Raw genomic sequence first — 144,179 nt, 5'->3', positions numbered from 1 at the left:
GTCTGACAACACAGACACAGTGGTGAGGTCAAGACAGGCGGTGGAGCAGCAGACCTGGGTCTTGTCAGCATCCATGTGGAAGCTGACCTTATATCTGCATATAATGTCGTCAAGGAGCAACATATAGATAAGGAAAAGGAGGGGCCAAGGATAGATCCTTATTGGACTCTGAAGGCAACTGTGTGGAGGTGGGAAGAGAATCCAATGCTGGAGATGCTCTGGCTATAATCAGATAAGAGTGCAACCAAGCAAGGGCAGTCCCACTGAGCTGGACAAAGAAAGAAGGACCTTGCATTTATATAGCACCTTTCACAACCTCAGGACATCCCAAAGCGCTTTACAGCCAATGAAGTGTAGCCACGGTTGTAACCTAGGAAATATGACAGTCAATTTGTGCAAAGCTCCCACAACCAGATCATCTGTTTCACGTGTTGGTTGAGGGATAAATGTAGACCAGGACACCAGAAGCATGCCCTGCTCTTCTTCAAATAGTGCAGATGGAAACTCAGCTTAAGGTCTCATCTGAAAGACCGCACCTCTGATAGTGCAGCACTTCCTCAGTATTGCATTGAAGTGCCAGCCTAGATTATGCACTCAAGTTCCTGGAGTGGGGTTTGAACCACTGAAGAAAATCGGGTAAGGGTGAAGACCAATTTCACGCACACTCAGTCAGTTATACTTATGAAACAGAACATTTTTTCCTGAGAGTTTAAAAAAATCTGCAATATGGAAAGTTCTGATGAAAGTTCTCCATCCAAAACCCTTTTTTTTTCTGTGAATTTCCAACATTTTCTGTTCTAGCATCCATTGTTTTCATTGCAATGGTTGCATTCTCTGCATTTAATTTCTTCCACGAATACCAGCCTTCAACAGGTTCGATTCCTTGCTTCGTCATGATTTCCCTTTGTTCTTTGGTCCTCTTTACCACTGGTCTTGTCCATTTCCCTTTCTTTGTTGCCTTTATATTAGTTAAAGACCTGTTTTCACAGCCACATTGCAAGACAGAAATTGCGAGGCTCCAGTGCTGACACAGAGGCTGATAATTGCTGCCCTTTCATTTCTCAACAACCGTCTCGTGCTCTGACCCGTTCCCTGTGGATTCCAGCCGTAATCTCACCATTCCCCTTTCGTGTTCACTCATTAGCGTAGAAATTCCGATCTGGGAACTTCACGTACAAGCACTTAACGCCCTCGCAAGACATTCCTGCATGTGCTATTTTTACATAGGCATTCAATGGAATTTCTTAGAATCACACAGCAAAGAAGGAGGCCATTCAGCCCATCGTGCCTGTGCCAGCATGTTGAAGGAGCTATCCAATTAGTCACACTCCCCTGCTGTTTCCCCATTGCCCTACAAATTTTTCTGTTACAAGTATTTATACAATTCCCTTTTGAAAGTTATTATTGAATCTGCTTCCACTGTTAGGGAGGGAGTTCCAGGGTTTTGAGCCAACGACGATGAAGAATTGGTGATATACCTCTAAGTCAGGATGTTGTGTGACTTGGAGGTGGTGGTGTTCCCATGCGCCTGCTGCCCTTGTCTTTCTAGTTGGAAGAGGTCGCGGGTTTGGGAGGTGCTGCCGAAGAAGCCTTGGCAAGTTGCTGCAGTGCATCTTGTAGATGGTACGCCGGTGGTGGAGGGAGTGAATGTTTAAGGTGGTGGATGGGGTGCCATTCAAGCGGGCTGCTTTGTCCTGGATGGTGTCGAGCTTCTTAAGTGTTGTTGGAGCTGCACTCATCCAGGCTTGTTGTATGCACTCTCTCAATCTTTCCCACCAGCAGTATCAACTCAATCACATCGCATTTACCCTGCTCCTCAGTCTCACCTCCCTTATTTCTTGAGTTCTGACAAAGGGCCTCCTCCACTCTTATTAACCTGTGCTTTTCTCGGTTCCATTTTGAGACGCTGACAAACCTGCTGTGTACTTCCAGCATTTTTCTCTTTCATCCCAAGAGCCCATTAATGTCACCAATCTCAGGACCTGAGATCCGTTTCCCGGAGATAACAAGAGTTGCTCCCCTGGGCAATTGATTATTAATAAATCCACCCAGCAATCATTCCCTTTTAAAAAATATAACCTAATGAATTGTGAAGGTGGATTATTGAACGACTGTCTTCTGAGGTTCCCCCGTGTTATCATACATGGCGTGACTGACGTGTGGCAGGCCCCCTTTTCTGCATCGAGCTGGCAGCTCGGTGAGGCATTGCTTACAGCCGAGGTGAAGTGACAGCTCCAGCCACCCGATGAGAAGTTTATTAGGAGACAGAGTGCGCTCATCAGCCACAAATTAACCATCATGTGAGTAATCAGTCCAGATGTCAGAGCACGAGACAGAAAATGACAAACAGTGTGGCGCTCACTACTGTGGTAATTAAAATTACCTGCAGCTTCCTTACCCATGCTAAGATTCCAGAGCTGACACTGCATGGCATGCGTAGCTAATCAGGTCACAAACGCACGGGAGACACCAGCGGTATCTGCGATCCAAAACAATTGTGAGGCGACATTTAGCACTGCGGTAACTGCCTCTCAGCCGGTGCCTCATTTGAAGCCAGTATACACTGAAACGTCTGATACCATACACAGTGCTGTACCTCACTGAATGTGTCAGCTGCTTCTAGTCTACCTGCGCCACCGTTTAATAGACATTGGTGATTCAGTAATAGCTGCTCTCATTTTACAATATTGGTCGAATGGTGCATTTAGTTTTCAGTGCTGCTGCTGGCCCTCAATTTGGCATCAACACTGTCAGATAAATGTGATGGAAGTTGATACTACTGCCTTCAGAGGTGAAGAGAAAAGAAAGACTTGCATCATATAGCGCCTTTCACAACCTCAGGACGTCCCAAAGCACTTTACAGCCAGTGAAGTACTTTAAAAAAAAAAAGTGTAGTCACTGTTGTAATGTAGGAAATGCAGCAGCCAATTGCACACAGCAAGCTCCCACAAACAGCACTGAGACAAATGAGCACATATTCTGCTTTAGTGATGTTAGTTGAGGGATACATTATGGCCACGGCACCAGGAAGAACTCCCCTGCTCTTCTTCGAAATAGTGTCCTGGGATCTTTTATGTCCACCTCAGAGGGCAGACCGGGCCTCGGTTTAATGTCTCATCCGATAGATGGCACTTTCGACAGTGCAGCACTCCCTCAGTACTGCACTGGAGTGTGAGCCTAAATGTTGTGCTCAAGTCACTGGAGTGGGTCTTGAACCCAGACCTTCTGAGTCAGAGGCGAGAGTGCTACCAACTGAGCCACAGCTGACAGAAAGAGGAGCATTTCCCTGGTGCCTTCTAAGCAGTAACTGACAATATTTCCTGAGTACTTGGTCCTCAGTCTTGTGTCCGAAAAGAATTACAGCTTTCAAGCAACAGTACATGTTACCACTGGTGATTTGCGATCCACTCCATAGTATAAATGAGGCAATTGTATGCCAATCGTGTTGCCCATGCTACTGGCGGGGTAGGGTGTTGGTGGTGTACTGCTGGTGATGGGATAGGGAAAGAAAAATCATGAATACTGCCGACATTACTCCCGCCCAGCAACACTGGGGGTAATTTTCACCTTCACCACTTCAGCACTGGCGGAGCGGCTCAACTGCCTGTTATTGAACACACCCGATTTTAATTTCCTTTGAATTCTATGGAAATGAAAATCAGTCGGGTTCTATGCCAGGTGAGTGATCCATTATACCAGCTTATGGGTCAACAGTGAAGATGATAATTATCGCCAGTGTTAGAGCTTGGCTGATGATTGCACAGTGAAACTGCTGTGATATTCTTTAACACACCCCCTCCCGTCCTAACCAGTTGAAGTTAAGGTTCATTACAATAACATGGGCAGTGTAGTGGCGCTTCTTAGTTTCCAAACAGGCAGCCACTGAGCTGTGGGGTTCTTAACAACGAGTAGATGCGTGTCGAAATAAAACATTCCCAAACGTAGCTTTGTCTTTTAAACTGTTTACTATAACACTTAACAAACGGAATTACAAAGCAAACACGTATAAACGAACACGGTCAAAAACTGTACTGCTCCAAACCTCACAGCTTCTGCCTCCTTCAACCACGTGCAGTTTAAACTGTAAAATGGCTGCACCCATGTGTGGCTTAGGGACTGTTCCATTGTGGCAAGAATGAAGGGGGTGTCTCGGACTATACTACTGGAGCAAGAACATAGGGGGTTTCTTAATACAATAAGTCGGTCAGGTAAATTAACTGTATTATGCCATTTAACCACTATTTTAAAGTATTTTCTTAAGCTTTTATGGCTCTTACATTCCGGCCCCTAATTGACTAGGCACATGAAGCATATCAATTACTCAAACATTAAGAGTCATAAACTAATGAGTTCAACATATTTACAATATAAGTGTCCACTTTTTTCGTTCGGGAACCTTTCACGCTGCTTCTTGTAGCAGGCAGAGCTTTGTGATCGGTCTTTCCAGGGTACTGGTCTTGGTTTGCAAACAAACGCGACAAACGACGCCTCTGGAGTCTGGCATGGTCTTAATTATTTTTCCCATCAACCAAGAATTTCTAGGGGCTGAGTCATCCACAATTAAGACAATGTCTCCGACAATGAAGTTCCTCTTTATTTTGGACCATTTTTGACGCTCCTGTAGCAGAGGTAAGTATTCTCTTGTCCATCTGGTCCAGAAAAGGTCTGACATATACTGAACTTGCCTCCACTTCCGACGGGCATACAGATCTTCCTTTTTGAAGACTCCCGGGGGCATGGCTGGCTGTGTTTTCAACAACAACAGGTGGTTCGGAGTCAGGGCTTCGAGGTCATTGGGATCATCTGATGTCTTAGTTATCGGTCGGTCATTAATGATGGCTTCGACCTCGCACAGAACGGTTTGGAGTCCCTCGTCGTCAAGCACTTGCTGCTTCAGTACAGAACTGAGTAGTTTTCTTACGGTGCGTGTCTGTCTTTCCCAGACACCTCCGTGGTGGGATGCAGCCGGAGGATTGAAGATCCACTTAATTCCTGTTTGCATCATGGCTTCCTGTATTTTAAGCTGATTCCAACCTTCAATAGCTTCCCGTAGTTCTCTCTCCGCTCCGACGAAATTAGTGCCATTATCAGAACGCATAATGGACACCTGTCCTCTTCTACAGATGGTGTGGAGATGCCGGAGTTGGACTCAACCGAGATCTTGGGTTCATGTCATGCTACATGTAACCCCACCTGATGCAGGGTCATCCAGACTCGAGTCGACATTGGCTTGTTCTCTCTACACAGATGTGGCCGGACCTGCTGTGATTTCCAGCCAAAAAAAATGTTTTTTGTCTTGTTTTTTTGTTTTTCATACAGACCCCAGCATCTGCAATATTTGACCCCTTGTGACCCCACCTCATTGTTCTTTGATGTAATGTTTCCCTGACTGACCTGTTCGGACACCATTCACAGCTTTGACTGCTGTGATTACCTCTCTGCCGAGGTGTGATAAATGGCAGTTGGAAAGGTTACCTGTAAACATCTGACATGATTCTCTGACTATATAAGCTGTGTCTTTATGCATTTCTCCACTTCACCTGAAGAAGGAGCAGTGCTCCGAAAGCTTGTGATTTCAAATAAAGCTGTTGGACTATAACCTGGTGTTGTGTGACTTCTTACACTCTTCTACAGACAAAGCGCCGCAAGGCGTTAATACAGGAATCAGTGTCAAGCATGTGTGCCACCTCAATATGAACAGCTCTGATGGTCAAACAAGTGAAAAGCACACCATATCTCTTGACAAGGCTCCGTCCTCGCTTTACCTCGAAAGGCCCGAAATAGTCCACCCCTACGTTTGTAAATGGGGGCTTGTCTGGTAACAAACGGTCTTCAGGCAGGTCTGCCATTTTCTGCTCCCCAGCTCTAGCGTGTAACCATCTGCAAACAATGCATTCAGAGAGTATTTTTCTTATTACGGAATTAGCTCCTGGAATCCAGTATCTTTGTCTTAGCTTCGCAAGCACGTGATTCCTCCCACTGTGTCCAATACTCTGGTGTATATGCTGAAGAATGAGGGTAGCAACCCGGAGGTCCTTAGAAAGGATAGCAGGATGCTTGGCCTCCTCTGGCATAGCAGATTTGTTTAGTCTCCCTCCCACCCTCAGTACTCCATCTTGCAGTGTAGGGTCCAGCTTGTAGATATGACTACCTTTCTTGATTGGAGTATTTCGCTGTAGAGCTTCGATTTCTTCTGGGTATCTTTGTCTTTGACTGAAGCGAACTATCTCCTTCTCAGCCTTGGCCAAATCCTCCACGGTCAATGAATTCTTGCCCAATGTGGTCTTGTGATGATGCGTATACTGCTGTAGAAGCATTCTCTGCTTATCAGGGTTACTTTCAGACTGACTGGTAGTGGCTCGGTACTCTTTTCTCTTACCGCTCAGGTGTAGCAGCAACTCTTTCAACCTTAGAAACCATGCAACTGCTTTCCTCAACTGGTGCCATCCTGAGAAATGGTTAACAAGCTTGTTCACTGTGTCAAAGTTCTCTTTCGTATTTATGAGATTTACTGTGACTGATCTCTTGACTTCGACGTCGTCTTCAGCAATCTGACTTGGCATATCTGGTCTTTCTGGCCATGATCTCTCTGTTTCCAGCAGATAACTTGGGCCTTGTATCCAAGTTTCACTCCTCATGAAGTTTTCAGCCTTCAATCCTCGTGAGGCTTGATCTGCTGGGTTTAATGAGGTGTTTACGTACCTCCATTGAGATGGTTGTGTAGCTTCTCTAATGGATGAGATTCGGTTTGCTACGAAGGTCTTGAAGCGTATCTTCTCATTCTCTATATACTTCAGCACCGTCGTGCTATCCGTCCAGAAGACAGATTCTTCTAATGGGAGCTGTAACTCTTTCCGCATCACCTGGTCAACTTTAACTGCAACAACCGCTGCCGTCAATTCCAGTCTCGGGATGGTGACCTGCTTCAGCGGAGCCACCCTGGATTTCCCCATGAGGAAGGCACAATGTTTCTGGCCCTGTTGATTTGTCAGCAAGAGGTAAGTAGCCGTGCCATAGCCATCCTCACTGGCGTCTGAGAAATGATGTAGTTGAGCCGTCTTTGTAACTCCAAAATTCGCGGGCTTGATGCATCTACTGACGTTGAAACTAGAAAGTTGTTGCAAATCTGTCAACCATCTGTGCCATCTCTGAGCTTGACCTTCTGGGATATCTTCATCCCATCCTCTCTTGTCTCTACACAGCTCTCGTAGCATCAGCTTCACCGGCAGAATGAGTGGTGCCAGGAATCCAAGAGGGTCGTAGGTGGAACTGACCACGGAGAGAATCCCTCGTCTTGTGGATGGTCTTTCGTTCACCATTATCCTGAAGTTGAACGTGTCTGACTCGATGCACCATTGTACACCAAGAGCTCTCTCGATAGGAAGGACATCGTGGCTCAGGTCCAGAGTCTTTGACTTCAGTGGCTCTTTCCTTTTCTGGGATAGAAGCTAGAACTGCTCTGCTGTTGCTTATCCACTTAGTCAGATGGAATTCTCCATTTGAACACAGAGTTCTAAGGTCTCTTGACAGTGCGATGGCATCGTCTTCTGTTGACACGGACTTCAGACAGTCGTCGACATAAAAATTTCTGAAGATTGTCTCCACAGCCTCTGATGGTGCTTTGCCTTTGCCATCTTCTGCAGTTTTTCTGAGAGCGTAGCTTGCACAGCTGGGAGGTGATGTGGCTCCGGACAAGTGTACGGCCATTCTACATTCCACCATCGCTTGACTAGCGTCGCCATCTGGCCACCAAAGGAAGCGCAGAAGATCAGCATCTTCATCAGGGATTCTAACTTGGTAGAACATTGATTCTATGTCTGCCATCATGGCAACGAGCTCTTGTCTAAACCTAGTCAAGACGCCAATGAGGGTATTTGTAAGATCAGGACCTTGAAGCAGCTGGTCATTCAGTGAAGTTCCTCTGAATGAGGCGGCGCAGTCAAACACTACACGGATCTTTTTCTTCTTTGGGTGATACACCCCGTGATGAGGAATGTACCAGACCCTTCCATCGTCTCTGTTCAACTGTTCCTCGGGCACCTTTACAGCATAGCCTTTCGCTATGATGTTTCTCATGAAGTCTTTGTAGTCTGCGTGAAAGTCAGGGTTCTTGTTCAGCTTTCTCTTTAGACTGATGGCGCGTTGCTCTGCTATGCAGCGATTGTTCGACATCTTCGCGGTCTGTCTTCTCAGTGGCAAACCAATGTGATAGTGGCCATCAATGAACTGTGTAGACCTTGTCATCAAACCCATGAACTGATGGTCTTCTTGTGACATCTCTGTCTTTTCCTCACAGCTGCGTTCTGAGAAGTCTGCGTTGAACTGCTGTATCAACAGCTCTTCAATGCTTGCGATAGAGATGCGATTAACTGTGACGTTTTGTCGTTCCTCCTTGTTCGACTTGTGGCCATCATCTCTCCTTACCGGTCCATTGACTACCCATCCAAGGGCTGTCCTGACGGTGTAGGGTCCGTCATCCTTGCTGTTTATCACCTGCCATGGCTCCATAGTTTTGTAGGCATTGGTTCCAATTAATAGGCCAATTTCTGCTTCAATGTATGGGAGACGCACCTTTTCTAGGTAAGGCCATCTATCCACATCCTTCTGCAGGGCTAGGTTCCCTATTCTAACAGGAATCTCCCTCTGTGTGAAAACATTAGGCAGGTCTATGAAGTCCTTCTCTTCAAGTCCACACACTTCTAGGTCTGACAGGATATAACTTTGCATTGACTTCTCATGACCCATGGTGCGTAATAGGATTTCTGTTCTTCTGCCTCTAACGTTCAGCTGTCGCATGAGTGATTCTGTGCAGAATGTTGCTGAGCTACCTGGATCCATGAAGGCGTAAGTCTCCACAAGCTTCTCGCTCCTCTTAGACTTGATCTTTACTGGTACGATGGCAAGAATACAGTCACTGTCACCGGCCCCAGTGAGTCCACAAGTCTCTGGTTCTAGCGACACCAGAGCACTTGAAACAACCTTCTCGTCGGTATTGTTTTCTTCACTCTTCTTAGAGACTTGTTCTTCCTTATGGATATGCAGCAGACTGGGATGTTTCCGAGTGCACTCTCTGCATGTTGTTCTTTGCTTACAGTTTCTACTCAGGTGCCCCTGAGCGAGACATCCAAAGCATAGGCCGTTGCACTTCAGGAATTCGATTCTGTCCTTATGTGGCTGTGCTTTGATGTCGCTGCAGAAATCCAATGTATGATTCTTCTGGCAGAATAAGCATGGCTTCTGAAAGGCATTAGCAGACGTCACTGTGCTGCTCTTTTTGGGAGATGAGTTCTGGGGCCTTTCTTCCTCGGCCTGGGTGACGATAGTTGCAAAGCTGCTTCCCCTGGAACCACCTTTCCTGAGAGTCTTTGATTCAACGGGCTTGGCTTTCACTCTTCCATCGGTGGTCGGGCTGACGTCTTGGATGTTTCCAAACAATGGGTCCCTAGCAATTTTAGCCTGTTTGTCTATGAAGTTCACTAAGTCTGCAAACCTGGCTCTACCTTTCTGTCTCTCCATTATCTCAAAGGCTGTTCTTCTCCATTGTTCTCTCATCCTGTAAGGAAGCTTAGAGATGATGATTCTCATAGTCGTAGGATTGTCCATCTCTTCCATGAATTCAACATCCTCCATGGTGTTGCGACATCCTATGAGGAAAAGAACATATGCGTTCAATGCCTCTCCGTCCTCCGATCTGATCTGTGGCCACTTGGTAGCCTTTTCGATATATGCAGTGGCTATCTTCAGCTCGTTACCATAGTGCTCCTGCAGCAACTTCCTGGCTTCTATGTATCCCCGGTCCGGTCTCATGTGTTCACAGCTTCTGACCAGGTCTTGGGGCTTACCACTGGTGTACTGTCCCAGGTAGTACAACTTATCACTGCTGCTCTCTGTTTTGGAGTCAATGGCTTGTTCAAAGGATCTGATGAAGGGCTTATACTTGAGTGGGTCGCCTTGGAACACTGGTATGTCTCTTTGAGGGAGTCGAAACAGATTCTGTTGTTTTACAAGCATCTCTGTAATTTTGTTCTGACGTTGCATCACTCGGTATAGGCTTCTCCCTGTGTCTTCAGGCCTCTGGTGGTCATCAGCAGGGTCTAGTCTAGACCGTCTGACGTCTGGGGTAGCATCACGTGCTCCTGTTAGTGGAGAGGCCACTCTTCCACGCCGTAATGCCAGGGGATTGCCTTCGGGCTCTGTTGTAACTCTTGAAGGTGCCCTGGATCCAACTCTATGTGACGACATTGACTGGCAGTGGCTCCCGCCATCCCGTGAGCCTTCTTAATCTTCGTACGCACTCAACCTGGCGTCTGAGACCTCGATAGCTGTTTTTATCTCCAGCTGTTCTTTCTTTGCCTGCACCTGGGCCCGTTGGGCCTGCAGTTGGGCCTCTTGGACCTGCAGTTGGGCCTCTTCCCGTTCAAGAGCTTGCTTCTCCGCTAAAGAAGCTGCGCGCGCCATCAACGCCGCCCGTTCGGCCTCCGCTCTCATGCGTCGCGACGAGCTTGTGGTAGAAGCGACTGACCTGCGTCCAGAAACAGAGCTACCTTCTTTTCGATTTTTGCTCGGTCTGGCGGAAGTCTCTGAAATGCTATCGTCTGGTCCGACTTCATCGTCAACTTTATCTTTCTCTGCTGTATCAGCGTCTTGACGAATCTTTAACATCCACTCTTCCGTGGCCTTGATATAGTCCTTAATGCTGGTTGATTTAAGATCAAACCAGTTGTGCTGATCAGCATTTCCCTCTTCTTCAGGCAGAAGTGCTAATACATCTTCATTGAGTACATTAAATTCTTCATGCAGCTTGGAGAAATCGTAATACATCATGTCTTCAGCTTTCTTAATATTAGCATTATCTTCCATGAGACGATCGATTATCTTCATTTTTCCAGTTATCTGAGCTAATTTAGCCTTCCTTGCACCTATGCTTCTATGTAACTTCTCTTCCATTGCCTTTGGGGTGAGCTTTCTTTCCCTCTTTTGGCCAGCAATCTTTCTGGCTGATGGAAGCTCCTGGCTCCGTAAGGCCTCGGCCATTTTACCCGCAGCTCTTATTTAGCTTCTCAATAGAATGAACAAAGCAAGTAGCAGTCACTGTACCTTCGCTTTCTTATATTGTCGTCTGGCTCCGTGACCATTCGGGTATACGTTCGCCGACGATTCCGTCCCTTCCTTCTTAGGGAGCAAGTTTTTGACTAATGTAGTGGCGCTTCTTAGTTTCCAAACAGGCAGCCACTGAGCTGTGGGGTTTTTAACAACGAGTAGACGCGTGTCGAAATAAAACGTTCCCAAACGTAGCTTTGTCTTTTAAACTGTTTACTATAACACTTAACAAACGGAATTACAAAGCAAACACGTATAAACGAACACGGTCAAAAACTGTACTGCTCCAAACCTCACAGCTTCTGCCTCCTTCAACCACGTGCAGTTTAAACTGTAAAATGGCTGCACCCATGTGTGGCTTAGGGACTGTTCCATTGTGGCAAGAATGAAGGGGGTGTCTCGGACTATACTACTGGAGCAAGAACATAGGGGGTTTCTTAATACAATAAGTCGGTCAGGTAAATTAACTGTATTATGCCATTTAACCACTATTTTAAAGTATTTTCTTAAGCTTTTATGGCTCTTACAGGCAGCATATAGAATCATAGAATGGTTACAGCACAGAAGAAGGCCATTTGGCCCGTCGAGCCCGTGCCGACTCTCAGCTAGCCCCATTCCCCTGCCCTTTCCCCGTAGCCCTGCAATTTTTTTCCTTCAGATACTTATCTAAATCCCTTTTGAAAGATCAGATTGAATCTGCCTCCACCACCCTTTCAGGAAGTGCATTCCAGATCTTAACCACTCGCTGCATAAAAAAGATTTTTCTTACTTCGCCTTTGGTTCTTTTGCCAATCACCTTAAATCTGTGTCCTCTGGTTCTCGACCCTTCCGCCAATGGGAACAGTTTCTCTTTATCTTCTATGTAGTGACCCCCTCATGATTTTGAACACCTCTATCAAATCTCCTCTCAATCTTCTCTGCTCCAAGGAGAATATTCCCAGCTTCTCCAGTCTATCAACGTAACTGAAGCCCCTCATTCCTGGAATCATTCTCGTAAATCTTTTCTGCACCTTCTCCAAGGCCTTCACATCCTTCCTACAGTGCGGTGCCCAGAATTGGACACAGTACTCCAGTTGGAGCCGAACCAGTGTTTTATACAGATTCATCATAATTTCCAGACTTTTGTACTCTATACCTCTATTCATGAAGCCCAGGATCCCGTAAGCCTTTTTAACTGCTTTTTCAACCTGCCCTGCCACCTTCAACGATTTGTGCACACATACCCCCAGGTCTCTCTGTTCATGAACCCCCTTTAGGATTGTACCATTTAGTTTACATGTCCTCTCCCCATTCTTTCTACCAAAATGTATCACTAATTGGCCCCACCCCTCCTCTTACTGCCCTTTTGCTATTTATATGCCTATAGAAGACTTTTGGATTACCTTTTATGTTGGCTGCCGTACTCTCTCTTTGCCCCTCTTATTTTCTTTTTCACTTCTCCTCTGACCTTTCTATGTATAGCCTGATTCTTAGATGTATTTGCAATCTGACATCTGTCAAACGCGCTCTTTTTCTGCTTCAGCATAATCTCTGAACCCTTTGCCTTCAACTAAAATGGATCTTAAATTTGGACTGTATGGACCCTGTTCTGCACCTTGGCCCTCTGTTTGAATAATGGCAGTCTCACTTAGAGGGGGGAATTTTAACAGGAAAGAGTGAGTGGATTTGGGAATGGGTGGGCGGTTAAATGTGCTGAAATTGACAGCCCGTCAGGAAGCTGACTTCAACCCGCCAGCTTTCACATTTCACTCGAGCGCGTTTGGCTGCGAGCGAGACACCCCTCGAGAGAGAGAGACGGGTTACCAATTTAAAGTTTTTAAGAAATAATTAGGAGGCTATTAAGAGCGTTTTTACATGGGTTTTCAAGTTTAACAGTGTGTGCACGGGATTCCCAGGCTTCCAGGACCTCGCCAGTGAAAGCAGGTGAGAGCACAGCAGCAACTGAGGGGGCTGAACAAAGAGAGAAAGAAAGAAAGAAAGACTTGCATTTCTATAGCACCTTTCATGACCACCAGACGTCTCAAAGCGCTTTACAGCCAGTGAAGTACTTTTGAAGTGGAGTCACTGTTGTAATGAGAGGCAAAAAATCGCATAAGTACTGAGACCTTACTATCTTCCTTGCCTAAGAGAAAGGCTTTTGCTCACAACACTTTTTCTGAGAGTTTGCTTTCAGTACTTTGCAGGTGATTTGTACAACTTTGGAAGTCACTCTCACTACATTGGAAGACTCTGCATCTGATCTCCACTTTCCATCTGTCATATATCAATTCAGCGTGGGTGCCGCTTATGCTGTTTCACCTTGGACCTCAGATGAGGACTAAGATGAGCACCAGCAGCAACAACACCAGCAGGAGCAGCAGCAGCACCAGCCTTCTCCTCACTGACCTGCTGCTCCACAGGACAGAAGGGATGAGTACAGGGTTGCACCACACTGGATGCGATACCCCCAACACAGGGTATATAGGCAGAGGATCAGCTTCCTGGACATGACTGAACACCAGTGCCTCAGAAGGCTCAGGCTATCACGTCAGGTCGTGGCAGACATTTGTAGCTTGCTGGAAGAAGACCTGAAGCCAAGTGGACCTGGTGGACACGCGATACCAGTGGCTGTCAAAGTGACCACTGCCCTCAACTTCTTCACCTCAGGCTCCTGGGTGTGTGTGCTGTGAGGAGGATACCAAGAACTGCAGTATGATTTGGACAGGTTGGGTGATTTGGCAGAAGCATGGCAGATGCAATATAACATGGATAAATGCAAGGTTATCCACTTTGGTGTCAAAAACAGGAAGGCAGATTATTATCTGAATGGCAATAGATTGGGAGAAGGGGAAGTGCAACGAGAGCTGGGCGTCCTTGTGCACCAGTCGCTGAAAGTAAGCATGCAGGTGCAGCAGGTGGTTAAGAAGGCAAATGGTATGTTGGCCTTCGTAGCGAGAGGGTTTGAGTGCAGGAACAAGGATGTCTTGCTGCAGTTGTACAGGGCCTTGGTGAGACCACACCTGGAGTATTGTGTGCAGTTTTGGTCGCCTTATCTGAGGAAGGATGTCCTTGCCATGGACGGAGTGCAGCGAAGATTCACCAGGCTGATACCTGGGATGGCAGGAATGACTTATGAGGAGAGATTGGGCCGATTGGGCATGTACTCGCTGGAGTTTAGAAGAATGAGAGGGGATCTCATCGAAACTTATAAAATTCTAACAGGACTAGACAGACTAGATGCTGGAAGGATGTTCCCGATGGTCGGGGAGTCCAGAACCAGGGGTCACAGTCTAAGGATAAGGGGTAAGCCATTTAGGACAGAGATGAGGAGGAATTTCTTCACCCAGAGAGTCGTGAATCTGTGGAATTCTCTACCAAAGAAGGCAGTCGAGGCCAATTCATTAAATATATTCAAGAAGGAGTTGGATATATTACTTAAGGCTAGGGGGATCAAGGGATATGGAGAGAAGGCAAGAACAGGGTGCTGAATTTGGACGATCAGCCATGATCTCATTGAATGGCGGAGCAGGCTCGAGGGGCCGAATGGCCTACTCCTGCTCCTATCTTCTATGTTTCTATGTTTCCTTCCAGGGATCTGCAGGAGAAATTTGCAGGATCTCGCAGTGGGCCATAAATGCATCACCCAAGTGACTGATGCCATTTTTGCCAGGGAAGGCAGTTATGTAAAGTGCCACCGATGAAGCCAGTCAGAATGAGCGGACGCTGGGCTTTGCGGCTCTGGCTGGCTTCCCACAGGTGCAGGGCATCATCGACTGCACACATGTGGCAATCAAGGCATCCCCAGATCACCCTGGAGAGTTTGTGAACTGTAAGGGCTTCCACTCCATCAATGTGCAGCTTGTCTGCAACCACAAAAAGATCATCATGCATGTGTGTGGCAGATTCCCTGGGAGCTGTCATGATTCGTTTGTCCTGCGCCAGAACACCCTCCCCGCCCCCCCCCCCTCAGCTCTTCACACCTCCAACTAGACCAACTGGCTGGCTCCTTGCAGACAAGGAGTACCCACTGAAGATGTGGCTGATGACACCCTTGAGGAGCCCATCAATGAAGCCAAAGAGAACTACAAACAAAGCCAAATGACGTGAGATGTGTAATAGAGCAAGCAATCGGGATGCTGAAGATGCGCTTCAGATGCCTGGACAGATCTTAAGGAGCCCTTCAACATGCACCAGCCAGGATCTCCAGAATGATCGTGGTATGCTGCGCTCTGCACAACAAAGCGCAGCAGAGAGGATTGGAGCTGAAGGACAAGCAAGGCGTCGAGTGCAGAGACTCATCAGAGGAGGAGGAGGAGGAGGAGGAACAGGAGGAGGAGGAACGGAAGGAGGAGAGGAGGAACTTGATGTGGACATGGCACCAGCAGCGGCACATATTGCTGGCCCAGATGCCCAGGATGGCCTCATAATTGCCCGCTTTAGTTAGGTTGTACCAGTGCATCCATATGCTGAACTCAGTTGTTATCCGCCCCCCTCCGCCCCGCCAACCCCCAGCACAAGGCAGTCCTACAATGACCAAACCATTCCTTTCACAGACACCCATTGCACACAGTTAAGTCATGTTTTACAATTTATTAAAGTGACAAGGTCGCTTGCCAGGCAGCAGACAAAAATGGGCAAGGCAGGAAAGTAGTGCAAATAAATAATTTTATGTGCCTCAAAATTTAAACATAAACTTGACAGTGTAACTGGCTAACACATCTATGTGCAACTACTATTCTTTCATCTTCCCCTTCCTAGCACTGCTACATCATGCAACCCCTGTGGCTTCAGCAGAGGTAGAGCAGACTGCTCACTTCCCTGCTCTGACTGTTCAGATGCTCTTGATTGACGTCCTCTGGATCTTGGCGCCCAGGAGAGCCCCGCCAAAGACTGCTCCACCTGCACCTGTGCAGGGGCAGGCTCGGCCATTGGGACAGGAGGCAGCACGTGGGGCTCTGACTGGAGGGGTGGCGGGGGGCAGGCAACAGGTGAGAAGTGGAAGTGCTTTGAGCAGAGTCCCCACTACTATGTTCCCTTTCGCCATCATCCCTCTCATGGCCCACCCGAACTTCCCTGCGAGTAAGGAGCTGGAGAGCATCCTAGTTAAGGTGGCATTCAGAGTGTGCAAGCTATTGGTGAGAGCAAGCATGCACTCCTTTGACTGCTGTGTTTGATGCTTCATGCAGGTGACCACCCCTTCCATGGACGAACACATCATAGCTAAGGCCTGCGACATCATGCCAGTCATGCTTGAGACTCTTTCCAAACATACACATTGTGGCTGGAAATCCTGCCAGAGCCTCTCATATTTTTTAACTGCTCCTCTAGAATCAGCCTCTTTGTCGATGGCCCCTGAGGTTCAGCATCTGCGTCCAGCTGAGCAGAGCTTGGGGTGTCCTGAGCCGACGACAAGGATTCTCTGTTGCTGTCCCTGTCTCCACCATCTGCTCTTGCTCACGCGATCTGTGAGACATGAGGTGAGAACACAACTATCTCACTTGATGGTCCCACTGATGTATGTGTATCTGCGCTGGTGCATGGTGATGTAATAAAACTCACTCCGCACTTGGTTTGAGCATAAAGCAAGGCTTTAATCAACTTGTTTCAAAACATGGAGGTCTAGTTGTCCTTCACTAGTTCCTTGTCTTACAAAATGTCCCTGGCAAGCTGGGGCCGACACCCGAATATTTATACTCCTTGGATGGCGCCACCAGCTGGCCGTCCAGCGTTATTTCACGAGTAGTTTCTTGATGAATGATGAGATTTATAACACATGGTGTGCATGTGTTCTGTGACAGTGCACCCTCAGAGTTAGCGACCTCCTCTGAGGAGTCTTCCTCCTCCGGCTCCACCGCCTGTTGAATTAGATCTGTCATGGTAAGAATGTTTGAAGTGAACATTATGCACATGGTCATATTTCACTGGCTGCTGACCTCAAGTCAACATGAGTGACTTGTATGCCATGTGGCTGTGTAATATTTAATCCTGTTACCAGGTAGCTGGGAGCTCCCCGTCTCTCCATCTCCCACCGCCATCAACTCCGTTAATCTGCTGATCTCCAGCACCTCCTCCTCTGCAGCAGTCAGCGTGGCGATGACTGGAGGGCCTCCTCCAGTTCTCTGCCTCTCCCCGGTGCTCTGTGCTCTCTTCTCCTGCAAGGAGGGAAACAATGGAATGAGTGGAATGGATGGATGGGCAACATCTGTAGAAGGTGACTATAAGGGGTAGGCATGACATTGATGAAGGTGTCAGTGGTGGATGGGGATGTAAGGAAGTACATAGACAGAGAGGGACGGGTTCACCTACAAGGTACATTGGTATGAGGAGTGATGTGCAGGAGTAGGCTTGGGAAGGCAGATTGAGGGGATTGGGATGAGACACACATCGGGATGTAGTTGAATGTGACATTGTACTCACCTTTCCTGCCCTCATGAGGTCATTAAATCTTGTCCTGCATTGTATCCAGGAGTGTGGCACCACACCCCTGCTGCTCACCTCCTCCGCTATCTCCAGCCATACTGTTAGATCGCTTAATTCTAATGGAATGCTTCCAAATAAAATTTCGAGTCCGGTGGCAGTTTCCAGTAATCAGTTTATTGCAGCATGTTCTTGGCACTGTTCCAGTTCCTTGTTGTACGGGAATCAAAAACACCATTTCTAAATTTGCAGACAACGCCAAATTGGGGGGATATTCAATACTGAGGAGGACTGCAACAAATTACAGGAGGACATTAATAAACTTGCAGAATGGGCATATAATTGGCAAATAAAGTTCAACACCGATAAATGTGCGGCATTACATTTTGGTAGGAAGAATAGGGCGGTCATTACTTGGAGGGTGCGAGTCTAGGTGGGGTCAATGAACAAAGGGATCTAGGAGTACAAATACACAAATCACAAAGTTGCGACACAGATTAGCAAGGCCATAAAAAAAACAAGCACTAGGGTTTATTTCTAGAGGTATAGAATTGAAAAGCAGGGAAGTAATGCTAAACCTGTATCGAACCTTGGTTAGACCACACTTGGAGTACTGTGTGCAGTTCTGGTCATCATATTATAAAAAGGATATAAAGGCACTGGAGAGGGTGCAGAGAAGATTTATAATGATGATACCAGAAATGCGAGGGTATACATATCAAGAAAGGATGAACAGGCCGGGTTGCTTTTCTCTTGGCAAAAAGAAGGCTGAGGGGTGACCTAATAGAGGTCTTTAAAATTATGAATAATTTTGATAGAGTACAGGGAGACTGTTTCCACTTGTGGGGAAGAGCATAACTAGAGGCCATCAATATAAGATAGTCACCAAGAAATCCAATAGGGAATTCAGAAGAAGGTTCTATACCCAGAGAGTGGTGAGAATGTGGAACTTGCTACCACAGGGAGTGGTTGAAGCAAAAAGTATAGATGCATTGAAGGGGAGGCTAGACGAGCATATGATGGAGAAGGGAATAGAGGGTTATGCTGATAGAGTTAGATGAGGAAAGACGGGAGCAGGCTCGAGTGGAGCATAAATGCCGCCATGGACTGGTTGGGCCGAATGGCCTGTTTCTGTGCCGTATATCCTATGTAAAGCACATGTATAAAATGGCTGGTTTTATACAGCATCCGATTACAGCTCACAGCAAGCAAATGCACCCTCCCCTTTACTACCATTGGCTCAGTAGCCACACTGTGATTGGATCTCTGGTGCTGCCTATCATCCCTTTGTTCTCTTCAGCAAATGAAACCTGCTGCTCTACACATGCACAGAAAGTGAAACCAGGTGATCTGCACGTACACAATGGCCCAGTAATTCCTGTCACAATGCGTGAGTACGGACAGGGTACTCACGCGAGTGCCAGGAGGAATTGCCGGTTTTCAGCATGCACAGCGCAGGCGCTGAAAACCGGCATTTCCTGTCCTCTGACCCAAGGGGTTAAGAGGCTGAACGCATGCGCGGTATTGGGCAGCGCGTGCGAGTTGGATTTCCTGTATTTTTACAGATTTGCGCATGTGTAAAGGGCTCCGGTTTTTACGCATTGAAAAACCACACGTAAGTACTTAGTTTTACAGGTAAGTGGTCTTTTAGTACAATTTAGAATTTTTTTTTCCACAGGTTTATTATTTTTAAAGAATCTACAGTAAGGTAAGTTTAGTTTTAGACCCTATTTTTTAAAAATTTATTTTTTTCAGAAATTTGATTAATTGTTTAAAATAGTTTTTTAAAGTTATTCATAGTTAATTTAATTATTGGGATGCTTTTTAAAATTTTATTTAAAGTTTAAGTAGTGTTTTGGGGTGCCGTACTTTTCATGAGTTTGACAGTCTTTACTATCAAACTTATGAATGAAGTTTCCCCTCCCCTGATTGGCTGAACAGTGCTCACCTGATCCCAGCCGGCACATCGCACTAACTACGCCGCTGGGTTAGGTTAGCACAGCGCGCCGAGATCAGAACCGGGCCACTTACAGGAAATCCACTGCGGGCCAGGTTTCAGATGTCGGCGCGCAGGGTGAGCGCACATCGGGGGCTTGCACACGCGGCAAGCCCCCGACACCAAGTTCTGGGCCATTAAGGGAAACCAGATGATAGTGTTTTTTTTACTATCGCTTTCAGGTTACTTTAGGTAATTAGTTTAAACATATTAAAATCTATGTTAGCTTAAACCTATTAAAATCTATGTTATATTAAAATATATATCCCCTAATACATACCTTCTTCGTAATTGAGGCTAGCTTCTTGCTCCCGTCAGCAGGGAATAAGACCTCCCTGCGGCCCCTAACACCTCGCAGCAGGAGGTCCAGGAAGGCATCACATTTTTCGCTGTAAGCATTCTTCCTCCCACCTTCACAAACTTTCAACTGTCATCTTTGCCGTGTCCCTTTAAATACCGGAGCTGAACTGGACCAATGCATGTCATCATCACGCCTGCTAGCTGTGGTGTATGTAACCTGTTCCACCTTAAGAGATGTACTACTTTCTCTTGGCTGCTGTATACTGTAGTACCGGTGGTGACCACACCGGTATATAAGCGTTGTGTAATGATTTACTGGGCAGTTCAGCCCTGACCTCCGAATAGTAAAGACCTGTTAAAGTTATTCTTGTGGTCTGTGTCCAGTGATTTATAATAAGCATAACTGGGACACACAGACTTAACAGTGGCGACGAGTCCGATCTTACCCTGCGGCAGTTTTACATCCAAGGCAGCTTCGTCCTCAGAACGGGCGTCAAGAAGAGGCATCCGCCCTCATCATCCTGCTGAGCACCATCGCACGGGAGGCATCGAGAACCCGGGTTAAAAAGAAAAGAAAGATTATAAAAAGAAAGATTCTGACCACGAAGCCCTCCATCAGCGACAGGCAGTGATCACCCCTTCTACCACGGTGGTGGGTAAGCCGATCAGCGACACGAGCAGAAAGTCGGCCGCGTTGACTGTGGAGTGGGGGAGGGAAAACGGAGGAAAAAGGGCGGAGAACTCGACCACGGCCGGTGAAAAGGGCCGGGCTGCAATCGAGGCTGAGAGGCGCAGCGACTGGGGCAGCTTAAGGCACGAGAGCCGCGGAGAACTCAAACGCAGCCGGTGTAAAGGACCGGGCTGCATGCGGGGCTGAGAGGCGCAACAGCAGGGGAAGCGTGAATGCCCACGGGAACCGCGGGGGAGTAAAAGCAGCGTCGGGGAATTGAGAGCCGCTGGGGAGGCGAGAACGGCAGCAGCACGGTAATCGCCATTGCAGCCAGTGGGGGAAGAAGGCAAACGCGGGAATCCGCCATTGTAGTCGGTGGGGGAAGAAGACGAGCGCGGGAAAGACCGCCAAGCGCGGGAAGCCGCCATTTTAGTAGGCGGAGGGAAGTTGAAAACAAACAGTTCCAGCATATAAATAACAAGACCACTCGGAGTTTCGAAATAGGACAACCAGTGTTAGCCCGGGACTATAAAAACGAGAAATGGCAATCTGGAACAATTCGGGCCAGACAAGGACCCCTGATGTACACGGTAGATATTGGTGAAAATGTAATACGGCGTCATGCTGACCAACTGGTAGAATCGAGAACAAGGGTCGAACCCAGGGTTACGGCAGAGACAACCGTGGAAGAAGTTAGTGAACCTGAAGCATCTACCTCAGAAGTGAATGTACCTGATGATGATGTCCAATCCATAAGAGATCAACTAGATGAGTCACCCCAGCAACGAGAATCAGAGACCCCTGAAAGGCGTTATCCAACTCGAATCAGGAGGCCTCCTCAGAGACTGAATCTTTGAACTGTTTTGCATGAAGTTGTATATATATTTATCTATATGTTATTATGTTATGTTAAATGGGGATATAACTGTTAAGCTAAAAAGGGAGGATTGTGGTGTATGTAACCTGTTCCACCTTAAGAGATGTACTACTTTCTCTTGGCTGCTGTATACTGTAGTACCGGTGGTGACCACACCGGTATATAAGCGTTGTGTAGTGATTTACTGGGCAGTTCAGCCCTGACCTCCGAATAGTAAAGACCTGTTAAAGTTATTCTTGTGGTCTGTGTCCAGTGATTTATAATAAGCATAACTGGGACACACAGACTTAACACTAGCGTTATTTGGTTGGGAAACCCGGACGACAGATGCAAATGCAATAGCTTCATTAAAAAGCCACTGACAAACGCACTGCTGAAACATCTGTGTTCCCCACGTGCTCCAGGGCTCCCCTGCTGCCAACGCTTCGAACAGCGAAAATTCCAGAGAGTCCATAGGGCGGCTGATGTGCAGGCAGTATTCTTCTGCGATTGGAGCTGAAGCATTTTGTTTGGGCAGACTGATGGGATCTTCACTCTGCATCTGGATTTGTACTTTGCATCTTGCTGTGCTATATTTGACATGGCGATGCTGGCCACTGGGGGCCTGCGGCTTTTGTACATTGCAAATCCATTTTTCTCTGCAAGTAATCTGTCTCCCACCTCCACAAACCTTCAACTGTCATCTTTGCAGTGTTCCTTTAAATACCTCCCTGGGAAGCTGGCACACACCTGCGTGATGATCTTTTTTGTGGTTGCTGACTTGGGCCTGTGCATGACGTCATCGTGCCCGCTAGCGTTAATTGGTCGGGAAACCCGGAATTCAGATTCAAATACAATGGCTTGGTTCCATTCCTCAGCGCTAATATTCCTTATCCTGATGAGCAAAATTCAACAACAAAAAAATCGCATCTGGTCATGGCCCTGTCTCAATGTCTGCAGCAAATCTGTACAGACGGGTGATCTGAAAAACACATTTCCTTCCTGCATATCCAGGTTTGAGGTCAGCCTGCCCTTGGCCAGTGGACAATGGAGGTCAGCTGCCACTAGCAGCCGTTTACATTTGGCAATTGGAATTGTCTCCAGAGGCCCCTGAGGAAGCTACTTTATGAGACGGGTCTTGGTGCCTCCAAAAGCACTTCTACCACCTCATTTATACTGCAGAGCTCTGACACCAGGGATGCCCTCGGGCAGTGCTAAATATAAATGGGGTAAGAGCATAAGGGAGCTTTCTTACACACTGAAGTTTTAATATGATTTCAAATATTTTCTTGCCTTTAGTATTGTTGAAGTATTAATAGTTCAAGCTAAATTTTGAGAGCTTTCTGTAAAGATGCTCCACTGCCTTCTCTTTCTGCCCCTGTCTTCCTGTTTTGAACCCCTCACCATAGTGAACAATTTGTTGACTGACCGGCGATCTCTCTCTCACCTCTGGCTTCCAACCTTTTTCTCTGTAATCAATTTTTTTGCTTCACCTATTTTATCAACACTCTTAAAGCCAGTGTTCCTCTGTATTGTCCTTTCTAATTCCTTCCAAGCTCTTTTTGTACAGTTATAGAAGCTCTAAACAAATACTTTGGCCACGAATTCACCTACCAAGGCGACCCCGCTCCGGTTCCATCCTGTTGTGTGAGAAGAATTTTCCGTTGATTGGGCTTGTTAAACCCGCCCTGCGAGGCCATTCGATGACACGTCATCTGCCACCTTCTTTAAAGGAGCAGTTTGTCAAATTGAGTTTGACAGTTGTGCTGTCAGTGTTCTACAGCATCGAGGTGCTGTAAACACTGACAAGTACTGCACAGAGGTGCACGGCTGCACCCAGGCTCTCCCATGACTCCCTCCATATGCTTAGGGAGGGAGTCACAGCACACAGGGAGGTCCTCTTCCCTTCCAATGGGCGGAAGACACCTCCCCAGGAGACCAACGCAGCCTGGTTGCACATTGCACAGGAGGACACAAGCATGGATGTCGTCAGGAGGACCAGGCTGCAGTGGCGCAAACCTTTCAATGATCTCAGTAGATCATGAAACGTTACTGCCAAGCCACACTCAACCTCATCCTGCTGTGCCACTCATCACATCCCCATCACTCTGCCTTCCCTTTCCCTACTCCTGCACATCTTTACTCACACCAACATACCTTGCACCTCCACCTCTCTATCTACATTTTCACTTCCCCATCTCACGAGCCACCCCTCACACTTACCCTCATCCTAGTCCAATCTCCCAACTAACAACACACAAGGGTGATTTAGCCAATGTTCATGTGAAGTTTCTGGTAATGTGCTGTCAAACATTGAAATCTTTATTTTCCACACTTTACGTTCTTGGACAGATTTGTGTGCACCTTTGGAAGTGGCATAGTGAGTTGCAATGAATGAGGAGACATACCGGTACCTCCTGCAATGGTGATGAGTGTCAAAAGAATGGCTTGGACATTATAGGGATGCTTTATGGTGTTGGTGTGTTTCTATGGTGTGGGGTTGTGCCAACCTGGCGCATCATGTGGCAGCCAGGGTGTACAACGTCAAGTGAAGTAAATCTGGCCATGGTGAGGCCATCGCTGGCGTCCCGGGCAGCAATGTGGTCGGGTGTTGATGCCCTGTGCAGCATCAGGTGATTGCGGAGAAGGTTGGTGTTGTTGTTGGTGATGCTGGTGTGCCTGGTGCTGCTGGTGTTGGGACTGATCGTGGTGGTATTCTGAGGACCAAGGTGAGATTTTTTCAAGGGCACCGATGCTGCTGGAATAGATGGCAGCTGAAGTTGAGATGACAGGAGCAATCTGTCCATGCTGAGAGAGTTTACTCCAAACATTTCCAAACTGCATAAAGCTCAAAAGTGGGTTCCAAATCATGAAGGTTCCAGCTTCTAAGATTGGGAAGTGAACAGTTGTGAAATGGTAGGTTTTATACCACTTTTGCAGCTTTCACCTATTCACAGCAATGGAGAGTCATTGAGAACACAACATACTTACCTGAAATGATACCCACTCTCCGGGAACCTCATTAAAAACCTGGTAAAATCGTAAGTACATAGGAAAATGGTGCTTAACTACCTTTAAACAAGCTTTTAAGTATCTGAATTGGCCGTCAATCTTTGTGATTTTTACAGCGGACCCGCCTCCAAACCTGCACTCTGAGTGCCGGTGAAATACCGGCCTTTGTGTCTGTCTTCATGGAAGAAGACGCAAAAAACTTCCCGGAAATAGTGAAGAACCAAGGGTCTAGTGAGAATGAGGAACTGAAAGAAATTAGTATTAGTAAAAAAAAAGTACTGAAGAAATTAATGGGACTGAAAGCCGATAAATCCCCTAGACCTGATGGCCTACATCCTAGGGTTTTAAAAGAGGTGGCTCTTGAGATATTGGATGCATTGATTGTCATCTTCCAAAATTCCATAGATTCTAGAACAGTTCCTGCGGATTGGAAGGTAGCAAATGTAACCCCACTATTTAAGAAAGGAGGGAGAGAGAAAATGGGGAACTACAGAGCAGTTAGCCTGATATCAGTAGTATGGAAAATGCTAGAAGCTATTATTAAGGATGTGGTAACTGGGCACTTAGAAAATAATAATAGGACTGGGTAGAGTCAACACGGATTTATGAAAGGGAAATCATGTTTGACAAATCTGTTTTTTGAGGTTGAAACTAGCAGAAGAGATAAGGGGGAACCAGTGGATGTGGTATATTTGGATTTTCAGAAAGCATTCAATAAGGTGCCACACAAGAGGTTATTAAACAAAATTAGGGCTCATGGGATTGGGGGTAATATACTAGCATGGATTGAGGATTGGTTAATGGACAGAAAACAGAGTGGGAATAAACGGGTCATTTTCGGGTTGGCAGGCTGTAACTAATGGGGCACAGCAAGGATCAATGCTTGGGCCTCAGCTATTCACAATCTACATCAATGATTTTGATGAGGGGACCAAATGTAATGTATCCAAGTTTGCTGATGATACAAAGCTAGGTGGGAATGTAAGTTGTGAGGAGGATGCAAAGAGGCTTCAAGGGGATATAGACAGGCTAAGTGAGTGGGCAAGAACATGCTGAATGGAATATAAAGTAGAGAAATGAGAAGTTATTTTTTAAATGTTGAGAGATTGGGAAATGTTGGTGTTCAGAGGGACCTGGGTGTCCTTGTACATGAATCACTGAAAGTTAACAAGCAAGTACAGCAAGCAATTAGGAAAGCAAATGGTATTAAAACAGAAAATGCTGGAAATACTCAGCATGTCAGGCTGCATCTGTGGAGAGAGAAACAGAGTTAATGTTTCAGGTCGATGACCTTTCAGCAGAACTGGAAAAAACTGGAGATGGAACAGGTTTTTAAGCCAGTGCAGGGGCAGGGAAAGGGCGGAGGGGAGGAAAGAACAAAATGGGAGGTCTGTGATAGGATGGAAGGCAGGAGAGATTAAGAGACATTAAGAGAGATTAAGAGATGATGCAAGGCAAGAGGAAATGGTAATGGGACAAGTTAAGAAACAAAAGATGGTTCTGGATGAAGTGTAAATGGCACTGGCAGAATGGAAGACAGCTCCCATGTGGGAGAGAGAAAAAATATATATAAATAAATAAAATAAATGGAAAAAAAGGATGGGGCAGAGCAAATGGTATGTTGGTCTTTATTACAAGAGGATTTGAGTATAAGAGTAAAGACATCTTACTGTAATTATATAGGGCCTTGGTGAGACCACACCTGGAAAATTGTGTCCAGTTTTGGTCTCTTGACCTAAGGAAGGAAATACTTGCCATAGAGGGAGTGCAACGAAGATTCACCAGACTGGTTCCTGGGTTGGGGTATTGGGGTCCTATGAGGAGAGATTGAGTAGACTAGGCCTATGTTCTCTAGAGTTTAGAAGAATGAGAGGTGATTTCATTGAAACATACAAACTTCTTACAGGGCTTGACAGGGTAGATGCAGGGAGGATGTTTCCCCTGGCTGGGGAGTCTAGAACCAGGGGTCACAATCTCAGAATAAGGGGTCGGCCATTTAGGACTGAGATAAGGAGAAATTTCTTCACTCAGAGGGTGGTGAACCTTTGGAATTCTCTACCCCAGAGGGCTGTGGAGGCTCAGTCGTTGAGTATATTTAAGACAGAAATCAACAGATTTTTGGATATTAAGGGAATCAAGGGATATGGGGATAGTGCAGGAAAGAGGAGATGAGGTAGAAGATCTGCCATGATCTTATTGAATGGCAGAGCAGGCTCCAGGGGCAGAATGGCCTACTCCTGTTCCTATTTCTTATGTTCTTATGTTCTCTTCCTCCTCCTTACATCTTCACCATGTTGAAATCAAGACTCATTCCACTGCCACTTAATCTAATTACGTTTTTCCCAGCACCTTATAACTATTGAACATACACCTCCCTTGGCTTTTCCTTCCGCCTACTATCTTCAGACTGTTAAAACTCAAGCTTGACGTCATCTAATCAGTATGTCTCGAGTTAGTTCATAATGGCAAAAATGTACAGCACCCACATCCAAAACATATGAACCTGAAATGGGCGAAAATTCAGATTACATGGAAAGTTACTGTGCAATGGAGATGGTGATCTTTCGACTGATGTTATGATAGCGGGCGCTCTTTGAAAGCCCCTTGGTGCATTGCTAAATTTTCTTTTTTTGCATTTTGGAGATATTGGGCTGGATTTTGCTACGGGGGCGGGTTGGGGTCGTGTTCCCCACATTTCGTGTTTCCCACACGAATCCTGAACGATGTGGGAAATTGATGCAATTTTGATTTTATAGCCCAATTGATTCCCCACGTGTGGGAACCCCTAGCCAGTGAGCTTTTCAGGTGGGAAGCTCGCCTCCGATGACATCATCACTGCTGCTTCATTTAAGGGCTTCCACAAGCCTTGCTCACTTCAGCAGACTGCCAAGCTTCTGGCCCTGGCAGCTGCTGCTACCATCATCAATCATGGCGACACATCGGAGTAAGGCATCCCCCAGATTTAACGAGGCAGCCCTCCAGGCATTGGTGGAGGGAGCGACAGAGAGCAGGGAGGTGCTCTTCCCCTCCTCGGGGAGGAAGAAGCCACCCCAGCAAACCAAGGCTGTGTGGCTGAGGGTGGCAGAGCAGGTGAACGCCAGCTCGAATACCAGCAGAACATGGATCCAGTGTCGGAAACGCTTCCATGACCTTCTGCGCACTGGAAAAGTGAGTATGATGTTCCCATCACTCTTAATCTGATCCCCATTGCCTTTCCTCACCAGCTCTCAGCTTTACCAATCTCTTCCTCCACATCCCACTTGACACTGACATCCATGCACCCTTTCCCACTCCCTCTCTCTCTATGGTCACATTCACCTAACTAATAGACTATGCAGCCCTCACACTCCCTATCACTGTCATGCTATGAAAACAACTTACATCACATAGGGAGGGCCCTTGGTCTTGCCATCTCACTCCATCTTTCTCTCCTTCTAAGCATCTATGCCATCGATTCTCTACATTCACTCCTTCATTCTCGCTCAAACTCCACTTGTCTCCCCCATTGCAGGAAAAGAGAGCTCACAACCGAAAAGAGCGAGCCAGGACAGGGGGAGGGGCAGCCTCCTTAGCCCAGCTGACCCCATGGGAGGAGGCGATCCTGGAGATCGTCGGCATCCAGGACGACACACAAGTGGGGGACGGAGAGACCGGTGCAGCAGAGCAAGCTGGTGACAGAAGAGTTTTCCAACTCTCTCAATTGCATTGCATGACTCGCTGATAATGACTTGGAAGCTCTAGCAGATGGACCTCTGATCATCTGCAATAAGCACTGTGCAGGTAACCCTGGCCTCTCATCTCTGACACTTTCCTTTACTCCCCCACAGGACCATCGCAAGCTCCCGTCTCCAGGACGCAGGAGGAGGTTCAGCCTCAGCATCCAGACTCCTCAGAGGAAGCTGCAACCTCTGAGGGCGCAGCGTCAGCAGAAGGCAACGCACCCAGCACCAGCGCAGACACTTACACCTCGGTGGGACCTTCGGGACATAGAGTAGTGTTGTCACCTGGTGTATCACAGCTCACAAATGAGCCTCAGCAGATGGTGGAGACAGGGACAGCAGTGGAGAGTCCTAGTCGGAGGGCGCAGCACTCTCCCAGCTCGGCTCAGCTGCATGTCGACCCTCTGCCTCTGGGTCCATCCACAGTATCAGCGGTGATGGCACTCCAGGAAAATATGCAGGAGTCTCTGGCAGGTTTTGTCTCCAGGGTTGCTGAGAGTGTGGAGCGAATGGAGGAGTTCGTCGCTAACATGAGCAGAGCCTTTGTGGAGTCATTGGCGCATCAACGCATTACCACGGAAAGGATGGCAACCTCCGTGGAAAGGCTGGCTACGGCCATGGAGGAGATAAGTCGCGCGAGTGTTGAAAACATGGTGAGTGTTCAGACTAGACTGGCATCTCTGGAGGAGCGATGGGCAGCTATTGAACAGAGAAACCAGACCTTCATGGCAGTCCCTCTGAGAAGGACTGCCAGTCCTGACACGGGTCCCCATGGCTCCCCTGATGTGCAGCAAGGTGCTCTCTCGCCACTTGCAAGCTCTGAGGGGGACCTGACCCATGAGAGGGATGATGGTGGCAGAGAACAAGGAGGTGGGGGCTCCTCTCCAAGCGCTCAAACTTCCATGCCACTGACAAGTCCTAGGTCAGAGCCCCACCTGAGTCAGCACCCAAGTGAGATCGGCGTCTCAACCCCTGCACAGCCACAGGAGCAGCAGACTGTTGCGCAGCCCTTACAGGCTCGCAACCCCAGAGGACGCCCGCCAAAGGTGTCCAGGCAGGAGCAGCAAGGAAGTGAGCAAGGGGCCTCCACATCTGCTGATGCCACTGGGGAACCACTACGTAGGAGCACGCGTAAGAGAAAGAAACTGCACAAATAGTCACAAGCGTAGTCACTTGGGTGGAATTTAATGTGTTATGGTTGAAAGCCATCAGAATAATGTTAATAAATCATCTGTTGGCTACTGCTGTAGTTGTGGCGTGTGTCATTTCGCGAATGGGACTTTCACTTTGAGGTCAGTATGGTGGTCACATCGCTAGAAGTCAGCTGGTTCCTGGCTACTGTCAGTGCTCAGGTAAAAGGATGCGAGGCAATAGACCCTCATGGGCGAGGCTCAGCAAATCTGCCCAATATGAGCGCGTTCCTTGCATGCCGGCCACCAATGTTCTCGCGCACTGCTGCCGCTGGTTGATGAGCCTCTGCAAGATGTTCGTCTTCGCTCTCCTCCTCCCCCTCCTCCTCCTCCTCATCTGAGGAGGATATGTCAGGAGCCACTTGGTCCTCGGCCATCTGCAAGCCACGACACTGTGCCATGTTGTGAAGCACACAGCAAACCACAACGATTCTGGAGACCCTGGCTGCTGAGTATTGCAGGGCTCCACCTGATCTATCCAGGCATCTGAAGCGCATCTTCAGCAGACCAATGGTCTGCTCGATCATGGCTCTGGTGGAAAGGTGGCTGGAGTTGTAGTTCTCCTCAGCTGCGTTGGATGGGCTCCTCAGCGGCGTCAATAGCCACGTCCTCAAGGGATAGCCCTTGTCTCCAAGTAGCCATCCGTTAAGTTGGTGTGGCGGACTGAGTAGCGGAGGCACAGTAGACTGGCGCAGTATGAAGGAGTCATGGCAACTGCCAGGGTACTTGGCACAAACATGCAGAATTTCCTTCTTGTGGTCACACACCAGCTGAACGTTGAGGGAGTGGAAGCCCTTGCGGTTGACAAAAATACCAGGATTGCGATGGGGAGCCTTACGGGCCACATGTGTGCAATCAACGATGCCCTGCACCCTTGGAAAGCCTGCAAGATTAGCAAATCCAACCGCTCTCGCCATGACACTTGCTTGATCCTTGGTGAAATGGATATGATTGTGCGCGATGGCAAAGAGGGCATCGGTTACCCGCTTGATGCAGGTGTGTGCGGCCGCCTGGGAGATGCCGCTGATGTCTGCTGCTGATCCCTGGAATGAGCCTGAGGCAAATAAGTTGAGTGCGATGGTGACTTTGACGGCCACTGATAAGGGGTGTCCAGCTGCTCCTCTGGGCTCCAGGTCTTGCTGCAGCATTGCGCAGATGTCAGCCACTATCTCTCGCGAAAGTCAGAGCCGCCTTTGGCACTGCTGCTCAGACATGTTGAGGTAGCTGACCCTGCGTCTGTAGACCCTGTTTGGGGGGTATCTCCTGCGCCGACGGCCTTCCATGCGCTGGCCCCTTCTGGCCTGTGCATCCTCAGGTGGGGCAGCAGCAGCTTGGCGCAACTGTTGTTGCTGCTGCTGTTGGGCGGCCTCATGTAATATCCAGAAGGGCAGGACAAAAATGGCTCCCATGCTTCTGGTAGATGCCTCAGTTGAGGAAGCGCTCAGTGAAGGTGGCGAGAGGGGTTTCCCAGGAGGTCACGCTGGAGATGGTTGTCAGGCTGCAAACTTCCAGAGCTGTGGGTATGCCTTCTGAAAGATCCCCCAGACCTGAGAGAGCAAAGTTATGCCACCTGCAATTAAAGCCTGTTCAAATCTGCCATTTAATGGTTGAGCTGCAGCTGCTACTCCGCAAGCCAGTTGTGCTCCCGCCAGGTTTCAGATGTGTGTTTCCCACCAGGCGTGTTTCACGTGGGAAAATGAGTAAACTTGCAAGTGGTTAGGAAAATGGGATTATAGAGCCAATTGAGGGCTTGTTAAGGGCCTTAAGGGCCTATCCCGTCTCCTGGAGGCGGGATGGAGTCGGGACCAGCAGACACGAATTTAGGAAAATTGCGTGGAGGCGGGATGGAGGCGGGTTTGGGCCCGCACGCCAGTTTTGCGATTTTTATCCCCCACACGCCTCCAATCCCGCCTCCCCGGCCCTAGCAAAATCCAACCCATTATCTCTGTTAGTAAGATTTATATTTCTGTATACGAGTCACTTGAACATTTTAAATTAGATGATCTAACTATTATGTATCGACTAAACCATAAAGCTTCCTCCTTCCTAGTCTTCAACCAGCATCTCCCATCACCATACTTCTTCATGGTGTCCTGCACGCTGAGCTTTTAGCCATCATTTTGGTGTCTCAATAAAAGCATTGTCACCTTTTATCAGTCCCCTTCATAAATCTAGAAAACTTCAATTTGGTCATCTGAAAATCTCATCTTCTCCACTTATCACAACTCCTGTAACTTTTCGTCATAACTTACATTCTTGACATTCATAATCATTTTGTTTCCTGAAATATTAAAACTTGTCCTTTCTTTATAGGTACTGCCTGACCTTACGAGTGTTTCCAGCATTTTCTGTTTTCCAGCATCTGCAATATTTTGTTTGTTGTCCTTCTCTGGGCCACAGAGACAATAGCCTGGAAATTGCGGTCGGAGGCTTGCTGCCCGCGTATGCCTCTGAACTGAAAGAAAACTACCTACTTACCTGGTGCCTCTGGAGCGTCGGGCTCTTGCGGTCCTGGGCTTGCAGGCGTACGCCTGCGTAAAGGCCCACGGATCCCAGGGGCGTAAGTGGTTCGCAAACGTACCTGGGTTCACGTGGGCCAGACCAACCAATGATAAAGGGGGATTCTTATGATGCTTATGGGGATTCCATTTACGTACGAAATCCTCATAAGCCTATTAGAAATCAGCTAATAAATAAAATTTCACAACACTGAAATAAAAATAAATAATCACAGGTTGAAAATTCAATAAAATACCCATTAATTAAACATTTAAAATAAAAATTTAATTTTTGGAAAAATAAATTTAAACATTTTTAAATAGGACAACATTTATCTGAACTAATTTTAAATGTAAGTGAATGTCTAAATCATTAAAAAAAAATTATCTTAGCATTTATTTTAACCCTTACACTGGTAAAAGAAGGCCTTACGCCTGCTTTTACCAGGCGTAAGGGTTTCGTGGGTATTCGCTGGGCAGCAGTTGGGCAAATAGCCCAACTTTGCACCAGCAAAAGTGAATTTACAGCGGATGCGAAGGATCTGTCCAAGCAAAACTTGACAAATTGCAAGTTCCAGGTTTTTGCGCATGCGCATCGCACATGGAAACCTGGAACATACGGGGCCATTCACAGCACTTTTTTATTTTTTATTTATTCATTTATGGGATGTGGTCATTGCTGGCAAGGCCAGCATTTATTGCCCATCCCTAATTGCCCTTGAGAAGGTGGTGGTGAGCCGCCTTCTTGAACCGCTGCAGTCCGTGTGGTGAAGGTACTCCCACAGTGCTGTTAGGGAGGGAGTTCCAGAATTATGATGCCATACTCTGCATACGCCATCATAGGCCCCGCAAATTCCGGGCCATTGTGTGGCAAAGAAGCCTGCATTTCAGGAGGAAGTTAACATGATGGATAAGTCTGTTGGTAGACAAAGAGAAGTCTGAGCCTAATTTACTTCACCCTCAAGGGAGACGGAAGAATTATGGCGGCAAGAGATAATGGTTGATTCAAAGGAGGAACCTTTAGAAATAGTTTAGGAAATATATAAGTTAGATTATTATATTTTGAAGTTTGCAAGTGGCTTATATACAGATCAAAAAGTCAACTTTATTCACAAGGGCAACATTTCCAAAATGGGAAAGAGAAAAGTTTACGATGCATCAGGGTCTTTTAAAGAGTGCTAATGTTAGTCTAACGATTGCCAACCACATTGAACTGATTCACTTTGCAGACCTGGTGATGTCACACGGCTTTACGCTCATGAAACCTACAAGATGCTTCCATTATGAAAATTAGATTGAAAAATTGGATGCATTGCATTGTTTAAATTTAATATAATTTAGTGCTAATATACAATGCCTAGGCACTGATCTTCCTCTAATATTGGCCATTTCTTGTGTTTAATGTTGTGTATGTAACCGTTTACCTTTAAGGGAACTATAGAATGTAACCGTTCGCCTTTAAGAGCACTACTTTAGGGTGGCACTATTTATTGGCTCATGTATACTGTAATACCGATAGTGACCACACCAGTATATAAGGGTTGGAATACGTTAACTAGGGCAGAAATCGCCCAGACCTCTGAATAGTAAAGACCTGTTTTGTTTGTACTTCTAAAGTCTCTGAAGTTATTTACTGCACAACCTACAGACTTTACAGTGGCGACGAGTCCGATCGTACCCTGCGGCAAGACTAACCAGTAGCAGAGAGCTTCAAAAAGAAAACACGAGGCTCCGTCTACTAAAAGTATAGTACTTACTGGAAGCTGGAAGATTAACAGCAAAGCTGCGGCAGCAACAGGCACAGATTACCCTGCTACCACATCTTGAGCGAGCCAATCAGCCTAAAACAAGGCGGCCGAAGAGACTGTGAGTAGGAAAAAAAATTAAGACAAATAAATAAAAAAAACGGGGTAGAAGTATTTGGAGGAGAAGGGCAAAGCATTCGGGTCCAACGGCGTCGGGTGACAGCCGGACCACGGGCAGTGTGAGAAGCCGTGCAGCAACCGCTGCCACGAAGCGCTGAGCCTGCGAGTAGGCGCGGGAGTGTCAGAGCCGAGAGCCGCGCGAGCGGGGGAGCCAGAGCCGAGCGGGAGGCGTTGCAAGCCAGCGATCGCATCTCCAGATAAGGGCCGAGAGCCGCGAGAGCGATCGCATCTGCAGATAAGGGCCGGCAGCCGCTTCGCGATCCAGCGATCGCATTATAGATAAGGGCCGCACTCGGGCTGACAGACGGCGTCGGGGGACCGGGTGAAGACCGCCAAGCGCGGGAAAACCGCCATTGAAGTGGGCGGGGAGAGCGAGAAGCGCGGGAAAGCCGCCATTTTCGCGGGGAAACCGCTGAAGAAGAAGAAGACGGAAGCGGGAAACCGCCATCTTGGAAATTATTAAGAATTTTCAAAAATTAATAATAAGTAAAGAAATACTTGTGTTGTTCTCGAGAAGAGAAGAAGATGCCTAAACGAGGTAATATCACCAAATGCTATCGTTGTGGGAAGTCAACACACGACCAAAAGCAATGCTGGGGTAAAAACCAGGAATGCTGGAAATGTGGCAAGATCGGGCACATAGCTAAAGTGTGCCGGTCAGGAACGACGTGCAACAATAATGAGTCCTCACAAAAATGGGACAGAAAGGTACATGACGCAAATAGGAAGAGTCTGAAGGAACAGAAGTCGGACACACACGCCAAAGGCAGAGGACTGGATGGTCTAAGAATTCACAACGTGAGCAATGAAGCCGACCGTCAAACTATTTGGATAACGCTACCGATTGAAAAGGTCCCAGTAAAAATGGAAGTGGACACCGGATCGGCGTTGACGGTCATGAATAAGCATGACTATCAAAAGTTTTTCAAGCATATTCCACTACGGGATGCGGATCTGATACTGAAGACATACACGGGGCAAAAGGTATTCCCCATCGGGAAGATAGAGGTCAAGGTGAAATACAAAGATAAAGTTCACCACCGGTTGGAGCTGTATGTGTTGTCTGAGGGAGGCCCACCACTTCTGGGACGGGAGTGGATCCGGAAAATAAAGATGGATTGGCATGCACTAAACACCATGACGGTGGAGCCCGAAAAAGAGGACGTCAAACCTGAACGGTTGGCCAGAATATTAGGCGAAGCTAAAGAGGTATTCCAGCAAGGACTGGGAAAGCTACGAGGTATTAAAGCAAAGGTCAAGATTGCAGAACATGCAAGCCCAAAGTTTTGTAAGGCCAGGTCGGTACCGTATGCAATACGACCAGCAGTGGAGGCAGAACTAGAAGAACTTGAACGATCAGGGGTTCTGTCAAAAGTAGACCACAGTGAGTGGGCCACGGCCATTGTACCCGTCATGAAATCCTCACCAAGTAGTAAGCCAGGGGGACCGGGGAAGGTCCGTATCTGCGGGGATTTCAAGATCACAGTGAACCCGGTGCTTCAGTCGGTACAATACCCGCTGCCAAGGATTGAAGATATTTTCGCTTCGTTGGCTGGAGGAAAACACTTCACGAAGATAGACCTAGCTCAGGCATATTTACAGATGGAGGTTGAGGAAGAGTCACGCCAATACCTAACTATCAATACCCACAGAGGGTTGTACCGTTATAACAGACTGGTCTTTGGAGTGGCTTCGGCACCAGCAATTTGGCAGAGGGCCATGGAACAGGTGTTACAAGGAATTCCAAGCACGCAGTGCTATTTGGATGATATCCTAATCACGGGAATGGATGAAGAGGAACACCTCACGAATTTGAAACTGGTACTCACCAGGTTAAAGGAGTATGGCCTTAGGGTTAACCGCAATAAGTGTGAGTTTTTCCAAAAACGAATCTCATACTGCGGTCATATCATTGACCGCGAGGGACTACATAAATCACCGGAGAAGATAGAAGCAGTCGTGAAGGCTCCCGCTCCAGGGAACGTGTCACAGTTAAGATCATTCTTGGGGTTAATCAATTACTACCACAAGTTCCTACCAAATTTGTCCACGGTGCTGCATCCACTGAATGAGCTGTTGCGAAAGGAGACACCATGGAAGTGGAGTGAGGAGTGCAAAAAGGCTTTTCGCAGAAGCAAGGAGTTGATTACCTCTGAAGAAGTGTTGGCTCATTTCAACCCAGCATTACCCCTTCGGCTGGCGTGTGATGCTTCACCGTACGGAATTGGAGCAGTACTTTCGCACAGGCTACCAAATGGCTCGGAAAGGCCAGTGGCTTTTGCGTCCCGATCTTTGACACCCGCGGAGCGAAATTACGCCCAGATAGACAGGGAGGCCCTCAGTCTTGTGTGGGGCGTGAAGAAATTCAACCATTACTTGCAATGTAAGAGGTTCACATTGCTGACAGACCACCAGCCGTTGGTGTCCATATTTAACCCGAACAAGGCCGTGTCCAACATGACAGCACAAAGGCTACAAAGATGGTCAGTCTTACTTGGGGCACACCAGTATGATATTGAATACAAACGGTCCAAGCAACATGGAAACGCTGATGGGCTATCACGCTTGCCATTGCCAATGGTAGAAGAAGCGAGGACAGTAGACCCAGTAGAGTTGTTCCACTCATCAATAGTGGAGTGTTTGCCGATCACGAACTCAATGATCGAAAATGAGACAAGGAATGACCCGACTCTTTCACGAGTCTATGACTTAACGGTGGAGGGATGGCCAGCGCAGTGCGAACCAACACTGCAAGCATTCGCACAGAGGAAAGAACAACTGTCTGTGTGTCGTGGAACCCTGATGTGTGGGTCTAGAGTGGTGATTCCACCCAAACTCCAAAAGAAAATACTCAAGGAGCTGCACGAAGGACACCTGGGGGGCGTAAAGATGAAGAACCTAGCTAGGGCGTTTGTGTGGTGGCCAGGCATCGATGGGGACATAGAGGAGATAACGAAGAATTGCCTAGGATGTCAGAGGGTTCAGAACGCGCCACCACAGGCTCCTCTGCACCCATGGGAGTGGCCCTCATCTCCCTGGCAAAGAGTACACATCGACTTTGCGGGCCCTTTCATGGACTCGATGTTCTTAATAGCGGTAGATGCCCACTCCAAGTGGCCGGAAGTAATTAAGATGACCACCACCACGATGGAAAAAACCATTACGGTGCTAAGGACAATGTTTGCGCGGAATGGTCTGCCAGAACAGGTCTGTTCCGATAATGGGCCGCAATTTGTGTCTGAGGAATTTAAGAAATTTCTAAAAAGCAATGGGGTTAAACATTACACATCAGCCCCATACCATCCCGCCTCCAATGGACTGGCTGAAAGATTTGTCCAGACCTTCAAGAAGGCCATAAAGGCCATGAGTAATGAAGACATAAGTTTACAGCATAAGGTGGATAGTTTTTTGTTGGCCTATCGAAATGCAACACATGCGGTCACGAATCAAACTCCCGCAATGATGTTTTGCAATAGACGCCTAAGATGCCGGCTGGATTTGCTCAAACCAAACGTAAGAAGGGACGTAGAGAACCGGCAATTCCAGGGCATGAATGAAAGGGCCACCAGATCTTTCCAGATGGGACAACAAGTTTTGGCCCGGGACTACCGTACGGAGAAATGGCAGCCTGGAACTATTAAAAAAAGGCTAGGACCGTTGATGTACACGGTGGACATTGGGGACAAGGTAATAAGGCGCCATGTTGACCAGATCATAGGGTCCGCCACAAATGAGCAGCCGACTTCACCACCTTACCCGAGTAATGTTGAAACTGAAGTACCCAGAACACCTACTTCTGATCTAGTAATACTAGAATCAGATAAACCTGACACTGTTGTTCCAGCTGAATCGACTTTACCAGAGACACCTACTGGACCGCTGGGAATGACGACACCACTGCGGCGTTATCCGGACAGAATCCGGAAACCTCCACAGAGACTGAACCTGTAAACTGTTTCCACTAAGAGTATGTTGCAACTGTTCCTACGGAGACTGAATCTGTGATCTGTTTTGACATGAAGTTATATATGTTATTATGTTATGTTAAACATGAAGTTATATGACGTTGACTCCATCGAGAGTATATCTGTAAATTGTTATATGACGTTGACTCCATCGAGAGTATATCTGCAAACTGTCTATATAAGTTGAAGATTGTATGTTTAACGGGATTCTGTAAGTAATAAGCTAGAAAGGGAGGAGTGTTGTGTATGTAACCGTTTACCTTTAAGGGAACTATAGAATGTAACCGTTCGCCTTTAAGAGCACTACTTTAGGGTGGCACTATTTATTGGCTCATGTATACTGTAATACCGATAGTGACCACACCAGTATATAAGGGTTGGAATACGTTAACTAGGGCAGAAATCGCCCAGACCTCTGAATAGTAAAGACCTGTTTTGTTTGTACTTCTAAAGTCTCTGAAGTTATTTACTGCACAACCTACAGACTTTACATTTAAAATGTTCTGCCAATGTATTCCTGTAAGCTCAGTGTTACAAATTTTGGGTCTGCCTTAGAAATCCGCTTGGATTTGGCAGTGTTGGCCACTCCTGCAAGCAATCCCCCTTGTCTTATGTTCAGGATTGTGCCCCTACTGCCCAAAATCTAATCGTACAATAACGCAAACCAAAGTGTGCAGCGGTAATTCTCTCTTCTGGCCAGATATCGTGGAGGTGAATTTCCTCACAGTGATTTGCGCCACTGTAACAAAAATGAAAAAGATTTGTGCCCATCTGATGGCCTGGAGAGGTCGTTACACAAGTGTTTCTTGGATCAGCTCAACTTCATACCCTTTCGAGTAGTTAATTGTGTAGTCCTTGTGTAAAATGGATGTAATTTGCTGGAGTACAAGGAGACTGCGGTGCAGCCTTTAATAAGACAGTTCTGATTGTACGTTTCAGCAGCAGACTGGGACATAACAATTTAAATAAGAAAGAGCGCCATCCCACTGATCAGTAGGCCACTGAGGCAGGGCCCAATAGAAACATAGAAGATAGGAGCAGGAGTAGGCCATGGAATAGAGACAGATGGAGCCCGCCTGCCTGTCTCTCAGGACATCAGAACATGCCATGACAGGACTCTGGTGTTGCCCTCAGAGCACCATGCCAATGGAATTTGGGAAGTGTTACCAGGTTGTCCAGAAACAAGCTCCGGAGATGCAACTCCCCATCCATGAGCAAGTTGCCATGGGATAAGGGCTACCCGAATCTCATCGCCCTTTTGTAGAGCATGAACAACCAACCACAAAGTATAGGTCACAGAGAGTCATGTGTACACACTCAGGGAAGCACAGTGCTAGGAAAGAGTAGGTTGGATTGTGCACACTTTGGACTTCATTGGATTAAAGTACAGGAAACTTTCTGGTATCCGGCACTGATGGGACCGAGCTGTTGCCGTTCCATCAAAACTGCCAGAGAAACCAGCGCTAATGTTAAAACATACGGAGCTTCTGAGCTCCGTGTGAAGCAACAAACCCTGTTGCTTAGCAACAGCTCCAAAACAGTCGGCGTAGCTTGCAAGCATCTCTGTAGCTAAGCAACAGCTTCAGCTAGACCTTGCAGAGCCACGACTGGAGAAAAAAAGCAACGAGAAGTAAAAAAATTTATCTGAACCGACTCCTGAATTTTGCCGGTGGATAGAGCTTTCCGGACATTTAACCTCTGGTTAAATGAAAGTTTCCTGTACACTGTGCAGTATTATTCATGGAGGTTAGAGTCATACAGGAAAGGGTGCACTTATTCACTCAGATGTTGATTATTGGCATGCTCATGTAGGGGCTAAAGAAGGCTCATGTGTTGTCATGTAAAGAAAGAAAGACTTGCATTTATATAGCGCCTTTCATGGCCACCGGACATCTCAAAGCACTTTACAGCCAATTAAGTACTTTTGAAATGGAGTCACTATTGTAATGTGGGAAATGTGGCAGCCAATTTGCACACAGCAAGCTCCCACAAACAGCAATGTGAAAATGACCAGATAATCTGTTTTTGTTATGTTGGTTGAGGGAGAAATATTGGCCCGGACACCAGGGATAACTCCCCTACTCTTCGTCGAAATAGTGCCATGAGATCTTTTATGTCTACCTGAGAAAGCAGATGGGGCCTCGGTTTAACATCTCATCCGAAAGACGGCATCTCCGACAGTGCAGCGCTCCCTCAGCACTGCACTGGAGTGTCAGCCTAGTTTTATGTGGACAGGTCCCTGGAGTGGGACTTGAACCCACAACCTTCTGACTCAGAGACGAGTGTGCTACCAACTGAGCCACAGCTTACACTGTGCAGTAGGGATACAGTATATGAGTAATTTGAATCATGACATGTGGTAAGTGTAGTATGGTTGGGGGGGAAAAGGGTGACTTTGGACCGATGGTTCCCAAAGCTCTCCACCACTGGGGTTTTCCTTGTGCCATTTCTGAGTCTATTGTAGACTAATTGATAGAGATTGATTGCTATGATTAGTCAACAACCCCATTATCCTTGTATCATGTGACTACCAGGATGGTAGAAGACAAATTAGATAAACCTTGGTCTTTTTTTTGTCTAGCAATTCCTATGTACCTAAGAGTCAAAGGTTTCAGAGATAAGCTGAATTATTGGATCAATCATGGTGAAAGTGGCAGAACTATCAACTGTCCAAGTTTATAATTTTGATGGGAGCTTTTCATAGATGCCAATTTGAAGAGTTTTTACAGTCCAACCATGATATGGAAGCACCTGTTTAAACACTGCATTGTCTAAACTCATGAAAATGTACATTTTTTGGAAACACTTTACCTGCACTTTACTGCCTTGTTGGACACTGCTGAGCAGGGACCTTGCAAATAACCAGAATTTCAGCTGTTCCTTCTGATAATGCTTCTTTAATTTAACCCAGTGCACATTATCACCTCTTGACTCTGGGAATCTCAGGCAAGTTCACGCTGTGTTAAAAATGTAACTTGTGACTTACTGCTCTCTGCATGATATCAAACCACCAGCGACGGGCCACATGAACGCTGTCCATGCTTTTAATGCTGGATTCATTTTGGCAGTGAGAACCTCAGAGCCGATGCAGTTTAATCAAGCCGCAATTACTGTTTGTTGTTCACCGCATAAATTGTCAAGAATGGAGGGATAAGCTCAATAATAATTGGAAGGCATGTTACCTCTTAAACCTGAGTCACGCTGCAGCCCACATGGGATTAATGGCTGCTTTGTTCCTGCTGCTATCTAAGCGGAATGAGTTTGTGAAGCCTAAGCCCCGTTTCGAGGGACTGTGAGGCCCCCCAGCAAAAACTGATCCATAATTAAGGACTAACCAGCATAAGGGCTACTAGAATAGTTGGTGTGGAAATGAAAAATTCACACTTATGCATTGGGTAGCTGCCAATCTAAGGTAAGTGTTAAGGTATCTTGCCTAGCTTTGTGGTGTCGCATGTTGAGGGTTGGAGTTTACTTCAATAGCCTACCCAAAAATCAGGTTAGGATTGTGGCAAAAAATGGGGCAACTTAGGTGGCGAGGCCTCCCAACACCTCCCTGCTTCATTTCCCTTCTCACTGCCACCAGCCTCCCCTTCCCCACTGCATGTAAATGCTGGTCACGAGTGAGGGGCCCAGTTTCCTGGCCCATTTCCCTCCCATCCATCCCTCTTACTGTCATTCCCTGGGACCGCCCAGTGAAATGTGGCTGTGGCCCCAGAGTAGTGGTGGTGAAGGCCCCAAATTTTAGAAATGGAGAAAGAAGGCCTAGTAGATGCCTCCTTTCCCTCCATTTTGGCCGAAGTTCCTATCTGCTGAAGGCCTTAATTTTAGCCGAGGCCTTCAGTAAAATTGGTTTGCATTTTGAGGGCTCTTCTACCTCTTCAATACGTTGTGCTGCCGTGGCGTTCCCACTGCCAGGATTTCCCTGGTTGGCAGTAATGGTCTCTCTCTCTCTCTTGGTGGCGGGAGAACTGCCGTGAGTTTTAATCCCAAACCAGGATAATGGATAATAGGAACAGACGAACAAGATTCGGCCATTCAGGCCCTTGAGCCTGTTCCGTCGTTTCATTAGATCGTGGCTGATGTGGGTTGCGATGGGGTCAGTGGAGTGAATGGAAATTCTGACGTGCCATCGCCTGCTGCAAAGAGGGAAGTACACACTTCTCTGGCCTGTGGAATCTTGTTCCGCAGACAATGTCATCAGTTGGAACTCTTCTTGTGACAGTCTCTTTAATAGACACTAAACTGCATGTATGATAAATAAGTGAATTTAAATTTTAACTGCATGTATCGGTTTGAAATTCATTCATAATAAGTGAGCCATGGTATAAGTGGCTATGACAAGTTCATTTCACTGTATATTCTTAAAGCACAGAAATGCTTCAGTCTAGCCCCAGGCAACGTTGAGCGCACAAAACTATTGTAGAAATGTAAGTAGGTGTGGGAAATGTTATATTCTCCAGGACTAAAATACCTTGTGGACCTGGGGAGGGGTGGGGGAAGGTGGGGAAAGGGTGAAACCCCATAAATGGCAAAGGTTACTGATAACTTCAGACAAAAAGCTACCAGTGCAGCCATGGCAAAGATTTCCTCCACTGCTGTCTTCTGGTTCTGTATTGATTGGGAGCAAGCAGCGGCTGCGCAAGTTGACAGAACACTTTGGATATTACTGAATCAATCATCGGGCTCTTTCCCGCGGCGGCTAACATTTCTGTAATACGACACATAATTTCATGCACTCAACATTGCCCGGAGCCAGGATGAAGCATTTCTGTGTAGTGGGAATATGAAGAGCAAAGCGATTGTCGTACCAATTTATACCATAACCCACTTATTATAATTAATTTCAAAGCAGCAAGTCTTTCTTTAAAAAAAATTATATATCTTGTTATCATATAATTAGCTGTGTGCCATAATAGGACCCATTATAACAGAGTTTCACTGAGCCTTTCTGTACTTGGCAATATTGTACTGTTGTGATTTTGTGACTGATCATTCGCACAAGATAGATAGAGATGAAGAAGGCCATTCGGCCCATCCTAGCCTATTCATCCATGTAAAAAACCTACATCACAACATCCAACCATGACTTAACTGATTCCGAGGTTTTGTCTTCACTGTATTGTCCAGTAGTTCACTCCACGTTCCGATTATCCTTTGTAAGTCCAGGGTTCTCAAAATTCCCGCACTCCCCAAATTATGGATCAAGGGACCCTGTTTGGACAAGTTATTAGAAACAGGGTACCCAAAATGGCTTCTGTAACCTCGTGACCAAAACCGACAGGATTTTTAAAAGCAGGGCTCTGCAGACAGGCAGGCCCGGAGACAAAACTTAAAATGCAGGAATAACAACAGAAAATGCTGGAAAAACTCAGCAGGCCAGGCAACATCCATGGAGAGAAATTAGAGTCAACGTTTTGGGTCAAAACCCTTTATCAAGACTAAAGAGGCACAGGGAATGAAATAGATTAAGAGGCCGGGCGGGGAGAGAACAAAAGAGAAGAAGAGACATTGGGGGAGAAATTGGGTATAGCCCCGTTTGGGGCGTTAGAATTGGCGCTGTGCAAATTTTTTCGCCAGGCGCAACTTATCGCCACCTCGAGCGATATTGGGTTGCTGCGCCCCTAAAGGTGATTGCGGCATTGATTCAGGCATTGCACGGGAGTCTCAAGGCGCTAACCCGGCGGCGCTACTCAATATGTCGGCGGCTGGGTGCAGTGCAGGTGCTGTCAATAATCGATTACCCGAGACATGCTGGCGCCGGCCAGCTCTTAAAGGGGCGGGTCAATTAGGAGCAGCAGCCACACTCTGCGCCTTGTAGGCCTCAAAATCGGCGCTGTGCTTTCTGTGGCGTTCCAAACTTTGAACATATGGAGAGGGTGAGGCAGAGAGTGGAGCGCTTTACCGATGGGGCATTGGATGCTTTGGTTGGCGAAGTGGAGCGCCGGCGAGCTGTGCTGTACCCCAACAATGGCAGGAGGCCTCATCAGAACGAGTACCGCAGGGCTTGGAGGGAAGTTTGCCAAAGGGTCACCTCAACCAGCGTGGTGGCCAGGACTCCTGTGCAATGCAGGAAGAAGTTCAACGACCTCACTCGGGTCGTTAGGGTGAGTGCCTTTTTCGCCATCTTCTTCATCCCTCCATCTGCACCTGACATTATAGCCAGAGGGTGCGCGAAGCCCCAATGGCCATCTGTCAGCCAGCACCCATGGCCCTTTTTGGAAACACGCACGCACATTCAGCTCAGTGCATAATGTAAGGGCTATTCTACCATGGGGGGCATGTGATGTCAGCTCAATGCATAATGGAAGGGCTAATCTACCATGGGGGCCATGTGATGTCAGCTCAATGTATAATGGAAAGGCTAATCTACCATGGGGGGCATGTGATGTCAGCTCAATGCATAATGGAAGGGCGAATCTACCATGGGGGGCAAGTGATGTCAGCTCAGGCCAGCATGTTTCATCATTTCCCGTCCTTTCTCCTGCAGGCCAAGCTAGCCAGGAACCGGAGGGAGCAGCTTCGCACCAGAGGAGGCCCCCCTCAGCTGCAGACACTGACGGACCTGGAGGAACGAGTCCACCAGATTGTTGGAGACCAGATGAGTGGTCCTGTCACCACTGGAGCTGCCGACCCCCTTGTGCACAGCGATGGTAAGGTCATCACCTTTTTGAACTCTCTCCTTCCACTTCTTCCCTCCACCAGCATGCTTTTTCACTCTGGACCCATGTCAGAGCATTGCAGCACTCATGCATCCCTTGCTGCCACCCTGTCCTTTCACTAAAGCCACTCTTCAACCTCCCTGCTTTCAGATGCTGCATCACCAGCTCGGGAGCCGGGCCCTCAAGCTGCCACTGCCACTGACTCCGGAGGCGATGAGCAGGAGGAAGCTGGACCATCCCTGCCACCCTCAGGCGAGCCAGCCCCTCTGCAGACTGGGGAGACTACTTCCCTGGAGAGGAGCGGGGGGGAATGCTCTGAGGAGGAAGCAGTTCCAGGAACCAGCGGGCTGCAGCAACGCTAGGGGGGTAGGGAAGCTCGGGGGGCCGTCTCCCCGGAGGGCGAGTCAGGCCACGAGTACTGCTGCACAGAGCGCAGAAGAGGTGTGTTCCCTCGCAGAAATGAGCGCCCAGGCTCAGCTCAGGCACACTGAGCTCATGGCTGCAGTGGCAAGGATGCCTGAATCCATCGAAACACTGGCAAGGAGTGTGCAAGACTTTGGGGCAGCACAGGCAAGGAGTGCGCAGGACCTCGGGGCACCACAGGCAAAGAGTGCGCAGGACTTTGGGGCAGCACAGGCAAAGAGTGCGCAGGGCTTTGGGGCAGCACTGGAAAGGACTGTCCAGGACTTCACCGAAGCACTGGAAAGGACTGTCCAGGGCTTCACCGAAGCACTGGCACCTGCCACGCCAGTGCTGAGTGCTGCCACGCAGTCACTCGCTGGTCTCATGCAGACGCACATTGAGGCCACGTGACCAATTACTGCTGCCACCCTCGCTGGATCAGGCAGGATTACCCGGGGCCCTTGCAGCACCACAGCAGGGCCTCAATCTGTGGACCAGCCGGTTGGTGCGCATGCTGCGGTGCTGCCTCGTCAGAGTGCCAGTGTGTCGTTCGACCAGGGAGCTGCTGTCCGCTCTCAGGATGTCAGCATTCCTGATGCCACCTGTAGGGGTTGTTGGTTGGGTGGTCGGTTTGGCCCGGGCCTGACCCAGTGGACGTTTTCGAGGTGTCCCCACACTCCCGCTCAGTTCTGACACTGGGATCCTACCAGGCAGCTGATGCGCAGAATAACAAGCTCGAGACAGACAAGCAGGTGAAAGGTTCAAATAATAACGGTTTCATTGAGAGAAAAATAAAACAAAACAAGCAAGCAGAGAAATTAATTGGTTCAACGATACTAAACCAAGGCTACAGCTCTATACACTTCAAAAAGAGAAAAAAAAGGAATACTATATATTCAAAACAGAGGGCACGCGAGTGCGGGAAGGAGTACGACACATCGAGGGGTATCACACATTAACACTCCCCTTAGTCTTATCCCCACCTCCTACACTATGCCTAACCTAGGTCGAACTAAAGGGGGGTCAGACTCTCATGCTCACCCAACGCATTGGAACAAAGGCCTTTAGGTTGTCCTGGGACTGCAGCTTTAGTTGGTCTGGCTTGGTAAAGTTCAGTGTGCACTGGCCACACACTCTCCCGTCAGTCAGGTAGTGGATCTTCCTCCTTGGCTGGGCGAAAAGGCTTCCCTCCTGGGTCGGGCTGCGCCGTTTAGCGAGGCCCGCTCTGGGCTCCGGTCCGTACCGGGATGGTGAACTCCGTCCCGTGTCTTCCTGGTTCCACTCTGAATCCCTGCCTGAGGTGGTGGGCACGGGGGGTGGGGGGGAACAGTCAGGTTTAAATCGGGAGGCAGTACGGACCGGGAGCTTCGCCTGCTTACCAAATCATGGGCCTGCTGCGCATAGCCTTCCTTGTCTTGGAGACTGCTTCTCCCAGTAGAGTCCTCGAAGTTTCCCTTTTGCAGCGAAGTCCCAGGATGAAATCGAAGTGAAGTGTAGAAGCTGTCTCTCCCGAAGTGTGTTCCAAGTCGAAGTGTCTCGAACTGCTCTTTCTGTCTGCTTACTAAAAACAGTTATACTCTCTCGATCTGCCTTGCCTCCCCCAGATCGAGAGGTGTCCCAGGTTACTTCGTTAACTGTAAATGGCTGCAAAACGGCCGATTTCCCACTAACAGCCTTATCACCGGCCCTCATTGTTTTTGGTTTCAGTCACACAATGATGTCTCTGGTGCCTAGTCCTCTAAAACGGTTTCTGATATGATTGGATCTGTTAGGATGGGCCCGATGATGGTTTTAACTAGCTTAACCCTGATTGCAGTGCAACCAGGTTCATTGTTCTTACCGGCCTACTGGCAACTTGCTATTACATATTCAATTCCATGTCTGGCCTGGAATCCACATAGTGACTGTGGAATTCCAGGCCCTGTCTCCAGTCTTGTTGCTGGGGAGAAAAATGACTCACTTCCAGCAGTTTTCTGGTCACGTGTCCCAGAACTCCATTTTGTACGTTTAAAAAGTGGCCAACTTTGTTTGATTCGGAAAGCAGGCGCGGTGGGGGAATTTTGCAAACTCCCTACACACCGCTGGCACGTCTCCACTGTAGCTGCCACCACCTGCAGGACAGACTGCTTCCACCCATTCACAGTTGGAGCAGTCAGCATCCGGGCCCTCCAAGGCCAGGCGTCATCCAGGACGCCCCTCAGGGTCATCTGCGCTTTCCGACAGCCAGCAGGCCTCCCCCAGCCTTGATGTAGCCACTGGGGTCCCATTACGTAGGAGCTGCAGGGAGGGAAGGGGCCGATCTCGCAAGAGAAGTAGATCACCATCAAGGGGGAAAGAGTAGAAGGTGCAGCTGAGACGTCTTTTTTGTAGAAATCAAGGCCATGGATGCTGGTCTGAATGTTAGTAATGTTTTGGATAGTCTCCCGGGTGTGCGAGTTACTTATGTGTTTGTGTGTTACTTTTGCTTTCTGTTGGCATTGCTTTGTCATGTTGGAAGGTAGCACATTTCGCAAAATAAACAACTTTTTTTATTTACATTGGCCATGTCTGATATTTACATTCACTGCCCTTCATAGGCTTTGGGTTATCCGGACAGTTCCCTTCCTCCTCATCGAATGGCACCAAGCATTCCATCAGAGGGGCCTAGAAGCGGCTTGTTATCAGCCTCTGACGGACGGCCCTTCCAGTTTGTACCTCCCTCCCATCTTGGTCCTCCTCCTCCTCCTCCGCTGGTGCTTCAATGGCTGGTGGCATTGGCTGGGTGCGTAGGATGGCGAGGTTATGCAGCATACAACAGACTATGACGAAGTGGGAGACTCACTCTGGTGAGTACTACAAGGCACCTCCAGAATGGTCAAGACAGCGGAACCGCTGCTTCAGCACACCGATTGTGTGCTCCACAATGTTCCTCGTCGCCTGATGGCTCGCATTGAAGCGCTCTTCAGCAGGAGTGCTGGGCGAACGGAGCGGCGTCATCAGCCATGGGCACAGAGGGTAGCCCTTGTCACCGAGAAGCCAGCCTCCTGGGTGAGCCGGGGCCTCGAATAGGCCTGCAACTGAAGTCTGGCACAAGATGAAGGCGTCGTGGCTGCTGCCAGGGAACTGCGCATTGACTGCGAGGATCAGCTGTCGGTGGTCACAGACCAGCTGAACATTCAAGGAATGGAACCCCTTGCAGTTGCGGAACTCCTCCGGTTTCAAAACAGGCGCCCGCAAAGCCACGTGCGTGCAGTCAATGGCGCCCTGCACCATGGGGAAGTCCGCTATTGCTGCGAAGCCCTCTGCGCGCTCCCGCTGCTTCTCCAGTGTCATAGGGAAGGAGATGTACTGCCGCCTCCTTTTAAATAGGGCATCTGTTACTTGACGGATGCAGCAATGCACCGCAAACTGCGATATGTTAGCGATGTCCCCAGTTGCGGCCTGGAAGGGGCCGCTCGCATAGAAATTCAGGGCAACAGTCATTTTGACAGCCACCGACAGAGAGGTCCTGCACCTTATCTGAGGCTGCAGATCTGGCTGAAGCAGGTGGCACAGCTCAGTCACCACCTCCTTTCTGAAGCGCAGCCTTCTAAGACACTGCTCCTCTGACATGCTCAAGTAACAGAACTGCTGTCGGAAAACCCTGGCAGCATAAGGTCTGGTGTGGCGACGTCTGTTGGCCCTCCTCCGTCTGGCCATTCCTGGCCCTCTCTCCCTGCATCCCTGTGCCCTTTCCAGATGGTTCGGCAGCAGGACGTTCCCCTCCAATTCAGCCCCCATAGTAATAGCGCACAAGAAATTGCAAATGTTGTGAATGCTCACCAGCTGCAAGGTGATGGTCAGTAGGCTGAAGTTCCTCTGGCCAGCGCTGGCTCACTGGTGCAATGGCTCTCAGAGTGGAGCTCAGCAACTCTGAAAGTCTCGAGGAATTTGTGCTCCCAAAATGGCTGCCGCTTTTATACCAGTGCAGTCCCCTTTAAAGAGCACCCCCCTAGCCCGAGAGCGACTGGGGAACATTCCAGGTAAGCAGTCCTTATTAGCGCCAGGCGGAACGGAGGGGCGCAACACTGAATTTCCGGTCCGGGGTGCCCAAAAGGAGTTGCACACTGAAATGACGTTATGATCTGCCTGCGCCCGCGATCGGGCGCTAAGGTTTAGCGCCGGCACAAAATGCCCACTCAATATGGGAGGAGGCGCTGGGTTCACTGCGCCCGGCCGAAAATTGGCTACCGCCCCACTTCTCTGCCTCTTTAGGCACTAATTGGAGGCGCTGCCAACTGAATTTCTCCCCCATAAAGAGGTATTCAAAACGAGGCGAGATGGTGATAGGACTAGTGGAGACAAAAGACAGCTCTAGATTAGGTGTGGAATGAGCTGGCAGAATGGGAGACAGCTGCCATGTGGGAGAGAGAAAAAAAAGGAAAGGGGGGGAAGGCCAAAACAAAGGTGTGGATAAAATATATAAGTAAAAATGTAATAGGGGCCGAGGTTATGATCTGAAATTGTTGAACTCGATATTGAGTCCGGAAGGCTGTAAAGTGCCTAATCGGAAGATGAGGTGCTGTTCCTCGAGTTCTTCCGATTAGGCACTTTACAGACTTCCGGACTCAATATCGAGTTCAACAATTTCAGATCATAACCTCGGTCCCTATTACATTTTTACTTATATATTTTATCCACACCTTTGTTTTGGCCTTCCCCCCACCTTTCCTTTTTTTTTCTCTCTCCCACATGGCAGCTGTCTCCCATTCTGCCAGCGCATTTCACACCTAATCTAGAGCTGTCTTTTGTCTCCGCTAGTCCTATCACCATCTCGTCTCGTTTTGAATACCTCTTAATGTCTCTTCTCTTTTGTTCTCTCCCAGCCCGGCCTCTTAATCTATTTCATTCCCTGTGTCTCTTTAGTCTTGATAAAGGGTTTTGACCCGAAACGTTGACTCTAATTTCTCTCCACGGACGTTGCCTGGCCTGCTGAGTTTTTCCAGCATTTTCTGTTGTTATTTCGGATTTCCAGCATCTGCAGTATTTTGCTATCGTTAAAATGCAGGAATCTGTGAGAAGGATTCTGTGGAGACAGACAGCGAAAGTAAACACAGAATATGCATTCATTCAACTTGTAATAAATCAAGCTAGAATGGGCCTAAAATCATGGCCATTAGGTTTCTGCATATTTGATCGGTAACAGCTCACAGTAGCCATCAAGTCAGGATGGGGACAATTAAGTTTCATCCATGACAAACAACCAGGACATCGGGGCCATTAGACCCGGAGACAACCACTCCACAAGTCGTTAAAATAGATGGCTGTAATCAGTTTAAACGAGCCCGCCAAGAGTAAAACAAAGGACTGACCTGATTTGGCGCGCAGATAAGGAGTTGAAGAACGGGTATAATTGTAGGCCCATCAGTGGCAATCTCGCTCTTAGCTCTCTTATCTCTTGCTTGTGGCCTTGGCCTGTTGCCTCTCGTTCTCGTGCCCTGGCCTCGTGGCAGGCTCTCTTCTCACTCCCCGCGCTGCTCAACAACCAAGGACGCCCATTACACCGGGGTCAAATGCGGGAGGAGAACGAGACCCGAGTTCAAAGCCACACAGGACACACAGGCCACAAACGGGCAGACGAGACGAGACAAGACGAAGAAGAAGGTAAACCAGTAAAGGCAGAGAAGGGCAGCGGAAAAACGCATTTGGGGACAAACGCTCAGTTATAAGCTTATGGATCTGGGTGCAAATGTTCAAAGGGGTTTCCAGGGCAACACAGCAATCCATCAATCAGTTCTCCAACAGATTACTAGGATTGCTGAGGCATTGCCCTGGAGAGTGGCACTGGCTCCATGGAGTCTCTCACGATGACGGCATTCGTGCTCCCACCCCCCAGCTCCACCAGTGCCTTGCTGCAGGCCAGGCCAAGATGGTACAGTCTAAAGCTGGGCCTGCTAGACCTAGAGTTGCTTGAGGTTGTCCTCCATGGCCATCTGCAGTCTTCTCAATTGAAGGTCAGCAGCCTTCCACTATCCATGCTGCAGCCACTGGGGTAGCATCTCATAGGAGCACTAGGAGAGGCAAAGGCACATGGAAGACAGGCACTAAGAGAATGCACAAGGGTAGTTCATTTATTTTTGTATGCATTATGTCATTATTTAATTTATAAATTTGGATTGGAATGTGCATTTTCTGGTGGGCCTTTATTTTTGTGTTGTTGGAAAGAGGACGATATGATGGTCAGTGGTATAGGAAAGGTAAGGAGTGTGGGACTGTTGGTGAATGGGGAGGTGTGGTTAAGGTTACTGGTATCGCTCATGAATTATTTAATCATGTAGAGCCCTGGCAGAAAGGAGCTGTCTACATTGTATCCTCCCTTCCTCTTGGTGTTCCTCCATTTCCAGTTGCACTTCCTTCTCCTCCTCCTCCTCCTCCTCCTCCTCTTCCTCATGTTCCTGCTCCGCAGCTTCTTGCCAGATAGGTGGTGGCAAGGGCTGTTCCCTCATAATGGCCAGGTTGTGTAGCATGCATCATACTACCACAAATCTTGATAGCCGCTCAGCTGAGTACTGCAGGGCTCCTTCAGAACAGAAGCATTGCTTGAGGACACCAGTGTGTTTTAAAACACTCTTAAAGACGTGCTGTAACTAGTGGGGTACCGCAAGGATCAGTGCTTGGGCCTCAGCTATTCACAATCTACATCAATGATTTTGATGAGGGGACCAAATGTAATATATCCAAGTTTGCTGATGATACAAAGCTGGGTGGGAATGTAAGTTGTGAGGAGGATGCAAGGAGGTTTCAAGGGGATATAGACAGGCTAAGCAAGTGGGCAAAAACATGGCAAATGGAATATAATGTGGAGAAATGTGAAGTTATCCATTTTGGTAGGAAAAATAGAAAAGCAGAGTATTTTATAAATGGTGAGAGATTGGGAAATGTTGGTGTTCAGAGGGACCTGGGTGTCCTTGTACATGTATCACTGAAAGTTAACATGCAGGTACAGCAAGCAATTAGGAAAGCAAATGGTATGTTGGCCTTTATTACAAGAGGATTTGAGTAGAAGAGTAAAGACATCTTACTGCAATTAAATTGGGCCCTGGTGAGACCACACCTGGAGTATTGTTTACAGTTTTGGTCTCCTTACCTAAGGAAGGATATACTTGCCATAGAGGGAGTGCAATGAAGGTTCACCAGACTGATTCCTGGGGTTGGGGGATTGTCCGATGAGGAGAGATTGAGTAAAGTAGGCCTATATTCTCTAGAATTTAGAAGAATGAGAGGTGATCTCATTGAAACATACAAAATTCTTACAGAGCTCGACAAGGTAGACACAGGGAGGATATTTCCCCTGGCTGGGGAGTCTAGAACCAAGGGTCACAGTCTCAGAATAAGGGGTCGGCCATTTAGGACTGAGATGAGGAGAAATTTCTTCACTCAGAGGGTGGTGAATCTTTGGAATTCTCTACCCCAGAGGGCTGTGGAGGCTCAGTCGTTGAGTATATTCAAGACAGAGATCGATCGATTTTTGAATATTAAGGGAATCAAGGGATATGGGGATAGTGCAGGAAAGTGAAGATGAGGTAGACGATCAGCCATGATCTTATTGAATGGCGGAGCAGGCTCGAAGGGCCAAATGGCCTACTCCTGCTCCTATTTCTTATGTTCCTATGTGCCACTTATATTCAGTATCAGTCGTGTCCCCACCCAGTAGGGCTGACCAATTAACCTGTTTCAAGTCTTCTGCCATTTTATTAAAGTTAGCCCTTTTAAAATCCAGAACCTTCCTACATTACAACAGTGACTTCACTTCTAAAGTACTTCATTGGCTGTAATGGGCTTTGGGGCGTCCTGAGATCATGAAAGGCGCTATATAAATGCAAGTCTTTCTTTTAACTGTAGATTCGCAACACCCTTGGTTCTACTAGACAATTGAAACCTTAGAATATTATGGTCACTAATTCCCTGGTGTTCCCTCACATGAAGGTCTGATACTGAGTTGGCCCACCACTAAATATTAAATCTGGTGTATGATTACGCCTGATTTCCTCATTGACTGTTGTCAAGGCCCTGAGCTCTGCAATTCCCTGCCTAAAACAGTCTGCCTCTCTACTTCTATTTCCTCCTTTAAGACACTCCTTAAAACCTAGCTCTTTGACCAAGCTTTTGGTCACCTGCCCTAATTTCTCCTTATGTGGCTCGGTGTCAAATTTTTTGTCTTATAATACTCCTGTGCAGCGCCTTGGGACATTTTACTACATTAAAGGCGCTATATAAATACAAGTTGTTGTTGTTGACATATTACTTTTAACTCGAAGTGGTGTTTCAGATTTACCTTTTATTGATTCACAAGTGTCCCACTATCTAATGCATACTCCAGCAACTCCAGTCCAATTGGTAAGCTTGATTTTGGTTTTCCGTGTATAAGAGACGGCCTTAAAAGCTCCACAAGCAGAAAAAGTGATGTGTTAAATTCTATCACTAATATTATGTCCCAGTATTTTGGAATGCAATATAGAATGTTTTGTGTGTAGAAGTAGCTTCTTTTCATCCCAAGGTTCCCAAGGTGTACACATAGGAACATAGCAACAGGGGCAGGCCATACAGCCGCTCGAACCTGTTCCCCTACTCAATTAGATCATGGTGTGGAGATGCCGGAGTTGGACTGGGGTGGACAAATGTAAGAAGTCACACAACACCAGGTTATAGGCCAACAGCTTTATTTGAAGTCACAAGCTTTCGGAGCGCTGCTCCTTCGTCAGGTGAAGTGGAGCACCATATTACGACGACCGGCTCCTCGGTTTACGCACGGGCTCGGCGATTGGAACCCAGCAAACTCGCAGCCGCAAAGGCAGAGTTCACCGCAATGGAGCGGTTGGGGATTATTCGCCGGTCGAATAGGCCCTGGTCCTCACCACTCCATATTGTCCCTAAACCCGGTGGCGGATGCCGGCCCTGTGGTGACTACCGACGGCTCAACGAGGTCACAACTCCTGATCGGTATCCCATACCATGCATTTGGCCTGGAATTCGATTTTTTCCAAAGTCGACCTCGTCCGTGGGTACCATCAGGTGCCTGTGCACCCCCAAGACATCCCAAAGATAACGGTTATTACCCCTTTCGGCCTATTTGAGTTTCTCCAAATGCCATTCGAGCTCAAGAATGCGGCACAGGCGTTTCAGCGCCTTATGGATTCGGTACTGCGGGACCTTAAGTTTTTATTTGTGTACCTTGATGATATTCTAATCGCCAGCGCCACTAAAGAGGAACACATCGTTCATCTGCGCTTACTCTTTTGCCGCCTCCATCAGCATGGCCTGATAATCAACCCGGCCAAATGCCAGTTCGGGCTGCAGCAGTTGGACTTTTTGGGCCACCGCATCACTTCGGAGGGGGCGTTGCCACTTCTGTCAAAGGTGGAGATGATCGCAGCATTTCCACGGCCGCAGTCCGTCAAGGCCCTCCAGGATTTCCTGGGTATGGTGAATTTTTATCATCGGTTTGTGCCCAGGGCCACACAACTAATGCAGCCACTCTACGAGGCTCTCAGAGGAGAGGCGGGAAAGGGACCCGTGGTTTGGACGCTGGAGATGGATTGTGCCTTCGGGGACACGAAGGCTGCTCTCACGAACGCATCGATGCTGGCACACCCACTGCCTGGTGCCACCATCGCCCTCACGACCGACGCTTCTGATTTTGCGATAGGAGCCATGCAAGAGCAGTGGGTCAATGGTCCGTGGCAACCACTGGTGTTTTTTAGTCGCCAACTGCGTCGTAACGAGCGCAAGTATAGCACGTTCGACAGGGAGTTGTTGGCGTTGTTTCTGGCTATCCGCCATTTTCGTTTTCTTTTGGAAGGGCGCCATTTCACCGCGTTTGTGGACCACAAACCGCTGACGTTTGCTATGGCCAAGACTACCGAACCGTGGTCGGCTCGGCAGCAGCGGCAACTCACCTTTATTTCAGAGTTCACCACAGACATCCATCATGTGGCCAGAAAGGACAATGTGGTGGCCGATTGCCTCTCGCGTGCGGCCGTCCAGGCCATCCAGCTGGGAATAGATTATTCACACATGGCTGCCGACCAAGCAGCTGACCCCGAAACTCAAGCTTTCCGTACCGACTCCTCCTGCCTTCAGCCGACGGACGTACATTTCCACTCAGCGGGCACCTCTTTGCTCTGCGACGTCTCCATGGGGCCGCCCCACCCGATCGTTCCGGTTTCCTGGCGTCGCAAAGTTTTTGACGCCATACACGGACTTTCACATCCTGGCGTGAGGGCGTCTCAGAAGTTACTGGCATCCAAATTCGTCTGGAGAGGGATGCGACTGGGCTAATACCTGCGTCGTTTGCCAATGAGCCAAGGTGCAACGTCATGTTAAAGCCCCCTTGGCCACCTTCGAAGTGGCGGAACGCCGTTTCGACCACATCAACGTCGACCTCGTTGGGCCACTTCCACCGTCACATGGTTTCACTCACCTCTTGACCATGGTCGACCGCACTACGAGATGGCCGGAGGTGGTTCCGCTGATGTTCACTATCACCGTGGATGTGGCCAGGGCTTTTATTTCCTCGTGGGTGGCACGGTTCGGCGTCCCATCGGTTATTTCGTCCGACCGCGGCCCACAATTCACGTCCGAGCTTTGGAATGCTGTGGCTATCAGTTTGGGCACCAAGCTCCATCGCACCACGGCCTACCACCCGCAGGCCAACGGGTTATGTGAGTGCTTTCATCGGTCGTTGAAGGTGGCGCTCAGACCCAGCCTCCAGGGCACCGCATGGGTAGACAGGCTGCCTTGGGTTATGCTTGGTTTGCGTACGGCACCAAAAGAAGACCTGCAGTCGTCTGCCACGGAACTGGTGTACGGCCAGACACTCCGGGTGCCAGGCGAGTTCCTGCCGTCACCAACACAGCCGTGGTCTGCAACCGAGCAACTCGACGCCCACTGGGACGCTGCCCGGATGTTCCAGCCGATTCCAACGTCACATCACGGTCTTCCAGCCTCCCACATTCCAGTGGAGCTAATGCGGGCCAAGTTCGTTTTTGTTCATCACGATGCCCATCGCAGTCCACTCAAGCCTCCTTACGCGGGGCCTTTCCGAGTATTGCGGGCGGGTGCCAAGAGTTTTTTGGTCGACATCGGCGGCAAACCCGACCACATTTCAGTGGACCACCTCAAGCCCGCGCACCTGGACCTCGAACAGCCAGTCGAAACTGCACAGCCACCGCGTCGTGGTCGGCCGCCCGTTGCTGCCACGCCCGGCCAGATCGTTCCACCTGCCAGTTCATCAACTGCCCAGCACATTCTTCTCCGGGAATATAGGAGTCGTTCGAACAGGCTTGTCCGACCTCCTCTTCGATTGACTGCCGTGGTTAAGGACAATTCTGGGGGGGCGCATGTGGTAGAGCCACCAAGGGGTTCTTATATTGTTGTACATAATTGCCTGTAACAAAGTCAATAGGTATCTGTATTCGTTTGCTGCATGTTAACAGCGCAGTCTCTAAAGGGTTAAGACCAAGCGCGATGATGTCATCACGTGGGTCACGTGACGTTCCCAATGGCGGGAAACGTGATGACGTCATGACATCAGACTGAGGAGCCTCCCCTCTCAGTCCTCGTGGAGCCTGCTTTAAGCAAAGACCTGTGTTTGAGTTCGCCTGTGTTTTTGAATGTTACTTCCACCAGTTTGCATTAAACATCGTTTTGGTTAGCTGATTGCCTTGCTCTTAGTAATTTCGTCAGGAATTCACAAATTCCTACAACATCACATTTTTAAAATAACTATAAATTACATAAAATAACTATTTTAAACAATAATTTAAATATTTGAAAAAATTAATTACAGTTTTTAACGGGGCTAAAAATAAACTTACCTTTCTTTAAAGTATTTAAAAATAATAAACCTGTGGAAAAAATGTTTTAATTTTACTTAATTCACCACTTACCTTGTTAAAAGCAGGCCTTGCGACTGCTTTTTAAAAGCGTAGCTGCTGGAGACATACTCTCCCGGAGAAACCTGTAAAAAAAACAGAAGTTCCAGGCGTATGCGCTGCCTCTCTGGCGCATGCGTTCGACCTGTGAACCCCTTCCTTCAAGGGAATGGAAGTTCCGGTTTCCCGCGCATGCGCAATGCATGCACGAAACCGGCACTTTCGTTGGCCCTACGCATGAGTACCCAACGTGTACTCACCTGTGGGGACCCGAATATCTGTCCCATTAGCTCTAAAAACAGATTAACTGGTCAGCACTTTATGTGGGTCCTTGCTGCGGGTAAAATGGCTGGTATGTTTACCTACATAATATCAGTGACTGCAGTTCACATTAATTGATCATATGTGAGGCAATTAAGGATGTTTCTGAGAGATGTAATAAAGCATTATATAAATTCAAGTCGTTTCTTATCACGGTGAAACATAAATGATCTACAAACTCACAACCTGTTCCTTAATCTATGGAATTACTTAAAGTGTATTTTTTTCTGTTTAGAGAGTTAGTTAATGTTGGCAAGAGACTGCCACATCACAAACGAAAGAAAATAGGGCTCCTTCAGTTGAGTGGTAACTATGTATAATCGAATAACTAGGGAGGTAGATAGGGCTTTAAACTAAATAAAGTGGGGGGGGGGAGGGTCCCGGTGGAGAGAAATCTAGAATGTTAAAGGGAAAAGACAAGGAAGCAGTGCAGGAAAGTGATTTGGGGAAGGATAACCAGATTGTGTCAGGAAGGGACAGAGCGTACAAAGGAGTGCTCTAACAAATAGGGTCCAGGTAAGAAAAAATGGTAAGACAAATAGGGTCATAGTACAAAAAAATGTTAAGATGTCTAAAAATGTTAAAAAGACAAATCTAAAGGCACTGCATCTGAATGCACGAAGCATTTGTAATAAGTTGGATGAATTAACAGTGCAAATAGATGTAAACGGATACAAAATAATTGTGATTATGGAGACATGCCTGCAGGGTAACCAAGGCTGGGAGCTGAATATCCAAGGATATTCGATATTTAGGAAGGGCAGGTGGAAAGGAAAAAGAGGTGGGGTGGCGTTGTTAGTAAAGGATGAAATCAGAGCAATAGTGAGGAAGGATATTGGCTTAGAAAATCAAGATGTAGAATCAGTCTGGGTGGAGTTAAGAAACACCAAGGGGCAGAAACCATTGGTGGGAGTTGTCTATAGGCCTCCAAACAGCAATGGTAATGTAGGGGATGGCGTCAAACAGGAAATTAGAGATGCATGTAACAAGGTTACTACAGTAATCATGGGTGACTTTAATTTACATATAGACTGGCCAAACCAAATTAGCAATAATACTGTGGAGGATGAATTCCTGGAGTGTGTACGAGATGGTTTTTTAGACCAGTACGTTGAGGAACCAACTAGGAAACAGGCTATCCTAAATTGGGTATTGTGCAATAAGAAGGGGTTAATAAATAATCTTGTTGTGCGGGGTCCTTTAGGGAAGAGTGACCATAACATGATAGAATTCTTCATTAAAATGGAAAGTGAAGAGGTCCAATCCAAAACTAGCGTCCTAAATCTAAACAAAGGAAACTACGAAGGTATGAGGAGTGAGTTGGCTATGATAGATTGGGGAGCTTCATTAAAAGGCATGACGGTGGATAGGCAATGGCTAACATTTAAGGAACGAATGCATGAATTGCAACAGTTATATATTCCTTCCTGGCACAAAAACACAAAAGGAAAAGCGGCCCAGCCATGGCTAACAAAAGAAATTAAGGATAGTACTGGATCCAAAGAGGAGTCATATAAAGTTGCCAGAAAAAGTAGCAAGCCTGAGGATTGGGAGCAGTTTAGAGTTCAGCAAAAAAGGACCAAGAGATTGATTAAGAGGGGAAAAATAGAGTATGAGAGTAAACTTGCAAGGAACATAAAAGCAGATTGTAAAAGCTTCAACAAGTATGTAAAAAGAAAAAGATTAGTGAAGACAAATGTAGGTCCCTTACAGTCAGAAACGGGAGAATTTATAATGCGGAACAAGAAAATGTCAGAGCAATTAAACAAAAACTTTGGTTCTGTCTTCACGGAAGAGGACACAAATAACTTCCCAGAAATGCGAGGGAACCAAGGGTCTAGTGAGAAGGAGGAATTAAAGGAAATTAGTATTAGTAAAAAAATAGCGCTGGAGGAATTAATGGGACTGAAAGCTGATAAATCCCCAGGGCCTGATAATCTGCACCCCAGAGTACTGAAAGAGGTAGCCATGGAAATAGTGGATGCATTGGTTGTCATCTTCCAAAATTCTATAAATTATGGAACAGTTCCTACAGATTGGAGGGTGGCAAATGTAACCCCACTATTTAAAAAAGGAGGGAGAGAGAAAACAGGGAACTATAGACCGTTAGCCTAACATCTGTAGTCGGGAAAATGCTAGAGTCTATTATAAAGGATGTGATAACAGGACACTTAGAAAATATCAACGGGATTAGACAAAGTCAACATGGATTTATGAAAGGGAAATCGTGTTTGACAAACCTACTGGAGTTTTTTGAGGATGTAACTGATAGAATAGATAAGGGAGAACCACTGGATGTGGTGTATTTGGATTTTCAGAAGGCCTTTGATAAAGTCCCACATAAGAGGTTGGTGTGTAAAATTAAAGCACATGGGATTGCGGGTAATATACTGGCATGGATTGAAAATTGGTTAACAGACAGGAAACAGAGAGTAGGAATAAATAGGTCTTTTTCGGGGTAGCAGGCGGTGACTAGTGGGGTACCGCAGGGATCGGTGCTTGGGCCCCAGCTAGTCACAATATATATCAACGATTTGGATGAGGGAACCAAATGTAATATTTCCAAGTTTGCTGATGACACGAAACTAGGTGGGATTGTGAGTTGTGAGGAGGATGCAAAGAGGCTTCAAGGCAATTAGACAAGTTGAGTGAGTGGGCAAATACATGGCAGATGTAGTTTAACGTGGGTAAATGTGAAGTTATCCACTTCGATAGGAAAAACAGAAAGGTAGAGTATTATTTAAATGGTGATAGATTGGGAAATGTTGATGTACAAAGGGACTTGGGTGTCCTTGTACACCAGTCACTGAAAGCAAACATGCAGGTGCAGCAAGCAGTTAGGAAGGCAAATGGTATGTTGGCCTTCATTGCAAGAGGATTTGAGTACAGGAGCAAGGATGTCTTACTACAGTTCTCCAGGGCCTTGGTGAGACCACACCTGGAGTAGTGTGTGCAGTTTTGGTCTCCCTACCTAAGAAAGGATATACTTGCCATAGAGGGAGTACAGCGAAGGTTCACCAGACTGATTCCTGGGATGGCACGACTGTCGTATGAGGAGAGATTGGATCGATTAGGCCTGTATTCACTAGAGTTTAGAAGAATGAGAGGTGATCTCATTGAAACATACAAAATTCTGACAGGGCTAGACAGACTGGATGCAGGGAGGATGTTTCCCCTGGCTGGGTGGTCTAGAACGAGGGGTCACAGTCTCAGGATACGGGGTAGGACATTTAGGACTGAGATGAGGAGACATTTCTTCACTCAGAGGGTGTTGAACCTGTGGAATTCTATACCACAGAAGGCTGTGGAGGCCAAGTCACTGAATATATTTAAGAAGGAGATAGATAGATTTCTAGACACAAATGGCATGCAGGGGTATGGGGAGAGAGCGGGAATATGGTATTGAGATAGAGGATCAGCCATGTTCATCTTGAATGGCGGAGCAGGCTCGAAGGGCCAAATGGCCTACTCCTGCTCCTATTTTTCTGTGTTTCTATGTTTAATTACCACTCAAAACGTCTTAGTGTCAAAAGTCAGGGCAACTGCACATGAGATAATGGCCCAGAAATTCGGGTCCCCACGGGTCAGTACGCGCTGGGTACTCACGCATAGGCCCAACAAAAGTGCCGGTTTCGTGCATGCACATCGCATGTGTGGGAAACCGGAACTTCCGTTCCCTTAAAGGAAGGGGTTCACAGGTCGAATGCATGCACCGGAGAGGCAGCGCGTACGCCTGGAACTTCCATTTTTTTTGCAGCTTTCTCCGGGAAGGTAAGTCTCCAGGAGCTACGCTTGTAAAAAGCAGTCGCAAGGCCTGCTTTTAACAAGGTAAGTGATGAATTAAGTTAAATTAAAACATTTTGTCCACAGGTTTATTATTTTATAAATACTTTAAAGAAAGGTAAGTTTATTTTTAGCCCCGTTAGAAACTATAATTAATTTTTCAAAAATTTAAATTATTGTTTAAAAGTTATTTTATGTAATTTATAGTTATTTTATAAATGTGATTTTTGAAAAAAAATTATTTGAAGTTTTAGTGATGTTTTGGGGCTGAATTATATTCATAGATTTGACAGGTCTTCCTGTCAAATCTATGAATACAGATTCCCTGCTACCATTGGCTCTCCATGGCCCACGTGATCCCAGGGGACGCTTCGAATGAACTGCGCCCCTGGGCTATGCAAGCACTGCGTGCTGGCATTTGGAGCAGGCCCAGGATCGGAATCCCACGTGGGCCCACAGCACAACGGCCGGCGCGCTAGGTAAGTGCAGGTTGGAGGCTTGCACCCGCAGGAAGCCTCCGACCCAAATTTCTGGGCCCATTATGGGCTGTATATTCCGATGCCTACGGGTGCGTACGCGTTGTGTTCATACCCGTAGGGACATTGGAAATGCCGGTTTCAGGCATGCGAAGCACATGCGCTGAAAACCGACATTTCCGATCTGTCAAGAATGCTCTTGACAGCTCGGACGCCTGCCCTGGAGAAGGGCCTCTGCGGGGGGAGAGTTCCGCTTTCTGGAGAACCTCCGCCCGCAGAAAACCCTTAGAAATCTTATGCCTGGTAAAAGCAGGTGTAAGGCCGGCTTTTACCAGCATAAGAGTTGAAAAAAAGTTAAAAGGAATATTTTTTTTTCACTCATTTATCATTTAAAAATACTTTTAAAAAAGGTAAGTTTATTTTTAGCCCTGTAAAAACTTTAATTTTTTTTTACAAAAAATTAAATTTTTGTTTAAAATATTTAATTTATTGTAATTTCAACTCATTTTAAAAATGTGATGGTTTGTTTAAATTTATTTAATGTTTTACTATGTTTTTGGGGTGATCTCCATTCATATATTTGCCAGGTCTATCTGTCAAGTGTACGAAGGGAGATTCCCTTCTCCTATTGGTTCCCCATGGCCCACGTGATCCCAGGGACGCTTGCGAACCGCATGCGCCTCTGGGATACGTGGGCCCTGCGCATTTCGAGTTTGGAGAGGCCCAAGAACAGATGTATATGCACCTCGGGTGCCCTCAGGTAAGTTCATAGATTTTTTCCAGATCGAAGGCCTCCGCACGCAGGAAAATATGGGCCTTTATTTCAGTGTTCAAAGGGGAGTCCTATCATTTCTTCCCCAGGATTACTGCAACCTTCCCTTCCTCACTGTATTTTACCTCCTTACAGTGCACCTGTCTCCTCTCATTCCCTTTGATTAATGTTGGTTCTATTTCTATCCTACACTTGGTTTTGTAAACCTCCTTGATACCGCTGAATGTTTAATGTCATAAACGTAGCAGGCAAACTGTCTATGGAAATAAGAGAGGCCCACTTTATTCTGACTGCAGGCACCGCGAGCCAGAACACACACACATACTCTTTTCACTCCGATGCCAGTTCTATCACACTCATGCCATCAACACACGCTTTTGTATATCACAGCAGAATGTGAGGAAATGTTAGGGAGAAGCTCAATACTTGCTGCAAAATTGAACCTTTCACATTTTCTAGCCACACAAAAACTAAAATGAATATTGCTTTAACATCCATACTAAATTACAAAATACACCTTGCATACAGTAAGCTGTATCAATCCCACATCTTTGTGCACTTTACTCTTGAGCGAAAGCAGCATTCTGCAAACTGTCCAGAAGCCATGTTTGCACTGTGAATATTTGAGAAATAATTCAAATCCACACTTTGTAAGGAGTCTGTTAATTAAGTTCCACAACAACTTTGTAACCTTATGCTTGATAATAGGTACTCAATTCAAATAATAACTCAGATGGATATTTAATACTATGTAATGGTTCTGGGCAAGACTCACAAAATGACTGCTGAAGAGGGCAATGGAAAGCTTAGTAGGAATATAAGCTTACTAGCTATTGTATGAAGAGTGAAGTGGTTCTTTTGGGAATAATAGGAACATTTATCGGATGCAATATTATCTGAAGTGATGTCTATTAGGTGAAATGGGCAGCAAAACACCCCTGGTGTAGATTGAATGGGGTCAATTCCAGACAAGGAAAAGCTACTCTAAATGTGACAGATACAACAGCACACAAGAGAGGATAACCATCCTTGAAACAGCAGGTTTCCCACAAAACAATACATTGCTGACTGGAGCAAAAATCAGCAAAGCAAATAGAATGCTGAACTGCACTGCTAAATCAGTAGAGTATAAGTTGGAGGATGTCCTGCTGAAACTGTATTGTCCTGTTGTCAGATTGGCTTGAACCTTGTGCTGGAGTGCATGAAAATTAGAGGAGCCTTTAAAAAGACAGTTCTAGGATTACATAGGATATACGGCACAGAAACAGGCCATTCGGCCCAACCAGTCCATGCCGGCATTTAGGCTCCACTCGAGCCTCCTCCTGTCTTTCCTCATCTAACTCTATCAGCATAACCCTCTATTCCCTTCTCCCTCATATGCTTGTCTAGCCTCGCCTTAAATGCATCTATACTTTTCGCTTCAACCACTCCCTGTGGTAGCGAGTTCCACATTCTCACCACTCTTTGGGTAAAGAAGTTTCTTCTGAATTCCCTATTGGATTTCTTGGTGACTATCTTATATTGATGGCCTCCAGTTATGCTCTTCCCCACAAGTGGAAACACTCTCTCTGTATCCACTCTATCAAAACCTTTCATAATTTTAAAGACCTCTATTAGGTCACTCCTCAGCCTTCTCTTTTCAAGAGAAAAGAGACCCAGCCTGCTCATCCTTTCCTGATAGGTATAACCTCACATTTCTGGTATCATCCTTGTAAATCTTCTCTGCACCTTCTCCAGTGCCTCTATATCTTTTAATAATATGGCGACCAGAACTGTACGCAGTACTCTAAGTGTGGTCTAACCAAGGTTCGATACAGGTTTAGCATAACTTCCCTACTTTTCAATTCTATACCTCCAGAAATAAACCCTAGTGCTTGCTTTGTTTTTTTTATGGCCTTGCTAACCTGTGTCGCAACCTTTAGTGATTTGTGTATTTGTACTCTGAGATCTCTTTGTTCCTCTATCCCATCTAGACTCACACCCTCCAAGTAATAAGTGACCTCCCTATTCTTCCTACCAAAATGTAATACCTCACATTTGCCAATTATATACCCATTCTGCAAGTTTATTAATGTGCTTCTGTAATTTGTTGCAGTCCTCCTCAGTATTGACTATCCCTCCCAATTTGGTGTCATCCACAAATTTAGAAATTGTGTTTTTGATTCCAAAGTCTAAATCGTTAATATAAATTGTGAACAACAGTGGTCCCAGCACTGATCCTTGTGGAACACCACTACCCACCTTCTGCCACTCTGAATAGCTACCTTTTACCCATACTCTCTGTTTTCTGTCTTTAAGCCAGCTAGCTATCCATTCTGCTACTTGTCCCCTGACTCTGCATTCTCTGACCTTGTTCATCAGTCTATTATGGGGTAACTTATTGAAGGCCTTTTGAAAATCTAAATAAATTACATCTACTGCATTACCTTTGTCTTTTTTAAAATTCATTCATGGGATGTGGGCGTCACTGGCAAGGCCAGCATTTATTGCCCATCCCTAGTTGCCCTTGAGAAGGTGGTGGTCCAGTTAAGTTTCTGGTCAATGGCGACCCCCAAGATGTTGATGGTGGGGGATTTGACAATGGTAATGCCATTGAATGTCAAGGGGCGTTGGTTAGACTCTCGCTTGTTGGAGATAGTCATTGCCTGGCACTTCTGTGGCACGAATGTTACTTTCCACTTATCAGCTCAAGCCTGAATATCGTCCAGGTCTTGTTGCATGCGGGCATAGACTGCTTCATTATCTGAGGAGTTGTGAATGGTGCTGAACACTCTGCAGTCATCAGCAAACATCCACATTTCTGACCTTATGTTGGAGGGAAGGTCTTTGATGAAGCAGCTGAAGATGGTTGGGCCTAGGACTCGGCCCTGAGGAACTCCTGCAGCGATGTCCTGGGGCTGAGATGATTGACCTCCAACCAACACAACCATCTTTCTTTGTGCTAGGTACGGCTCCAGCCAGTGGAGAGTTCCCCCCCCCCCACCCCGATTCCCATTGACTTCAGTTTTACAAGGGCTCCTTGATGCCATACTTGGTCAAATGCTGCCTTGATGTCACCTCATCTCTGGAATTCAGCTCTTTTGTCCATGTTTGGACCAAGGTTGTAATGAGGTTTGGAGCTGAGTGGTCCTGACGGAACCCAAACTGGGTATCGGTGAGCAGGACATTGGCTAGTAAGTGCCGCTTGATAGCACTGTCGATGACACCTTCCATCAATTTGCTGATGATTGAGAGTAGACTGATGGGACGGTAATTGGCTGGATTGGATTTGTCCTGCTTTTTGTGGACAGGACATACCTGGGGATATTCATGGAGCCTCCTCCTCCGTTAGTTGTTTAATGACCGACCACCATTCACGACTGGATGTGGCAGGACTGCAGAGCTTTGATCTCATCTGTTGATTGTAGGATCGCTTAGCATGTCTATAGCATGCTGCTTCCGCTTTTTAGCATGCATATAGTCCTGAGATTGGCACTACATAGGTAAGCCTGGTGCTGCTTCTGGCATGCTCTTCTATACTCCTTGTCAGGCCTATGGAGTACTAGTCCAGTAACATTACCACTATGCTACCGTTCTACTCTCTCCGTTACCTCTTCAAAAAATTCAATGAGGTTGGTCAAGCATTCTTTCACTTTTGAAATCTATGTTGACTATTTATTGTTATGTTTTTGGTTTCTAGATGTTCTTCTATTTTCTCCTTTAGTAGGGATTCCATTATTTTTCCTACCACCGATGTTAAGCTGACTGGTCTATAATTCCCTGGACATGTTCTATCCCCCTTCTTAAATATAGGTATTATGTTAGCTATCCGCCAGTCCCCTGGCACTACACCTTTTTCTAACAAATTATTAAATATGATATTAATGCCTCTGCTATTTCTTCCCTAGATTCTTTTAAAATGCATGGATGCAATCCATCTGGACCAGGGGTTTTATCCTCTTTGAGTTTGATTAGTTTATTTAATATATCCCCTCTTTTTATTTTAAATACAATTATCTCATTACTAATCTCATCATCCAATGTCATGCCCACCTGTTCGATCTCCCTGGTAAATACTGAAGCAAAATAATGATTTAATATTTCTGCCATCTCTCTATTGTTAACTGTGTTATTGTCCTGTCTATTCCTTAATGACCTATATTCTCATCCCAACCTTCCTTTTTTTATTGATGTGCCTGTAAAATATTTTACTATTTTGTTTTATGTTCCTTGATAATTTAATTTCATAGTTCTTCCTTGCCTTCCTAATTGTTTTTTTGACTTCTCTCCTAATCTCTTTGTATTCTCCTTTATCATGCAGTCCCCTGGCTGAACACTACAACAACAACAGCAACTTGCATTTATATAGCACCTTTAATGCACTAAAACATTCTAAGGCCATTCACAGGAGCGTTATCGAACAAAATTTGACACCGAACCACATAAGGGGATATTAGGGCAGATGAAAGAGGCATGTTTTAAGGAGTGTCTTAAAGGAGGAAAGAGAGGTAGAGAGGTTTATGGAGGGAATTACAGAGCTTAGGGCCTCAACAGTTAAAGGCATGGCCACCGATGCTTGAGCGATTAAAATCAGGGATGCTCAAAAGTCCAGAAATGAGGAGTGCAGCTATCTCGAGGGTTGTAGCGCTGGAGGAGGTTACAGAGATAGGGAGGGGTGAGTCCATGGAAGGATTTGAAAACAAGGATGAGGTTTTTAAACTTGAGGTGTTGCTTAACCAGGAGCCAATGTAGGTCAGCGAGCACAGGGGTTATTGGTGAACGGGGCTTAGTGTGCGTTAGGATAGGGGCAATAGAGTTTTGGATGAGCTTAAATTTGTGGAGAGTGTAAGATGGGAGGCCAGCCATGAGAGCGTTGGAATAGTCAAGACGACAGGTAACAAAGGCATGGATGAGGGTTTCAGCAACAGATGAGCTGAGGCAAGGGTGGACTCGGGCGATGCTCCAGAAGTAGAAATAGGCGGTCTGACTGATGGCGTGGATATGTGGTCGGAAGCTCATCTCAGGGTCAAATACGACATCAAAGTTCTGAATGGTCTGGTTCAGCCTCTGACAGTTGCCAGGGTAAGGGATGAAGTCGGTGGCTAGGGAACGGAGGTTGTGGCGGTAACCAAAGACAATGGCTTCGATCTTCTGACTGGGGGACAAGTGGTGAGGAAGAAGCAGTGTTTGGCTCGCTCACTCATGTCTCAGATAACTGCAGTTCATGCCAAATCAAACTTTTTCTCATGCTTTTCAACAATGTTTACGACAAGAACTGCTGGAACAAGCAGCCCAACAAAGCAGCAGGGCATGGCAGACAGGCAGAAAAGAAGAGCCCAGAGTTTCATATGCTCAGATCTGGGAGGGCAGGCAATTAAAATTGGCTGTGGCACTCATCTGCCTACCCTCACCCATCAAACTCGCAGACTACAATTTTAACCTGCGGGGTCCTGCTTTGAATATGCAGATCGGGCACCGATGATGTCATAGGTGCTTGACTGCTATTTTAAGGTTTGGGTGGGGCTTTCCCATCAGGCCAACCTAGTGTGAAGAGTCGTCGGGCTAAGAAGCTCACACTCTTTACCTCCCTCAGATCTTCCTTACTTCCTTCTGCAATCTTTAAGCCTGTATGACTGAGTTTAGCATCACCTGCTCACTCCTTCCTGATTTACCTTGTGTTCTCTTTTATTCTTGTTAACCATGGTGGTGTCCGGCACTATGGACCTAGGCTCTGCACCTCGGTTTCTCAGCAAAAAACAAAGATCGCAACTGAGACCAATCCAGTCCGACATGGCATTCACACATGTGCACGTTTCAGCTGGGCTCATTTTCCACTCGCTAGCCAAAGATTACTTAGGCCAGTTGTAGCACCTTTACAATATCATAATATAGGCATGGATGAGAAGGTCCAATTTGATCTCATCTCTCCAAAATACCAGCCTTACCATCTTCCCATTATAGCTTTTTTTTTATTCATTCCTAGCATGTGAGCATCACTGGCAAGGTCAGCATTTATTGCCCATCCATAATGGGGACCTCAGGAGGAGGCCGAGATGGATCATCCACTCGGCACTTCTGGCTGAAGATGGTTGCAAATGCTTCAGCCTTGTCTTTTGCACTTGCGTGCTGGGCTCCGCTATCATTGAGGATGGGGATGTTCATTGGAGCCTCCTCCTTACATCAGTTGTTTAATGGTCCACCACCATTCACAACTGGATGTGGCAGGACTGCAAAGCTTTGATCTGATCCATTGATTGTGGGATCGTTTAGCCCTGTCTATCGCATGCTGCTTCCATTGTTTAGCATGCATGTAGTTCTGTGTTGCAGCTTCTCCAAGTTGGCACCTCATTTTTAGATACTAGGGCAGGTGCTGCTCCTGGCATGCTCTTCTACACTCTTCATTGAACCACAGTTGGTCGCTTGGCTTGATGTTGATGGTAGAGTGAGGGATATGCCGAGCTATGAGGTTACAGATTGTTGTGGAATACAATTCTACTCCTGCTGATGGCCCACAGCGCCTCATGGATGCCCAGTTTTGAGCTGTGTAGGGTTCTCAAAATTCCCACATTCCCCAAAGTTATTAATAAAGGGACCCTGAAGGACAAAGGTATTAATAAGGGTACCCTAAAGAAAATGGCTTCTGGACCTCATGGCAGAAGCCTGCAAGATTGGAAAGCAGGGCCCTGCAAAAACGGCTGGTCAAATAACATGCCTGGGCCTGTGAGAGCTGAAGCCAGACAATAGATAATGCAGAATACGCATTCTTCATTTGAAACAGATCAACTCAGGAAAGACTTAGGCCTAGAAATTGAGTATAGCCCCGCTTGGGGCGTTAGACTTGGCGCTGCGCAAAGTTTTGTGCCAGGCGCAATTTAGCGCTACCTAGCGCGATATTGGGTCGTAGCGCCCCTAAGGTGATCGCGGCGCTAAATCAGGCATTGCACGGTAGACTTAGGGCGCTAACATGGTGGCGCAACTCAATATCGGGGCGGCCGGGTGCAGCGCAGGTGCAGTCAATCATCGATGATCACGAGAGAGTCAGGAGCCGGCCAGCTCTTAAAGGGGTGGGTCCAGAAGGATCAGCAACCACACTCTGCGCCCTGCAGAACTGAATTTCGGCACTGTGTTTTGTTTGGCGCTAAAAACTTTCTGAGGATGGAGAGGGCAAGGCAAAGAGCAGAGCGCTTCATGGATGATGCATTGGATGCATTGGTAGGCGGAGTGGAGTGCCGTCGAGCGTTCCTGTACGCGGACAATGGCAGGAGGCCTAGTCAGCAGGATTACCGCAGAGCATGGAGGGCCATCACTCAGAGGGTGAACTCCAGCAGCCTGGTGGTCAGGACTCCATTGCAGTGCCGCAAGAAATTCAACGACCTCACTCGGGTCGTCAGGGTGAGTGATGTTTTTGCAGTCCTCTTCATGCCTTCATCTGCACCTGACTTTATGGCCAATGGGTGCGCCATGCCCCACTGGCCATCTGTCAGCACGCACCCATGGCCCTTTCTGGGAACACACTTACACATACAGCTGACGCCATGATGTCAGGGCTATTCCACCAAGGGGGGCATGACATGACAGATGAGGCCATGATGTCAGGGCTATTCCACCAAGCGGGGCATGACATGACAGATGACGCCATGATGTCAGGGCTATTCCACCAAGGGGGGCATGACATGACAGATGAGGCCATGATGTCTCATCATTTCCTGTCCTTTCTCCTGCAGTCCAAGCTGGCAAGGAACCGGCGAGAACAGCTCCGGACCGGTGGAGGACCTCCAAACCTCCAGAACCTGACGGACCTGGAGGAGCGAGTGCACCAGATTGTTGGCAGCCGCTTGACTGGTGCTGTCACCACTGGAGCAGCCGACCCCATTGTGCACGGCGATGGTAAGGTTATTACATTTTTGATCTGTGTCCTTCCACTTGTCACCCCCCACCGGCATGCTTTTTCACTGTGGACCCATGTCATAGCATTGCACCAATCTTGCATCCCTTGCTGCCACCCTCTCCTCTCGCTAAAGCCACTCTTCAACCTCCCTGCTTTTAGATGCTGCATTACCAGATCGGGAGCCGGGCCCTCAAGCTGCCAGTCCCACTGAGTCCAGAGGCGACCAGCTGGAGGAAGCAGGACCTTCCGTGCCAGCCTCAGGGGAGGCACGCCAGCTGCAGAGTGGGGATAGTTCTTCCCTGGAGGGGAGCGGGGGGGGGGTGCCTCTGATGAGGAACCAGCTCCAGGAACCAGCGGGCTGCACCAATGCAGGGGGGGAAGGGAAGCTCGGGGGCCGTCTCACCGGAGGCCGAGTCAGCCCACCATGACTGCTGCACAGAGCGCAGAGGAGGTTCGGTCCCTAGCTGAAATGAGCGCCCAGGCTCGGCTCAGGCTCAATGAGCTGATCGCTGCAGTGGCAAGGCTGCCTGAAGCCATTGACACACTGGCAGGGAGTCTCCAGGACTTCGGTGCAGCACAGGAAAGGAGTGCGCAGGCCTTCTCCGTAGAGGGAGCTTCGGAGACGGCGAGGATGAACATTTCAAGGCCCTCTACAGCTCTTGTGAATGATGGGGATGTGTTGGTTACTGTCGCGGGTTTGGCAGACATTAAAGTTGTATTTCCTTGCTGATGTGTTAAATCCTTAGTTATGTGTTAAGCCGTTACTTAAGTGTTACTTTGTTAGTTTTGCTTTCTGCTGCAATTGCTTTATGAAGTTGGAAGGCTCCACTTTTTTGAAAATAAAGAACATTTTTTATTTACACTGGACATCTAAACTATTTACACTTAATCTGTCCTTCATAGGCTTTGGGTGAACCGGACGGTCCCCTCCCAAACACACCAAGCAATCCGTCAGTGGGGCCTAGAAATGAGTCGTTATGAGCCTCTGACGAACGGCCCCTCCAGTTTCGGGAACCCTCCCGTCTTCCTCCTCCTCCTCCTCCTCCTCCTCTGCTGGTCCTTCAAGCTCGGCTGGCATTGGCTGGGTGCGTTGGATGGCGAGGTTGTGGAGCATGCATCAGACAATGACAATGTGGGCGACTCGCTCCGGCGAGTACTGCAGGGCGCCCCCCGAATGGTCGAGACTTCGAAACTGCTGCTTCAGCACGCCGATTGTGTACTCCACAGTGTTCCACATCGCCTGATGGCTGGAGTTGTAGTTCTCCTCTGCCTGGGTGCTGGGCGAACGTAGCGGGGTCATAAGCCATGGGCACAGAGGATAGCCCTTGTCTCCGAGAAGCCAGCCTCATGGGTGAGCCGGGGCCTCGAAAAGGTCTGCCGCTGTGGTTTGACGCAGAATGAAAGCGTCGTGGCTGCTGCCAGGGAATTGTGCATTGACCGCGAGGATCAGCAGCCGGCGGTCACACACCAGCTGTACATTAAGGGAGTGGAACCCCTTGCGGTTGCGGTAATCCTCGGGATTGTTCACAGGCGCCCGCAAAGCCACGTGTGTACAGTCAATGGCGCCCTGCACCATGGGGAAGCCAGCTATTGCCGCGAAGCCTTCTGCGCGCTCCTGCTGCTTCTCTGGTGTCAAAGGGAATGAAATAAATTGCCGCCTCCTGTTATATAGGGCATCTGTAACTTGGCGGATGCAGCAATGCACCGCAAACTGGGAAATGTTAGCTATGTCCCCAGTCGTGGCCTGAAAGGAGCTGCTGGCAAAGAAATTGAGGGCTACAGTAACCTTTACAGGCACCGACAGAGATGTCCTGCACTGTATGCGGGGCAGAAGATCATCCTGAAGCAGCTGGCACAGCTCAGTCACCACCTCCTTATGGAATCGCAGCCTTCTGACACACTGCTCCTCCGACATGTTGTGGTAGGAGAACTGCTGTCTGAAAACCCTCGCTGCGTAAGGTCTGGTGTGGCGACGTCTGTTGGCCCTCCTCCGTCTGGCCACTCCTGGCCCTGTCTCCCTCCGTCTCTGTGCCCTCTCAAGATGTTCTAGGAGCAGGATGTTCCCTTCCAGAGCAGCCCCCATAATAAGAGTGATCAAGGTAAAGGTTGTAAGCTCTTACCAGCAGCTAGGTAATGTTTACAGGGCTAAAGGTCCTCTGGCACCGCTGGTTGAATGGCAATAAGGCTCTAGCACTGCAGCTGCTCAACTGTATCAAACCAGCCAACAAGTTGCGTTCACAAAAGGGCTGACGTTTTCAGAACAGTGGTGTCCCCTTTAAACAGCGCCCCCTACTCCGAGAGTGCCTGGGGAACGTTCCAGTGAGCTGTCACTATTAGCGCCAGGCGCAACAGAGGCGGGCGCCACCCAATTTCCGGTCCGGGGCGCTAAAAAGGCGTTGCACCATGGAATGACTTCATGATCAGCCTGCGCCCGCGAGCGCGCGCTAAGATTTTGCGCCGGCGCTAAATGCATGGTCAACATGGGGCGAGGCGCTAGGTTCCCTGCGACCGCACAGAGATTGGCTATCGCCCCACTTTTCAGCCTCTTTAGGCGATAATCGGTGGTGCTAACAATCCAATTTCTCCCCCTTAATCTTGAACCCATCAAACCTTTTGCATAAATAATCGGTTACAGTTCGAAGTAGCCACCAAGCCAGGAAGATGCCGATTAAACATTATGAATAACAAACACCGAGGCAGTAAAGATCATTTAACAATGAGACAACCGCCCCAAAAAGGCAGTTAAGGTGAACGACCACAATCACTTTAACGAGCCCGCCAAAATTAGACAAAGAACTAACCCTGATTTGGCGCGCAGATAACGAACCTCCGAAATAGTATAATTGTAGGCCCACCAGTAACCTAAAACGCACAGGACACACGAGGCAGAAAGCGGGCAGGCTAGACGAGGTGACGGCAGGCCCCAAAGGACACCAGGAGCGTACCCCAAATCCATGCCGATTGTGGATGTCAGGTGATGGCAGGATTGGGTTTGGCTTTGATGGCTTCAACAATCAAATGACTGGACAGCACTCACTGTCAAGGCTCACACATGAATAATAGTCAATTCGGCATGGTGGTTTTCAATGTAATTAGCTAATTTGCCATTATTCCATGAGCTTTAATATTTTTTGAAAGCCTTATCTTTATTAATTGCCATCTGAAAACGCAAGTAAATTATATCCCAGGAATGCTCTCCTTTTCCAATGTAGTTAACTCTTCAAAGAATTCCAGTATATTCTACAGCTATGACTAATTGCTTCTATGTTGAAGGTGCTTGTCCCTCTTGCAACCCGTGCTCTTTTGATCAATGTCAATATTGCGAGACCGCCATCAAAAGGTAAGTTTAAAAAAAAGTATATAAATGGTTGCCGTGGTGCCAGGAGGAGCAGGAGTGCTCCCCAGACTCCACTGTATCCCGATCGCCTCCCCGCCGTTGCTGCTCCACAAACCCCTCTCCTGCGACTAAACCTTTGGGCTGCCGACGAGGCAAGTGCCCCGAATTTCATTTCTTCAAATGAGTGAGCTGCCTGTGGAGACAGGACAGGCAATGGCAGCTCACCCAATTAATATAAATGAGGCCCGCGTTTGTGTCATCAGCAAATTTGGCAGGCTTACATGTCGTCAACAACAACTTGCATTTACATAGCACCTTTGACGTAGTAAAACATCCCAAGGTGCTTTACGGGAGCGTTATCGGACAAAATTTTACACCGAGCTACATAAAGAGACATAAAGAAATATTAGGACAGGTGACCAAAAGCTTGGTCAAGGAGGTAGGTAAGTAGCGACTTTAGGAGGAGAGAGAGGCAGCAAGGTTTAAGGAGGGAATTCCAGAGCTTAAGGCCTAGGCAGCTGAAGGCACAGCCACCAATGGTGGAGCAAAAGAAATCGGGGATGCACAAGAGGGCAGAATTGGAGGAGCACAGATATCTCGGAGGATTAATATAGAAACATAGAAACATAGAAGATAGGAGCAGGAGTAGGCCATTCGGCCCTTCGAGCCTGCTCCGCCATTCAATGAGATCATGGCTGATCATACAAATTCAGTACCCTGTCCTTGCTTTCTCCCCATATCCCTTGATCCCTTTAGCCTCAAAAAATATATCCAACTCTTTCTTGAATATATTTAATGAACTGGCCTCCACCGCCCTCTGTGGCAGAGAATTCCATAGGTTCACCACTCTCTGGGTGAAGAAATTCCTCCTCATTTCAGTCCTAAATGGCTTACCCCTTATCCTTAGACTATGACCCCTGGTTCTGGACTCCCCGGCCATCAGAAACATATTTTCTGCATCTAGTCTGTCCAGACCTGACAGGATTTTATAGGTTTCGATGAGATCCCCTCTCAATCTTCTAAACTCCAGTGAGTACAAGCCCAATTGACACAATCTCTCCTCGTACGTCATTCCTGCCATCCCAGGTATCAGCCTGGTGAATCTTTGCTGCACTCCCTCCATGGCAAGAACGTCCTTCCTCAGGTAAGGTGACCAAAACTGCACACAATACTCAAGGTGCGGTCTCACCAAGGCCCTGTACAACTGCAGCAAGACATCCTTGTTCCTGTACTCGAACCCTGTCGCTACGAAGGCCAACATACCATTTGCCTTCTTAACCGCCTGCTGCACCTGCATGCTTACCTTCAGCGACTGGTGCGCAAGGATACCCAGGTCTCGTTGCACTTCCCCTTCTCCCAATCTTTTGCCGTTCAGATAATAATCTGCCTTCCTGTTTTTGCCGCCAAAGTGGAAATAGGGTGAACAAGGGGGAAAAAGAGTGGGAGAGAAACATAGAAACATAGAGATAGGAACAGGAGTAGGCCATTCGGCCCTTCGAGCCTGCTCCGCCATTCAATGAGATCATGGCTGATCTTCGTCTGAGATCATAGCTGATCTTACCAGTTCAGTACCCCGTCCCCGCCTTTTCTCCGTAACCCTTAATCCCCTTAGCCTTCAGAAATATATCCAATTCTCTCTTGAAAATATTTATTGAATTAGCCTTCACAGCCCTCTGTGGCAGGGAATTCCACAGGCTCACCACTCTTTGAGTGAAGAAATTCTTCCTCATCTCTGTTTTAAATGATTTGCCCGCTATTTTTAGACTGTGGCCCCTGGTTCTGTGCTTCCCGGCCATTGGAAACATTCTCTCTGAATTCAGCCTGTCCAGGCCTGCCATAATTTTATATGTTTCGATGAGATCCCCTCTCAATCTTCTAAACTCCAGTGAGTACAAGCCCAAACTATTTAATCTCTCTTCGTAGGTCATTCCCGCCATTCCAGGTATCAGCCTGGTGAATCGCCGTTGCACTCTTTCCATGGCAAGAACATCCTTCCGCAGATGGGGCGACCAAAACTGTACACAATACTCCAGATGCGGTCTCACCAGCACCTTGTACAGCTGTAGTAAGGTATCCCTATTCCTATACTCGAACCCCCTTGATATGAAGGCCAACATACCATTTGCCTTCTTAATCGCCTGTTGCACCTGCATGCTCTCCTTCAGTGACTGGTGCACAAGAACACCCAGGTCCCTCTGCACTTCCCCATCTCCCAATCTATTGCCATTTAGAGAATAATCTACCCTCCTGTTTTTACCCCCAAAGTGGATAACCTCGCATTTATCCACATTATAGTGCATCTGCCACGTATCCGCCCATTCCCCCAACCTGTCCAAATCGCACTGTAGCCTCCTGACATCCTCATCAGAGCCCACCCCTCCTCCTAGTTTAGTGTCGTCAGCGAATTTGGAAATATTGCATCCAATTCCCTGATCCAGATCATTTATATATATTGTGAACAGCTGGGGTCCCAGGACAGATCCTTGCGGCACCCCGCTGGTCACTGCCTGCCACTCCGAAAACGAGCCGTTTATTCCAACTCTCTGTTTTCTATCCGCCAGCCAGAGCAATAGTGGTAGGGGATTCTATAGTAAGGGGAACAGATAGGCGTTTCTGTGGCCGTAGACGTGAATCCAGGATGGTTTGTTGCCTCCCTGGTGCCAGGGTCAAGGATATCACTGAGCGGCTGCAGGGCATTCTGGAGGGGGAGGGTGAACAGCCAGAGGTCGTGGTCCACATTGGTACCAACGACATAGGTAAAAAGAGGGATGAGGTCCTGCAGCAAGAATTTAGGGAGCTAGGTGAAGGATTAAAGAGTAGGACCTCAAAGGTTGTAATCTCTGGATTACTCCCGGTGCCACATGCTAGTGGGTATAGGAATAGGAAGATAGAACAGATGAATGCGTGGCTAAAGGGATGGTGCAGGGGGGAGGGCTTTAGTTTCCTGGATCACTGGGTCTGCTTCTGGGAAAGGTGGGACTTGTACAAGTCGGACGGTTTACACCTGAACCAGAGGGGAACCAATATCCTTGCGGGGAGGTTTGCTAGCACTGCTGGGGGGGGTTGAAACTAACTTGGCAGGGGGATGGGGTACAGAGTGGAGCTATAGTAGGGGGTGATTTACAGCCAAATACAGAGGAAAAAACAAGTCAGCTGGGAAGGCAGAGCAAATATGTGAAGGCAAAAGGGAATATGGCAGGGCTGGAAGGCATTTATTTTAATGCAAGGAGTCTTGCAAATAAGGTGGATGAACTGAAGTTGTTGTTGAACACATGGGAGTACGATATTGTTGCTATCACGGAGACATGGTTGAGGGAGGGTCAGGACTGGCAGCTCAATATTCCGGGGTATAGAATCTTCAGGCGAGACAGAGGGGGGTGTAAAAGGGGAGGGGGTGTTGCAATATTAATTAAGGAGTCAATTACTGCTGTAAGGAGGGATGATATATTAGCGGGTTCCTCTAATGAGGCCATATGGGTAGAACTTAAAAACAAAAAGGGGGCAAGCACTTGCTGGGAGTGTACTATAGGCCCCCAAACAGTCAGGGGGAGATAGAGGAACAGATATGTAGGCAAATCTCAGAGAAGTGCGAAAATAATAGGGTAATAATAGTGGGGGATTTCAACTTCCCCAATATAAATTGGGATAGTCAGAGTGTGAAAGGCTTAGAGGGTGCAAAATTCTTAAAGTGCATCCAGGAGAGCTTTTTGAGCCAACATGTAGAAAGTCCTACAAGAGAGGGGGCGGTACTGGACCTAATTCTGGGGAATGTAGCCGGGCAAGTGGTGGAAGTATCAGTAGGAGAGCATTTTGGCGACAGTGACCGTAATTCGGTGAGATTTAAGGTGGTCATGGAAAAAGACAAAGACGGCCCGGAAATAAGGGTTCTAAATTGGGGGAAGGCCGATTTTAATATGATAAGGCAGGATCTGGCCAAAGTGGACTGGGAGCAGCTACTTATAGGAAAATCCACATCAAAACAGTGGGAGACTTTCAGAAGGGAAATAGAGAGAGTACAATGCCAACATGTTCCTGTAAAGGTCAAGGGTGGGACCAACAAGCAAAGGGAACCTTGGATGACAAGGGATATACAAAAATGCATTAGAAATAAAAGGGGGGCTTTTGGCAGTTACAAAAGACTAAAGACGGAAGAAGCCCTAGAGGAGTATAAAAAGTGCAGGGGCATACTTAAAAAAGAAATTAGGAGGGCGAGGAGGGGCCATGAGATAACACTGGCGAGCAAAATAAAGGAAAATCCTAAGATGTTTTATAAGTATATTAAGGGCAAGAGGATAACCAGGGAAAGGGTAGGGCCCATTAGGGACCAAAGTGGCAATCTGTGTGTAGAGCCAGATGATGTAGGCGGGGTTTTAAATGAATTTTTTGCATCTGTGTTCACTATGGAGAAAGACGATGCAGACATAGAAATCGGGCAAGGGGACTGTGACATACTTGAACATATTAGCATCGAGAGGGAGGAGGTGCTAGCGGTTTTAGCAGGCCAAAAAGTGGATAAATCCCCAGGCCCGGACGAGATGTATCCCAGGCTGCTGTGGGAGGCAAAGGAGGAGATTGCAGGGGCTCTGAGACAAATTTTCAGAACCTCTCTGGCCACAGGGGATGTACCAGAGGACTGGAGAACAGCTAATGTAGTACCATTATACAAGAAGGGTAGCAGGGATAAACCAGGGAATTACAGGCCAGTGAGCCTAACATCTGTGGTAGGGAAATTATTGGAAAAAATTCTGAGGGACAAAATTAGTCTCCACTTGGAGAGGCAAGGATTAATCGGGGATAGTCAGCATGGCTTTGTCAAGGGTAAATCATGTCTGACAAATCTGGTTGAATTTTTCGAGGGGGTGACTGGGGGGGTGGATGAGGGAAATGCTGTGGATGCGGTTTACATGGACTTCAGTAAAGCTTTTGACAAAGTCCCGCATAGGAGACTGGTCAAGAAGGTAAGAGCCCATGGGATCCAGGGTGCCTTGGCGCGTTGGATCCTAAACTGGCTGAGTGGCAGGAGGCAGAGGGTGATGGTCGAAGGTTGCTTTTGTGACTGGAAGCCTGTGTCCAGTGGGGTACCTCAGGGATCGGTGCTGGGTCCCTTGTTGTTTGTGATCTACATAAATGATTTGGATGAGAATGTAAAAGGTATGATCAGTAAGTTCGCAGATGACACGAAAATTGGTGGGGTGGTAAATTGCGAGGAGGAAAGCCTCAGGCTACAGGACGATATAAACGGGTTGGTCAGATGGGCGGAAAAGTGGCAAATGGAATTTAACCCTGAAAAGTGCGAGGTGATGCATTTTGGACGGACAAATAAGGCAAGGGAATACACAATGAGTGGTAGGACCCTAGGAAGTACAGAGGGTCAGAGGGACCTTGGTGTACATGTACATAGATCCCTGAAGGCAGCGGAACAGGTAGATAAGGTGGTTAAAAAGGCATATGGGATACTTGCCTTCATTAGCCGAGGCATAGAATATAAGAGCAGGGAAGTTATGATGGAGCTGTACAAAACGCTGGTGAGGCCACAGCTGGAGTACTGTGTGCAGTTCTGGTCGCCTCACTATAGGAAGGATGTGATTGCTTTGGAGAGGGTGCAGAGAAGATTCACCAGGATGTTACCTGGGATGGAGTGCCTCAGCTATGTAGAAAGACTAAACAGGCTGGGGTTGTTTTCCTTGGAGCAAAGAAGGCTGAGGGGGGACCTGATTGAGGTGTACAAAATGATGAGGGGCATAGATAGGGTAGACAAAGAGGAACTTTTCCCCTTAGTAGGGGGGTCAATAACAAGGGGGCATAGATTCAAGGTAAGGGGCAGGAGATTTAGAGGGGATTTGAGGAGGAACTTTTTCACCCAGAGGGAGGTTGGAATGTGGAACTCAATGCTTAAAAGGGTGGTAGAGGCAGGAACCCTCACAACATTCAAGAAGCATTTGGATGAGCACTTGAAATGCCATTGCATACAAAGCTATGGACCAAATGCTGGAAAATAGGATTAGACTGGACAGGGATGGATGGGCGGCGCAGACACGATGGGCCGAAGGGCCTCTTTCTGTGCTGTAAAACTCTATGACTCTATGACTCTATGACAAATCAGGTAAGAGAGGAAAAGAAAGATTGTATTAAGAGAGAGATAAAAGAGACAGAAAGGAAAAGTAAGAAAATAATTTAAAGTTTGAAATTTTTTAAATCGCTAACAACAATTTACGACAACAACAACAATAACAACCTGTATTTATATAGCGCCTTTAAGGTAGTAAAACGTCCCAGGTTGCTTCACAGGAGTGCTAATAAACCAAATTTGACACCAAGCCGCAGAAGGAGCTATTAGGGAAGATGACCAAAAGCTTGGTTGAAGAGGTAGGTTTTTAGGAGCGTCTTAAAGGAGGAAAGAGTGGTAGAGAGGCAGAGAGGCTTAGGGAGGAAATTCCAGAACTTCGGGCCTTGGCAGCTAAAGGTACGGCCGCCAATGGTGGAGCGATGAAAATCCAGGTTGTGCAAGAGGCCAGAATTAGAGGAGAGCAGATATCTCGGGGGGTTGTCAGGCTGGAGGGGATTACAGAGATAGGGAGGGGCGAGGCCATGGAGGGATTGGAAAACAAGGATGAGAATTTTAAAATCAAGGCGCTGCTTAACTGGGAGTCAATGTAGGTCAGCGAGCACAGGGGTGATGGGTGAACGGGACTTGGTGCGACTTAGGACACTGGCGTCAAGTTTTGCAGGGTAGAATGTGGGAGGCCAGCCAGGAGTACATTGGAATAGTCAAGTCGAGAGACGGCAAAGGCAAAGTAATCTCACCCCAGATGGGACTCAAACCCACAATCCCTGGAGGTCAGCGCCTTATCCATTCGGCCACTGGGGCTACTCACATGGAGGCATGAGACTGAACAGTTTAAGCTATTCCCTTTCTGGACTGGAAAGGTTGACTGGCATTACATTAACAATTATGATGTTGTTAAAAATGTACTTACGCTGTTAAGTTCCAACCCTAACTTTCTGCGGCGAATTTAATGGACAATTACTGTACAAATCCAGCAAATTTTAAAAAAATAACGGGAAGGCTAAGGGCGAGATGCTGTTTGTGCGAAGCAAACAGCAGAGCGACGTAAATCGACCAGCAAGTTCTGGAAATTCACAACTTATGGTGTATCTCTTCATCCCCTGACCTTGCTAGCCAATTTGTGCATCAGTAACGGCATGCGTCGTTAGCACGCTGTTATTTTAAAAAATTTCCAGGAAGATTTGGCCCAATTAATTTTTAATATACAAAGACTTACCTTGTGGAACTGTCAAATATTTAGTGGAGAAAGTTAAAAACACATGTTTGAAAAATTAAGGTGCTGGTTAAGTGGATAAGGATTGGAATAAGGACTTTACAAACATAAAAGGCCATTTTGACTTTGTGCGCTAGTGTAAAATGGGTGCTAGCGAATCGAATTGGCAGCCAGTTTTACATCTCTCGCCATTTTTATTTCCTTTGACTTTAACAGAAATAAAAATAAGGACAGATGTAAAGCAGGCTGCTGTTTGTTATCACCTGTTTTGCGTTATCGCACAAAGTGATTATCTACCCCATAGACTGAAAAGACGTACTCATGCAGTTAAATGGGCACTCTCTTGTATGATCTGCCATTTACAAACCAATATGATAGCAGATTTTAAAAGATAAGAAAAAAATGAGAACATTGTTTCTGATACCAAATTGACTCAATTAGGACAACTTGGATGGAGTTTTAGTTTACTAAATTTTGCTCAGTTCTGGGCAATTTGGAACATCGTTGAAATCTTTGGCTGGAGCAAGTACTGTGACTGGTGCTGCACCAGGTGTCTGAGCACTGTGTTCAAGCTGCAGCACCCTGTGCCACCAAGCGGTAGGAGCGCAGGTTAACAAACAGTGAATTTCTGCTGTCCACTTTTTTATCCTGGGAGGCATCAAGCAGAGGTCGAGGGCTGGATTTTGCCAATGGGGAGCTTTTGGAGGCGGGACTCCCACTTGTCAGGTTTTCAGTCCCGCCTCCATTGTGAAGGAATAAGCCAAATAACCTGTTCAGAAAAATATACCATTCTATGAAAGAAGTCTGGCCTTATTAAAACTGGGTCTGGAAATCTAGAAACCTAACAATGAAAAAGCTGTAATAGCATTCTGGCTATTGAGATCAAATAAATTGTTGACACTGAATCAATAACCTTATTGAAACAGAAGGTTAAAGGCTCCTGACAGTCTGAATCCTTTGGAACAAGACAATAGTTACCCAGTACAAGGTGTTCTAATTTACACCTCATAAAGGAGCATAAAAGTAACAAACATCTGCCTTCATAAAAATGATACCAAGTAAAGCGCACCTGCTGATTACACCATTTTTTATGATAAGCTTAGCACACCTAGAGGAGAGACATGGTTCTGTAGTGCTACAAGCTGAGGTGGCTGTAAGAACTGCAGGGGTCAGCAGAAAAATGACTAGAGATAATTAGCTTACATCAGCAGAAAACCTTAAAGGAAATATTACTGGAAAAGGGTATAAATATTGAACTCTCAAATGGGATAATAGACTCACTTAAAGGGGCAAAGCGATTCTTGGCTTCAGAGCTAGCTCTGTAAATCTACAACTCAGGGATCAAAGTACTGTATTTGATTTTGGTGGATATCCTGAATAAACTTTAAGAACTGTAAAACTGTAGCAAAGTTAAGATTTGAGAGTAGGTTCTCTGCTAATAAGAATTGTAAAGCTTTCTCTTTTTGGAACTGTTAATGTTGCGATTGACTCACCAGCAGTAAATTATATGTCGGTTCTTTAATAAATCTATATATTTTTAGAATTGTCTCACTTAACACTTCTGTATCAAACTCACAAACTCAATTTCTGTACACTCTTTGGTGAGGAGTTGCAGAATTCTGGGGGAGTTTTTCATCCCTCATAATATCTGGAATGTTACAGTCTAGCTAAACTTATTAAAAGTGCTAGCTGGAGGATGGTAACATTTACAGGTTGTTCCTTTCCTTTAGGGAGAGATAGTCCAGACCTTTAGACCCAATTAAGCGTCTTTAGGATTCGGCTACCTCAAACTTTATTTGAAAGTGAACGGCTGAGGAATACGCCTGATCCGGGGTAGCCCTAAAGGGGCTAGGACTAGTAATTATCCTTTCACCCTCAACTTCTGGACAACCCATGCTATTGTCCCTTGATTGACCTTGTTAAGCCTGCCCAGCGGGCCAATTAAGGGAAAGCCGGTTACAGAGAAGGTCAACGTATGATGTATCATTTGTCAAATCGTTTGACAGCTCTGTGAAGCTGTCAAACACTGACATTCTCTGTAGTTTGATGAGTTCTTGAATTCAAGATCTCATCAAACCTCTTTCTTTTGCAGAAATTAGATGGTTGTTGCACTGGAGAATGTAACGGCCATCTGTCATCTCTGCCACGGAGGTGCAAGACTCTCCGCATACCCACTGATTGAAGCCTGCAGGATGAAACAAAGGTAAGTAAACTTTTTCGAACACATTCCACTTACCTCACATACTCACCTCTCCACATTTGCACCCATCACTCACCTCCACAGCACACTTTTGGACCCCGCAGACTCACTACTCGCCTCGGTGACCCTGGCGGGTTTCGGAGCCTTCGGGAAGCCTGCACTTGTGAGGGCAAAATGGTGATAATCCTTTTATCTGCCTGTTAACTGCCTGTTAACGGGCAGTTAAGTGGCTGTAATCCCTTCCCGCCTCCAAGGAGATGGGACCTGGCGTGGGACGGCTACCCACCTCCTGGGAAGATGGCATGGAGGCGGGTTGGGTACCCGCCCCCAAATTCTGCCATTTTCCTGGCAGTCCCACCTCCAAACCCACCTCCCCAGGGCTGGCAAAATCGTGCCCCAAGTGTTTCCGAAGGTGGAAAAGTTGGAAGGCACATCAGTTTAGCATTGCTGAAGCAAAGCCCATAATGACCAGTTAAAAATTGATATTGGCAGTGCCCTCCTTGGGAAAACTTGAATCTGGTTAATTGGGCAACTCTATTAGGTGGGGATGCCATCAATACTGAACAATAATGGAACATCTTTGAAAGTATATTGAAGCCAAAGTATGGGCCATTTCTGTCTGGGGCTAAAATCAGGGCATACAAAAGGCAGGTGAGATACCAATTAATATAAATCATTATCAATCTGTTCTCCTCGACTAGTTTTGATCACTTTAAAGGGTTGGAGAGGAATTTGGCAGATTTTTTTCTCTCTAAATTGGCCTTGAATTTTTTATTATTTGTTTGCCTCTCCCAGGTGATTACATTGCTGCTGGTGGGTGTTGGAAATCATGGCTCGAAAGGCATTGTGACTTGTGGGGCAGGCTCGATGGAACAGCTGGTCATTTCCTGACCAGTATTTTAGTATGTTTCATTTGTTTTGTATGATGGAAAGATAAGTTTATCAACTAAAAAAAACAATTGGAACAAAAGCAAAATACTGCAGATGCTGTAAATCTGAAATAAAAACAGAAAATGCTGCAAACATTCAGCAGGTCAGGCAGCATTTGTGGAGAGAGGAATGGAGTTAACAGTGCAGGTCGATGACCTTTCACCTGGACTGATAGAAGTTAGAGATTTAACAGTTCCTAAGCAAGAACCGAGTCAGGGAAAGAGTGAGGGGGGGGGGGTGGCAGGATAGATTAAATGACAAAAGGGATGATGGTACAAGGCAAAAGGGAGTGGTAATGGGACAAAAAACCAATAGGAATGTGCTGCTGGGGATTTGGATGTTATGAACAGGGGAATAACCAGGGAGAAATAGTAAAATATTCAGTAGGAAGCAAAGTCTACAGTGCATTGAAGTTACATAGGATTACATAGGATATACAGCACTGAAACAGGTCGTTCAGCCCAACCAGTCCATGCCGGTCGGTGTTTATGCTCCACTCGAGCCTCCTCCAGTCTTTCCTCATCTAACCCTATTAGCATAACCCTCTATTCCCTTCTCCCTCATAGGATTATCTAATCACCCCTTAAATGCATCTATACTAATTGTTTCAACCACTCCCTGTGGTAGTGAGTTCCACATTCTCACCATTCTCTGGGTAAAGAAGTTTCTTATGAATTCCCTATTTGATTTCTTGGTGACTATCTTATATTGATAGCCTCTAGTTTTGCTCTACCTCACAAGTGGAAACACTCTCTCTGTATCTACTCTATCAAAACCTTTCATGACTTTAAATTCCTCTATTAGGTCATCCCTTCTTTTTTCCAAGAGAAAAGAGACCCATAAAGAGTTACAAACCAACTCTGTCCTTGTGTTATCAGAACAAATGGAAAACACACAGAAATGTGACAAGGGAAAATAAAAGGTGGCACAACATTATCAGCCTGCAGATTCTTGCAAGGAGGGAATGCTAAGGATCATTAGGGAGATGGAGCTCTGATTGGCATTAACGCTGCAGAATAGTGAAGTGCCATCTGATAGCTGTTGCTTTGCTCTAATAGAAATAATGAGGGTGAAGGAAACGATGCATTTGTCTTAAGTTGAAATCTTATCTGCAGTTTGGGACCCTCTTTAATCTGGATCCAGCAAGAACTAAGGTCAATCTACGTCACCTACCTAATGTTAGGGAGGCAGGCATATATAGTGCTGATGCCAAACTCATTGAAAGCTGTTCCAGGGCAGAAGGGGAAAGAAAGGAGGAGTTTGCATTTATATAACACCTTCTATATCCTCAGATCATTCCAAACTGCTTTATAGCCAATTAATGGCTATTGAAGTGAGGTCACGGTTGTTAGGTAGTTACAGCAGCCAATTTGCACACAACAAACAGGTCTCACGAACAGTAAATGAACGAATGAATGGCCAGATATTGCCTGTTAATTCAAAGTTGCTTTCTACTCAAAAAATTGAATTATCCAGTCGTTTTTTGAAGTCCAGTCATTGTTGTTACACAGCCAAATGGCGCACAGCAATGTTCCACAGTAAATTAAATGAATGAGTTATCTGTCAGTGTTGTAATTATATTGGTTGAGGGAGGGATGATGACCAGGACACTGAGGGAGCTTCCTGTGCTTCTTCAAATAGCACCCTGGGATTTTTCAGGTCCTCCTGAACAGGCAGATGGATGGGACTGTGGTTTAATAGCTGACCTGAAATATAGAACCACTAATGAAACAGCTCTCCCTTACTGCTGCACTTAAGTGTCAACCTAGATTATGTGCTAAAATCCCGGAGTGGGGTTTAAGAATCCACAACGTTCTGAGGTGCGATACTTTTAACCGAGCCAAGCTGCTGCTAAATGGAGAGACAGTGCGCACTCTATGGGCTTGATTCTGCCGGCGCTCAGGGGGAGGGGTTTGTAAGATTCGCAAAATTTGAACATTGTCCTATAAGGGTCTATTGGCAGAAGAGGCCTTCATTTTAAAGACTGTTTTAAAAGAAGCCCAGAAAAAGGGGCACACAAAATGGCCGCCAGACCCCGTCACCAGCTTTTTGGGACACTTTAAAATGGTTCCTGCAGTCCCCAGACAGCCTTTGTGGATTCAGCCCACAGTAAGTTCTGGAAGGCCATTTCGGAGAAAACGAAACCAGACAGAACCACATACATATGGATTGGATGCAGATCCAGTCAGATCGGCCTGTAGATAAAGGCCATCTAGATGTTTACCCAGACAAAGGAAAACAATTTCATATTCATAGGGGGAACATCAAGAACCGTTAAAGACATCAAGAGGACATTAAAAACAATACAGGGTCATTCCAGACCAGAGATGGCCGTTACCAGCCATCCCAAAGTAGTTTAAAACATAATAACTACCCCGCTATGCTACAAGCCTGCCAAAAGTTAAACAAAGACTAACCTTGATTTGACGGGAGATAAAGGCCTCTTTTGAGAAGTATATCTGGGGACCCGGAGTAGCTATCGAGGTTCGTTCCTTCGCAGATCGCCAGCTAGGAAGGGTTGAAGAAGGAAGAACATTGCCAGCCATCGAAAAGCGCAGCCCTGTTCGGTGCAGAGTTCGAGTGGAGACGACGGAGGATTGAGGTTCGAGATGGGAGATCATGTCAGCATCTAGCCCCGGGGTAACTGTCGGGAGATCATCAACCAACCCCGGGACGCTGACGAGACAGGAAGAGACCTATATGAAAATGGTCAAACAGTCGGTCTCTCCCCGCACTGATTACCAGGCCTGCTGACATCCAGCCTGTCCGTGATCTTCACCTCGAGGGAGGAGAAGGTGTGTCGCAGCCCGCTACGTTCCGCTGACCATGTGGAGACAGGACGCCTGAAAGGATCAAAATGCAGACCTGTTTCAAAACTCTGTACTTTCCAACTGGATTGGTGAGCATGTTTCTGGCCCCTCATAATCTGATCTAGCTAGGCTTAGGAGGTGGGCATTTTGGCTATAATTAACAATGAGTTGTTGTCCCTCGATGTTCCATGTGTTTCCCCATTTCGTGATGACTTTTGCAAAGTATAATATGCCTGTATATATCTTAGCCAGTACTGTATTATGATTTGTTTTTCCCTCCCATGTACCTTATTGGCTTGCAGTTTGATTTGTTCCTTTATGCAATAAAGTTTCATTTAGTTTTCATTAAACCTGGTCTATAGAGTTTTCTCTGCATTGTAGTTCCTGCCTCCAAGTCCAGTGTCTAGAACCTAAGGGGTGAGTGGGTCGAACCACTCAAGGTTTTTACTGTCCAAGAGAGAGGGAGGCCTCTGGAGAGAGAGAGAGACCTCTGCGATCTAAGAAAACCCCTTACAGAAAATGGCGACCACGGCAGGACACTGGCAGCAGGATTGCAATGTATTAGACCCAGGTTTGAATGGACGAAATGTTATGGATGAGAGGATAGCAGATTATGTCTTTGGAAAGGTAAATCTCACTAAACAGTGGATTTCCGATCTCTTACTGGATGGGCGTCCAGTAGATGCAGCCATCAGGTGGACAGAGAGCAAAGAACATAAGAAGTCAGTCGAGAAGGCAGTGTGGCTGATGTGCTACAAAAGACAAGTCCAGATTTTGGACAGAGTCGTTGCAGCGCAGGCAGCCATGATCATAACCCAGGCAGCAGAAATAGAGGAGAAGGCCATGGGTGGGGAAAAACTCATCACAGCGCTTCACGCGCTGAATCAGGAATGCCAAGTTGTAGCCAGCCAACATCAGGCTAGAATAGAGTACCTGGAATGCCTGGTTACTGAGGCAAAAATTCATGAAGCGAGGATACGGGAGAAAAACGCCCGCCTTGCACAACAGCTAAGAGCGCAGGACGAGAGAGTTGTAGAGGTTAAGGCAGCTTAAAAGCTGGCCCTCGAGCACGGGTTTGAGAGCGCAGACCATGGCCCCTGCCAAAAGACCATAGAAGACCTAAGAACGGCCTTGGTTAAGGCAAAAGGCATGGTATGCCTAGTAAGCCCAAAAGCAAGTCACATAGACTTTTTGAAGGAATCCAAAAACCTGATTCCATGCAAAGTAGTTGTGGCACCAGCCACTGAGCCCTCAGCACCGCTGGGCTATAGTGAGGCTTGGCCCGAAGGGGGAGTGGTGGAAGAAAGGGAAGCTGAGGTGGAACAGGAGGAGGAACAACCCCTGGTAGTAAAGCTGGAGCCGGCACCAATGTGTCCCACTCGGCACCAGAGGTATGGTCCCAACGACGCAAATGGTGCGGACGGAACCCACATGAACCAGATCGTGCTGCCCCATGGTGCCCAACTACTCAGGGTGGTGGTGAGCCACCTCCCAAAACTCACCGAGAAGGGAGATCCCTCAGTCCATTTCAGGGAGATAGAGGAGACAGCCGCCATCAATGATTGTGATGATCTTGAGCAGGTGAAGATGTTACTATTCTCCATGGATAGTACAATCCTTCAGTGCCGCTCAGCAGGGAGCAAGAGGGGACAGAAGTGGTACGTGGAACTCAGGGATGAGGTCCTGGAAGTTCTGGGAGTGGACGAGGGTAATCCGTTCCTCCGTGTGGAAGGGACTGTGCAGCTAACTGGAGAACCCCCACGGGTTTTCGCAGAAAGGCTGTGGCCAGTGTATCGGCGCAGCTGTCCGGGCATGCCTGGACGGGCTGCAATGAATGATGTTCAGCGGGTTCATTGGCTCCGTTGTCTGGTTGCCAACAGCCTGCCGCAAATAAAGGCCCAAGCCAAATCTTGGTTCGACCCCCAAGGTCCCGGTGTCACGGAGGAGACGGTGCTCCGACAGCTCACCATTGCATACAAGAATTGTAGGAGTCAGGAGACACCTCCCTCTAAGGCAAGACCCGCAGCCCCAAGTAAAAAGGAGTGGCATCAGGAAGGGAATCGCCCTACCCAAGCCAAGCTCAATTGCTACGGGTGTGGGAAGGATGGACATTGGCGCAAGGACTGTAAAAACCCATGGAAGGATAATAAGGGAAAATCTCCCGCAGCCCAAGCCCAAGCCCAGACTGCCGCCCCAGCACGAGTCCAGGTCCAAACCGCAGCCCCTGTCCTAGAAAGAGGAACCGGTGCAGCTATGGATCCCGCTGCAATAGAGTCAATTTTAGAGACAATGCGGTCTCTTATGATCGCACAGGGGAGGCTAGCCGTCGCCACCGGTCCTGCCGTTCCTGCAGCCCCGACCGCTGCACCCAAATGACTAGCGCCCGCGCAGCCTGTCTACCTATGTCCGCTGCGATATGATGTATGGAAAAGACCCATCGTGGAGATGGAGGTAGAGGAGGTGAAAGGTACCTATCTATTGGCTACGGGGGCATCGTGCACCGTGATCCACTCAGATAACCCTACCACCTCACCTCTGTCCACCGGGGTTCCATATATGCTATCGGGCTTCACAGGTGAAGAACAGGCTGGCGCATTTTCCATTCCCCTCTCCATTCATTTAGGATCACTCCACACCATGTGGAAGTGTACCCTAATGAAGTGGGAGACGGGGGGTGGAAAGGGAGTCCTTGGGTCTGATTTCCGAGTAGAACACGGGATCCTCGTGGATCTAAGAAATCATTGTCTCTGGGGAGCGAGTATGGGAGAGAAAGGAAAAGAGGGTTTCAAGGTGAAACCAAAGAAGGCACGGGTCGGTCGGCAGGAAATAAAATTCCTAGGTCTGACCATCCACACTGGGGAGAGAGCCATAGAAGAGGCTAGACAGGAGTCGGAGCAAGACCCGCCGGTCCCCGCCACCAGCGTAGTGAAGTTGCCCTGACGCACTAAATGGTTTCACATCAATCAGTGCAAACTGTTTAAGCTGGGTGCAAAAGAGCCAACAACTAAAGCCAGGTCTGAGGGTAAAAATCCTCATCCTGAGGCGCGCGATGAGTCGCAGACCACACAGGCTGGAACCGCAGCCTACTTGAAGGGAGAAGCTATCCCGCCCACCTGGGAGGTTTCCCCATTGGCCTGGGACTTGGACGGGGAAGAGCCCGAAGACCAGGGCCCTCCCACTGATCCGAACGCCATCGGGGGGGAGCCCAAACAGCTAGGCCCCGCCCCTGACACGATTCTGGAGGAGGTGGAGTCGGAGGACGGAGGTCCCGCCCTCGGCTCAAGCTTGGGGGAGGTAGAACTTGGGGGCGGAGATTCTCCACCTGTAGGGACAGGTAGGGAGGAGTTGTCTGCCACAGACCCAAATCCCAAAGGGGCGGAGCCTGAGGGAAGGGAGCCGAAGCCGGCAGTCGTGCTGGAGCCACGGGCTGTGAGGGTTAAAGTCCCAACCGCAGGTCCACTCGCTAAGGGAGCCTCGCCCAAGGTAACCCCTCGCAGATCGTCTCGGACGCCTCAGCCAAGAAAACCCTGGCCAGATTTCCCCTACGTCAGTAGACACCGACTTGGGAAACCCCTGGAAAGACGCAGTCCCCAATTGGCAGCAAAAGGCTGCGGGGGACTCAAGCTACAGTTCAGTGCAGCCCCACCACAGGGAGCGGTGAGCTGCAGTCCAAAGAGGAATTAGGCAAGCCGCCCGGGGACGGGCGGCGCTGTACATAGTTTAGTTAAGTTTAAGTTTGGTTGTTTAAGTTTAAGGTGTGTAATTTTAAGACGATAGCATGTATAAGTAATAGTTTTGGAATCTGCCCAGCATGTGTGTTTGTTTTGGATCGAGGTCAAAAGACCCTGTTGTGTATGTACCTTTAAGGGAATAACTGGTCTCAGACTGCAGTACCGGCAGTGACCACCCCTGTATAAAAGGCCCTAGCAGGCTTCTGTAGTTTCAGTTTCCAGGTTGTCTCCGTTCAGTAAAGACTTGTTATAATCAACTCCTGCAGTCCGTGTCTCAATTATGCACGGACATAATACTGGCGACAAGTAAGAAACGAACTTACCTGCAACTCGGCAGCACCTCAGACGACGTTATTGAAGGTCGAAGCTAGAAGAAAGAAAAAAAAATTAATCCAAAGAAACTCGAGTAACGGGCGTCGACCGTGGGCAACCGCCCTCCAAATCATCGAATTGAAAAGTGCAGGAGAGACTGTCGAGAGCCAGGCTTGGTCTCCAGTCTGTGGTTTCTCAGCTAACCGGGCTGGTGGCAGGTAGTGCACTGATCCTTCCTGGGCTGCGGCAGGTTAGAGCTCGATCGGGTGGCTCTGCAACGGGGCCGGGCAGTGAGTCAGGAAGCAAAGAGAGAGAGAGAGGGTGGAGCACACAGGGCGCGGCCGGTGCTTCGCAGCCGGGCAGCGTTCGGACCTAAGAAGAGGGAGGGAAGCGTCCCAGAGGGTCCGCTCCACGACGGGAACGGTTCTTCAAATAACGGAGCAAATATTGAAGCGCGATAGAAAAATAAAAATACCGCGGAGAGCGGCGTTGGCAGCAGCGATCGGGGAGGCGTGAAGACCATAGGGCGTCGCCATTACAGGATAGTAAAATAAATATAATCGCCAGTAACAGCATTGGCAGCAGCGGCAGCGGCGGGAAAGCGCGGGAGGCACCATCTTAACTTGGCGGGGAAGAAGGAAAAGTGTGGGAGGCGCAATTTTGATCCATTGGGGACGAAGGCAAAGCGCGGGAGGCGCCACCTTAGATTTTCAAGATGCCAAAGACTGGCGATATCACTGCCTTCGATAATGCAATAGAAGACTGGACCACGTATGTGGAAAGAGTCGAGGTATATTGCGAGGCAAACGAAATAGCCGATGAGAAAAAGGCATCGGTATTGCTAAATTTAATGGGCGCAAGAACGTACGGTCTATTGCGGGACCTGATTACTCCAGCCAAACCGAAGGCGAAGAGTTTTAGCAAAATTGTTGCAATCCTACAGGAACACCTAAATCCTACACCGCTGCTGATAGCAGAAAGATTTAAATTCCACAGGAGAAATCAGCATAAAAATGAGAGCAATGCTGATTACCTTACGGAACTACGCAAGCTATCAAAGCACTGCCAGTTCGGAGCAGGACTGGCAGATACCTTACGGGACAAATTTGTCTGTGGACTCCTGAGTGAAGGAACCCAGAAGAGGTTACTCTCAGAGAAAGAGCTGACGCTAGATAAGGCTTTCAGCGTGGCAGTATCGTACGAAGCAGCAGCAAGGGGAGCTGCGGAAATACAACAAAAGCCACAGGAATACGGCACCCACGAAATGACACGGGGATTTGCAAAATGTTATCGCTGCGGCAGAACAAACCATGACCAGAAGGACTGCTGGCCCAAGGACAAAATATGCAGGCAATGCGGAAAGATGGGACACATTGCACGAGTTTGCAGGTCTGGGAAGAAGACCAACGACAACAAAAAGGCTACGAAGGAACCGTACAGGAAAGTACAAAAGATGATGGACAGTAGTTCCGAAGACCAGATGAGCGATAGTGAATCCGGGAACAAGAGACTAAGCTGTCTCAAACTTCACAACGTAATCGCAAAAGAGGATCACCAAACCATTTGGGTCGCCCTCACGATAGCAGGGTCCCAAGTCAAAATGGAATTGGATACAGGATCAGCTCTAACCGTCATGAATCGACGAGACTACGAACGGCTATTCTCACACATGCCCTTGAGAGAGACATCCATTGTCTTGAGGACGTATACGGGGCAAAAAGTATACCCCAGAGGAAAAATAAGGGTGCCGGTCGAATACAACGGCAAGAAAATACGGAAATTGTATCTCTACATTCTGCAAGATGGTGGACCACCGTTATTGGGACGTGAATGGATCAGAAAGATAAGTTTAGACTGGCACTCCATTCAGGCACTGACGGTGGCTGGTAAAAAGGATGACGACATCACTCCTGGACGATTGTCAACAATCTTAGCTAACGCCAAAGAGGCATTTCAACAAGAACTGAGCACTCTTAAAGGCGTAACCGCCTCGATAAAAATAGAGGAGAATGCAATTCCCAAGTTTTTCAAAGCAAGACCGGTACCATATGCAATTCGCCCAGCCGTCGAGGCAGAGCTGGAGAATCTGGAGAAGGCAGGCGTTTTATCTAAGGTAGACTGGAACGAGTGGGCGACACCCATCGTTCCTGTCATGAAGAAAACGTTAAACAATAAGTCTGAGGAGCCAAGGAAGGTTCGCATCTGTGGGGACTTCAAGGTGACGGTGAACCCAGTCCTTCACACAGTACAATATCCTCTTCCAAGGATAGAAGATATCTTCGCCTCACTATCTGGAGGGAAGCGTTTTACAAAAATTGACCTAGCACAAGCATATTTGCAGATGGAGGTTGAAGAATCCTCTAGGAAGTATCTCACGATAAACACTCACAAAGGTCTTTACCAGTATAATCTACTGGTATTCTGAGTAGCATCAGCTCCGGCGATATGGCAAAGAGCGATGGAACAAGTCCTGCAAGGGATTCCGGGGACTCAGTGTTACTTGGATGACATCCTAGTGACAGGTGAAGATGACAGTGAACACCTTGCCAACATAGAGCAGGTGCTCACTAGACTACGTGAACATGGGCTACGAGCCTATCGCCCTAAGTGCGAGTTTTTTAAGAAACAGATATTGTATTGTGGCCACGTGATTGATGAAGAGGTGTTGCATAAGTCCCCTGACAAAATTGAAGCGGTAGTTAAGGCTCCAGCGCCTGAAAATGTGTCGCAACTGAGGTCATTCCTCGGATTGGTGAATTACTACCATAAGTTTTTGCCGAATTTGTCCACAATTCTGCATCCACTGAATGCCCTACTACGAACGGGAGTAGCATGGAAATGGAGCGATGAATGTAAGCGGGCCTTTCAGAAGAGTAAGGACCTAATCACTTCAAGAGAAGTATTGGCTCACTACAACCCATCACTACTGATAAGATTGGCGTGTGATGCGTCTCCCTACGGCATTGGGGCGGTACTGTCATATAAATTCCTTGATGGTTCAGAGAGGCCGATAGCTTTTGCGTCACGCTTGTTAACTTCAGCCGAGCGTAACTACGCCCAGATTGACAGAGAGGCCCTCAGCCTGGTGTGGGGGGTGAAGAAGTTCAATCACTACCTGCACGGTCAGAAATTTACTCTGCTAACTGATCATCAACCTCTCGTCTCCATTTTCAACCCTCAGAAGGGCGTACCGATAATGACGGCACAACGGCTACAGAGGTGGTCCCTTTTCCTAGGGGCACACCAATATGACATCGAGTACAAAGGAACTAAACAGCATGGGAATGCTGATGGATTGTCGTGCCTACCGTTGCCGACAGTGGAAGAAGAACTGGCAGTGGATCCAGTGGAGTTATTCCACTCGACTATAGTCGAATATCTCCCTGTGACGAATGCAAACATAGAAAAGGAAACACGAAATGACCCGACACTTTCCTGGGTCTATGATTTAACGGTGAAGGGATGGCCAGCACATGGCGAACCACAGCTGCCAGCATTCTCGCCGGGAAGAGAACAGCTGTCAGTGTGCAGAGGAACCTTGATGTGTGGATCCAGAGTAGTAATTCCACCCAAATTGAAGGATAGAGTGCTCAATGAGCTTCATGAGGGTCATCTGGGAGGGGTAAAAATGAAGAACTTAGCCAGAGCATTTGTGTGGTGGCCGGGAATCGATAGAGAAATCGAAGAGATGACCAAGAGCTGTACAGGATGCCAGAAGGTCCAAAACGCCCCACCACAAGCCCCGCTACATCCATGGGAGTGGCCCTCATCTCCATGGCAAAGGGTGCACATTGATTTTGCTGGTCCCTTTATGGACTCGATGTTTTTAATTGCGGTGGATGCACATTCAAAGTGGCCAGAGGTAATAAAAATGTCCTCAACCACCACAGAAATAACTATCACAGTCTTACGAACCATATTCATCAGGAATGGGCTGCCTGAACAGATTTGCTCTGACAATGGACCACAGTTTGTGTCTGAAGAGTTCTGGAGGTTCTTAAAGAACAATGGTGTTAAGCATTACACATCCGCCCCATATCATCCAGCCACTAATGAATTGGCCGAGAGGTTTGTTCAAACATTCAAGAAGGCTATCAAGGCAATGTGTAATGAAGATATACCCCTACAACACAAGGTGGATAGCTTCTTGTTTGCCTACCGGAATGCGACACATGCGGTTACCAACCAAACTCCAGCCATGATGTTCTTCAATCGAAGACTACGATGCCGCTTGGATTTGGTTAAGCCAAACGTCAGAAGAGATGTGGCGAACAGGCAGTTTCAGAATATGAATGAAAGGCCGACCAGGAGTTTTAAGATAGGTCAACCAGTTTTGGCCCGGGACTACCGCACAGAGAAATGGCAGCCAGGAACGATCTATACACGGCAAGGACCTCTAATGTATACCGTGGACGTTGGAGAGAGCATTGTAAGACGCCATGCTGACCAGATTCTAGAGTCACTGGAATACGTCAAATCTACACCACGATCCTATACATCTGGCGATGAAACCAAAGTACCAATTGCATCTACCGCAGAATCGGTGATATTGGAAGCAGACGAACCAAACAACGACATTGATCCCGACTCAACCTTGCCAGAAGAACCTGATATCCCAAAGAGGCGTTATCCAGACAGAATCAGGAAGCCTCCTCAAAGACTGAACTTATAATTGCTTAACTTCAAATCGGCTCCACCAACGAGGCCCGACCAGTTCGGACCAGGGAGCAGCGAGGCGAGGTGAGGCGGAGCCCGGCTTAAAAACCGGCTCCACCAACGAGGCCCGACCAGTTCGGACCAGGGAGCAGCGAGGCGAGGTGAGGCGGAGCCCGGCTTAAAAACCGGCTCCACCAACGAGGCCCGACCAGCTCGGACCAGGGAGCAGCGAGGCGAGGTGAGGCGGAGCCCGGCTTAAAAACCGCCTCCACCAACGAGGCCCGACCAGTTCGGACCAGGGAGCAGCGAGGCGAGGTGAGGCGGAGCCCGGCCTAAAAACCGGCTCCACCAACGAGGCCCGACCAGTTCGGGCCAGGGAGCAGCGAGGCGAGGTGAGGCGGAGCCCGGCTTAAAAACCGGCTCCACCAACGAGGCCCGACCAGTTCGGACCAGGGAGCAGCGAGGCGAGGTGAGGCAGAGCCCGGCTTAAAAACCGGCTCCACCAACGAGGCCCGACCAGTTCGGACCAGGGAGCAGCGAGGCGAGGTGAGGCGGAGCCCGGCTTAAAAACCGGCTCCACCAACGAGGCCCGACCAGTTCGGACCAGGGAGCAGCGAGGCGAGGTGAGGCGGAGCCCGGCTTAAAAACCGGCTCCACCAACGAGGCCCGACCAGTTCGGACCAGGGAGCAGCGAGGCATACCAAATCAACAGCAGAGGAGAGAGGTAAAAAGTAATCAGAGTGTGACGTCACCAGGGAGCAGGTAAGTGATTGGTTGGTGAGTATTTCTCTCTTTTCAATACAAGCTTGACTTCTGTGGTGTTAAATTTCTAGGGTCTCTGTGTTGTAGTGGGGACAGTTGGTAAATAAAGCGCCCTAGAGTATACCTGTAACTGGGGTATTGAATAAATTTTTAAATTAATTAAAGGAGTAAGTCATGGCAGGAGAGCTCAGACCCGTGTTCTGCTCCTCTTGCTCCATGTGGGAAATCAGGGACGCTGCCAGTGTCCCTGACGACCATGTGTGCGGGAAATGCACCCAGCTGCAGCTACTTGTAGACCGCATTGCGGCGCTCGAGCTGCGGGTGGATGAATTTTGGAGCATGCGCGATGCTGAGAGGCTCGTGGATAGCACGTTTAGCGAGTTGTTCACGCCTCAGGGTAGGGCTGCACAGGGGGTGACCATCAGGCGGAGCAACAAAGGCAGGCAGGTAGTGCAGGGAACCCCTGCGGACATCCCCCTTTCAAACAAGTATACCGCTTTGGATACTGTTGAGGGGGATGACTCACCAGGGGAAGGCAGCAGCAGCCAACTTCCTGGCACTGGGGGTGCTCCTGCTGCCCAGGAAGGGGGGAAAAAGAGTGGGAGAGCAATAGTGGTAGGGGATTCTATAGTAAGGGGAACAGATAGGCGTTTCTGTGGCCGTAGACGTGAATCCAGGATGGTTTGTTGCCTCCCTGGTGCCAGGGTCAAGGATGTCACTGAGCGGCTGCAGGGCATTCTGGAGGGGGAGGGTGAACAGCCAGTGGTCGTGGTCCACATTGGTACCAACGACATAGGTAAAAAGAGGGATGAGGTCCTGCATCAAGAATTTAGGGAGCTAGGTAACAGATTAAAGAGCAGGACCTCAAAGGTTGTAATCTCTGGATTACTCCCAGTGCCACGTGCTAGTAAGTATAGGAATGGGAGGATAGAGCTGATGAATGCGTGGCTAAAGAGTTGGTGTAGGGGGGAGGGTTTTACTTTCCTGGATCACTGGGCCTGCTTCTGGGAAAGGTGGGACTTGTACAAGTCGGACGGGTTGCACCTGAACCAGAGCGGGACAAATATCCTTGCGGGAAGGTTTGCTAGCACTGTTGGGGGGGGTTTAAACTAACTTGGCAGGGGGATGGGATACAGAGGGGAGCTGAAATAGGGGGGGATGTGCTGCCAATTATAGAGAAAAAAACAAGTCAGCTTGGTAGACAGGGCAAATATATAAGGGCAAGGCTGGATGGCATCTATTTTAATGCAAGGAGCCTTGCAAATAAGGTGGATGAACTGAAGGTGCTAATAAACACATGGGAGTATGATATTGTTGCTATCACGGAGACATGGTTGAGGGAGGGGCAAGACTGGCAGCTCAATATTCCGGGGTACAGAATCTTCAGGCTAGACAGAGGGGGAGGTATAAGAGGAGGGGGTGTCGCAATATTAATTAAGGAGTCAATTACTGCAGTAAGGAGGGATGATATATTAGCAGGGTCCTCTAATGAGGCCATATGGGTAGAACTTAAAAACAAAAAGGGGGCAAGCACTTTGCTGGGAGTGCATTATAGGCTCCAAACAGTCAGGGGGAGATAGAGGAACAGATATGTAGGCAAATCTCAGAGAAATGTGCAAATAATAGGGTAATAATAATGGGGGATTTCAACTTCCCCAATATTAACTGGGATAGTCAGAGTGTGAAAGGCTCAGAGGGTGTAGAATTCTTAAAGTGCATCCAGGAGAGCTTTTTGAGCCAGCATGTAGAAAGTCCTACAAGAGAGGGGGCGGTACTGGACCTAATTCTAGGGAATGTCGCCGGCCAAGTGGAAAAAGTGCTAGTAGGTGAGCACTTTGGTGATAGTGACCATAATATGGTAAGATTTAAGGTGGTCATGGAAAAGGACAGGGATGGGCCGGAAATAAAGTTTCTAAATTGGGGGAAGGCCGATTTTAATAGGATAAGGCAGGATCTGGCCAAAATGGACTGGGATCAGCTACTTGTAGGAAAATCCGCATCGGAGCAATGGGGGGCTTTCAGAAGGGAGATTGAGATCATACAATGGCAACATGTTCCCGTAAAGGTCAAGCGTGGTTCCAAAAACCACAGGGAACCGTGGATGTCAGGGGATATACGAGAATGGACTAGGAAAAAAAGGAGGGCTTTTGGTAGATACAAAAGGCTAAAGACGGAGGAAGCCCTAGAGGAGTACAAAAAGTGCAGGGGGATACTTAAAAAAGAAATTAGGAGATCAAGGAGGGGCCATGAAATAACACTGGCGAGCAAAATAAAGGAAAATCCGAAGATGTTTTATAAGTATATTAAGGGTAAGAGGATAACTAGGGAAAAAATAGGGCCCATTAGGGACAAAAGTGGCAATCTGTGTGTGGAGCCGGAAGATGTAGGAGGGGTTCTAAATGAATTTTTTGCATCTGTTTTCACTATGGAGAAGGACGATGTAGACATAGAAATAGGGCGGGGGGACTGTGATATGCTCGAACATATTAACATCGAGAGGGAGGAGGTATTGGCGGTTTTAACTGGCCTAAAAATGGATAAATCCCCAGGCCCGGATGAAATGTATCCCAGGCTGCTGTGTAAGGCAAAGGAGGAGATTGCGGGGGCTCTAACACATATATTCAGGACCTCTCTGGCCACAGGGGATGTGCCAGAGGATTGGAGAACCGCTAATGTAGTACCATTATTCAAGAAGGGTAGTAGGGAAAAACCGGGGAACTACAGGCCAGTGAGCCTAACATCAGTGGTAGGAAAATTATTGGAAAAAGTCCTGAGGGACAAAATTTGTCTCCACTTGGAGAGGCAAGGATTAATCAGGGATAGTCAACATGGCTTTGTCAAGGGAAGATCATGTCTGACTAATTTGATTGAATTTTTTGAGGGGGTGACTAGGTGTGTGGATGAGGGTAACGCAGTGGATGTGGTATACATGGATTTCAGTAAGGCCTTCGATAAAGTCCCGCACAGGAGGCTGGTCAAGAAGGTAAGAGCCCATGGAATCCAGGGTGCCTTGGCACATTGGATACAAAACTGGCTTAGTGGCAGAAGGCAGAGGGTGATGGTCGAAGGTTGTTTTTGTGACTGGAAGCCTGTGGCCAGTGGGGTACCACAGGGATCGGTGCTGGGTCCCTTGCTGTTTGTGGTCTACATTAATGACTTGGATATGAATGTAAAGGGTATGATCAGTAAGTTCGCGGATGATACAAAAATTGGTAGGGTGGTAAATAGCGAGGAGGGTAGCCTCAGTCTGCAGGACGATATAGATGGGTTGGTCAGATGGGCGGAACAGTGGCAAATGGAATTTAACCCGGAAAAGTGCGAGGTGATGCACTTTGGGGGGACTAACAAGGCAAGGGAATACACAATGAATGGAAAGACCCTAGGCAAGACGGAGGGTCAGAGGGATCTGGGTGTGCAAGTACACAGATCCCTGAAGGCGGCGGAACAGGTGGATAAGGTGGTAAAAAAGGCATATGGGATACTTGCCTTCATTAGCCGAGGCATTGAATATAAGAGCAAGGAGGTTATGATGGAGCTGTATAAAACACTGGTTAGGCCACAGCTGGAATACTGTGTGCAGTTCTGGTTGCCACACTACAGGAAGGATGTGATCGCGTTAGAGAGGGTGCAGAGGAGGTTCACCAGGATGTTACCAGGGCTGGAGCGCTTCAGCTATGAAGAGAGACTGGGCAGATTGGGTTTGTTTTCCTTGGAGCAGAGGAGGCTGAGGGGGGACATGATTGAGGTGTACAAAATTATGAGGGGCATAGATAGGATGGATGCTGAGGAGCTTTTTCCCTTAGTAGAAGGGTCAATAACTAGGGGGCATAGATTCAAGGTAAAGGGCGGGAGGTTTAGGGGGGATTTGAGAAAGAACTTTTTCACCCAGAGGGTGTTTGGAGTCTGGAACTCACTGCCTGAAAGGGTTGTGGAGGCAGAAACCCTCACAACATTTAAGAAGCATTTGGATGAGCACTTGAAATGCCATAGCATACAAGGCTACGGGCCAAATGCTGGAGTATGGGATTAGATTAGACAGGTCTTGATGGCCGGCGCGGACACGATGGGTCGAAGGGCCTCTATCCGTGCTGTATTACTCTATGACTCTATGACTCTAATGTATCTAGCAACCATAATTGTAATTAGTTATTATTTAGTTTTTAAATGAATGTTATGTACTGTTTATCTAAAAGGGGAGGAATTGTTGTGTATGTCCCTTTAAGGGAATAACTGGTCTCAGACTGCAGTACCGGCAGTGACCACCCCTGTATAAAAGGCCCTAGCAGGCTTCTGTAGTTTCAGTTTCCAGGTTGTCTCCATTCAGTAAAGACTTGTTATAATCAACTCCTGCAGTCCGTGTCTCAATTATACACGGACATAATAGACCCGATCATGCCTTCACCTAGGCCAGAATCTCTCGGGAGCCTGGCTGTATCGTTTAATCTTTTACAGGAACCAAGAGTACAATGGAAAAGATTCTCATCGTGCTCGCGGTGATCGGGTGTAGCTAGGCCTATCGGGGTTACACCAAGGACTCCATCATATATGGATGTTCCGGGGACACAGCACCCATCGCGACGGATGGGTCGGGCGCGCGTGACGTTGAGGAGACAGCTACCTACTTCCATGAAGGGAGGTGGCCAGGATGGCTGGGGTCGAACTCTACGGAATACTCCAGCCAGTCCGGGTTTGCATACAGAGAGACTTCTCTAATGTGTCCCAGGGTGAGGATCATCGCACCCAGAGTCAGCGTTACCGTCGGGAGGAAGATTTGTTTGAACTGTAATGGACATGTTCCTTTGGACAGTTGGTGGTGGCTCAGGAAGCTGAGTAAGACCATGAAGAACTCCACGGTCGAGTGGGAGCGACTGGGTAACAATACCCATCGGACTATTACGGGGACTCATGGGGGATTGAGTGTCTGTTGGGACAAATGGTGGGAACCAAATGAGGGGATTTACATCTGCATGTGGGGTTCAGAACGCGTCTGCCCCACAGGCATCTCCATCTTTTTCCAAAGACAGTGGCAGGATGCTGGGAAAGGGATGAGGTGGGACGTCAGCATACGGGCATGCGGAGTCCTGTACTCTCAGATCCCGGTGAATGCCACTGAGCTCATCACTCGCCCCCGCAAGCCCCTGCCCACGATTCCGGTAGCCAAAGCCCGCAAGGAAGGGTGCCTCACCACTACCAAGGGACCCGGGAATGGATTGGTATTAGTGCCCACAGGCCAGGTGCTGTACCAAGGGGTACACTACGCGATGGCCTCGGTGATTTTAAACCTCACCGAGGTGCGATTGCCAGAGTGGTGCCCCAAAGAAATGGAGCAATTGTACCAGGTACTGTTAACAAACATGTCCAGACGGTTTTATGAGTTTGACTTTGCCGATGTCGACAGAGCCGGACTGTACACCACACCACATGAGGTCTTGGACAGGGTAGGGAGGCAAAGAAGGGGTACAGTAAATGATATTTTTACCGCTTTTAACACAGGGACTTCCGCCATCAACACTCTGGATGACGTGGAGTTGCAGACTCGGATCAATGATTTAAAAGGGCGGTTAAGAAAGATACTGACGGATGAGAATAAGGTAGTGGGTTCTGAGTTACATGAGGACCAGGCCATGACACTACACTTAAAAGAAATCATAGCTGAGCTGGAAAAACACGCTAAAACGGTAAATGCTCTCATCAGGGAGGATCGGAATGCGTCCGATCAGGCTGCGCAGAACAAAGTGTGCGTATTGTACAGGTCGTCGTTACTGGGCGAGGGCCGCAGTAATCTGGAGGATTTAAAACAAGGTTTGGTCCCCTCCTGGATCAGCAATAAGCACCTCACAGCCCTCCACCCTTTTGAGAACGCATTAAGTCCATGCCAGCTCAGACTAGCTTCAGAGGCCTACCCAGTCCTAGTGGACTGTGGGCGGTCTAATCACACCATTATGGGTATAGTTGTAAGAATGCCGGTTATGGGAAAGACAGCTAAACCCGCCCCGGTATACAGGGTGGAGAACATTGGAGTCATTCAAGAGGGTGCACACATTCGCTATACAGCGGTCCCACCGTACGTCATTCGATGGGAGCATGCAATGACGGGTACCGACCTCTCGGGGTGCCGGAGCCGGGGAGCACACATCATCCTGTGTCCCCAGCACTTGAATGCCTATTCGAAACCACAGTGCGGGTTCAGAACTGCTGGCGCGAAGCCTATAAATTGCACCATGGAGGCAATGGCACAAGGCCACGTGCCCCTGCAGGTGGCATATATAGGAGGTGGGACATACTGTGTCACCACTGCAGCGCCCCACTACCAACATGGACAGCACGGCTGGTGTCCGGTCAGTGACAGCAGTTTCTGCTTCAAACCCAAGGCAGAAGTTCAAGTGGCCCAAGAGCGAATTGTCCCCATCCCTGAACCTTCCACTGTTCACATCACTGTTAAAGAAAATTTCACTGATCTTTAACGATTCGTTGCACATTTTGGCTATATCATTCCCCCTCTCCCTGAACACCTCACCAAGATACTGAAAGCCATTGCCGTTTCACAGAAACATTTTTACACGCTGGAGCAGAAGACGTTAGAAATAGGGGCAGACATATTGGATATAGTGACCCCACAGTGGTGGGACCAGTTCACTAATATAGAAGTCCCTTCTTGGATTAGGATAGCCTCCCACATCCTTGTAGTGTGTCAGGTTTTTATTGTGATTTATTTACTGTTTGTACATTGTAAGAGGGACAAGCGTGTCCAGAAGTATGAGAACAGAGGAGAATGGAGAGAGCATTATGTGTGGGTAGAAGAGGAGACACCCATTTAGATTTTTGCTGCTATGTATAAAGTTAAAAGTTTCCCTCCCTCCTCTATTTTTGATAGTATTCATGTATGATTTTGTGTGTATTTTTCTTTCTTTATGGTATTTCTATTGACGTTTTATTAGATGTGTTGCTATTAATAAAAGAGAAGATGTATGAACCAGGTGGTGTAGGGGTATTGGCCCCCCCTCCACACCTGGAAATGTATGTGTCAGATTTCAATTCCAATGTAGTGCCATCTATAGATGCTTAATGAACACTGTGGGTTTTCTGAAATGGGAGATGCATGTGTCGTGGGGTCATAGATAGGTAAATACAGGGGATGGTTTGATTATGGAGAGTCAGAAAATTTTGCTCACCCAGAATTATGATACTTCAAGCAAGTTATAGTATCATCAGGGAGGACTGTAAGATTCACAAAATTTAAACATTGTCCTATAAGGGTCTATTGGCAGAAGAGGCCTTAATTTTAAAGACTGTTTTAAAAGAAGCCCAGAAAAAGGGGCACACAAAATGGCCACCAGACCACGTCACCAGCTTTTTGGGACACTTTAAAATGGTTCCTGCAGTCCCCAGACAGCCTTTGTGGATTCAGCCCACAGTAAGTTCTGGAAGGCCGTTTCGGAGAAAACAAAACCAGACCGAACCACATACATATGGATTGGATGCAGATCCAGTCAGATCGGCCTGTAGATAAAGGCCATCTAGATGTTTAGCCAGACAAAGGAAAACAATTTCATATTCATAGGGGGAACATCAAGAACCGTTAAAGACATCAAGAGGACATTAAAAAACAATACAGGGTCATTCCAGACCAGAGATGGCCGTTACCGGCCATCCCAAAGTAGTTTAAAACATAATAACTACCCCGCTGTGCTACAAGCCCGCCAAAAGTTAAACAAAGACTAACCTTGATTTGGCGGGAGATAAAGGCCTCTTTTGAGAAGTATATCTGGGGACCCGGAGTAGCTATCGAGGTTCATTCCTTCACAGATCGCCAGCTAGGAAGGGTTGAAAAAGGAAGAACATCGCCAGCCATCGAAAAGCGCAGCCTTGTTCGGTGCAGAGCTCGAGTGGAGACGACGGAGGATTGAGGTTCGAGATGGGAGATCAAGTCAGCATCTAGCCCCGGGGTAACTGTCGGGAGATCATCGACCAACCCCGAGACGCTGACGAGGCAGGAAGAGACCTATATGAAAATGGTCAAACAGTCGGTCTCTCCCCGCACCGACTTCCAGGCCTGCTGACATCCAGCCTGTCCGTGATCTTCACCTCAAGGGAGGAGAAGGTGTGTTGCAGCCCGCTGCGTTCCACTGACCACGTGGAGACAGGACGCCTGAAAGGATCAAAATGCAGACCTGTTTCAAAACTCTGTACTTTCCAACTGGATAGGTGAGCATGTTTCTGGCCCCTCATAATCTGATCTAGCTAGGCTTAGGGGGTGGGCATTTTGGCTATAATTAACAATGAGTTGTTGTCCCTCGATGTTCCATGTGTTTCCCCATTTCATGATGACTTTTGTAAAGTATAATATGCCTGTAAATATCTTAGCCAGTACTGTATTATGATTTGTTTTTCCCTCCCATATACCTTATTGGCTTGCAGTTTGATTTGTTCCTTTATGCAATAAAGTTTCATTTAGTTTTCATTAAACCTGGTCTATAGAGTTTTCTCTGCATTGTAGTTCCTGCCTCCAAGTCCAGTGTCTAGAACCTAAGGGGCGAGTGGGTCGAACCACTCAAGGTTTTTACTGTGCAAGAGAGAGGGAGGCCTCTGGAGAGAGAGAGAGACCTCTGCGATCTAAGAAAACCCCTTACAGGTTGGAGGCAGGTCAGGCGGTAAATTTGAAAAAAATGGTGGCAGCTTCCGATCCCGCCATCAACCCGCCTCCGTCCAACTTTTCCAAAGGCGGGCTGGCAGACTCCCGATCGGTCCCGCCACCAAGCGGCAGGACAGGCCCTTAAGGTAGTTAACTGGTTGTTAACTGCCTGTGTAATCCTATTTTGCCTGGCCTTTTAAATTTTACCACATTTTCAACATCTTCCACGTCGTTACCAAACCACGCCAGCTAAGTGTGGTGGGTTGACAAGTGACAGGCTTCCTGACAGCTGCAGCTCCAGCATAAAAACTGAGCTTTCAATAAGGATCAGTTGCAGGTGGCAGAACATTATTTTTTCAGGTCTTGGCAAACGTTTTGCAGGTCTACTGATTTTGGAAGTGGTGAAGCTGCAATCCATCTCCACTGTGCCCTCCTGGGAAAACCCTCTCCCCACATTGACTGAGCACTTCCTCAACTGAGAAATCTATGAGCAGTATGGGAACCATTTATTTCCTTTCATCCTGGTCCTCAGATTCGGAGGAAGAGCAGCCGCGGCAGCAACAGAACCAGGAACAACAGCAGCAGCAACAACAGGAGCACCAACCTGCTGCTCGCCCACCTGATGGTGCACAGGGCAGAAGGCGTCAGCGCAGGGGCGCACGTCGCCACAGGAGATACCCCCAACACAGAGTTTACAGGCAGAGGAGAAGCTTCCTAAACATGAGTGAGCAGCAGTGCCAAAGGAGGCTGAGACTTTCGCGAGAGGTAGTCGGTGACATCTGCGCAATGCTGCAGCAAGACCTGGAGCCCAGAGGAGCGGGTGGACACCCCTTACCAGTGGCTGTCAAAGTCACCACCGCACTCAATTTTTTTGCTTCAGGGTCCTTCCAGGGATCATCAGCAGACATCAGCGGCATCTCCCAGGCGGCCGCACACACTTGCATCATGCAGGTTACCGATGCCCTCTTTGCCAAGGCGCACAATTACATACACTTCTCCACGGATCAAGCAAGTATAACCGCGCGTGCGGTTGGCTTTGCAAATATAGCAGGCTTGCCAAGGGTGCAGGGCATTGTAGACTGCACACATGTGACCCTTAAGGCACCCCATCATAACCCAGCTGCTTTTGTCAACGGCAAGGGCTTCCACTCCCTCAACGTGCAGCTGATGTGTAACCACAGGAAGGACATTTTGCATGTTTGTGCCAAGTACCCTGGCAGTTGCCATGACTCGTTCATCCTGCGCCAGTCTAGTTTGCCTCCGCTCTTCAGTCCGCCAGACCAACTTTTCGAATGGCTACTTGGAGACAAGGGCTATCCCCTGAAGACGTGGCTAATGATGCCATTGAGGAGGCCATCCAACGAAGCTGAGGAGCACTACAACTCCAGCCACCTATCCACCAGATCAGCTTGCTGAAGATGCGATTCAGATGCCTTGATAAATCAGGCGGAGCCCTGCAGTACTCAGCAGCCAGGGCCCCCAGAATCGTCGTGGTCTGCTGTGCACTTCACAACATGGCACAGCATCATGGCTTGCAGCTGACTGAGGTACAAGTGGCTGATCGCATAGCATCCTCAGATGATGATGAGGATGATGAGGAGGAGGAGGAGGAGGAAGAGAGCGACAACGAACAGCTTGCGGAGGTGCATCAACCAGTGGCAGCGGCAGCAGCATGTGAGCACATTGCTGCCCGGGATGCAAGGGACGCACTCATCTTGGCAAGATTTGCTTAGTCTGCCCAATCAAACACTTTTGCCTTGCACCTTCTTACCAGAACATTGACAATGGCCAAGAACCAGCGGATTCCTATCACTCTGATCACCATACTGACAATCGCCCTAAGCACTCAATGTGGAAGTCCCATTTGCGAAATGACACACGCCACAACTTCAACAGTTTGCCATCAAGTTTTTTTTATCACAAAGTCACGGATGGCTTTTCAAAAATAAACACAACATAACACCCAAGTGACGACCCTTGTGACTACTTGTACTTTATCTTCCTCTTATGAGTGCTCCTACCTGGTGCTTCCCCTGTGGCTTCAGCAGATGTGGAGGCCCCTTGCTCACATTCTTGCTGCTCCTGCTTCAACACCTTTGGTGGGCGTCCTCTGGGGTTGTGAGCCTTTGAAGGCTCGGCAACAGTCTGCTGCTCCTGCGGCTGTGCAGGGGTAGAGATGCCAATCTCAGTTGGGTGAGGACTCTGGTGGGGCTCTGACCGAGGGCTCTGCGGTGACACGGTCATGTGAGCGCTTGGAGAGGAGCCCCCACTTCCTTGTTCTCTGCCACCAACATCCCTCTCATGGGTCAGCCCCACTTCAGAGCTAGCAAGTGGCTTGACAGCACCTTGCTGCACATCAGTGGGGCCATCAGGACCTGTTTCTGCACTGGAAGTCCCACTCCAGAGGGCTTCCATGAAGGTCTGATTTCTCTGCTCAATAGCTGACCATCGCTCCTCAAGAGATGTCAGTCTATTCTGAACATTCACCATGTTTTCCAAACTCTGGTGACTTATTTCCTCCATGGCCGTAGCCATCCTCTTCTCTACGGTAGCCATCCTTTCCATGGAGGTTGCCATCCATTCCATGGTGATGCGTCATGCGCCAATGCCTCCACAAAGGCTCTGCTCATGTTAGCAATGGACTCCTCCATTCGTTCCACACTCGCAGCGACCCTGGAGACAAAACCTGCCAGAGAATCCTGCACCTGTTCCTGGAGTTCCAGCACCACTCTCCTTCTGGATGGACCCTGAGGCAGAGGGTCGACATGCTGCTGAGCCGAGCTCGGAGCACCCTGCGCCCTCCGACCAGGACTCTCCACTGCTGTCCCTGTCTCCACCATCTGCTGATGCTCAGTTGTGAGCTGTGATACACCAGGTGATAACACTACTCTATCTCCCAAAGGTCCCACCGAGGTGTGAGTGTCTGTGCTGGTGCTGGCTGCGCTTAATTCTGCTGATGCTGCACCCTCAGAGGTTGCAGCTTCCTCTGAGGAGTCTAGTGGCTCAGGCTGTTCCTGCTGGACAGTGGGGAGGGGGGCTGTCAGTGGTCCTGTGGGGAAGTAAAGGAAAGAGTTAGGCATGTGAGGTAAAGGTTGCATGCACATTGAATTGTGCAGATGATCATAAGTCAATCTGTTAGAGCCTTAGAATCAAGATCAGTCACTCATGCAATGTCAATGAGAGAGATGAAAAGCTATTCTGTCACCAGCTTGCTCTGATGCGCCCATCTGTCCATCCCCCACTTGCGCATCCTTCTCGACTCCCACGATCTCGAGGGCCGCCTCCTCTGCAGTGGTGAGCTGGGCTATTGAGGGTGGCCCTCCTCCTGTCCTCACCCTTTCCCTCTTATTGTGGGCCCTCTTTTCCTGCAATGAGGGACACAAATGGAGTTTGAGTGAGAATGACGGAGTGAGTGTAGAGAATCCATAGCATAGATGCTTAGAAGGACACAAAGTTGGAGTGAGGTCCCAAGACCAAGGGCCCTCCCTGTGTGTTGTAAGTTGTTGTCATTGCATCAGTGGTAGGGCGTGTGAGGGCTGCATAGTCGAATAGTTAAGTGAATGTGAACATATAGAGAGAGGGAATGGGTAAGGGTGCTGGGATGTAAGGGTCAAGTGGGATGTGGAAGAGGAGGTTGACAATGAAGAGTGCTGGTGATGAGAGGCGATGGGGATCAGATTGAGGGTCATGGGGATGGAGTATTCACTTTTTCTGTGCGGAGAAGGTTATGAAACCTCTTTCTGCACTGCAGCCAGGTTCTGCTGCACATTGAAATGGCACTGGCCTCCTGTGCCACTTGCAGCCACACAGCTTTGGTCTGTTAGGAAGGCTTTTTCCTCCCTGAGGAAGGAAACAGCACTTCCTTATTCGCTCTTGCTCCCTCCACCAGAGCTTGGAGGGAGTTCTCATCGAATCGGGGTGCACACTTCGGTCTGGTGCTGGGCATGGTTGCAGCAGGAATCCCTCAGAAGTATTATGCTAAAGTTGAAAGGTTGAAAAAGAACCAAGGCTGCTTGCAGGCCTTAAATGCAGCTGCATAGGTGACGTCATCGGAGGCGAGTTCCAGCATCAAAATACTCATTGGGCCAGGGGTTCCGACACGCTGGAAATCAAGTGCCCAATTCGGGCAAAATCGTTCATTTGTCCCACCTCACATTGGAGGTGGTGTCTGGACACGCCGACCACCTGACACGCCCCCAGCCCGCCCCCAATGACAAAATCCAGCCCTTTGTAGCTGTTTTGCGTTTCTCCCTTTCAAATATTACGTTGAACTCGATCATGATATGATTGCTATTACATAAAAGTTCACACACCATTAGGCTGTCAACTAAATCTGGCTCATTACTCATTACTAAATCTACCCCCTTTTTGGCTCTGGGACATAATTTTGCAGAAAACTATCCCAGACACAGTCAAAAAATTCACTACATTTCTGACATGTGCTAGTCTGCTTATCCCAATCTATATGAAAGTTAAAATCCCCATTAAAAGCACTCTGCCTTTACATAGAAACATAGAAGATAGGAGCAGGAGTAGGCCATTCGGCCCCTTGAGCCTGCTCTGCCATTCAATGCGATCATGGCTGATCATCCAAATTCAGTACCCTGTCCCTGCTTTCTCCCCATACCCCTTGATCCCTTTAGCCTTAAGAAATATATCCAACTCCTTCTTGAATATATTTAATGAATTGGCCTCTACTGCCTTCTGTGGTAGAGAATTCCACAGGTTCACCACTCTCTGGGTGAAGAAATTCCTTCTCATTTCTGTCCTAAATGGCATACCCCTTATCCTTAGACTGTGACCCCTGGTTCTGGACTCCCCGACCATCGGGAACATCCTTCCTGCATCTAGTCTGTCCAGTCCTGTCAGAATTTTATAAGTTTCAATGAGATCCCCTCTCATTCTTCTAAACTCCAGCGAGTATAAGCCCAATCGACCCAATCTCTCCTCATACGTCATCCCTGCCATCCCAGGTATCAGCCTGGTGAATCTTCGCTGCACTCCTTCCATGGCAAGAACATCCTTCCTCAGATAAGGCGACCAAAACTGCACACAATACTCAAGATGTGGTCTCATCAAGGCCCTGTACAACTGCAGCAAGACATCCTTGTTCCTGTACTCAAACCCTCTCACTACGAAGGCCAACATACCATTTGCCTTCTCAACCGCCTGCTGCACCTGCGTGCTTACCTTCAGCGACTGGTGCACAAGGACACCCAGGTCTCGTTGCACTTCCCCTTCTCCCAATCTATTGCCATTCAGATAATAATCTGCCTTCTTGTTTTTGACACCAAAGTGGATAACCTCACATTTATCCACGTTATATTGCATCTGCCATGTTTCTGCCCAATCACCCAACCTGTCCAAATCATCCTGGAGTTTCTCAGCATCCTCCTCACAGCACACACGCCCACCCAGCTTTGTGTCATCTGCAAACTTGGAGATATTACATCTAGTTTCCTTGTCTAGATCATCATTAATATATATTGTGAATAGCTGGGGTCCAATGACTGATCCCTGCGGTACCCCACTAGTCACTGCCTGCCACTCGGAAAAAGAGCCGTTTATTCCAACTCTTTGCTTTCTGTCTGCCAACCAGCTCTCTATCTAATTCAATACCTTGCCCCCAATCCCATATGCCTTAACTTTACACGCTAATCTCTTATGTGGGACCTTATCAAAAGCCTTCTGAAAGTCCAAATACACCACATCCACTGGTTCTCTCTTATCTATTTTACCAGTTACATCCTCAAAAAATTCCAGTAGATTAGTCAAGCACGATTTACCTTTTGTAAATCCATGTTGACTTTGTCCGATCCTGTCACTGTTTTCCAAGTGATCTGCTTTTACATCTTTTATAATGGACTCTAGCATTTTCCCCACTACCGATGTCATGCTTACTGGTCTGTAATTCCTCGTTTTCTCTCTACCACCTTTTTTGAATAGTGGGGTAATATTGGCTACCCTCCAATCCATGGGTACTGTTCCAGATCCCATTGAATGTTGGAAGATAATCAGCAATGCATCTGCTATTTCTAGGGCCACTTCATTAAGTACCCTAGGATGTAGATTATCAGGCCCTGGGGATTTATCGGCCTTCAATCCCGCCAATTTCCCTAACACCATTTCCCTACAAATACTGATTTCTTTCAGTTCCTCCCTTTCATCAGACCCTATGTTCCCCGACATCTCTGGGAGGTTATTTGTGTCCTCCTTTGTGAAGACAGAACCAAAGTATGTATTTAATTGGTCTGCCATTTCTTTGCTCCCCATTATAAATTCCCCTGATTCTGACTGCAAGGGACCTATGCTTGACTTCACCAATCTTTTTCTCTTCACATATCTATAAAAGCTTTTACAGTCAGTTTTTATGTTCCCTGCAAGCTTACTCTCATATTCTATTTTCCCCTTCTTAATTAATCCCTTTGTCCTCCTTTGTTGAATCCTAAACTGCTCCCAATCCTCAGGTTTACTGCTTTTTCTGGCCAATTTATATGTCCTCTCCTTGGATCTTATGCTATCCCTAATTTTCCTTGTTAGCCACGGTTGAGTCACCTTTTTTGTTTTATTTTTATGCCAAACTGGGATGAACAAATCCTGTAGTTCATCCATGCGGTCTTTGAATGTTTGCCATTGCCTATCCACCGTCAACCCTTTGAGTGACATTCCCCAATCAATCCTACCCAATGCCATTGTAAGTGTATGGTTGACTGAGTAATAGCACTCTGATCTCTGGAAACTGAAGGTTGTGGGTTCAAGTCCCACTCCAGGCCTTGAGTATATAATCTAGGCTGACACCAATTTAATACTGAGGGAGTGCTATAATGTCGGAGTTGCCATTTTTCAGATGACATGTTAAACTGAGGTTTTGTCTGCCTGTTCAGGTGGATGTAGAAGATTCTGTGGCACTTTTGAAAAAGAGCAAAGGGAATTCTCCCAGTGCCCCAACACCAAGATTTATCCTTCAAACAACATCACCAAAAACAGAGGCCGAAAGCTTCCCTGGTGTAGCGCCGGCCGTTAAGGCTGGTTTTGTTGAAAAAATGGTGGCCGCCTCGCTTCCGGCGCAGGACACGGCAGCCGCCATTTATGTGGCGGCCATAGTGCTGCCATTGACAGCACTGGCCTCTCAAATTTAAATAAACAGATCATGACGTCAATCGGCGTCCAACGCCTGATTTGATGCCATGACCGCTAATTTGGAAGTTCTTGCTCTCCATAATGTCGTGTCCTGAATATGCATTTAAAGCATGAATGAAGCAGCCCTGCAGAGATATTGTCAGCATTTCTTAAAGGGACACACACATCTTTCAGATAAGTATGGATTTCAGCTTTTGAACTTAAAAAGAAATATTTTATTGAAGTAATGGCTTGGTGCAATAGATTTTAAAAGTTTTTAAAAGTGTGCAGGGAGTTTAGGGAGAGCTGCTGGACACTTGCAAGGCTTTGTATGGTAAAGGCAGGCCTCTGAGAAGACAGAAAATGATGGAAATATTCAGCAGGTCAGGCAGCATCCGTGGAGAGACAAACAGAGTTAATGTCTCAGTTCAAGATGCTGCCTGACCTGCTGAGTATTTCCAGCATTTGCAGTTTTTATTTTGCCTCTGAGAAGACTACTTGCTCACAATCCTGGGGGGCACATGGAGGTGAAGCAGAGGCAGCAAAGGGAACAAGCTGCTCGCAGAGTGAAGAGGAAGAAGCAGTAAAGGAGGAAGCGGAAGGAAGGATGCAACCCAGACAACCCCTTTATGGCCATAATATCTGGGATGGAATCATCCGCCTGCAGTACCACTGATCACAAACCCCAATGCCCTTTTCCACATTTGCCCCACACCTTACTCTTCTCTCTGTTACTGACCATCACAGTGTCCTCTTGGCCACAATGCTGAAATAAAAGCCACCACAAAGCAAACTTTCCAATCCAACTTTATCCATATATGCATCCAATATGACATCAAGAAATCAACTAACCACCCTTATGCATTCCCTTAGTTAGTGTATTGTCTGTGCCTTTGCCTAACCTAGTGATGCCACACAGTGCTAACCCAGTGGCTGCAGTGTAGAATTATAGAAGTTTACAGCATAGAACGGGAACGATAGCATAGTACACAGGAATGGTAGCATAGTGGTTATGTTACTAGACTCGTACCCCAGTAGGCCTGGACTAATGATCCACTGACGTGAGTTCAAATCCCACCACGGCAGCTGGGGAATTTAAATTCAGTAAATTAAGTAAATCAGTTAATCATAAGCTAGTATCAGTGATGGTACCATAAAAACTATCAGATTGTCATAAAAACCCTTCTGGTTCACTAATGTCCTTTAGGGAAGGAGCTCTGCTGTCCTGACTCCAGACCCACAGCAAAGTGGTTGACTCTGCCCTCTGAAATGGCCTAACAAGCCACTCAGTTGTAACAAACTGCTACGAAACACAATAATGAGGAAAAAAAACACTTGGCACCGGCTACAGACACAACGAGCCCAGTCGACCCTGCAAAGTCCTCCTTACCAGCATCTGGGGACTTGTGCCAAAATTGGGAGAGCTGTCCCACAGACTAGTCAAGCAACAGCCTGACATAGTCATACTCACAGAATCATACCTTTCAGCCAATGTCCCAAAATCCTCCATCACCATTTCTGGGTATGTCCTGTCCCACCGGCAGGACAGACCCATCAGGGGTGGTGGAACAGTGGTATACAGTCAGGAAGGAGTGGCCCTGAGAGTCCTCAACATTGACTCCAGACTCCATGAAGGCTTCAGGTCAAGCATGGGCAAGGAAACCACCTACTGCCCTCCCTCAGCTGATGAATCATGTTGAACATCAATTGAAAAAAGCATTGAGAGTAGCAAGGGCACAGCATGTATTCTGGGTGGGGGACTTCAATGCCCATCACGAAAAGTGACTCAGTAGCGCCACTGCTGCCTTGGTCCTGAAGGACATAGCTGCCAGTCTGGGCCTGTGACAGGTGGTGAGAGAACCAACTCGAGGGGAAAAACCTACTTGATCTCATCTTTACCTGTTGCAGATGCATCTGTCCATGACAGCATTGGTATCAGTGACCACCACTCAGTCATTGTGGAGATGAAGTCCTGTCTTCACACTGAGGACACCCTCCATCGAGTTGTGTGGCACTACCACTGTATTAAATGGGACAGATTCAGAACAGATCTAGCAGCTCAAAACTGGGCATCCATGAGGCGTAATGGGCCATCGATAGCTACAGAATTGTATTCCACCACAATCTGTAACCTCATGGCCTGGCATACCCCTCACTCTATCATTACCAACAAGCCAGGGGACCAACCCTGGTTCAATAAGGAGTGTAGAAAAGCATGCCAGGAGTAGCACCAGGTGTACCTAAAAATTAGGTGCCTACCTTGGGAAGCTGCAACATAGGACTACATGCATGCTAAAAAGCTGGAACAGCATGCTATAGATAGGGCTAAGCGATCCCACAATCAACAGATCAGATCAAAGCTCTGCAGTCCTGCTACATCCAGTCATCAATGGTGGTGGACCATTAAACAACTAACGGGAGGAGGAGGCTCCATGAATATCCCCATCCACAATGATGGTGGAGCCCAGCACATGAGTGCAAAAGACAAGGCTGAAGCGTTTTCAACCATCTTCAGCCAGAAGTGTCGAGTGGATGATCCTCCTCCTGAGGTCCCCACCATCACAGAAGGCAGTCTTCAGCCAATTCGATTCACTCCACATGCTATCAAGAAACAGCTGAGCGCACTGGGTACAGCAAAGGCTATGGGCCTCGACAACATCCCAGCTGTCGTGCTGAAGACTTATGCTCCAGAACTAGCCGCCCCTCTAGCCAAGCTGTTCCATTACAGCTACAACACTGGCAACTACCTGACAATGTGGAAAACTGTCCAGGTATGTCCTGTCCACAAAAAGCAGGACAAATCTAATCCAGCCAATTAACGTCCCATCAGTCTACTCTCAATCATCAGCAAAGTGATGGAAGGTGTCATCGACAGTGCTATCAAGCGGCACTTACTCACGAAAAACCTGCTCACTCATGCCCAGTTTGGTTTCCACCAGGACCACTTGGCCCCAGACCTCATTACAGCCTTGGTCCAAATATGGACAAAGGAGCTGAATTCCAGAGGTGAGGTGAGAGTGACTGCCCTGGACATCAAGGCAGCATTTGACCGAGTGTGGCATCAAGGAGCCCTAGTAAAACTGAAGTCAATGGGAATCGGGGGGAAAACTCCACTGGCTGGAGTCATGCCTAGCACAAAGGAAGCTGGTTGTGGTGGTTGGAGGTCAATCATCACAGCCCCAGAACATTGCTCAGGGCAGTATCCCAGGCCCAACCTTCTTCAGCTGCTTCATCAATGACCTCCCCTCTGTAGTGTATGTACCTTTAAGGGGAGAACTACTTTTTACAGCTCCTGTATACTGTAGTACCGGCAGTGACCACACCTGTATATAAACCCTGAGTAGGGATCTGTACTGTTAGTTTTAGAGTAACCATCATCCAGTAAACACCTGTTGATTGTTCCTCTTCAGTCTCTGTCTATTTCTTGAAGGACACCATACATCAAGATTCACGGATTTAACACCCTCCATCATAAGGTCCAAAATGGGGATGTTCGTTGATGACTGCACAGTGCTCAGTGCGATTCACAACTCCTCAGATAATGAAGCATTCTATGCCCGCATCCAAAAAGACCTGGATGACTTTTAGGCTTGGGCTGATAAACGGCAGGTAACATTCGCGCCACACAAATGCCAGGCAATGACTACAAGCGATAGTCTAACCACCGCCCCTTGACATTCAACGACATCACCTTCGCCAAATCCCCCACCATTAACATCCTAGGGGTCACCATTGACCAGAAATTTAACTGAAGCAGCCACATAAATACTGTGGCAACAAGAGCAGGCTAGGTATTCTGCGGCGAGTGTTTCACCTCCTGCCTCCCCAAAGCCTTTTCACCATCTACAAGGCACAAGTAAGGAGTGTGATGGAATACTCTCCACTTGCCTGGACACCAGCCCATTTGATTGGCACCCCATCCACCACCTTAAACATTCACTCTCTCCACCACCGACGTACCGTGGCTGCAGCATGTGCCATCTAAAAGATGCACTGCAGCAACTCACCAAGGTTTCTTCGGCAGCACCTCCCAAACCTGTGACCACTACCACCCAGCAGGCGCATGGGAGCACCACCACCTCCAAGTTCCCCTCCAAGTCACACACCATCCTGACTTAGAAGTATATCACTGATCTTTCATCATCGCTGAGTCAAAGTCCTGGAATTCCCTCACTAACAGCCCCAAACTTATTCTTATTTCATGTCCCGGGAGTAAGGGCAGTGCTAGAAGAGCCTCACTAGATTTCAGATGGACTACTCCGTTCCCTAGCCACTGACTCCATCCCTCTCCCTGGTGACTGTCTGAGGCTGAACCAGACTGTTCGCAACCTTGGTGTCGTATTTGACCCCGAAATGAGCTTCCGAATACATCACCAAGACCGCCTATTTCCATCTCCGTATCATCGCCTGACTCCGCCCCTTCCTCAGCTCATCTGCTGCTTAAACGTTCATTCAAGCCTTTGTTACCTCTAGACTCGATTATTCCAATGCTCCCTTCACCGCCCACCTTCCACCCTCCATAAACTTAAGCTCATCCAAAACTCTGCTGCCCCTATCCTAACTCGCACCAAGTCCCATTCACCCAACACCCCTGTGCTCGCTGACCTATATTGGCTCCTGAACGCCTCGATTTTAAAATTCTCATCCTTGTTTTCAAATCCCTCCATGGCCTCGCTCCTCCATATATCTGTAACCTCCTCCAGCCCCACAACCCTCCGAGATATCTATGCTACTCCAATTCTGGCCTCTTGAGCATTGCCAATTTTATTCGCTCCACCATTGGCGCCCGTGGCTTCAGCCGCCGAGGCCCTAAGCTCTGGAATTCCCTCCCTGAACCTCTTCACCTCTCTACTTTCCTCCTGTAAGGCCCTCCTTAAAACTTACCTCATCTGCCCTAATATCTCCTTATGTGGCTCAGTGACAAATTATGTCTGATTACACTCCTGCGAAGTGCCTTGGGACGTTTTACTACGTTAAAGGTGCTATATAAATGCAAGTTGTTGTTGTTGGACTATACACAAAGTTAAGAGTTGTTTAGGGGAAAAAATAGAAAGGGGAACTTGCATTTCTATAGCGCCTTTCACAACCTCAGAACATCCTAAAGCGCTTTACAGCCAATGAAGCACTTTTGAAGTGTAATCACTGTTGTAATGCCGCAAATGCTGGCAGCCAATTTGTGCACAGCAAGCTCCCACAAACTGCAATGAGATAATGACAGCATGATCTTTTTCTAGTGATGTTGGTTGAGGGATGAACATTGGCCAGGACACCAGGGAGAATTCCCCAGTTCATCTTCAAATAGTGCCTTATGATCCTTTATGTCCACCTGAGAAGACAGACGGGGCTTCGGCTTAACGTCTCATCCAAAAAAACAGCACCTCTGACAGTGCAGCACTCCCTCAGTACGGCACTGGAGTGTCAGCCTGGATTACGTGCTCCAGTTCCTGGAGTGGGACAACCTTCCGACTCAGAAGTGAGAGTTCTTGCACTGAGCCACAGCTGAAGGGAATGTTTGGCAATGAAATGGAGATACCTACATGTGGGAGCACGTCACCCTCCTAACATCAGGGAAAGTAAACAAAGGGTTAATTAGACAATTCAACAAAGCGTGATTTTTTTTTTCCAGTTATTGAGTTGCTGAGGCGAAGAAGTTTGGAGCTCGTTCATGCTATGTGCTCTGTGCCTACTGCTGCAATACATGTAAACGTCTGAAGAATTCAGAACAAATGATTGCAGGGCCGAGAGGAAAACCGTCAAATCAGCAGAGGAAACCAGATACCTTATATTATGTACAGTGGCTAAGAACTAAATAAAATGCATAAAACGGGCTGACTTTATAGCACTAGCCAAATATGGAGCAAAACTGGCATTATGGATTCATGTCTTGTGTGGGTATTCACCTGCAATATCCGATAAAACATGCCAGCATTTGCTTGTATCAGGGTTGCATTAATGTAGACTGTGGGCTCAACTGCATTACAAATGAGATTATATGAAGTTTTGACATTATCCAGCCCAGATACCATGAAAACATATTGCACAAACCCATAAGATGCTGTTTGGATTACTTTTTGGAAGTCAGGAGTGGGGGCGGGGGTGGGGGGGGCGGTGTTGGCGTGTGGGTGAGGAGCAAAGGCAAGATGGAGAATTAGCCTCGTAAAACGGAGAATGCCACAATTTCAAACAATATTAATCTTGCGTCGCCCTGCATTATTTGTAACGTTAACTAGACATCAGCAGCGTACGTGTCTGTGAGCTGACAGGTAATCTAATATACACACAGCAGCAGGTAAATACTGCTGCTGCAGATTGCAGGAGGGATGGCAGCCAGCAGGGTAATCACTCTGATGTACCTAATCCCATCTGTAGCGTGGCATGACGGGAAAATTTGAAATGGGTCCCAGTAGATGAGATAATAAGAAAAACTCTGCCCCTGTGAGAGATTGCTGGGCTAATGCCACCGTGTGAAGTGTGTTGTCGAATCATGACAGGGTCTAACGGCAAACAAAAACATCAACAAAGATGGATTGGGTGGCAGTCTGCTACATGTCAGGTAATGATTACCATCTGGAATACCCCATTATGACATTGTCCTTCATTGAGACATATATGGGAAGCATATCATTTATTTCGCAGTTTCAGGAAATACGTTGTGTCCGAGGACTCTGGTAAATTTGATTGGATTGTGTCACAAGTCATGAAGCCAAGTCATGCTTTGCCTGTGCTTTGGATGACAATATGATGCATTGGCCTCACTGTTAAGTCTGTTAAGGGGTACGGTCGCATAGTAGTAATGTTACTGGACTAGTAATCCAGAGGCCTGCGCTAACAATCCGGAGACATGAGTTCAAATCCCACTACGGCAGCTGGGGAATTTAAATTGAGTTAATTAAATTAATCTGGAATAATCAGTGATGGTAACCATGAAACTACTGGGTTGTTGTACAAACCCATCTGGTTCACTAATGTCCTTTAGGGAAGGAAACCTGCTGTTCTTACCCGGTCTGGCCTATATGTGACTCCAGACCCACAGCAATGTGGTTGACTCTTAACTGCCCTCTGAAATGGCCTAGCAAGCCACACAGTTAAGGGCAATTAGGGGCGGGCAATAAATGCTGGCCTTGCCAGCGACGCCCACATCCCGTGAATGAATTTTTTTTAAAGTCTGGTTATGTAGATTATTGGTGTGAAAGAACTAAATGAGTTGCTCATAATAGCTCACAAAAACTTAAGGGGCATTATAGTCTTAGCATAAGTAAACAAGCACATGGAACTCCAAATACGTGGTGAGATATTTAATCTATTTTACATTCATCTGGTTTTCTCTTTAAAAAATGTCTCTACCTCCATCTCTCTCCACTTCTATTTCAAATGCACACTCCGTGCTGTTCTTCACAGTCGGGAGGGTTGTCTTTTATTCATTCTCACGATGTGGGCGTCGCTGGCAAGGCTGGCATTTATCGCCCATCCTTAGTTGCCCTTGGCAAAGTGGCAGTGAGCCTTTATCTTGAACCACTGCTGTTCATGTGATGAAGGTGCTCCCACAAGGCTGTTAGGTAAAAGTGCCAGGTTTTTGACCCACTGACAACAAAGGAACGGCAATATCTTTCCAAGTTGGGATGGTGTGTGCCTGAGAGGGGAACCTGCACTCATCTTTGCTGCTCTTGTGAGATTATTGAACCTCTTTCTGCATTGAACCCAGGTCCTGGAGGTGATGCCAGTGGCACTGACCCTTTCAGTTACCTCTGTCCAGGCTTGTTTCATTATGGTCTGGGAGAACAGTTGATCTCTCTTTGACCTCACCTGCTCCAATAGGACCTCCATGGAGGCATCTGAAAAGTGGGGTGCTGCAGCCCTTCTACTCATAGGCTTTCCCTAAAAATCTTTCAGAGTTGCAGAATCAAAGCAGTGGAGGCAACCTCACTTTAAGAGGTGTGCCCCCAGCTTTAAGTAGGCCTCGGAAGTTGTACTGGAAAGTGCATATGTCATGTGGGTAGGCAGCCCGTCAATCATATTAACATAAGGCCCAGGGGTTAAAATTGCTTGGGCCTCCATCGTCACAGGGTTAATGTCGGGACCATAGTGTTTGAAGTCTATTTATACATCAGGCTGGTGCAGAAGTCTGCAGATTTTACATAGAATTACATACATAGGCCTGGAATTTCCGCGTGATTGTACTTTTGTTTTGGCGCAACTCACCCAATATCGGTGTAACTGGCTCAAAAGATCGCGGAATTTTAAGTGCAAATCGAGCACAGCTCGAGTTTCTGCAATCTTTAGTAATAGTTTTAAAAACATCAAACTAGCAGTAGGTCCCAACCACAAAACTGGCCATGCCCCCAGAATGAATTAATCACCATTGGGAGTTTCCACTAATTGCGCTCGTTTGCGGGCCTTTGAGGAGGTGCCAAAAATTAAGCTGGATCTTTTGGGCGCAAGGACACTAACAGGTACGTTTTGATAGGTTTTGAATGAATTTTTGTTTAATTTACTAGGGAACTGACGACTGTACCCCGATCTAACTAGAAAATAAGTTTTGTATATTTTTTAAAAGTCATTTTCAGTAATTATAATTGGGTTATTCACAGGTGGTGGATTGACACTGCAATTTAAAATGCTTATTTTCTGTGATACACCCATTTTCAGCTGTATGAATCAAACTTCACCAAGTTAAATATATCAAGGAATATTTTTTAAAGCAATTTTTTTTTTCAAAAATTACGCTTTAAAATGCTGCCCGATTGTGCTGGTTCATGGCAGATTTTGTGTTCAGCAAATGAGTCTGAGCGGAAACTTGGGGGGAAAAAAACACTTCAAAATGAGCCGGAATCGCCGACTGCACCCAAAGCGGAAACTTTACTCCATAGAATTTACAGCACAGAAACAGGCCATTCCACCCAACAAGTCTATGCCGGTGTTCATGCTCCAAGTGAGCCTCCTCCCAGCTTATTTCATCTCACCATATCAACATTTCCTTCCTTTCTCCCTCATCTAGCTTCCCCTTAAATACATCTATGCTATTCGCCTCAACTACTCCCTGTGGTAGCAAGTTCCACATTCTCACCAGTCTCTGGGTAAAGAAATTTCTCCTGAATTCCTTATTGAATTTATTAGTGACTATCTTATATTTATGACCGCTAGTTTTGGACTCCCCCACAAGTTGAAACATCTTCTCTGCATCTGCTCTATCAAACCCCTTCATAGTTTTAAAGGCCACTATATGGTCACATCTTAGTCTTCTCTTTTCTAGAGAAAAGAGGCCCATCCTGTTGAATCTTTCCTGATTGTTATACCCTCTCAGTTCTGGTAACATCCTTGTAAATCTTTTTTTTTTGCACTGTCTCCAGTGTTTCTATATCCATTTTTGTAATATGGAGACCAGAACCGTGCACAATACTCTAAGTGGCATCTTACCAAGGCTCTATATAAGTTTAACAGTACTTCTCTGCTTTTCAATTCTATTCCTCTAGAGGATTCAATTCTATTCCTCTAGTTTGAGAAGGGTAGCAGAGTGAAACATAGAAGATAGGAGCAGGAGTAGGCCATTCAGCCCTTCGAGCCTGCTCCGCCATTCAACGAGATCATGGCTGATCATCCAAACCCTAGCACCCGGTCCCTACACCGACAGCCATCCCACCCAAGCCCTATCCCCGTAACCCCGTAACCCCACGTATTTAATCCCCCCTAACACTAAGGGCCAATTTTTTTAAATTTTTTATCATGGCCAATCAACCTAACCCGCACATTTTTGGACCGTGGGAGGAAACCGGAGCACCCGGAGGAAACCCACGCAAACACAGGGAGAATGTGCAAACTCCACACAGACAGTCACCCGAGGCCAGATTTGAACCCAGGTCCCTGGCGCTGTGAGGCAACAGTGCTAACCACTATGCCACCGTGCTGCCCGTGCATGGCAGGTGAAAATATAAAACAACATTTAATAGTGTGGCAGTCAACTATATGGAAGATAATAGGTGTTATAAATCTCATCATTCATCAAGAAACTACTCGTGAAATAACGCTGGATGGCCATCTGGTGGCGCCATCCAAGGAGTATAAATCCTCGGGCGTCGGCCCCAGCTTTTCAGGGACATTTTGTAAGACAAGGAACTAGTGAAGTACAACTAGACCTCCATGTTCTGAAACAAGTTGATTAAAGCCTTGCTTTCTGCTGAAACCAAGTGCATAGTGAGTTTTATTACATCAATAGGTATCACCCTGAATAATTGTACTCGGCAATTACTGTAACCGCATACTTCAGAGTCTGGAGAGATATAGCCAGCAACTGTTTTACTGCAGACAGGAGAAATAAATGAGGATTTGAGTATTATTTTTCTAAATTCATCAGGAAGAATGGAAAAGAACTTTTTAAAGAGTCATTTAGATACGACTACTTTTTTCAATGTTTTGAATAACTCTGTGACTGCAACTAGATTTCCCTGGCTATTGCCAAGTGTAATGGAAAAGTGGAGATAAGATGTAAGAGTTCTACTAGTTATCCACATCTGTTTGTACTGACATGGATTCATGTGTACGTGCTGCTTGGAGGGGTGAAATAATTCAGCGCTTTAATTAACCTGATTTTTCCTATTCCAGAGTAAAATCTGCAGGACACTGCGCTATTAGATGCACCATTTTCAAGTTCAAACAACAGCCCAGATTTTCCGATCGGAGGCTTCCTGCGTGCAGATGCTTCCAATTTGGAAAAAATCTACGCCCTTACCTGAGGGCTCCAGAGGTCCAGGCACTTCCGATCCTGGGCCTCTCCTGGTGCGCACGCGCAGAGGCCCAGGTATCCCAGGGGCGCAGACAGTTTGCAAGCGTCCCTGGGATCACGTGGGCCATGGGGAACCAATGGAAGATGAGAATCCCCCTTCACACTTTTGACAGGACTCTCAGCTTAGACCCATCAAAAGTATGAATGGGAATGACTCAAAAAACACACCAGAACATTAAATACATTTTTTGTAATCACGTATTTAAAATTAGTTAAAATTACATTAAATTAAATATTTTAAACAAAAATTTAATTTTTTGAAAAAAAAATTAAAGTTTTTTATGGGGCTAAAAATAAACTTACCTTTTTTAAAACTATTTTAAAATTATAAATGAGTGAATGTTTTTACTTATTTAAATTCTTATGCTGGTAAAAGCAGGCCATACGCCTGCTTTTACCAGGCATAAGATTTTTAAAGGTTTTTAGCGGGCGGAGGTTGTGCAGAAAGCGGAACTCTCTGCCCACAGAAGCTCTTCTCCAGGGCAGGCGGAGGATCTATCAAGAGAATTCTTGACAGATCGGAAGTGCCGGTTTTCAGCGCATGCGCTTTGCATGCCTAAAACTGGCATTTGCGAGGCCCCTACAGGAGTGTACACAGCAGAGTGTGACAGTGACCATAATTCGGTGAGATTTGGTAGTCATGGAAAAGGACAAAGATGGACCGGAAATAAAGGTTCTAAATTGGGAGAAGGCCAATTTTAATATGATAAGGCAGGATCTGGCCACAGTGGACTGGGGTCAGCTACTTGTAGGAAAATCCACATCAGAGCAGTGGGAGTCTTTCAGAAAGGAAATAGAGAGAGTACAACGCCAACATGTTCCCGTAAAGGTCAAGGGTGGGACGAACAAGCCCAGGGAACCTTAGATGTCAAGACAAGAATGGATTAGGAAAAAAAAGGAGACTTTTGGCAGATACAAAGGAAGCCTTAGAGGAGTATAGAAAGTGCAGGGGGGTACTTAAAAAATAAATTAGGAGAGCGAAGAGGGGGAATGAAAAAACACTGGCAGGCAAAATAAAGGAAAATCCCAAGGTGTTTTATAAGTATATTAAGGGCAAGAGGATAACCAGGGAAAGAATAGGGCTCATTAGGGACCAAAGTGGCAATCTGTGTGTAGAGCCGGAAGATGTGGGTGAGGTTTTAAATGAATATTTTGCATCTGTATTCACTATGGAGAAGGACGATGTAGGCATAGAAATCAGGCAGGGGGATTGTGATATATTTGAACAAATTAGTATTGAGAGGGAGGAGGTACTAGCGGTTTTAGCAGGCTTAAAAGTGGATAAATCCCCAGGCCCAGATGAGATGTATCCCAGGCTGCTGTGTGAGGCAAGGGAAGAGATTGCAGGGGCTCTGACACAAATTTTCAGAACCTCTCTGGCCACAGGGGAGGTGCCAGAGGACTGGAGGACAGCTAATATAGTACCATTATTCAAGAAGGCTAGTAGGGATAAACCAGGGAATTACAGGCCAGTGAGCCTAACATCAGTGGTAGGCAAATTATTGGAAGAAATTCTGAGGGACAGAATTAGTCTCCACTTGGAGAGACAAGGATTAATCAAGGATAGTCAGCATGGCTTTGTCAGGGGGAGCTCATGTCTAACCAATTTGATTGAATTTTTCGAGGGGGTGACTAGGTGTGTGGATGAGGGTGGTGCAGTTGATGTAGTCTACATGGACTGAAGTAAGGCTTTTGACAAAGTCCCGCATGGGAGACTGATCAAGAAGGTAAGAGCCCATGGGATCCAGGGCAATTTGGCACACTGGATCCAAAATTGGGTTAGTGGCAGGAGGCAGAGGGTGATGGTTGAAGGTTGTTTTTGTGACTGGTAGCCTGTGTCCTGTGGTGTACCGCAGGGATCAGTGCTGGGTCCTTTGCTGTTCGTAGTGTACATTAATGATTTAGATATGAATGTTGGAGGTATGATCAGTAAGTTCGCAAATGACACGAAAATTGGTGGAGTGGTAAATAGCGAGGAGGGAAGCTCAGGCTACAGGACAATATAGACGGGTTGGTCAGATGGGCAGAACAGTGGCAAATGGAATTTCACCCTGAAAAATGTGAGGTGATGCATTTTGGGAGGACAAACAAGGCAAGGGAATACATAATGAATGGTAGGACCCTAGGAAGGACAGAGGATCAGAGGGACCTTGGTGTGCATGTGCATAGATCCCTGAAGACAGCAGGACGGGTAGATAAGGTAGTTAAAAAGGCATATGGGATACTTGCCTTCATTAGCCGAGGCATAGAATATAAGAGCAGGGAGGTTATGATGGAGCTGTACAAAACGCTAGTTAGGCCACAGCTGCAATATTGTGTGCAGTTCTGGTCACCACACTATCGGAAGGATGTGATTGCATTGGAGATGCTGCAGAGGAGATTCACCCGGATGTTACCTGGGCTGAAGCGCTTCAGCTATGAAGAGAGACTGGACAGGCTGGGGTTGTTTTCCTTAGCACAGAGAAGGCTGAGGGGGGACCTGATTGAGGTGTATAAAATTATGAGGGGCATAGATAGGGTAGATAGGAAGGAACTTTTCCCCTTAGTAGAGGGGTCAATAACCAGGGGGCATAGTTTCAAGGTAAGGGGCAGGAGGTTTAGAGGTGATTTGAGGAAAAACTTTTTCACCCAGAGGGTGGTTGGAATCTGGAACTCACTGCCTGAAAGGGTGGTAGAGGCAGGAACCCTCACAACATTCAAGAAGCATTTAGATGAGCACTTGAAATGCCATAGCATACAAGGCTACGGACCAAGTGCTGGAAAATGGGATTAGAATATGATGTGGAGATGCTGGTGTTGGACTGGGGTGGACAAATGTGAGAAGTCACACAACACCAGGTTATAGTCCAATAGCTTTATTTGAAATCACAAGCTTTCGGAGCACTGCTCCTTACTTCACCTGATAAAGGAGCAGTGCTCCGAAAGCTTGTGATTTCAAATAAAGCTGTTGGACTATAACCTGTTGTTGTGTGACTTCTCACATGGGATTAGAATAGACAGCGCTTGCTGGCCGGTGCGGACACGATGGGCCAAAGGGCCTCTTTCTGTGCTGTATAACTCTATGACTCTATGACTATGACCCGTAGGGATCGGAAAATACGGGCCAACATTTTTAGAGCCGTGCACTTTGAATGAGGCTCCATCGGTGGTTTGGGTCTGCAGCTCAGTCAGTTAATATGCATAAAAATGCAATCAATGTAATAATCAAGGGACTTACAGCAGGTCTGTGCAGGATTAGATGTTGGATGAGGATGTGGCTTGCTTGTGATGTCCTCTGCCAACACCATCTAGACTCACACATGAAGAGTGCTATTTGGCTGAGGTACCAAAAAACTGCCAGCACCCACACAACTGCACTCCTGCAGCCTTCAGAGGGAGAAGCGAGGAAACTGAAGAAAACTTGAGTTAAAATAAAAATGACCTACGTCACCTACCAACCCTAAAAATGGAACTGGCCTGAATAGATAGTAGAGCAGCTCCAATGTGCATCATGACATGCACTGGCTTATGGAGTATTGTGCCAGAATTTGCTGTAGCAGGGCATCTGCTGTTAGTTAGACTTGCACCTGCACCCTTCACATAAGAACATAAGAACATAAGACGTAGGAGCAGGAGTAGGTCATTTGGCCCCTCGAGCCTGCTCCGCCATTCAATAACATCATGGCTGATCTGATCTTGGCCTCAACTCCACTTCCCTGCCCACTCCCCATAACCCTTGACTCCCTTATTGTTCAAAAATCTGTCTATCTCCACCTCAAATATATTCACTGACTCCGCCTCCACAGCTCTCTGGGGAAGAGAATTCCAAAGATTCACGACCCTCTGAAAGAAGAAATTCCTCCTCATTTCCGTTTTAAATGGCTGCCCGCTTATTCTGAAATTATTCACCTCGAGAGACTTTTGCCCACAAAGTTGCTGAAAGTGCAAGCTGATAACGGCGCAGCAAGGCACATTGGAGTTGCCCTGCTTATCTATCGGGCACCTGGGACCTGAGTGAACAGGGCAACCAACTGTGTATCTTCTTAACTAATGAGATTGAAGGATTGGGAAATAAACACAGGAAGGACTGAGAAGTAGGCTGTATTAAATTTGTGAAATCAGGTACAGAAAGAGAAATAAAGAGAGGGAAAGAAAGATTGGATTAAGAGAGAGAGAGAGAGAAAAAAGAGACAGAAAAGAAAAGTAAGAATAAAAATTGAAATCAAAAATTTGGCATTTTAAAAATCTCCCCCAAAAATTCAAAACCTGAAGGAATGAGATGCCACACTTGTAATGGTTAATTTTCAGTGCCAGCGAGATTGATTGGCAGTCTTATCATGACATTAAAAAGGTACTTACAATTGTAATGGCAAGACTTAACTTTCTGTGGCGAGGTTAATGGGTAATTAATAGGCAAATGCAGCAAGTTCCTATAAAAAATGGGGGGCTAAGGGCGAGATGCCTTTTTTGCGAAGCTAATGGCGGAGCAGTGCAACTCGGACAGCAGCTTTTGGATATTCACATTTAACCGGGCATCTGCTCCTCGCCTGAAGTTGGTGTACCATTTACCCATAAATAACGGCAAGCGCCATTAGCCTTGCTGTTATTTTGACAGCAAATTCTGGCCCATTATGTTGGCTGCAGAAGTTGGACTGTCACTTACACCCCTGGACCAGCAACTTGGGCAAGTCTCAGTGGAGTCGCCATAGTCAGCGGTACTTTCAATGTGCTCTCTCTATACTGGAATCATCCTGCCGCATTTGGAACAAATGTAAACGCTTCCTGATTTCACCCCTGGAGTGTGAGATTCCTGTTTGGCCATAGGTCACATTGCACAACCATATTCCACAAAGCGCTACTCTAATTCCAAAAGAAAAATAATTGCACTCAAGGTGATTGAAGACTGGACCTTGACGGTATCTAGGCGGTTGAAAGAATATGTAAATTGTGCTGTGGGACTGAAGAGCAGTCCATGTAACACCACTGTTCAAAAATGATGAGAAAGCTAAACCAGGTAACTATAGACCAGTTATCAAACTTCAGTTGTGGGAAAACTCCTAGGCCCTCAAATTCCAGGAATCCTTTACACTATCACAGGCAGAGCGCAACTCCCAACCACTTATTGACAAGGACGCTGTGCCTGTAAGGATGTATCAAAGGTGCCCAGCAGATTCTTGGGCTCTTCGAATCCATCATTTGAAATAAAATGAGTGAGCATTTAGGAATGCGTGGTTTGATCGAGGAATGGAAAATCAGACGGGTTCTATAACGGGCAGACAATGCGCTCCACCAGGTTACCAGCCAGGCAGTGATGGTAATAATTTATCACTGTAAAGTAGAAGAATAAAGAAGTAATGATTATTATGTCCGTGTATAATTGAGACACGGACAGCAGGAGTTGATTTAAACAAGTCTTTACTGAATGGAGTCAATCGGGAAACTGAAACTACAGAGGCTTGCTAGCGCCTTTTATACAGGGGTGGTCACTGCCGGTACTGCAGTCTGAGACCAGTTATTCCCTTAAAGGTACATACACAACAATTCCTCCCCTTTTAGATAAACAGTACATAACATTCATTTAACAACTAAATGATAACTAATGACAATCACAATTACGGTTGCTAGATACATTGGTTGAGGTTAAGCAATTATAAGTTCAGTCTTTGAGGAGGCTTCCTGATTCTGTCTGGATAACGCCTCTTTGGAGTATCAGGTTCTTCTGGCAAGGTTGAGTCTGGATCCATGTCGTTGTTTGGTTCATCTGCTTCCAATATCACCGATTCTGCGGTAGCTGCAATTGGTACGTCGATTTCATTGCCAGGTGTATCAGATCGTGGTGTGGAGTTGACGTTTTCCAGTGACTCTAGAATCTGGTCAGCATGGCGTCTTACAATGCTCTCTCCAATGTCCACGGTATACATGAGAGGTCCTTGCCGTGTACAAATCGTTCCTGGCTGCCATTTCTCAGTGCGGTAGTCCCGGGCCAAAACTGGTTGACCTATCTTAAAACTCCTGGTCGGCCTTTCATTCATATTCTGAAACTGCCTGTTCTCCACATCTCTTCGGACGTTTGGCTTAACCAAATCCAAGCAGCATCGTAGTCTTCGATTGAAGAACATCATGGCTGGAGTTTGGTTGGTAACCGCATGTGTGGCATTCCGGTAGGCAAACAAGAAGTTGTCCACCTTGTGTTGTAGGGGTATATCTTCATTACACATTGCCTTGATAGCCTTCTTGAATGTTTGAACAAACCTCTCGGCCAATCCATTAGTGGCTGGATGATATGGGGCAGATGTGTAATGCTTAACACCATTGTTCTTTAAGAACCTCCGGAACTCTTCAGACACAAACTGTGGTCCATTGTCAGAGCAAATCTGTTCAGGCAGCCCATTCCTGGCGAATATGGTTCGTAAAACTGTGATAGTTTTTTCTGTGGTGGTTGAGGACATTTTTATTACCTCTGGCCACTTTGAATGTGCATCCACTGCAATTAAAAACATCGAGTCCATGAAGGGACCAGCAAAATCAATGTGCACCCTTTGCCATGGAGATGAGGGCCACTCCCATGGATGTAGAGGAGCTTGTGCTGGGGCGTTTTGGACCTTCTGGCATCCTGTACAGCTCTTGGTCATCTCTTCGATTTCTCTATCGATTCCCGGCCACCACACAAACGCTCTGGCTAAGTTCTTCATTTTTACCCCTTCCAGATGACCCTCATGAAGCTCATTGAGCACTCTATCCTGCAATTTGGGTGGAATTACTACTCTGGATCCACACATCAAGGTTCCTCTGCACACTGACAGCTGTTCTCTTCTCGGCGAGAATGCTGGCAGCAGTGGTTCGCCATGTGCTGGCCATCCCTTCACTGTTAAATCATAGACCCGGGATAGTGTCGGGTCATTTCGTGTTTCCTTTTCTATGTTTGCATTCATCACAGGGAGACATTCGACTATGGTCGAGTGGAATATCTCCATTGGATCCACTGCAAGGTCTTCTTCCACCGTCGGCAACGGTAGGCGCGACAATCCATCAGCATTCCCATGCTGTTTAGTTCCTTTGTACTCGATGTCATATTGGTGTGCCCCTAGGAAAAGGGATCAACTCTGCAGCCGTTGCACTGTCATTATCGGTACGCCCTTCTGAGGGTTGAAAATGGAGACAAGAGGTTGATGATCAGTTAGTAGAGTAAATTTTTGACTGTGCAGGTAGTGATTGAACCTCTTCACCCCCCACACTAGGCTGAGGGCCTCTCTGTCAATCTGGGCGTAGTTACGCTCGGCAGAAGTTAACGAGCGTGACGCAAAAGCTATCGGCCTCTCTAAACCATCAAGGAATTTATGTGACAGTACCACCCCAATGCCGTAGGGAGACGCATCACACGCCAGTCTGATCGGCAGTGCTGGGTTGTAGTGAGCCAATACTTCTCTTGAAGTGATTAAGTCCTTACTCTTCTGAAAGGCCCGCTTACAGCCATTGCTCCATTTCCATGCTACTCCCTTCGTAGTAGGGCGTTCAGTGGGTGCAGAATTGTGGAAAATTCGGTAAAAACTTATTGTAGTAATTCACCAATCCGAGGAATGACCTCAGTTGCGACACATTTTCAGGCGCTGGGGCCTTAACAACCGCTTCAATTTTGTCAGGGGACTTATGTAACCCCTCTTCATCAATCACGTGGCCACAATACGATATCTGTTTCTTAAAAAACTCGCACTTGGGGCGATTGGCTTGTAGCCCATGTTCCCGTAGTCTAGTGAGCACCTGTTCTAGGTTGTTAAGGTGTTCACTGTCATCTTCACCTGTCACAAGGATGTCGTCCAAGTAACACTGAGTCCCCGGAATCCCTTGCAGGACTTGTTCCATCGCTCTTTGCCATATCGCCGGAGCCGATGCTACTCCGAATACCAATCGATGATACTGGTAAAGACCTTTGTGAGTGTTTATCGTGAGATACTTCCTAGAGGATTCTTCAACCTCCATCTGCAAATATGCTTGTGCTAGTTCAATTTTTGTAAAACGCTTCCCTCCAGATAGTGAGACGAAGATGTCTTCTATCCTTGGAAGAGGATATTGTACTGTGTGAAGGACTGGGTTCACCGTCACCTTGAAGTCCCCACAGATGTGAACCTTCCTTGGCTCCTCAAACTTATTGCTTAACGTTTTCTTCATGACAGGAACGATGGGTGTCGCCCACTCGCTCCAGTCGACCTTAGACAACATGCCTGCCTTCTCCAGATTCTCCAGCTCTGCCTCGACGGCTGGGCGAATTGCATATGGTACCAGTCTTGCTTTGAAAAACTTGGGAATTGCATTCTCTTCTATTTTTATCGAGGCGGTTACACCTTTAAGAGTGCCCAGTTCTTGTTGAAATACCTCTTTGGCGTTAGCTAAGATTGTTGACAATCGTCCAGGAGTGACGTCTTCATCTTTTTTACCATCCACCGTCATTGCATGAATGGAGTGCCAATCTAAGCTTATCTTCCTGATCCATTCACGTCCCAATAACAGTGGTCCACCATTTTGCAGTATGTAGAGATACAATTTCCGTATTTTCTTGCCGTTGTATTCGACAGGCACCCTTATTTTTCCTCTGGGGTATACTTTTTGCCCTGTATACGTCGTCAAGACGATGGATGTCTCTCTCAAGGGTATGTGTGAGAATAGCCGCTCGTAGTCTCGTCGATTAGCACGGTGGCATAGTGGTTAGCACTGTTGCCTCACAGCGCCAGGGACCCGGGTTCGAATCTGGCCTCGGGTGCCTGTCTGTGTGGAGTTTGCACATTCTCCCCGTGTTTGCGTGGGTTTCCTCCGGGTGCTCTGGTTTCCTCCCACAGTCCAAAGATGTGCGGGTTAGGTTGATTGGCTATGATAAATTGACCCTTAGTGTTAGGGGGATTAAATACGTGGGGTTACGGGGATCAGCTGGGATATGTGTCGGTGCAGGCTCGATGGGCCGAAATGGCCTCTATCTGCACTGTGGGGTTTCTGTGATTCATGACGGTTAGCGCTGATCCTGTATCCAATTCCATTTTAACTTGGGACCCTGCTATCGTGAGGGTGACCCAAATGGTTCGGTGATCCTCTTTTGCGATTACATTGTGAAGTTTGAGACAGCTTAGTCTCTTGTTCCCGGATTCACTATCGCTCATCTGGTCTTCGGAACTACTGTCCGTCATCTTTTGTACTTTCTTGTACGGTTCCTTAGTAGCCTTTTTGTAGTCGCTGGTCTTCTTCCCAGACCTACAAACTCGTGCAATGTGTCCAGTCTTCCCGCATTGTCTGCATATTTTGTCCTTGGACCAGCAGTCCTTCTTTTCATGGTTAGTTCTGCCGCAGCGATAACATTTTGCAAATCCCTGTGTCATTTCGTGGGTGCCGTATTCCTGTGGCTTTTGTTGAATTTCTGCAGCTCCCCTGGCTGCTGCTTCGTACGATACTGCCACGCTGAAAGCCTTATCTAGCGTCAGCTCTTTCTCTGAGAGTAACATCTTCTGTGTTCCTTCACTCAGGAGTCCACAGACAAATTTGTCCCGTAGGGTATCTGCCAGTCCTGCTCCGAACTGGCAGTGCTTTGATAGCTTGCGTAGTTCCGTAAGGTACTCAGCATTGCTCTCATCTTTATGCTGAGTTCTCCTGTGGAATTTAAATCTTTCTGCTATCAGCAGCGGTGCAGGGTTTAGGTGTTCCTGTAGGACAGCAACAATTTCGTTACAACTCTTCGCCTTCGGTTTGGCTGGAGTAATCAGGTCCCGCAATAGGCCGTACGTTCTAGCGCCCATTAAGTTTAGCAATACCGATGCCTTTTTCTCATCGGCTATTTCGTTTGCCTCGCAATATACCTCGACTCTTTCCACATACGTGGTCCAGTCCTCTATTGTATTATCAAAGGCAGTGATACAGCCAGTCTTCGGCACCTTGAAAATCTAAAATGGCACCTCCCGCGCTTTGCCTTCTTCCCTGATTTAACAAAATGGTGCCTCCCGCGCTTTGCCTTCTTCCCCGCTGATTAAGATGGCGCCTCCCGCGCTTTGCCTTCTTCCCCGCTGTTGCTAGCGCTGCTTTCCACGGTTTCCGTTGCAACCTGCAGCTCCTCGCGGTTTCCTGCGCGTTTAATATTTCTTTTTTTATTATTTTCCCGTCGTGGAACAACCCTGTGGGACTCTTGCCTCCCTCTTCTCGGGTCTGTACGCTGCCCCGCTTCGTAGCACCGGCCGTGCCCTGTGTGCTCCACCCTCTCTCTCTCTCCTCTTCCCGACAACGCTGCTCGGCCCCGTTGCAAGCCACCCGCTCGAGTTCGCGACCGCCGCAGCCCAGGAAGGATCAGTGTCCTACCTGCCACCAGCCCGATTAGCTGAAGCACCGTCGACAGGAACCAGGCCCCGCTCTTGACAGCTTCTCCAGCAGTCTTCAACTCCGCTGACTCAGGGGCGGATGCCCACGGTCGACGCCCGTTTCTACTGCTTCTTTCTTCCTTCTGGCCTCGACCTCTGCTCACTTCACTTCAGGAATGGATCCCAGGAGGTGGTGTAGACTGTAGGTAAGTTCGTATCTGCTTGTCGCCAATATTATGTCCATGTATAATTGAGACATGGACAGCAGGAGTTGATTTAAACAAGTCTTTACTGAATGGAGTCAATCGGGAAACTGAAACTACAGAGGCTTGCTAGCGCCTTTTATACAGTGGTGGTCACTGCCGGTACTGCAGTCTGAGACCAGTTATTCCCTTAAAGGTACATACACAACAATGATGATCCAAGACAAAGCAGCCCACTTGATTGGCACGCCACCTTAAACATTCACTCCCTCCACCACCGGTGCACCGTGGCTGCAGTGTGTACCATCTACAAGATGCACTACAGCAACTCATCAAGGCTTCTTCGGCAGCACCTCCCAAACCCGCGACCTCTTCCGCCTAAAAGGACAAGGGCAGCAGGCGCATGGGAACACCACCACCTCCAAGTTCCCCTCCAAGTCACACACCATCCTGATTTAGAAGTATATCGCGATCCTTCATTGTGGCTGGGTCAAAATCCTGGAACTCCTTCCTAACAGCACTGTGGGAGTACCTTCACCACACGGACTGCAGCGGTTCAAGAAGGCGGCTCACCACCACCTTCTCGAGGGCAATTAGGGATGGGCAAAAAAAATGCTGGCCTTGCTGCCGATGCCCACATCCCATAAACGAGTTTTTTAAAAATGTAAAATAAAATGTGTTAATTAGACCACAGTTAGAGCACTGTGTGCTGTTTTGGCCATACAGAGTGTATGGCATAGATTCATCATGATGACGCCATGGATGTGAAAGTATAGTATGTCCACCTTTCCCTCTTGTTACATGCTCTGGATGAGCAACACTGCATAAATGTAAGTTGTTCATATAAAAATCACAAGCAACTGCAGCCTGCTGTGTGCTTCTACTTTCAACATTACCTTCAGGATTTAAACTACATAATTACGGAGAGAAGTAAATTTGAAACTTGGTAACAATATATCAGGAGATGCCCAGGAACTTGCGTATCATAGGATCACATATATGGCTGTACATTAATGAAAAAAGCAATTTATTTCTGCAGAACTGCTGTCATTTCTATTTAAGTCGTGTTATTTGCAATATTTTGAAATTAGCAGAATTTGAAGCGGTGGCCACCATTGCTTAGTACTTAAGCCTAATATCTGATCATTTTAAAGGTCAGCAAAAGTCAGCTTATGTCAGCACACAAAACACAAAAATACTGCCTCCACTGGCATTTCATTTAAATTCATTTAAACTAATGACCTCTCAGAGTTAGGTTGAGTTTGTCTCCAAAAATGCTGACTTCAGGTTGAGATGGAATTTGGACTTAAACACTTCTCATGATCAGAACTATGGTTTTGTGGGGTTGAACCCAATGAAGAGAACTGTGAAATTCCAACCGAAATTCAGTGTTCAATTGAGGGGGATGGATCAATCGTATGGAAATACTGCAATAAATACTCAGTACTCATAGCTGCTTTCTGACCTGCGAGTGGGAAAGGGTTTTCTCACAGAACCTTCACTGAGAGGTTAGCATCATAGAATCAGGGAAACTTACTGCACAGAAGGAGGCCATTCGGCTTGCTGTGCCCGGTGCTGGCTCTTTGAAAGAGCAGTGGTGCTGAGTCCCACATCCCCGCCCTTTGTCTGTAACCCTGTAAGTTTCTCAGCCATGTGTACCTGTCCAACTCCCTTTAAAATTATTTATGCAATCAGCTTCCACCACCTTTTCAGGTAGAGCGTTCCCAATCCCGACAATTCTCTGAGTGAAAAAAATTCTCATCTCCCCTCTCGATCTTTTTCCAATGATTTTAAATCTATGACCTCTAGTTATTGACCCACTCACCAGAGCGAATGATTTTTCTCTCTCTACTCTATCAAAATCTCTCATCATCTTGAAAACCTCGATTATGTCATCTCTTAACCTTCCCTGTTACAAGGAGAACGGTCCTTACTTTTCCAACCTCTCCTCATAACTGAAGACCCTCACCCCTGGTAATATCCTGGTAAATTCCCTCTGTACCCTTTCTAATGCCTATAAATCTTTCCTGAAGTGTGATGCCCAGAATTGTCCACAATAGTCCAGCTGAGGCCTAACCAGTGATTTATAAATTTCTAGCGTGATCTCTTTGCTTTTTTGTCTTTTTCCGAGTGGCAGGCAGTGACTAGTGGGTTACCGCAGGGATCAGTCCTTGGACCCCAGCTATTCACAATATATATTAATGACCTAGACAAGGGAACTAGATGTAATATCTTCAAATTTGCAGACGACACAAAGCTGGGTGGGCGTGTGTGCTGTGAGGAGGATGCCGAGAAACTCCAGGATGATTTGGACAGGTTGGGTGATTGGGCAGATGCATGGCAAATGCAGTATAATGTGGATAAATGTGAGGTTATCCACTTTGGTGGCAAAAACAGGAAGGCAGATTATTATCTGAATGGCAATAGATTGGGAGAAGGGGAAGTGCAACGAGACCTGGGTGTCCTTGTGCACCAGTCGCTGAAGGTAAGCATGCAGGTGCAGCAGGCGGTTAAGAAGGCAATGGTATGTTGGCCTTCATAGCGAGAGGGTTTGAGTACAGGAACAAGGATGCCTTGCTGCAGTTGTACAGGGCCTTGGTGAGACCACATCTTGAGTATTGTGTGCAGTTTTGGTCGCCTTATCTGAGGAAGGATGTTCTTGCCATGGAAGGAGTTCAGCGAAGATTCACCAGGATGTTACCTGGGATGGAGCGCCTCAGCTATGAAGAAAGACTAAACAGGCTGGGGTTGTTTTCCTTGGAGCAAAGAAGGCTGAGGGGGGACCTGATTGAGGTGTACAAAATGATGAGGGGCATAGATAGGGTAGACAAAGAGGAACTTTTCCCCTTAGTAGGGGGGTCAATAACAAGGGGGCATAGATTCAGGGTAAGGGGCAGGAGATTTAGAGGGGATTTGAGGAGGAACTTTTTCACCCAGAGGGTGGTTGGAATGTGGAACTCAATGCCTAAAAGGGTGGTAGAGGCAGGAACCCTCACAACATTCAAGAAGCATTTGGATGAGCACTTGAAATGCCATTGCATACAAGGCTATGGACCAAATGCTGGAAAATGGGATTAGACTGGACAGGGATGGATGGGCGGCGCAGACACGATGGGCCGAAGGGCCTCTTTCTGTGCTGTAAAACTCTATGACTCTATGACTCTATGACTACCTCACTACCTCCACCCACCACCACTACCCACGACGCACCACCGGGGTGTCTACCATGAACTGACGACATGCCAGTGCCATCCCTACCCCGAGAGGACGACACGCCAGTGCTCCGTCCCACGCGAGAAGCGGCCGCGGGCAAAGAACCGCCGCAACCGGCACCACGAAGATCATTACGGCAGACAAGACCCCCGGAGAGACTTTCGTATACGAACTTTTGAAACACTTCACCCCGCTGGACTCTTTTTTAAACGAGGGGTGAATGTGGTAAACCACTGCTAACTCTGTACATGTCTGTGTGGTAAACCACTGTTAACTCTGTACAGGTCCGGGCATGTCTCCGCCCCTGGCTCCACCCCTAAGCCCGGGTATAAAGGTGACTCACCACCCTTCCCCCGGGAGCTCTTAGGATGGATCCACTAGCAGAGGCATGCTCCAGTTCTTAGTCAATAAAAGCCTACTTCGTATAAGTTCAACTCGTAGTCTTTGGTTTTGTTGATAGTGCATCAGACACCAAGGTCTCTGTGTTCATCTGCACATTTCAAAATCATGCCATTTATAGTATATTGGCCTAGAAATTCAGTATCGCCACGTTTGGGGCGCTATAGTCGAACGTGTGCTAAATTTAGCGCCCGACGCAAATTATCGCCACCTTCAGCGAAATTGTGTTGCTTCACCCCAAGAGGTTCTTGGTGCGCTAAATCAGGCGCTGCATGACTATCCTAAGGCGCTAAGCTGGAGAGGCTAGGGCGGGCGCAGCGCAGGTGCGGCCAGTTAGCAATTGCAGGCAGAAACGCTGACGCCGGTCACCTCTTAAAGGGGGAGTGTCGATTTGGCTTGCAGCCACGCCCTGCACATTGGAGCCCTGATTCTCGGCCTGGACAGACCTGCTGCAACATTGTAACGCCTCCGACCATGGAAAGGGCCAGAAAGCGAGCGCAGCTGTTCAGTAAGGGAGCCCTGAAGGTTCTGGTTGGCGCAGTGGAGCGCAGGCGACCTATCCTCTTTCCGGACAGTGGCAGGAGGCCGCTGCCCAATGAACATCGAAAAGCTTGGAGGGAGGTGGCACACAGAGTGACCTCCAGCAGCATGGTACCTAGGACCCCGACGCAATGCAGGAAGAACTTCAACGACCTCACTCGGGTTGTCAGGGTGAGTACCCTTTCCAGTATCCTCTTCATCCCTGCATGTGCACCTCACTTTATGGCCAAAGGGTCCTGAAAGCCCCAATGCCCAGCCCTCATCCAACACCTATGGGCCTCTCATGAAACTCACATGCACATTCAGCACTTTACACACTGTAAGGGCTATTACAACAGTGCAGCCAAGATCAGGGCTTCACATTGTACTGAGAGCCCATCCTTGCTCTTGCAGGGCAAGCTGGCACACAATAGGAGGCAGCAGCAACGGACCGGGGGAGGCTGTCCTCACCTTAAAGACCTCAGCGACCTGGAGCAGCGAGTGGAACAGATTATGGCAGGCGGGATGATTGGCCCCGTCGCCACTGGAGATGCCGACCCCGTTCTGGACAGCAATGGTGAGGTCATCACCTTTTTGACCTCTCTCCTTCCACTTGTGCCTCACACCAGCATCCTTTGCCACTGTCGAACCAATGCAGTGCATTGCAGCACTCATGCCTCCCTCGCTGCTGCCCTGTCCTCATGCTAAAGCAACTCTTGTACCTCCCTGCTTTCAGATGCTGATTCACCAGCTGAGGAGGCGGGCCCTCAAGCTGCCACTGTGAGTGATTCGGAAGGCGAGGAGGAGGAAGAGGAAGCCGGACCATCAGTGCCACTCTCAGCCGAGGCAGCCCATGGCCATAATGGGGACACGTCTTCCCTGGAGGGGAGCAGGGGGGAAGGGTCTGAGGAGGTTGAAGCTCCGGGGCCCAGCGGGCTGCAGCAACGCGGTGGGGTAGGGAAGCGCGGCGGCCTTCTCCCCGGAGGGAGAGTGTGGCCTCCAGTCCTGCTACAGTGAGTGCAGAGGAGGTGCGGCTCCTCGCTGAAATGGGCGCCCAGGCGTAGCACAGGCACACTGAGCTCATGGCTGCAGTGGCAAGGATGCCTGACTCCATAGAGTCACTGGCAAGAAGTGTACAGGAATTCGGGGCAGCACAGGCAAGGAGTCTGCAGGACTTCGGTGCAGCACAGGCGGCTTCCATGCAAGTGCTAAGTCGTGCCATGCAGTCACTGGCTGGTCTAATGCAGACACAGATCAGGGCCACACGAGCACTAACTGCTGCCACCCTCGCTGGATCGGGCAGGATTCGCCAGGGCCCTCGCCGTGCTGCGGCAGGCCAGCAGCCTGTGCTTCAGCAGATTGCTGCGCATGCTTCAGTGCTGCCCCGTGCGAGTGCCAGTGTCTCATCCGGCCAGAGAGTGCCTGTGCTCTGTCAGGTTGGCAGCATTCCTGCTGCCAACACTGTCACTCCTCCACTGCAGCTGCCACCACCCGTAGGACAGACTGCTGCTGCCCAGGCAGAGTTGGAGCAGTCAGCAGCCGGGCCCTCCAGGCCCAGAGCTGGTCCAGGCCATCCCCCAAGGGCATCTGCCGACTCACTATCTGACACTCAGCAGCCTTCCCCCAGCCTTGCTGCAGCCACTGGGGTCCCATTGCGGAGGAGCTGCAGCATGGGAAAGGGCCAATCTCGCAAGCGAGGCAGATCACCCTCGCAGGCCAAAAAGTAGGAGGTGTGGCAAAATGCTGTGATATTTTTTAGTGAAGGCTGAGGATCATGGTCATTTTTGGTTAAGTCTTTTGTTCACTGTCTCCAGGTTGTGAGAGCCACTTATGTGCCTGACTGTTTTTTGGGGGGTTTCTCTGTATTTGTTTGTCATGCGGGAAGGGCACAGAGTTTGTTAAATAAATAATTCTCTTTATTCAGATTGTGCATGTTTGCTCTTTGAACTATTTGTTGCCTTGACTGGCTCAGGGTTTGCGGCCCGGTTCATAAGAACATAAGAACATAAGAAATAGGAGCAGGAGTAGGCCAATCGGCCCCTCGAGCCTGCTCCGCCATTCAATAAGATCATGGCTGATCTGATCCTAACCGCCAATCTACTATCACAGAACCATCTCCTGCATCTAACAGAATTAGGCATTCTTGTTCTTTCAATGGCACAAGACATTCACTCAAAGGGGGCCTAGAACTGACTTGCAATAAGCCGCTGACGGACGGCCCTTGCACTTTGTGCCTCCCTCCCGTCTTGGTGCTCCTCCTCCTCCTCCTCCTCCTCCTCCTCTGGTGGTCCTCCAATGTCTGCTGGCAGTGGCTGAGTCCTGAGGAGAGCCAGGTTGTGCAGCATGCAGCTAACTACAACGAACTGGGAGACTCGCTCAGGCAAGTACTGAAGGGCTCCCCCGGAATGGTCCAGACAGCGGAACCGTTGCTTTAGCACGCCGATTGTGTGCTCAATGATGTTCCTGGTCGCTTGATGGCTGTCATTGTATCGTTCTTCAGCAGGGGTGCTGGGTGCATGGAGCAGGGTCATCAGCCAGGTGCACAAAGGATAGCCCTTGCCCCGACAAGCCAACCTCCTGGGTGAGCCAGGGCTTCGTAAAGGTCTGCCACAGAAGTCTGGCGCAGGATGAAGGCGTCGTGGCTGCTGCCTGGAAAGCGGGCATTGACAGCTAGTATCAGCTGTCTGTGGTCACACACCAACTGCACGTTCAACGAATGGAACCCCTTCCGGTTGCGGTAATCCTCGGGATTCTCTAGAGGCGCCCGCAAAGCCACATGCGTGCAGTCAATGGCGCCCTGGACCATGGGGAAGCCCACTATTCTTGCAAATTCCATTGCGCGCTCTTGCTGCTTGTCCAGGGTCATGGGGAAGGAAATGTACTGACGTCTCCTTTTGAAGAGGGCATTCGTGACTTGGCGGATGTAGCAATGCACCGCGAACTGAGAGACATTGGCAATGTCCCCAGTAGCGGATTGGAAGGAGCCAGTGGCATAGAAGTTGAGAGCCACTGTCACCTTCACTGCCACCGACAGAGACGTCCTGCTCCTCAGCTGAGGCTGCAGATCTGTCTGAAGCAGGTGGCAGAGCTCAGTTACCACCTCCCTTCTGAATCGAAGCCTCCGCATACACTGCTCCTCAGACATGTTGAGGTATGAGAACTGCTGGTGGTATATCCTGGGAGGGTAAGGCCTCCTGTGCCGACGCCTGTTGGCCATCCTCCGTCTGGCCATGATTGGCACCCTCTCTCGGCGTCTCTGAGCCCTCTCAATGCAATGGAGAAACCCAACGTTTCTACCCATTGCAGCCCCCATAATATGTGGCCACTCAAGGCTATGGCACTGAAAAATCAATCCACCTGCAAAGTTCTGGGCTGAAGCCAGAAGTACCTGTGCGAGCGCTGAGTCAATGCAGAAAGCGCTCTCCCTTTGTCTCTCTGCAAATCTCTCTCTCTCTCACAGAAGGAGTGGTCCAAAAATGGCTACCACTAAGAAGCCAGGAAGAGCCCCCTTTAAATAGCGCCCCCCAGCCCCACAGCGACTGGGAACCATTCCACTCAACCAGTCGCTGTGATCGCCAGGCGGAAAGAAGGGGGGGCGACACTGAAGTTCCAGTTCGGGGCGCACCAAGGGCGTTGCACCATGAAATAACGTCAGGATCTGCGCGCGCAGCTGAGCGGGCGTTGCGGTTTTGCGCCACCGCTAAATGTCCGCTCAATTTCGCGAGAGGCGCAGGTCGTGCCGCGCCCGGGCGCTAGCTGCTTCGCGCCCCACTTATCGCTCTCTTAAGGCGCTAGTGGCTGGCGCTACCAACTGAATTTCTCCCCCATTGTCTTTCCATATTAGTCCCCCCAAATTGCATCACTTCACACTTCCCCACATTGAACGCTGTCTTTAATGTTTCTGCCCATTTCACCATCCTGTCTATATCATTCTGAAACCTATAACTATCCTCATCATGATCTACTACTTTGGCAAGTTTCGTATCATCTGCAAACTTTATAATGCTGCTCCCTATACCCGAGTCTAGGTTGTTTATAAAAATTGCAAAGAATACTAAACCCGAAACTGACCCTTTGTGAACATCACTTTCTACTTCCTACTTTCTACACTTTGGAGGTTTTCTCAATCACATCAGAATGGATGGCGCTATGGATGCCTTAGATTGGACCTTGGACAAGGACCAATATGACCAGCACCAGCACCAGCACCAGCAGCAGCAGCAGCCTGTTGTTCAGCGACCTGTAGCTAGACAGCAGAGGTGGAGCAGCAGAGGGGAGCAGCAGAAGGGTGCAGCTTGCAGGAGGCACTACCCACAACACTGGGTGCACAGGCAGAAGCTGAGTTTCTTTGACATGTCCGAACAGCAGTTCTCAGGATGTCACATAGGTGGTGGCAGACATCTGCAGCCTAGAAGAAGACCTGCTGCCGGCTGGATCTGATGGCCACGCGTTACCAATGGCTGTCAAAGTCATCACCGACCTCAACCTTTTTGCCTATGGGTCCTTCTAGAGCTCTGCCGCAGGCATATCCAGGATCTCCCAGTTGGCAGCCCACAATGCATAAGACAGGTGACTGATGGCTTGTTCGCCAGGATCGGCAATTGCGTCAACTTCGTCTGCGATGACGCCGGCAGCACAGCACAAATTCTGATCAGTTCCAACCTAAAATGGCAGCCGGAGTCCAAGCATCTTGATTCACATATTCACAGTCCTTAAAGCTGTTCTCCACCTCCCGGATCGCCGCTGCTAGCCTTCCCTATCCTGGCCGCTACCCTCCCTCCCGATAACTGCTACCCTTCTGTCGTGTATTTATTGCGAGTTTGACACCAGTCAATACGGTAATGTAATGTGCGAGTTTAACACCAGTTAATACAGTAATGTAATGTGCATTGCATTATGGGAATTACCCGGGAACGCTGCAGTCAGCCATTTTACCAATAAAGTAAAGATCACAGTTAGAAGCCTGTCTGCCTGACTCTGATTTAATTCGACGTATCTACATGCTTGATTGAACGCATTAAAGCATAGATACAACACCTTCCTTCCGATTGACCTCCTTGCCAGTTGCCCTCTTCCCAGTCCCCTTTAAGGACTTACCCTGAGGGCCGCTGCCAGCATCGCAGTAGCCGGAACTTCGCGTCCTCTTGTCTGGCGAGCTGCCTGGGAACGTCTGTTAGGTGTTCGCAGCTCACCGGCTTGATGATATTGAGGTCCGAGGCCCAGTATTGCATGCACCTCAGACCTATTCATTCAGGGGTGGGGAATGATCCCCGCACCTCCTGTGCGGGCTGTTGTTGGGTATGCTCACATTTCTAGGCCTATGATTCTGTGGCCTATAAGAGAAATGTATTTGGTTTCAGTAATTTTCACTACTTCTAATTGAACAAACCTGCTTCTCTGCCCTGGCCCCTTCCCTTCTCTGTATATGGAAACTCACTCGCACACCCTCTCACCAATGAACTTCTCACTGTAATAATTTATAATTGTTTGCAGTGGAACTGGCACTCCCTTATGATGTAGGAGCAAACTAAAGGTCAGGTTAAATTGGTTTCTTTCACACTGACAAATGACTTTCTCTCACACACTGGGGGAAAATGTCAGGTGAGTGGAGCCCTGAGACTCAGGCAAAGCTATGTTCCCCTACCCTGCTTTTCCTATGAATGTGAGTTTGTATGCAAAGAACCAAACATTTTTTGCAATGTCACACTGCGTTTGGTAGTGCAAAATATAAACCAGTTTCTTTCATATATTTTCTAAAATGGGATATCATGTACCGTATAATTCAGATTCAGAATCTACTTGGGATGTTTTCACACCTATATTCATGTAAGTGTTCGCAATTAAAAAAAAAAATTGTTTATGGGATGTGGGCATCACTGGAAAGGCCAGCATTTTTGCCCATCCCTAATTGCCCTTGAGAAGGTGGTGGTGAGCCTCCTTCTTGAACCCCTGGTGAAGGTACTTCCACCATGCTGTTAGGGAGAGAGTTCCAGGATTTTGACCCAGCGACGATGAAGAATCAGCGATTTACTTCTAAGTCAGGGTGGTGTGTGACTTGGAGGGGAACTTGGATGTGGTGGTGTACCTATTCATCTGCTGCCCTTGTCCTTCTAGGTGAGGTTGCGGGTTTGGGAGGTGCTGCTGAAGAAGCCTTGACGAGTTGCTGCAGTGCATCTTGTAGATGGTACACACTGCAGCCACGGTACGTACGCCGGTGGTGGAGGGAGTGACTGTTTAAGGTGGTGGATGGGGTGAAAAGGTATGATTCTGTGAGTATGACTATGTCAGGCTGTTGCTTGACTAGTCATACTTGCACAAGTCCCCAGATGTTGGTGAGGAGGACTTTGCAGGGTCAAACTGAGCTGGGTGTGTAATTGCCATGGTCGATGCTGGGTGGTACATCATTCATTTTATTGTGTTTTGAGAAGGCAGTTAAGAGTCAACCACATTGCTGTGGGTCTAGAAGTCACATATAGGCCAGAACAGCAGATTTCCTTCCCTTACAACAATCCAATAGTTGCATGGTTATTGATATTAGCTTTTTATTCCAGATCTATTTAATTAACTGAACTTAAATTCCCCAGCTGCCATGAGTAGGATTTGAATTCACATCTCCAGATCATTAGTTTAGGTCTCTGAATTACTAGCCCAGTGACAATACCACTATGCTACCATCCCCATTAAATAGGCTGCTGCGTTTCCTACATCACAACAGTGACTACACTTCAAAAATACTTAATTGGCTGCAAAGTGATTTGGGACGTCCCGTGGTAGTGAAAGGCGCTATATAAATGCAAGTCTTTCTTTCTTTTCAGATACTAAGATGCCAGGTCAATGTGCTGCTCTGCTGTTAGGGGTGTTTTCCAGCAGCCATGGAAACCTTTTTTCTTAAGAGTCATCGACCCTATGTTTCTTTTCCTTCAAATAATACTGCACAATGAAGGCATCCTGACTGCTTCTAGGAGAATGGCTACTGCCATAGCATAGTGTTTCTTTGGTCAGATAGCATGTATTCAGTTATTGAGTGGAATTTGTCTTAATGTAGGCTGTGGAGTTGTTGTGAGGACATCTTGATAACCACATGGGTGACATCTTCAGAAGGCTTCAAAGGTACCCTGCCACTGAAGGGATAATTACTAGTCCTAGCCTGTTTAGGGCTACCCTGGACCAGGCGTATTTCTCAGATGTTCACTT

This window comes from Somniosus microcephalus, chromosome 5 (genome assembly GCF_052327205.1).
Source record: "Somniosus microcephalus isolate GS21.2 chromosome 5, FLI_Smic_1.0, whole genome shotgun sequence".
Lineage (NCBI taxonomy): Eukaryota > Metazoa > Chordata > Chondrichthyes > Squaliformes > Somniosidae > Somniosus > Somniosus microcephalus.
This window is presented reverse-complemented; position numbering follows the sequence as displayed.